This window comes from Prionailurus bengalensis, chromosome X (assembly GCF_016509475.1).
Source record: "Prionailurus bengalensis isolate Pbe53 chromosome X, Fcat_Pben_1.1_paternal_pri, whole genome shotgun sequence".
Lineage (NCBI taxonomy): Eukaryota > Metazoa > Chordata > Mammalia > Carnivora > Felidae > Prionailurus > Prionailurus bengalensis.
The window spans coordinates 26,407,992-26,552,170 of record NC_057361.1 but is presented as its reverse complement, the minus strand read 5'-3'; the positions used below and the strand labels follow the sequence as shown (position 1 = coordinate 26,552,170).

The window sequence follows — 144,179 nt, the reverse complement described above, 5'->3', positions numbered from 1 at the left end:
GACAGAGACCGACCCAGGGCTCAAACCCACAAACCGTGAGATCATGACCTGAGCCGAAGTCGGCCACTCAACCAACTAAGCCATCCAGGCACCTAGAAAAAGAAGACAAGTCTTGGGAATAAAATTAAACAAGTCTAAGACCTGTACATTGAAATCTTAAAAACATGGTTGAACGAAGTCATAAATCTAAGTAAGTGGACAGACATCCCACTGTGTATGGATTCGAAGACTTAATATTGGTAACATGGCAATACTCCTCAAGATGATCTACACATTCCATGCCATACTATCTGAATCACAGCGGATTTCTTTGCAGAAATTGACAACCTGATCCTAAAATCCTTATGGAAATAAATGCAGGTTACCAGAAGCCAACACAATCTTGCAAAGAACAGCAACGTGGGAGGATTAATACTTCCGAATTTTGCAGCTTACCACAGAGCTGTAGTATGGTAACGTCATTAACAGAGACATGTAGATAGATCAGTGGATTAAAATTGAGAGTCAAGAAATAAACTCTCACGTTCACGGTCAAATGATTTTCAACAACAGTACCAAGACAATTCAATGGAGGGTCTTTTCAATAAATGGTGTTAGGAAGAAAATTCAACCCGTTCCTTATGACATACACAAAAACTAACTCAAAATGGATCTTAGACCTAAATGTAAGAAACTCCTCGAACTCTTAAAAGAAAACATAGGAGTAAATCTTCCACCTTTGGATTAGGCCACTGTTTCTTTTTTTTATATATTAAATATAATTTATTGATAAATTGGTTTCCATATAATACCCAGAGTTCATCCCAACAGGTGCCCTCCTCAATGCCCATCAACCACTTTCCCCTCTCTCCCACCCCCCCCCCCCACCAAGCTTCAGTTTGTTCTCAGTATTTAAGAGTCTCTTATGGTTTGCTTCCTTCCCTCTCTAATGTTTTTTTCCCCCTCCCCTCCCCCATGGTCTTCTGTTAAGTTTCTCAGGATCCACATGAATGAAAACATATGGTATCTGTCTGTCTCTGTATGACTTAGTTCACTTAGCATAGTACCCTCCAGTTCCATCCACGTTGCTACAAATGGCCAGATTTCATTCTTTCTCATTGCCAAGTAGTATTCCGTTGTGTATATAAACCACATCTTCTTGATCCATTCGTCAGTTGATGGACATTTAGGCTCTTTCCCTAATTTGGCTGTTGTTGAGAGTGCTGCTATAAACATTGGGGTACAAGTGCCCCTATGCATCAGCACTCCTGCATCCCTTGGGTAACTTCCTAGCAGTGCTATTGCTGGGTCATAGGGTAGATCTATTTTTCATTTTTTTGAGGAACCTCCACACTGTTTTCCAGAACGTAGGCCACTATTTCTAGATACAACACCAAAAGCATTAGCATCAAAAGAAAAATAGATCAATGGGATGCCTCAAAATCATTAACTTCATTTTCTTGATGGTATTGCTTATAACACAAAGGAGACTCTAGACAAAGATGGCAAGGCTCATGAATTTCTCTACTCCCACAGATGCACTGACTATACAGCTAACACAGACCAGTTCCCTCGAAGAGAAATCCACAGAGTAGGTGAGCAATTCCTACACATCACACAACTGAGCAAATGCCCACATGCAAACAGGTAAGAAGGCTGAGACTTGCTGTCACCCTAATTCCTTCCCAGTGCCATGCAACTGGGAGGAAATCCCCAACTTCCAGCTTCTCCCTGAGGAGTGAGGGGTTTGGACTACGCACCTAATGCTTCAACTTTTAAGGATGCTACTTTAAGGATGAGTCCCCAAGTCACCTACCTCTGAATGCAAATGGGGCGTGTAATTACAAGTCCCACAGGACTATCTATTTTTTGAAAAGCTGTTATTTAATAGGCCAGCTAGCAGAAGTGCCCACCTCCCAGGATTTCCCTGCAAGGGGCTTGAAAGCATACTCTCCAAGCTGCTGAGGGTTCAGCTTCTCAACAGTCTGCATCTAGGTGCTAAAAGATATCCTCCCCTGTGGGACACCAATGGGTCTTGGCACACCCTCAGCTACCGGGAGGCATGGAGAACAAAGATTTCAGAGGCAACCAGGAGCTCTGGCCAGGCCGACTGATGAGGTCCGTTTGATGACAACACCAGCCTTGTGAAGACCGGCAGGGGATTCAACAGAAACCGACACAGAGAATCAAGAGCCAAGAAGAAACAGGAATACGTTCCAAAAATCAATCTCCAGAAACCAATCTTTATGAAATGGAAGTGATTTACCTGACCGAGAGTTCAAAGTAACCGTCATGCCCCCTCAAGTCAGGAGAGCTATGAACAAAGTAAGAATTTCAACCCGAGACAAAGAACATAAAGTGGCAAGATACGAAATCAATTGCATTTCGGTACACTAACAATGAGCTTTGCAAAGAGAAATTGAGCAAACAATTCCATTCACAATAGCATCGAAAAAGAGTAAGATACTCTCGAATAAATCTAAGATGGCAAACGATTTGTACACTAAAAGCTGTAGAAGGACTAACCAAAGAAATAGAAGACACAAATGGAAAGAGCCATGCTCATTCATTGGAATAATTAGTATTATTAAGTTTGTCCACACTATCTGAAGTGACCCACAGTTGAGTGCAATCCGTAACAAAATGCCAATGGTGGGGTGCCTAGCTGGCTCAGTCAGTAGAGTGTACGATTCTTGATCTTGGGCTTGTAAGGTCGAGCCTCAGGTGGAGAGATGACTTAGATATACAATCTTTTTAAAAAATTCCAACGGCATTTTTCATAGAAACAGAGAAGAATTCTCAATTTTTTTTCAACGTTTATTTATTTATTTTTGGGACAGAGAGAGACAGAGCATGAACGGGGGAGGGGCAGAGAGAGAGGGAGACACAGAATCGGAAGCAGGCTCCAGGCTCCGAGCCGTCAGCCCAGAGCCCGACGCGGGGCTCGAACTCACGGACCGCGAGATTGTGACCTGGCTGAAGTCGGACGCTTAACCGACTGCGCCACCCAGGCGCCCCAAGAATTCTCAATTTTGTATGCAATCACCAAAGACCCAGAAAAGCCAAAGCAATCTTGAGAAAGAACAGAGAGGCATCACACATATCCTGATTTCAAACTTTATCACAAGGCTAAAGTCATCAAAACAGTGTTGTACTGACGTAAAAACAGACACATACATCCAGTGAAAGGAATATAGAGCCCAGAAACAAAGCCGTGTATATGTGGTCAGTTAATTAACAACAAAGGAGCCAGGAATAAACAATGGGGGAAGGTGGAGTCTCTTTAGTAAACGATGCTGGGAAAACTGGATATCCACATGCAAAAGAATAAAGCTGGACCACTACCCTGTATCACACACAAAAATTAACTCAAAATGGACTAAAGACTTGAAGTAAGGGGCGCCTGAGTGGCTCAGTCGATTGAGCGTCCGACTTCAGCTCAGATCGTGATCTCACGGTTCGTGGGTTCGAGCCCCGCATCGGGCTCTGTGCTGACAGCTCAGAGCCTGGAGCCTGCTTCAGACTCTGTGTGGGTCTCTCTCTCTCTTTCAAACATCAAACATTACAAAAATTCATTAAAGAAAACTTGAAATGAGACCTTTAACCATAAAACTCTGAGAAGAAAACCTCAGCAGTCAACTCTGTGACATAGTTCCTGGAGATAATTTTTTGGATTTGACACTGAAGGCAAAGGTAACAACCACCACAACGAAACCAGTAAGCACTACTATCTAAACCTTAAAATCTTCTGTAGAACCAAGGAAACAATCAACATAAATGAAAATACAACCTAGGGAAGGGGAGAGATGATTTGCGAACTACATACCCAATAAGGGGTTAAGATTCAAAATACACAAGGGGCTCACGTAACTCAATAGCAAAAACCTAATAAAAAATAGGCAAAGGACCTGGACCTTTTCCCAGTGAAGCGACGCAAATGGCCACCAAGTATACGAAAAGGTTGTCAGCATCACTAATCATCCAGAAAATGCAAGTCAAAACCACAGTGACAAGTCCAGAATGCCCCGGAAGCTGTGGTTTTCACAAGCTCCCTGATTGCCCATTAAGGCCTAGGAGGCCTGGACCGAGTCCCATCCCCGATATTGACCTTCTGGGTAACCTTACATCACTGTGGCCCATCTGTGCAGTAAGCCTGCCGAATAAGGATCTTTCCCGTGCCTGTGTTCTAGGCCTCAGGGGAATAAGGGAGCCCAGGGCGGGAGGTCCCCATCCCCAGATGGCTAGGTAAGGGGCCATGAGAAGCCATGATACGCCTCCAGGCCCCACCTCCTCCTCCACAGGTTCAAGGGTAGGAGGCCACTGTAGGGACTGGACAGACCCTCAAGAAAATTGAGTGGAGGGAAGCCGGAAGGCTTTGCAGCCCATGACCTGAGAGGGAGCAACGTGGCCGGCTCACATCTGCCTCTTCCTGCGGCCTCACCCCCACCCGCCTCCACTGCAAACTGCCCTGAACGCTTTCCACGCAGGATACAAAGCTCACAGGACCGGGCCAGAGCAAGATGTTCTGAGGACCGTCCCCTCAGGGTTGCCGAGTTACAGCCCCCAGCTAGCAATACTCAGTGGGGCCTCCGAATGGGGGGAGCGTGGCAAGGGCTACAGGGGGAGAGTCCGCCTGCCCGGTTCCGTTTCTACCAGGCTGCCCCTCAGGGCCCAGGCTGCAAGGAGTCCCCAAAGGACTTTCTCTGGACCAAGCAGAGCTCACAGCTGGGCAGGGGTTATACCCGTCGAAGCTCCTGGATGACAGCTTCAAGAATAAATTTGTTCTTGGGCACCTGGGTGGCTCAGTTGGTTAAGGGACCGCCTCTCGATTTCAGCTCAAGTCACGATCTCATGGGTTCGTGAATTTCAGCCCCACATCAGGCTCCGTGCTGACAACATAGAGCCTGCTGGGCATTCTCCCTCTCCCCCTTTCTCTCCCCGTCTCCACACTAAAAAAATAAAAATAAAAAATAAAAAAAAGAGGGGCACCTGGGTGGCTCAGTCGGTTAAGTGGCTGACTTCAGGTCAGGTCAGGATCTCGCAGTTCACAGCCTGGCCATCGACACGGGTACCTGGCCGGCTCACGTTTGTGAGTGTGAGCCCTGCTTCAGGCTCCCTGCAATCAGTGTGGAGCCTGCTTTGGATTCTCTGCCTCTCTCTCAAAGGTAAACATTAAAAAAAAAAAAAAAAAAGAAAGAAAACTACCAAGGTCATTTAGCTTAGTATACTAGCGGTCAGCTCTTTGGCCTGGTCTCAACAGGGAACATCTGATGCTGGCTTCACACGTTTCTGTAGTTGACGGCTAGGCTGACTTGGGGGGAGGGGGGGGTGGGGGGGCTTATCCCTGGCCTTGGCGGGGGGACCTCGGCTAAAAGAACTTTACTCTATTTTGTCACATCTAGCAAGCTAGTCCTGGCTAGATCGTATGGTGGCGGAAGGGTTCCGAGAGTCAGAAGAAAGCAAAAAAAACCTCTACGACCTCTTCAGTTCTATGCCCAGAATTTTGTCTCTCTCGTCCATTACATGTATCAAAGCTCGTCACTCGCGCCGCCTAGAATCAAGGGGGAAGGAAACAGACTTCATTTCTTGGTGGACACAGTAACCCAGTATGGCAGACATTTTTGCAATGTACCACGTGAGCACAACAGAAAAACAACAACCACCACCACATGTGTGTAAATACGAACTTTACTATGTAACAAAATTATCTGAACTGACCCAGACAAAGCAAGTACTCATTTCGTACGGTTCAAGTATACAAGCCATGGGGTGCCTGGTGGCCTCAGCCACTAAAGCATGCTGTCCTTGATCTCAGGGTCATGAATTTGAGCCCCATCATGGGAGATAGAGATGCCTTAAAAATCTTTGTAAAAAAAAAAATAATAATAAGGTATAGAAGCCCAGAAAAAAAAGTTATGGTTACATTGTGGTACATTACACGGAGGCAAGTAAAGTTTAAATTACAAGAAAAAGTCATAAGCTCCGTTTTGAAAAGGGAAGCCTCCTAGGTAAATGCAGGGACCAATGGGTTTTAGACTCAATACCAGGATCAATAAAACTGTTAGCCTACCATCCAACTCCTGGTTAGTCACAGGATGTGAAAGTGACACGTTCTCCCAGAATACAAACGAGATGGGAGACGAAGAGCCACACTAATACTTGGCCTATCATAAACATAAAATGAGAGTATTAAAAATATGAAACCATTTTTTTTAATTATAAAAATGACGGGGCGCCTGGGTGGCTCAGTCGGTTAAGCAGCCGACTTCGGCTCAGGTCACGATCTCGCGGTCCGTGAGTTCGAGCCCCGCGTCGGGCTCTGTGATGACAGCTCAGAGCCTGGAGCCTGTTTCGGATTCTGTGTCTCCCTCTCTCTGACCCTCCCCCGTTCATGCTCTGTATCTGTCTCAAAAATAAATAAACGTTAAAAAAATTAAAAAAAAAATGACTCATTATTCAAAGGCTTGCTAGGATATTTTCTTCAAAAAAACCGTTCTCTACTCAGTTTTTGTCTAACAACTCTATTCTTTAGAAGGAATATTAACATGTCATTCCTACTTACATCGTGAACATGTTACCTTCCTTTCTCAGTTTTTTTTCCTAGTCTCGAATTCATTAACTTATAATAAATTGCATAATTATTCCAAGATACCATATTGTCATTAAGTCCATTGTTATAAATATCTTAATTTTTTTCATGTTTCTTTTGAGAGAGAGAATGCCGGCAGGGGAGGGGCCGAGAGAGAGAGGGAGACACAGAATCCGAAGGAGGCTCCAGGCTCCGCACTGTCAGTACAGAGCCTGATGCGGGGCTTGAACCCATGAACTGTGAGATCATGACCTGAACCGAAGTTGGTCGCTTAACCAACTGAGCCACCCAGGAGCCCCGATCTTAGTATTTTTATATTCTGATTTCCTGACATTCCCATCTGTGCCATTGATGACCTAGATTATTGGATTTTGATTAATTTGCCTCCAACTCTCAGATTTATCCCTAGCTTTCGAAAATCCTCTCTGGTCCTTTGGATGCAAAAAATCTTCCTCCAAATGTTTGGGCCCAATTGTGTCACTATTATACAAGGGTAGTTTTGATCTCATTATGAAAAGAAAATAAATACAGTGAACACCTAATGAAAAACAGTTATTCTGAATTGGGGCCAACTGAATAAATTTCAATTAGCATATAGTTTCTAAATCATTTATGCGGGAGCCTGGGTGGCTCAGTCAGTTAAGCGTCCGACTTCCGCTCAGGTCATGATATTGTGGTTTGTGGGTTCGAGCCCCACGTCAGACTCAGTGCTGACAGCTCGGAGCCTGGAGCCTGCTTTGGATTCCGTGTCTCCCTCTCTCTCTGCCCCTCCCCTGCCGGCATTCTGTGTCTCTCTCAAAAACAAACATTTAAAAAATAAATGAAAAATAAATTAATCATTTATGATTTCATACTGGATCACGTATCTGGGGGAAAAAAAACAACCACCCAAAACCTCAGCCTTCGCTGAGGCATATCTCGGTTGATTGCACGTCCCTTTTGAGATCATGCACGTAAAATACGTATGGACTATGGGGATCAATGTCTCCCTAAGAGAATGACCACATTGTAAACTGGTCTCAGCACACCAGTTAAGACTGTTAAGTTCAAGCATGCGATCTTTTTGATTAGCGGCCCATGTGACTTTAGTCACACATCTGAAAGGTCCCCTCAAGTTCATCACATGGCTAAAATCTACCTGGCTGCAAAATATTTCTACCAAGCCATAGCTCTCCTCACGACGCCTCTTTCCTTCATGGGGGGAGGGGCATCTTTCCCAGGAGACACCTCTAATTTCTCTTGTACCTGATTGGCCAGGCTGGGGCACATGGTCAATTCTGACTGCAAAGGAGACTGGATTAAGTGAGGATTGGGCCTTTTCAGCCTCTATAGGGACACAGGCAAGGAAGGAGGGGGTTGGGAATGGCAGTCCGTTAGGCGGCCAAAAGTCTGCCACAATCCAACTCCCTGGTTTTACACATGATGAAAACAGGGCTAGAGAAGGGAAGTTGACTTATACCCATTTAGTGTTAGGGCCTGAATCTGGAAACGTTAAGCTCCGACTGTGCACTTTCTTAAAAATATGTTTATTTTTGAGAAAGAGCATGAACAGGGGAAGGGCGGGGGGGGAGGGTAGGGAGAGAGACACGGAATCTGAAGCAAGCTCCAGGCTCTGAGCTGTCAGCAAAGAGGCCATAGCGGGGCTCGAACCCACGGACTGGGAGATCATGACCTGACCTGAAGTCAGATGCTCAGCCAACAGAGCCACCCAGGTGCCCCTCCTACTGTGCAGTTCTAAGCATCCCCCACTAGCCACAGACGAGGCAGCTGACTAGATGCAATTATCCAGCAATGTATAAATTGCCATTAATTAGGCACTTAATATATTGCATGCGCTGAGCAAGGGGCAGGAAACACACACGTAAGAAAGAAGAGGTTACTTCCCTCAAAATCTTAATGATCTCTAATGTTCCAGATTCACAGAGGACAGAATTGTCAAATAATGTTTTAAACAAGAAAATGATTACAGGACCCATTCCGAGCACAAGTTTGCAAAGGACATGTAAATGAGAACATATCACGAGCCGCTTATATAATTATCTCAGGCAGAGGTTAGCCAACAGCAGCCTGTGGACCCAATCCAGCCCCCTGTTTGGATATAAATGAAGTTTTATTGGAACACACCCATACCCGTTTGGTTACATACCTTCTAGGACTACCTTCCCGTGACAGTGACAGAGTTGAATAGTTATAACCTAATTCAATAGATGCGATGCAAACTGCGTAGCCTTCAAAGTCTAACATATTCCCTACTGGACTTTAACAGAACAAGGAGGCCAACCCTTTACTCAAGAGAAATACTATTTACATGAACTATTAACCAACATTTATCTCATCAAGTTCTCCAAAATCCACATCGGTAATGATCTCCCAGCAATCCAAACTGACATGATACATTGGATATAGAATTAAGTTTTACTTTGTTTAAATAGAATGCATGTATGATTGAGCGAGGCAAGTCAGAGGCAGCGAACTCCAATTTGCTTTCTGATCTCCCCCATGACCCTGGGGAGCCCCGTTCGTTCTGGCGGCTGGACAGCCAACCGCGAACGGTGGCCAATGCCTCACAGGCGACAGGTTACCACCTCCTCCCAATTCATCCCTCCATGTTTGTTTTTTCCTGTTTGTTCTTGACAGAGAGACCAAGTGTGAGCAGGGGAGGGGCAGGGAGAGAGGGAGAGAGAGAATTCCAAGCAGGGAGGAGCCCCGGGCAGGGCTTGAGCTTTCGAACCCTGAGGTCATCATGACCTGAGCCGAAATCGAGAGTCGGTCGCTTTAACTGACTAAGCCGCCCGGGTGCTCCAGCCCCTTTGCAGTCAGTTCCTTGAGTCATTAGATATTCCTTTCATCTGTGTGAAAGGTAGCAGGAGCTGATAGGCTGTTATGATATACAATAAAGAAAAGCCACCATTTCATAGGGACCAATATCCAATCCATGTTTGGTCACCGTATCCGTTTTTTTTGTTTGTTTTGTTTTGTTTAAGGAAGATTACTTGCTTCCTCAAGATTACTATACCCAAAGCAGGGCTTGAACTCCCGACCCAGAAATCAAGAGTCGCGTGCTCTCCTGAGTGAGCCAACCAGGCGCCCCAAGTCGCTGTATCAGCTTTTGCTGCTTCACCAAAAACCCCCAAATCTTAATCACTAAAAAAAAAAAAATGGGGGGGGGCGCCTGGGTGGCTCAGTCGGTTGAGCATCCGACTTCGGCTCAGATCATGATCTCGTGGTCTGTGAGTTCGAGCCCCGCATCAGGCTCTGTGCTGATGGCTCAGAGTCTGGAGCCTGCTTCGGATTCTGTGGCTCCCTCTCTCTCTGACCCCCCCTCCCCCGCTCATGCTCTGTCAAAAATAAATAAAACATTTAAAAAAATTAAAAAAAAAAGAGCTTTTATTGCAGCTTACAGTTCTGGGGAGCTGCTGGCTGGGGGTGGGGGGGGGGGGGCGGCTGGCTCAGCGGATCTCTGCCGTCTGCCAGAAGCGCCATTCAACTGAAGTGTCCCGGATGGTCTTATGCACCTGGCTGCTGTCGGGGTAGTTGATCTGCTAGGCCTCACCTGGTATAGCCCACCCCCCCCAGCTCTCCAGGTGGGTTCCTCTTCCAGGTAGGCCAGCCCAGGCTTCTTCACGTGGGAGGCCCGTGGGCCCAAAGCACAGCCGAGGCGGCCAACCCTCAGGGCACCACCGCTTTCCAAGCCCCCCATTGTTTCTTTAGTAATGTCCCACCGGACAGGGCAACTCACGAGACCCAGCGACAAAGGCGAATCAAAGGAGATAATGTGCTTTGGGGCCGATGCCGCAACATTGTAGCCCAGCTACTGACTGCTTATGTGCCAGGGGTCAAGTTATTTCCCCCACTCGACTTCAGTTTCCTGAACCACTAAACACATGGCCTGTTTCTATCGGGGTGGGGGGGCCCTGGCTGGCTCAGTTGGGCGAGCGTGCAACTTGATGTTGGCGTTGTCAGATCGGGCCCCATGTTAGAGATAGACACTGCTGAAAAGAATAGAGGTGAATGTTTACAAAGTAACTATATCAAAGTCTTGTAAATACAAATAGGTCAATTCTTTACCAGGATCTACAGGCTCACTCTCCCTTTAGCTCTACGAGCGCTTAGTACCTTACCTTACACTTACACCCTGTCTTAGGTTACCTTACTACGCAGTCTGCTGGATATAAACAAAGGGTGTCAGTGCATATCTGGTTTTAGAAGCGAAATGATGGCCCTGAGAAATGGACTGGTTTTAATAGGGTTTTTAATCATCGTCTCTTTCCGTGTTAATGTCTTTTTCTTCTGATTTTGGGCTTTATCCTCAGGGGGGAAGAATTTAAGGGCCAAGAGCAAACCAAGTAAAATGAACGGAAATCCCATTCGTGAGAGAACCCGTCAACATCTCAGACTCCTCCTCGACCTTGTTTTCTACGGATGTTTTTCTGGAGGCTTCCATCTTGGTAACAGCTTTTCATTTTCAAACGTCGTCCGACAAGAGCAAATGGATTTAACTATCCCCCAGTTTAAAAACGTATTAAAAGCATTTCTGGGTGGGAACAAAAACAAACTCACTGACATACCATTTAGTTTTTGTTAATAGGGCTCCAGGAATGGAGACAGAGATCACCAGGAGACGGAGAAAAACATACTTGGTTAGCAGCAAACAAGAAGTCACAGCCATAAAACTCGCAGTTACTGGCAAGTTATAAATAAGTATGCCCTATTTTCTTTGTTCAAAAAATTCCTCACATAATCAAAAACACTTCCCTCACTTGACTCATTACAACAGCCGTTAGCCAAGAGCACCTCTCGTGTTCACGGGTGAACACCAGCGCCCCTCTTTGAGACAGAGTTTTCTTTTCTTTTTTTTTTAAACACACTTTCTCTTCTTGAGCCATTTTTCCTTCTTTCGAGTGCACCTTAACTCAGCACTTGGTTCCCCTGATCAATTTCCAATGGGCTTTCTTGTTGAACTTCTACCAACTGTACCGGTCGGTCCTTGGGGTCCTTCACATTTCCAATTGCTACAAATACACGAGGCCACATGAATGCAGTTTAAATAGTCTCAGTCTACCAGATTTCTACTTCATTACAGAGACGTGACACATGATTAAAAAAAAGTATTGCGGAGAGCTGCGTGGCTGGCTCAGTCGGTAGAGCGTATGACTCTTGATCTCGGGGTTCTATGTTCGAGTTCCACGTTGAATGTAGAGATTACTTAAAAATGAGGTCTTTAAGGGGCGCCTGGGTGGCTCAGTCGGTTGGACGTCTGACCTTGGCTCAGGTCATGATCTCGCGGTCCGTGAGTTCGAGCCCCGCGTCGGGCTCTGTGCTGACAGCTCACAGCCTGGAGCCTGCTTCAGATTCTGTGTCTCCCTCTCTCTCTCTGACCTTCCCCCGTTCATGCTCTGTCTCTCTCTCTGTCTCAAAAATGAATAAACGTTAAAAAAAAATTTTTTTTAAATAAGGTCTTTAAAAAGCAAGTATTAGGAGCAAAAAGAACTTTAATCATAAATCCATCAGTGAGGTTACTGCTACTAACCTAAGAAAATGATAGAGGCATTACATGCCTTACCAACTTACTGGAAAAGGGACGATTTAAGGAAGAGAGGGGAACAGGAGGAAGGCCTAGTGAGTGAATTCTAATCTGCCTATCATGAAATTTCAGGTCATGTTTCTATATTATCTATTTATATAAGCATCGTGTTGCAATCAATTCTGAAAGGTAACCCAGCGAGCTAGGGTTCCTCAGTTCCAGTGTCGTCATTAGGATAGAAGAAGCCCAAGGAGTCCAGAGAAACTAAGGTATAGGATCACAAGTCAAGATTGATTTTAGAAGGGATGGAGAAAAAATTGGAACAGGGACACCATGTCGATTATTTGGATGGGGCAAGGTTACACATAAATTTTCACGACGCAAAGACATTGGCTGAATAGTCACCAAATCTTGACTTGACGTTAATCATTTTCCCTCATCAAGGTATCTGTGATTAAGTGAGGAGCATTGCCCGAAGTTTTCGTGCACGATTTTTTTTTTATTTTATAATGTTTATCTTTGAGACACACACACACACACACACACACACACACACACACACACAGCATGAGCAGGGGAGGGGCAGAGAGCAAGAGAGACGCAGAATCCAAAAGCAGGCTCCACGCTGTCAGCACAGAGCCTGACGCAGGGCTCGACCTCACGAACCGTGAGATCGTGCCCTGAGCCAAAGTCGGACGCTTAACTGACTGAGCCACCCAGGTGCCCCTATACACTGTTATTTTTAAAAAACAGTTTCAAGTGAAAGCCCGTATGCTAATCTCTCCTGCCCAGTTTTATTCCCGTCCAAAATATACGTGATTTGGTTCACTCTCTGCACCTTTTTGGTATGCTTTTTTTCTTCTTCCTATTTTTTAGCTCTCTGTTCAAGGGTCATTTTACCAGGAGCGTACTCGGCCACAGGGGAAGGGAGCTCCTGCTCAACTACATTTGCTCAAAAAACACGACCTACAGGATACGGATTTTGGGGTTATGTTGGTATTTGTTGCACGGATCAATTTTTATACATTTTGTGTTTGCAAAGAGTATGTACTTTACCCCTGTTGAGTGGAATATTTCCATTAGGTCCAATGTGATTATGTGGTTCAAATTGTATCCTTAATGATTTTTATCTTCTGGATATATTAAACTACAATAAATTGCTATGTCCCACTAGGCTTGTGGATTTGGCTACTAACCCTTTACCTGCCAATTTTTGCTCTATGTATTTGGATTCTATTAACACATGCATATAAATTCTAGCGAGGACTTCTTGGCATGCTGATACTTACAAAGATCATTTAAAAAAAAATCTTTGAAGGGGTGCCTGGGTGGCTCAGTTGGCTAAGTGTCAGATTCTGGATTTAGGCTCAGGTCACCATCTCCCATCTCGGGAGTTCGAGCCCCTCCCTGCCAACAGTGCGGAACCTGCTTAGGACTGTCTGTCTCTCTCACTCTGCCCCTCCCATGCTTGTGCTATTTCTGTCAAATAAAGAAACTTAAAAAAAACAAAACAACACAACTGTGGAAAGGCTTTTTTTTTTTTTTTTTTTTTTTTTTTTTTTGCATCGTATGCTATTCTGTGCATTTCGATCTCTTGGCTCACAACTAGACCATAGATAATAAATGTTCTCCTGATCAGATCTATCTTACTCGAACAATGATCCTTTGCAGGAGCTGCTCCTCCCTCACCAAATCCAGTCTTTTCTCCATCTGCCCACGATAGGCTCTCCTTCGTGTTGTCCACACTGAGGAGTTTGAGGGATGGGCAACATGGCCCCACCTGGGGTAAAGTTCCTCCTCATACACTGCTGGTTGGTTACGGGAGACGCATTTCGGCTTCACCCTTTCCCCCTCACCCTCAGCCCTCACGGTAAGGTAGTTTGATCTGTCCGTTGTTTTAACTGCGTGTATTCACTGCATTCCTGAAATACTTTAAACGGTGCTCTGGAATATTCCGGCCAACGAGCACGGAGTACCAACCAATAGCTGTCCTCGGGATATTCATTCTTCTAAAACATTACTTGGAAAGAATGCTTTTCTGTTTAACAACAAAAAGTATTCATGCTTATAGGAATTCAGTGATAAAAATCTTTGAAATATTTAATACACCTGGGTGTAGCAGTGCAGGTAATTTGTACTTGAAATAGACCGGACAAAGACTTGAAAAAAAAAATACATTTATCCCAAGAGACCGTTATAAGCTAATTTAAAAAATATTTTTATGAGTTTATAAATGACATCATTACTTTACCACCTACATAATAGCCACAGGGGGGGAAAAAACCAGACTCTGGAAACAGTGATGCCTAGATGATATGAAACAAGTTTCTAAATAAACTGTACTCAATGTATCCAGGAGGCCCAAGTTTAAATTACTTGTAGCATAACATATGCCAACGCTCAGGAAAATGTCCTATGAAGCCAAGCTGCCCATTTTTACAAGGACCCATCTATTGAGTGAATGGATCATCAGTAATTTCAAACTCTACTCCTTAGCCAATACGGGCATTTTTTGACATCAATATGGAAAGCAATCCAATGCTTTGTGTGAAACAGATATTCAGTACGTTAATACATTCCTAGGGTTACACTTTTATTTTTATTTTTAATTTTAATTTTAATTTTTCCGAGAGAGGGGGAGGGGGGAGCATGTGTGCACACACGAGCAGAGAAGGGGGCGAAAGAGAGGGAAAGAAAGAGCATCTTAAGCAGGAACCACGTTCAGTGCAGAGCCTGATGTGGGGCTCGATCCCACGACCCTGGGATCACGACCTGTGCTGAAATCATGAGTCGGATGCGTAACTGACTGAGCCACCCAGGCGGCCCTACAGTTTTTAATAGACAGATTTCTCTTTGGGGCACCTGACTGGCTGAGGCAGTGGACCATGTGACTCTTGATTCCAGGGTTCTAAGTTCAAGGCCCACGTTGGGTATAGAGATTACTGAAGGGGTGCCTGGGTGGCTCAGTTGCGTAAGTGTCCGACTTCAGTTCAGGTCATGATCTCATGGTTCGTGAGTTCGAGCTCCACATCGGGGTCTCAGCCCACTTTGGATCTTCTGTCCCCCTCTCCTTCTGCCCCTCCCCTCTGCGCTCTCTCTCAAAACTAAAGTAACAAACATGACAAGAAAGGCTCTCGCTTTTTAACACACAGTATCCAAATCAAAAGTAATTTACTAAAGGAAATAAAGACAACTCCTTGGTAAATGTGGGGTTAACAGGCATTTTTTGGTTCTTCTCTATGGTGATTGTACATGACCATTTATTTATGAGCTCGGTGTTAATATTCTAATGATTCTTGCTTATCATCACCTTCTCCCTCTCCTTTTTTGGCGGGGAGGGGGCTTCTATTTTCTCTCAAGGCCAGAGAAAAGGGATCAAGAGAAGGAAATTAATTGCCAGACTCGAGGTAGCCTGGAGTACTGCTTCATTCGGTTTGTGCCATTAGAATCCTTTTAAGTTAACTGAAACCACGGAAATCTAGGTCATTTGTTATTTATAATCCACTTAAAGCAATACTTCCATTAAGTTATTCAAATCTTGAATGCATGAAATGAAACTTTTCCTTTTTTTTTTTTGCAACAGCTTTCTGATACAGGCACACTTTTTTTTTTTTTAAAGTAAGCTCTCTGCCCAGCATGGGGCTTGAACTCACAACCCCAAGCTCAAGAGCTGCGTGCTCTGCCAACTGAGCCAGCCAGGCGCCCCAGGCACACCTTGTTTTATTGTGCTTCACTTGATTTCGTTTTGCACCAATTATGTTTTGTCAGAATCCTCCGTCGGTCAACTTTATCAGTGTCATTTTTTTTCCCGACAGCGTTTTCCACTGTGTCTGCTACGTTTTGCTAATTGTAGCCGTCTTTCCAACTTCCGCTATTCCTCTATTTGTTAAGGTAATCCGTGTTGAGTGATTACAACCTGCTGAAAGTTCACATGATGTTCGGCATTTTTTTAGCAATAATTAAGTATACACATGGTTTCTTTTAGACCTAATGCCATTACACACTTAAGAGATGACAATGTAATATAAATTTAACTTGCACACGCTGGGAAACCCGACAAATTCAGCTAGCTTTATTCCAGTATTTGCATAATTGCAGCGGTCTGGAAACAACCAAAGTGTCTGAGGTTTGCCCACGCTTTTTGAACAGGCAGGAACATGTCCCAGAAGTAATCTTCTATAAACCAATGTGAAAAGTAATTTAGCAGTTTTTAGCTGGTTTTCTACTTGCGGGTTTGCTATTCATGGCAACCAGATCAGTAAGAAAGCAAGCTTTGAGGTAAAGGACGTTATTCTTTTGGCTTAAGTCCTCTCTTCCCAACTTGCTCATGCATTTCTAGCGTCGGAGGGTAAGCCAAGTGTCTACAGAGGCTGTGAACCTCCAAGGTATTATTAGCCAGGATTAGCCAAGGTATTATGCTGTGCTGACGACCCCTCAATCTTAGCTGCTCAACACAACTGAAGTTTATTTCTGGCCTCTGCTCCCGGCAAGGACCTCAGGGGCCAAGGCCGAGGGAGACTTCATCAGGAAATTTGCTTCTACAATCACGTCAGCAGGGGGCCAAGAGGGACTCATTTAATGACCAGTGATAGACATGATAACTAAGACCTGGGCCGTTGTGGCAGTCCCCGTTTATACCGGATGGTGATCCCATCTGGGCTACCTTGTAACCCTAAGGCTCAAAGACCTTCCTGTCCTTGGGGTCCGAGGTAGAACCTGAGGTTTATTCAACAAGCACATTTGTTCCCCTTTAGCTACAGCTAGTTTCTGTTGCTTACGACCCAGGGCTCTGGTCCTGAATCCAAGCATCTCCTTACCAAACGCCGTGAGCTGCTGTCGTAGGCAGCTCGGAACAAAATGAATCGTGTACAGATGCAGGTACCTTTTTTTCTCTGAACTATCTTAGTGTATTTTCTTACAGACCAGGCACTTTCCCCCTCAGTTTCAGAGAGCAGAGCTTTCTGAATTAGAAAGGTAGCTGAATGTACTGCGTATTTACTGTTCCGGGCCTTTTGCTAAGAGCCTTACAGTTAGACTATAGCTGGTGAAGTCCAGTGTCCCAGCACACTACGGTGGCATAGGTCATCTTGAATTACGGTCTTCTAAATCTCAACCTAACCTAGATACCTGCGTCTGAAAACTGAAGATGCATCTATTTTTTTTTAAGTTTATTTATTTTGCGACAGAGAGAGAGAATAGGGGAAGGGCAGATAGAGAGGGAAAGAGAGAATCCCAAGCAGGCTCTGCACTGTCAGCACAGAGCCCGACGCAGGGCTCAGCCCCATGAACCGTGAGATCGTGACCTGAGCTGAAATCAAGAGTCGGATGCTCAACCGAGTGAGCCACCCAGGCGCCCTCACCCCCCCCCTTTTTTTTCTTTTCAAAGATTTTATGTTTCAGTAATCTTGACACCCAACGTGAGGCTCAAACTCACAACCCCCCAGGTCAAGAGTCGCATGCTCTACAGAATGAGCAAGCCAGGCGCGCGACAGACGCATTTCTACGTTCGCCCCGGTAAGACTGGTTTTTATTAAGAGATTTCAAAGCATCGTGACTCTGTAACATATTCCTCCCTTCTGTTCCCCTTTTCAAAGAAATCGAGGGGTCTCCAAGAACACAAGCGCCACTGTGAGAGTTGTGGGACCCAGCACCACAGACCAAGGTGCCCCGAAGCCTCCCCGACCGCAACATCCAGCGGAAGGAAGGCACCCTCAGGATTGGCTGGAGAACAAGCAGAGGATGTTCATCCTGAGTCCACCCCTGAGCCCTGGGGGGGTTGCCACACTTGGGGATCTCCCTCCCAGGTCAGAGGATACCCACCACGCCCCGAGGGGCAAACACACACGTTCTCCCGCTCTGCGACTGGTTTTGTGTAGACGGTCCCGCGTGCAGTACGAGTGAGCTCTGGCAGAGAGGGAGTGTGCTCAGAAACCAGGTTCCTGTCAATGTGCAAGGGAGAAACCACAAACTTCAACTACAGTGCCACCTTCTGGGAAACAAGAGAGGTTACCAGTAGCTAGTCCCGTGAGTTCTAAGGAACAAAGACAGAAAACCTTAACGATTCTGCTATAAGGAGCAAGCAGGGGTCTAAAATGACAAGGGACATAGAGAAATTAAGGAAATAGTTCATTGCCACGAGGTCATTCTTCAGTAGCCAAGCTCTAAGGCACGGCATTTTATCACGTAGGTGATCAAGAACACACAACAGCTGTTTTGAAGAAACTCCAGAAAACTCAGAAAGGTAACAAAATCACCACAATACTCAAAATGAAACATCTATCAGGCAGAAATCTTAAGGAGAAACCAGCCCAAAGTTCTAGAGCTGGAAACCTCAATGAATTAAGTGAAAGATACGACGGAAACCATCCGCAATAGAGTACAGCAAATGGAAGACAGCGTAACTGAGAAAATAGGACGTTTCAAGTAATAAAGAGAACAGAGTAAACAATTTTAAAAGGAGAAAAAAGCTTATCTAATCTGTGGGATTCCATCAAAAGAACATGTGAGACTCATCTGAGTTCTAGAAGAGAGAGAGAAGGGGAAAAGAGAGCATCAAGCTTACAGAAATAGTAACTGAGCACGTCCCAAACCTAGGGCATGAACTGGCTTATGAAGGTAATAGACAGTTTATGAAGGTAATAGACAACCCTATTGTCTCAATGCAGAAGACCTCTCCCAATATTGTAATGAAACCGACATCAAAAAGAGACAATCCTCAAAGCATCCAGGGAAAACCAGACTGTCATCCACAGAGCAAGTCCCATTAGGCTATCAGTGGATTTCTCAGCAGAGACCAGAAGAGAGCAGAATGATACTTTTAAAATGTTGCAAGAAAAAAAAAAATTGGCCAGGAACACTCTAACCTGCAAAGTTATTCTTTTTTTTTTTTCAACGTTCACTTATTCTTGACAGAGGGAGAGAGAGACAGAGCATGAGGGGTAGAGGGACAGAGAGAGAGGGAGACACAGAATCGGAAGCAGGCTCCAGGCTCTGAGCTGTCAGCACAGAGCCCGACGTGGGGCTCGAACTCACAGACGGAGAGATCATGACCTGAGCCGAAGTCGGACCCTCAACCCACTCAGCCACCCAGGCGCCCCTGCAAAGTTTTTCTTTAGGTATGAAAGAGAAATCACCAGTTTCCTGGACAAGCAAAAGCTTAAGGAGTTCATTACCCCTAACCTTGCAAGAAATTCTGAACAGAGATCTGCAAGCTGAAATGAAGATACTGATCAGTGACATGAGAACATATCAAAGCATTTAACACACCCGTAAAGACAAATAAATATGCAGTGAGACTTCGAAAACTACGCAACAGGACGGTGTATTAACCACTCAACTGTATTAAAAAGGCCAAAGTATTAACATTTACAGATACTATAATGTGTTAATGAATAAACAATACAGAAGTAAATAATGACCTCAAAAACGTAAGGTGGGAGGGAATACAAGAGTGAAACTTTTGTACATAAAGGGAAGTTGCTGTTAGCTGAAGATGAAGATTTTATTCATGGGTTCCCGAAGCCTCCAGGTAGCTACAAAGCAATGCTTAAGAGCAGATGCATAGATGGGGCGCCTGGGTGGCTCAGTGGGTTAAGCATCCGACTTCAGCTCAGGTTCTGATCTCGCGGTTCGTGAGTTCGAGCCCTGCACCGGGCTCTGTGCTGACAGCTCGGAGCCTGCTTCAGTTTCTGTGTCTCCCTCCCTGTCTGCCTTTCTAAGCTCACTCTAGTACGCTCTCTCTCTCTCAAAAAGAAAGAAAGAAAGAAAGATGCATAGAAGCTCAACAAAGAGCTAACAGACCTTATCACCAAAGGGGGGAAAACATCACTCATTTACAAATGTAGACAGAAATGATAAACACAATAGAAATACACAACAACTGAAGAACACTGAGAGCATTCAAGTTTGTACAACTAATGATTGAATTCTGCAATCAAAAGGCAGAGTGGCTAGATATATGATAAAGAAAACCAAGGTCCAACTATATGCTGCCTACCAGAAACTCACTTCAGCTTTAAGGACATACAGAGGTCCAGAGGAAAGGTAGGGAAAAGGATATTCTATGCAAGTAGAAACTAACACTGTGAGCACAAGTAACTGCTTGTATCCGCCAAAAAGGCTAATGAGAAACAAAGGATCAGTCATCACAAATATATATATATACAATCATAAATATATAGGCATCTAACATCATACCACACAAATATATTAAGCCAATACTATCAGATCTGAAGGGAGAAACAGATAACAATAAATAATAAGGGAGTTCGCTACCCTATTTTCAGCGATGGATAGGTCAAGACAGAAAGAAAGTAAACATTGGACTTGAACGATACATGAGACCAAGTTAACGTGACATTTATTGAACATTACATCCAAGAGCAAAATACATTCTTCTCCAGTACATGCGTAACATTCTCCATGATAAACCATAGGGTGACAAAAACAAAGGTTACAAGTATCAGTAGAGTGAAGTCATACCGGGTGTCTTTTCCATCCACAATGGTAGGAAACTAGAAATCACCAAAGGAAAGCCAGAAAAAAAAAAAAAAAAAAACTACCAGTATGTGCAAATTAACCACACTCTACAACAAACTGTCGGTCAAGTAATACATGTTTATAAAGCATCCAAAAAGAAACCCAAAGATGAACAAAACACACCAACACTTACGGGATGCTGCAAAAAGTTTTCAGAGGGAAGTTTACAGGGATAAATGCATTTATCAAGCAAACAGGAAGATCTCGAACAATCTAACTGTCTACCTCAAAGAGCTAGATGAAGAACGAAGCCCAAAGTTAGGAGGAAGGAAATTACAAAGATCAGAGTGGAAAGAGAAGAGATCAGAAAAATAGAAAAAAAAAATCAACCTGGTTTTTCAAAAGGAAAACTGACCTTTAGCTAGACCAAAAGAAGATTCAGACAAAACCACAATCGATAAAACAGAAATATACAGGATCAACATATTATGAACCATTATCCGCCTAGAAACAGGACAAACTAGAAAAAATGGATGAATTCTTACTAACGTACTACCTATGAAGCCTAAATCAGTAAGAAACCAACTCTAAAGAGACCAGTTGCGAATAAGAAGGTTGAAACAAGAGCCAGAGATCTCCCAGCACAGAAAACCTCAGGCCCAGATGCACCTTCACGGCCAAGTTCTACCCAGCATTTAAAGAACTCCTACGAATTCTCAACCTCTACCAGACAATTCAAGAGGGCAGACTTCCTAACTCACATTACCAGGCCACCATTACTGCGGTACCAAAGCCACGTAAGGACACCACAAATAGAGACCAACATCCTTCATCAACAGAGATGCAAAAATGCTCAAGGTATCAGGAAACAAACAACTTCCGAAGGGTTATATACCATGACCAAGGGGGATTTATCGCTGGGATCCAAGGCTGGTTCTACATACACAAATCGATCAAAGCGGCCCAGCACAATAAAACGAAAGGTAAAAAGCCTTTCGTTTCAGTGGGAACACAACGACTATTTCACAAAATGCTAGGTCTCCTCCTGATAAAAGCCTTCAATGGGTTGGTTACAGAAGGAACACATAAAAGGACATTAAGCACAAAACCCACGGTTCAGATTCTGCGCCAGGGTAAGGAGCTAAAAGCTTTTCCTCCAAGGCCAGGAACAAAACAAGGACACCCACTCTCCCTCATCTTCCTGCGTGTAGCCCTGGAAGTCTTAGCTTGAGGAGCGAGTCCAGAAAATCCAGGAAAAGGGAGGCAGGGGAAGACCATGAGCTCCCGTCCTCCCCCAGCCAAGGTGGGCAACGACCCCGTGTAATTCGACTCACTCTGCCAATGACTTCAAGACCATCGGCTTCTTCCACAACTAAAGACAGAGAAGGTCACAGGGACAAGGGCAGGAGGGGCATAGATGCGGTGGGAAACCACACTCCTGACTCAGCAACCCACAAGAAGGGCAGGGACGTGGTGGTGGGGCATGGATCTCCCAAATGCAGGGGCGCAAGGGGATCAGGCCTGCAAGCCAGGCACCCTTGGCCCCAGGGGACTTGCACCAGGAAGACGTGCCCCTAGAAGGTCTGGCCTTGAACATCAGTACAGCCTGACCCTGGCCGAGCTGGAGAGTTACAGGAAAGTGTCTGCTTACTCTTAAAGGACCAGGACACTTTAGGACCTGGTCCCCGACCCAGCAGAGGAGGAGCAGTTTGAAGAGCACCTGGGTTGTATGAGAGGGACCTTTAGGGACTCATCTTAGGATCTTTGCCGGAGGAACAGGGATCTGCAGGAGCTTTATCTAGGAACGGAAGTGCTGATGGCTGGCTGACATTTTTCATTTGTATTTTTCTTTTTTATTTTTTTTTAAACTTTTTAACGTTTATTCATTTTTGAGACACAGAGAGACAGAACATGAGCAGGGGAGGGGCACAGAGAGAAAGGGAGACACACAGGATCCGAAGCAGGCTCCAGGCAGTGAGCCGTCAGCACAGAGCCCTGGGCAGGGCTCGAACTCACGAACCGCGAGATCAGGACCTGAGCCGAAGTCAGACGCTCGACCGACTGAGCGACCCAGGTGCCCCAGCACGGCATTTTTCTTGCCCTACTTTAGCCTACCAGTTGGCACCTGTCCACCTTGCTCACACTGCTTGCCCAACCCCCGCATGCCCGTGTGGACCCGCCCCACCCAATCCACCCACCCTCCCAAGCAGCTTCCGCCCCACCACACCCAGTCTCTGTCAGGACCAGTGTCTCCCCGCCGTCCCTCCGGTGACTACCTCCCTACCACACCCAGCAGGTGTTGGATCATCAGGTTGTACACCCAAAACTACTAGAATCCTGTATGTTGATTATATTTCACTCAAGAAAAAAAAAAAAAAGTAATTAAGCCGAGGAACTGAATATACTTTTTTTTCCCACTCCAAAGACTTACAGAGGGCCAGAACAGGCACATGAAACAATGCTCAACATTACTTACGGGAAAAACGTAAATCCAAATGACCATGACCTGTCACCGTATGGCAGTCAGAATGGCGACTATCAAAGGCCCACTTGACATCCCCAGCCACAGTGGAAGGCAGTACGGAAGTATACCTTAATTACATGTCAACTATACTTCCATTATAAGAAGAAATAAAAAGCATTCAAATAGCAAAGTGAGATCGTTATTATTTGCAGAGGAAAGACGAGAACACCCTCGAGACCCAAGAGAAGACGTTCGGAACGAATCAAGGATTTCAGAAAAGCTGCCGAAGACACGTATAATATCACATGATCTATATTATTTACATATGGAAGTACAATAGAACATCAGTTATGTTTCTACACGTTAATGATCAAACGTCTGACACGAAAACTAACCCATTTATACTAGCATCGAGAACAGGGCTTTGGGGGGGCGGGGATGCCTGAGTGACTCAGTCAGTTACGCGTCCAACTCTTTGATTTCCGCTCAGGTCATGATCTCACGGTCACGAGATTGAGCCTCCACATCCAGCTCCGTGCTAAGGACGGAGCCAGCTTACGTTTCTTTCCCTCTGCCCCTCCCCAGCTTACACTTGCTAACACTCTGAAGATATAGAAAGCAACAAAGAAAACCGTAAGACTTTGGTGAAAGAAATTAAACGCAAATAGCAAAATACCCCAAGCTCATGGATTTTAAGAATGTGGTCACGAGGTCCATAGACCCTAGACCACCTGTCAATTCAGTGTCATCTCTGTTAAAACTCCAGGGGCATTATTCACAAAAATGGCATAAACCATGTTAACATCTGGAGAGATCCACCAAAGACCCCGAGGAGTCAAAGTAATCATGCAAAAGAACCCACTTGAAGAACCCGTCCTGATTGCTAACTGTATTGCAAAGCTATAGCCATTTCCACAGTATGGGACTGGCAGAAACAGACATATGATCAATGGGAGGGGTTCTGTCTGGGTACTCTTGATCAGCCAACTACTATTTGACAAGGGAACACTCAAAGGGCCAAGTACAGTTTCTTCAACAAATGGTGTTAGGAAAACTAGGTAACTCCGTGTTGAAAATTTAAGTTGTACCCCTCCCTGTATTACACCAGTTATAACTAGGACCAGATACTGTAAAACTAGAAGAAAAACATAAGGAAGAACTCCCTGACAGTGGTTTTGGCATCGATCTTTTTTAGGGTAAGACGACGTAAGCACAAGCATTCCAACTACAAAGTGGTACTTTATCAAGTTGAAAAACTTCAGTACAGGGGCACCTGGCGGGCTCAGTAGGTTGAGTGTCCAACTTCGGCTCAAGTCACAGTCTCACGGTTCATGAGCTCAAGGCCCGCATGGGACTCCGTGCCGATGCTTCAGAGTCTGGAACCTGCTTCGAATTCTGCGTCTCCCTCTGTCTCTGTCTCTCTCTCAAAAATAAATAAGCATTAAAAAAAAAAAACCCACTTCATGACAGCAAAAAAGAAGCCAACAAAAATTAAAAGGCAACCTATACTTAGCATCATAGCCTCTAGGTTCACCCACGTTCCAGCAGATGTCAAAATTTAATTTCTCTATGGGTAAGTAATATTTCATGGTGTATGTGTCTGTCTCTCCCCACATACATTGTATCTTTATCCATTCATCTACTGATGGACACTTGGGTTGCTTCCATACTTTGGCTGTTGTAACTAAGTCAGAGAAAGAATAACATCATGTGATTTCAGTCTTATTTGAATTGAAGAAACAGAGAAAAAAGAGACAAACCCAATAAGAGACTCTTAAATACAGAAAACTGGTGGTTGCCAGAGGGGAGGTGAATGGAGTGATGGGTGAGGTAAATAAAGGAGATTAAGAGTACCTCTCTTGGGGCGCCTGGGTGGCGCAGTCGGTTAAGCGTCCGACTTCAGCCAGGTCACGATCTCACGGTCCTTGAGTTCGAGCCCCGCGTCAGGCTCTGGGCTGATGGCTCGGAGCCTGGAGCCTGTTTCCGATTCTGTGTCTCCCTCTCTCTCTGCCCCTCCCCCGTTCATGCTCTGTCTCTCTCTGTCCCAAAAATAAATAAACGTTGAAAAAAAAAATTAAAAAAAAAAAACAAAAACAAAAAAAACAAAAAAAAAAACAAAAAAAAATGTAATTTCTCTATGGGTAAGTAATATTTCATGGTGCATATGTCTGTCTCTACCCACATACATTGTATCTTTATCCATTCATCTACTGATGGACACTTGGGTTGCTTCCATATTTGGCTGTTGTAACTAAGTCAGAGAAAGAATAACATCATGTGATTTCAGTCTTATTTGAATTGAAGAAACAGAGAAAAAAGAGATAAACCCAATAAGAGACTCTTAAATACAGAAAACTGGTGGTTGCCAGAGGGGAGGTGAATGGAGTGATGGGTGAGGTAAATAAAGGAGATTAAGAGTACCTCTCTTGGGGCGCCTGGGTGGCGCAGTCGGTCAAGCGTCCGACTTCAGCCAGGTCACCATCTCACGGTCCGTGAGTTCGAGCCCCGCGTCATGCTCTGGGCTGATGGCTCAGAGCCTGGAGCCTGTTTCCGATTCTGTGTCTCCCTCTCTCTCTGCCCCTCCCCCGTTCATGCTCTGTCTCTCTCTGTCCCAAAAATAAATAAACATTGAAAAAAAAAATTAAAAAAAAAAAAAAGTACCTCTCTTGATGAGCCCCGAGAAACGTATAGAATTGCTGAATTCTGATATTGTACACCTGAAGCCAATACAACCCTTTAATTTTATTTGATTAACAAAACAAGGCAACCTCTTGAATGGGAGAAAATATTTGCTAACTATTAAATTAGGATTTCATATCTAAAGTATATACTCCTACAACTCACCATAATAATAATAATAATAATAATAATAATAATAATTTTATTTAAAAATGGGTAGAGGACCTAAATAGACATTTTCCAAAGATATACAGACAGCTAACATACATGAGAAGATGCTATCATTCATCATCAAGGAAATGCAAATCAGAACCATAATGAGCTATCACCTCACATCTGATAGAACAGGGATCATCAAGAAGAAATAAATGCTGGCAAACATTTGGGGAGAAGGGAAACCTTCCACCCAGTCCCTAGAAATGTAAATTGGTGTAACCACTGCAGAAAACCATATGGCGTTTCCTCAAAAAACTAAAAATAGAACTACCCTACGACCCAGCAATGGCACTACTAGGCGTTTATCCACGGGATACAGGGGTGCTGTTTCAAAGGGACACATGCACCCCCATGTTTATAGCAGCACTATCCACAAGAGCCAAAGTATGGAAAGCGCCCAAATGTCCATCGATGGATGAATGGATGAAGACGATGTGGTATATATACACAACGGAGTATTACTCAGCAATCAACAAGAATGAAATCTTGCCATTTGTAACCACATGGATGGAAATGGAGGATATTATGCTAAGCGAAATTAAAGACAATTATCATATGATTTCACTCCTATGAGGACTTTAAGAGACAAAACAGATGAACATAAGGGAAGGGAAACAAAAATAATATAAAAACAGGGAGGGGGACAAAGTTTAAGAGACTCCTAAATATGGAGAACAAACAGAGGGCTACGGGAGAGGTTGTGGGAGGGCGGCTGGGCTAAATGGGTAAGGGGCACCTGAAATCACTGTTGCACTATATGCTAACTAATTTGGATGTAAATTAAAAAAAAACGTTAAAAAAAGATGTCATACACACACACAATGCAGTACTACTCAGCCATCCATAAGAAGGAAATCTTGCCATTTGCAAAGACATGGATGGAGCTAGAATGTATTTGCCAAGGGAAATAAGTCAATCAGAAAAAGACAAACACCATAGGATTTCATTCCTATGTGAAATTTAACCAACAAAACTCATGAACATATGGGAAGGCAAAGGAAAAGAAGAGAGAGGGAAAGAAACCACAAGAGGCTCTTAGAGAGCAAAGAGAGTTGATGGACGGGGGGGGGGGGGGGAATGGGCTAGATGGGTAATGGGTACTAAGGAGAGCACTTGTTGTGACGAGCACTGGGTGTTGGATGGAAGTGATGAATCACAGCACTCTACTCCTGAAACCAATATTGCACTGTAAGTTAACTAAAATTTAAATTTAAAAAACCCCAAAATTTAAAAAAAAAGGAAACTCATTGGAGCAGTGCTTGGCTGCCTCGGCCAGTAAGGAATGCAACTCTTGATCTCAGAGTCTTGAGTTCAAAGGTCCATCTTGGGCACAGAGCTTACTAAACAACAGCAACAACAAAAAAGCATTCACAACGGAAATAAATGCACTTTTTCTTTTTTTAAAAAAAATTTTTTTCAACGTTTATTTATTTTGGGGACATAGAGAGACAGAGCATGAACGGGGGAGGGGCAGAGAGAGAGGGAGACACAGAATCGGAAACAGGCTCCAGGCTCTGAGCCATCAGCCCAGAGCCCGACGCGGGGCTCGAACTCCCGGACCGCGAGATCGTGACCTGGCTGAAGTCGGACGCTTAACCAACTGCGCCACCCAGGCGCCCCTTAAAAAAAAAAAAAAAAAAAAAAAAAAAAAAACAGAAAGCAGAGAGAGTAAAAGCTATCCGCAGTCCCATGTTCATTGCACCACTATCCAAAATAACATATGAAAACGCCTTACCTTTCTAGAAAGGGATGAACGGATAATGGTCATGGGACGTATATATACACAGATTACTCAGCCATGACAAATCAAGAAATCCGACCATTTAAGACAACACGGATGGATCTTGAGGACATTATACAGAGGGAAGTCAGGTAAAGACAAAGGATGAAAGAACTCTAAAAGAGCCAAACTTGTAAAATCAGAGTAGAATGGTGTTCACCAGGGGTGGAGGGGGAGAGAAATGGGGGAGATGGGGTTTCAGGGGACAGATGCCACTGATAGACAGGTCAGTCCCGTGCACAGCATAGTGATTATAGCCAGTCGTATCCTATTATAAACCTCTCAACTGCTACGACACTAGCTCTTCCGTGTTCCCATCACAAAAAAGAATTAGGCGATAGGATCACGATGTTATACCTGTTGTTAGTCATAGTGCAACATACACATATATGAAATCAACAAGTTGTGTCCCTTTACGTTCATCAGATCGCGATATACATTCATCAGATTGCGATATATAGATGTATGAAATCAACACGTTGTAGACCTTAAACTGACCTCGTTATAGGTCACTCCTATCTCGGTAAAAATAGATTAAAGAAATTACCGAAGCCCCCGCTCATCAAAACAGTCACTTTTACTCATTAGTGCGCATTACCAATACAAGTTTTCTTTTCACCTTCTGAGGCAGTGCCTGAAAGCATTGTCCTTTTTTTTTTTTTTTTTAAGCCCATGTGGCCCACGTAGTGACTCGTATGTATTAAAGAAGATCCAAAGGAAACAGTCGGATAGGCCCAACAGCTTCTGCAGCTATCATCTATTTGCCTTTGCTGAAAACTCAAACCAGCCTCAGGACCCCAAGGTGGTCAAGGTTGCAAGTGCGTGCTTGAGGATGTGCATGGTGGGGAAAGGGGGCAGAAGGAAGCAAGGAGTGAGAAACTTAGGTTAGGCTCCACACTCAGCATGGAGCCCGAGGAAGTGGGGCTCGATCCCACAACGCTGGGAGCATGACTGGCGCCCAAGTTCGGAGTAGGACTTTTAACCGACTGAGCCACCCAGATGCACCAGGCAGGGACTATTTTTAAAAGCGGATTTGGACTATTTGGGTGAACACTGGAGGGCTTTATATTATTATTGCTTACGGGCTACCTGCACCTTTCAAAGTGATCTTCATGCTAAATGACTATTTTATGTCGTGTTGACATTCAAGCCCTTGGTACTGGTTGTTCCTAAGGCTCACGTTTATCTTGTTCTTCCCTCCACTTCCTTCAGCCTCAAAACACAAAGGAGTCGTCCAATGCATCTTTTTTGGCTGAAGCTACGCAGCAGTGAGTTTTTACTGCTTAACTACGGCACAAGTCAGCAGCTGCAAGCCAGCATTTATTTAGCTCCTGGGACTGTGGGGTAGCTGGATGATTCTGGGCTAGGCTCCCTTTGTTGGTTTCACTTGCTTTCACTCATGCGGTCAGCTGAATGATCTAGAAGAGGATCCCCGCTTAGGTCCGGCAGGTGGATGGCTGTTGGCTGGGGTGCTAGGTTAGTGACCGGGCCACATGGTTCCTGGTGCTCCCCACCCCCGGCCAGCCTGGGCTTCCTCACGTGGCATTGACAGGTGAAGTCCAAGAGAGCGCAAGCCTAAATTGTGCCAACCGGTGGCTGCATCACATTGATCGCGTCCCATTGTCCAAAGCAAGTCATAGGGCCAACCCCGCTCCAAGGGATGGATACATTACACATCGTGAAGGAAGGAAAAGGTGTTGGCCATCTATCATAGCACTTCAGACTGTTTCCAGCATCCTAATCGGGTTCTTATCCATCGCTTGTGATCAACTACCCCCTAAACGCTAATTTTTACCAAGTGTTACTGTGGGATAATGTTTACACTCTTACCTCCTTAACTACCACCTCACTAATCCGGCAAACTTTCCAAGTGCGTTTCAAAGAGAGAAGCCCACAGTGACTTCAAAGCCACCCCCGGCTGGCATTTTATCCGGGCAATCCCATTTCCAAAATCTTTAGTTAAGACATTTAATCATCTTGGCGACCTGGGGATACAAAAACAGTTTGAGGACGATGTCGGTTTAGGCAGTAATACTCCCAAGCGCTTTGCAGCTAGCAGGCAAGGAGGGACAGTTCCATCCATTGCTGTTCGTGGCAAAGATACTAACAGCTCCCTCACCCTGTGGCAAGAGAGAGACGTTTTGATTACTTTGTTACACTTGGTGTGCCTTTCCCCAGAAATGCCTGCGGCCTCCATGTAAAACCCTTCCCAAAGCGGTCCAAGTGGCTCAGCGCGTATTATTTCATCTTCCGGCTCAATAAAACATTCCTATTTCCTCAAGCACTGATGAGGCCATCTGGAGCCCAGAATGACCAGACAAATGGCAACATCGGTTACTACTGCCTCTGCTCAAGGAACATTAACTAAAACGTCCTTTTAAAGTAAAGCATCTGGACCTATTCATCGCTGTTTAACAATGGGAACCGGGCTGCGTCCCCCAGTGCTGCACCGAGACGCCGAGTGCGCGGTGGGAGGAAATTCAACTCGAAAGGTCTACTTCCCTAGGACTTCTCCCTCCCTGGGAGTGCCGTGTGTGGAAAAAAAAAAAAAAAGAAAGAAAAGAAAAGAAAAAGAAATCCCCCATCCCGGATTCCTCATTTGAGAGTTTTTGACATTTAAAAAAACACGCTGAAAAGTTGTTCCTGTATTAGACTATTCCCAAGTATATGTCATTTCATGGACACCCGGCCTTTCGCGGACCCGCTCAAAGACAGAGACACACACACACTCACACCCGATTTCATGGATGAATCTTGAGTTTTCTTCTGAGAAGCCTCCTCATCCAGTGCCTGACCCCTCACAGTTGAGGACTCCTTTGTCAAGGCCACTACTGAAACTTGAAGGCCTGTAAGTAACAGACTCACCTAACAGGATCATGTTTAGAGAACGGTAAGGGCAGCAAGATTGGGCCCATTAGCTTTGACTGTGTACACAACCCCCCAACACAGATTTGAATCAGCCATTGTTTTATACTCATGATTCTGTACACAAGACACGTCACATGGCCATGCACTCAGTGCACATGGGGACCAAAGGTATGGATACGGGAAGGTCTGAGGACACTGGGGACCGTCAGGGGCCATTCCTGCAGCTCCATACCGCAGAAGGTTGCTTTCCTCTGTGAAGGACTTCACACCTTGTGGACCTTCTGTGACCCCTGTGATTTTTTCCTAACACTTGTTTTCCCCCCCTTTTTAAAAACGTTTCATTTTATTTGAGAGAGAGAGAGAGAGAGAGAGAGTGTGTGAGACCGCGAGCAGGGGAGGGGCAGAGGGAGAGAGAGACAGGGGATCCGAAGCAGGCTCTGTGCAGACACCGGAGAGCCCGATGCAGAGCTGAAAGTCACAAACCCTGAGATCATGACCTGAGAAGTCAGATGTGTACCTGACTGAGCCACCCAGACGCCCCCTCCCGCGCCCCCCCCCCCCCGTTTTTTTTTTAAATGCTCCTATACATTTGAGAGAGGACACTTTCGACAAGGTCAATAAGGAGGACGATCAGGGGACAAAACAGTATTTACCTTCGGTTTTGATTTCGACTTGTATTTAAGAAAAGGGGACTTCAATTTATGCTCCTTTTTCTACTGGTCAGAGTTTAGTGTTATACATACCAAGAGAATTCAGAGAGACATTCAGGAATTATCATCACCAGGTATTAGCCCAGAGAACTTCACCACTGTTTACAGATCCACATCCACAGAAATACGCATTTGAATTTGTTGTTTACGAATTAGTTCCCCAGCTACACAAAGGAAACCACGTAATTGATTATTTCAAGGATAGAGGAACCATTCTTGTTCTTTCTGTCCGTATTCGTATTTATCCCTTCCCAATCCTCTAATTAGGTTACTCATTCATTCTAAGAAGAGTGTTCAGCTTATTACGTGCAAAACCCTGCAAGGCATCAAAGATAGCATTTTCCCATTTGCTATCCCCTCCCTACCCAGGCTTACTCACTCAGCAGCCCTTCATCCAAGTACTACTGAGTAGAGGTCATCCGCCAAGTGCAGTGCTAACTCTGCCTATCAAACTCACCCAATCAACAAATACATTCGAAGCGTCTGCTACATGGCAGGGACTGGGCTAAGACATTAAGGCGCCAAGGGGGAGCACAGTTCAGCCTTCCTGACTTTCTGGAGTTTCTAGTGCAGCTGGGAAGAGAGACAGTCACTTTAGACACGGCACAAACCTGAGTCCGCTCAACCACCAACTGAGAGAGGAGGTCAGCCCCATCAAAGAGAAAGAGGATCACCTGCTTTAGGGCACCCGAAGAGCCTTCCCTAAGCAAGCGATGCTCGAGGGGAGGGGAGAGGAGCAGGTTGGGAAAAGTCAGTGGGGGCAAAAAGAGTGGTACACACGCTAAAAAGACAGCATACAACCAAAGGCTCTGTGGAGGGGACGCCAGAGGCGGGATGTGTGTGTGTGTGTGTGTGTGTGGCCCGCTCATGCTGAGAAAGGCTGTAGGTCAAGGAAAAAACATGGCCTTTTATGTTAATGTAAATGAGCGCGACTGAAGGAGTTTAAGGGGGGGGGGCGGAGCATTGTCCCATTTGCTTGAAAATGATTGTTCTGTCACACGGGACAGCAGATCTGAGTGCGGCCAGGGGCAGGGAGAGGAAGAGGAGGAATCCCTGTGTCTGCTCAGGGCGAGCCTGGACGAGGGGGCGGCCTTTGCAAAGCAGAACCAGAACAGGGGATGCATTTCAGATTTCTAGCAAGTAAAAACAAGAGACTTTGGCCATGGATATGGGCAGGCTGAGGGACAGGAAGTCACCGCAGCAGACGCACAGATCCCCAAGTGGTTCCATAATACCTCTAATAAGGATTCTATCTATGACTCTGCACCCAATTCCCGCGTGTGGGTTCGCCCCCCCTCCCTCACGCTACCAAGCGGTTCCGCGATACCGGCTGGGCCTCCTACAGTTCAACTCGGTTCTGACGAGTATCTACCGACAGAGGTCATAACATCTCCCAGGTGAAGGGTCAATCCCACCAGACCGCCACCCCCTACCCGCCTTCAGACGCCAATCACAAATCCAAGTGGTCACCGAGCTTCTCAGCGACCAGCTACGGATGAGAAATTTCTGGAATCCCGTCCTCAGGTTCAATTAATTTGCGAGAGCGGGCCCACAAGACACCCAGAAACAACTTACTCACCGGATCGCTGGTGAATTGCAAGAGGATGTGACTGAGGAACAGCCACATGGAAGAAACGTGCAGGACAAGCCACGTGGGAAAAGGCAGAGAGCGCCTGAGCTCCTGGAGCGCGCCTCTCGCGCTGCACCTCTGGGCCCTCGCCACTTCGGAAGTTCTCGGAACGCCTTCCTTTCGGGTTTTTATGGAGGCTTCGAGATCCAGGTGTGATCGATTCAATCACTAACCATCGATGACTGAGCTCGATCTCCAGTCCCTCTCCCCTCCCCGGAGGTCCGGGGGTGGGCCTGGAGGTTCCCCCCCTGTAAGCGCATGATCGGTTGGTTCCACCGGCAACCCCGTCTTTAAGTGTTCCCCCCCAACATCACCTCATTAACATAATAAAAGACACCTTTCCCAGTCTCCTCGCAGGAAATTCCAAGGCTTTTAGGAGCTGTGAGCCAGGAACCGCATGTATTTGTCTTATTACAAATCCTAATACCGCACTACAGACTTGTTGGCCATGGAAACAAGACACATTTCCTCTTGGATAAGACTCGCACGGGCCATCCATGAGGTTCCTCCCTTGGTGCGTCGGTTAGCTTTTACTGTGTCAGCAACCGCTCCCCTCAAATGTAGTGGCTTGAAACCACCATCACTTCTGCACTGACCCTTCTGGGCTACACCGCAAATAGGCGGTCCGCTACCGCTGGCCTCTGGGCTGTCGCTTGTGAATGCAGCCGGCTGGCAGTTCCCTTAGCTAAGTGCCCTTGGCCGAGGAGACTTACTGACTGTACCACGTGATCTCCTCTGGGGCAGGCGAGCCTGGCTGGCTGACATGCGAATCTCGAGGTTCCGAGCAATAACGAGAGAAGATATCCCGAAGCGCCATCGCTTTGCCCAGCTTTTGCTCACACCCCTTTTACTGTTGTCCCATGGACAAGAGAAGTCACATCGTCAAGCCCAGCGTCACCGTCCAAGAGGATCACCACTCAGGGCCTTGGACAGAGGGAGAGGGAGCTGTGACCGAGTTGGCAACAATTACAGAAACAGCCAACCGCACATGATTTTGAAGGGAATGAGAAATTCGTTCTCTACCCTCCAAGTCTTCCCGCCGGACTGAGAATTAAATGTATGTGACACGCATTACCAGGAGAAAAAACCCAAAGCTTTACTCTGCGCACAGAGGCCCAATGCTGAAATTGAGACCTAAAGAAATGACCAAGGCGGGCAGTGTTTATCCTTTTTTAGAGAAAGACACGATAAATTTGTCAAGGATTGACAGGACAGAGAAAACTTAGCTTTGGGAATTTTCAATTACCAAGGAATTCCAAACAGAATTTGGACTGTGGTAGTAAATTAGTAAAAAGGGATCAGGATTGTATACAATACAATTGTATACAATCCTGTATACAATATCTATTTTTTTTTAAATTTTTAAATGTTTATTTATTTTTGAGAGAGACAGAGAGCGAGAGCAAGTGGGGGAGGAGCCCAGAACGAAGGAGACACAGAATGCTAACCAGCTCCTGCTTCAGGCTCTAAGCTGCCAGCATAGAGCCTGAGGCGGGGCTTGAACTCATGAACTGTGAAATCATGACCTGAACCAAAGTCAGATGCTCCACTGCCTGAGTCACTCAGGCACCGAGAGAGAGAGAGAGAGAGAGAGAGAGAGAGAGAATTTACGCAGGCTCCACACTCAGCACAGAGCCTGGCGTGGAACTCGATCCCACAACCCTGAGGATCATGGTCTCAGACGAAATCGTGCGTCAGGTGCTCAACCCCCTGAGCCACCCGGGGACCCCACCTTAAGTAAATATTTATTTCGGATCATCAATATGCCAAAGTGGCCCACCTTGGGATGATGGCATGCCCTTGGCTCTACAATTTTATTGTTTTAACTCGGAGTGACTTCAGAACTTGTGGGAGGATTTACTATGATCTCAGGGATTTATTGACATTTGTATAGAGTCAATACATTATTATCGAGAGCTCTTCTCCTGGATCACCATGGCTTTGATGCATCGATTCCTTAGCAAGCTCTCCAGCCTCTGCACGATCGCTTCTTGCAGGCATTACGCTTCTAATGTGGACGCTTGGAATGGTTTTTTGGGTCTCCATTATCTTGTATTTGACTGAAGCTGTTTCACGGATCACTATCCATTTGCTTATGTAAGCTTTGCATTTAAAAATGTCCTTTCTTAGGAGCAAAAGGGCCTAGTATTTCCAACTCACTTCCAAACGGTTCAGAAAACTAACATTTTATATCCATACCGTATTTGGAGAGAAACGATAAGGCAAATGAGGCAAATATAAACAATCAATAGGCTTTTCCGAAGGTTTGAAATTCTAGAAAAATCAGGAGTGCTAGAAACAGAAAAATATAATGAAATAAAAATGTCCTTTCTAACAGACACCATGATCACAACAGTCAGCTATTGGTATGTAATAACCGGTGGGTAAGAAATCTGTTCACTAAACTAAGTTATCAAGTGTATCACTCGCTGTGCCCTTTTTATCCCAAGTATATCGAGACATTCTCTCCTTTTCGGGCATTATTATTCACAGAGGAATGATCACCTTCTGTCCTTAACTTTAAATGAAAGTTCTAGACATTTATCAAATATCCAGCACTTTCAAAGGCTGCTCAGGCTATTTTGCCAGTGATCTGAGAAGCAATGGCCATGAAAAGAAGCTCTGAAATCCCCCAGAGAATCAGTGATAAAAAAGTGAATTAACTCCTGGAACCCATAAGTCTTCTTCAGTTGATGGAATAGGAATTTGCTAATTTAGGATCACCTACTTAGGTACAATTATGTATGCTTTATGGATTAATAATAAATATTAATGGCAGAGGTTACTGAAGTAGAAAATAAAGGCTTGCAAGTAAATATACTTGCAAATATTCATCATGGCAACTTTATGGAGTGAAAGCGGGCTGCATTTCCAGGAAGCAAGCCTGTGTCATAGACAGGAATACGGCATCAAAGTGAACCCAGTAGGATTTCAGAGCAGACAGCTGAATCGCACATACCCATCACCTGTCCCGCTACCATTTCTTGGTAACATTTCTCAATATATACATTTGGGGCCCAGAAGTGCATGTGGCAGGACAACAGTTAATCATGATCAGAAGAGTCAACGAGGCTAAAAAGTTCAGCAGAGTGGTGAAGAGGTTTACCTTTAGACTCTGCCACACTTGAGCTTGAATCTTAGTTCTGTTACTTGTTTGCTCTTTGACCTTGAGCAAATCATTCACCTTCTCTGGCTGCCTCTAAGGATTCCAGGTGCTTGTCTCTTCCTACGGAAGATTCCACCATCAGCCTCCCTGAGCACCACCCCGCTACCCGCTCCTCACCTACCCCAGGTCTTGGTAGGGAGAAAAACCTGAGTCTTCCCTCTTGTGGAGACTCGGGGCTCGGCCCCTTTGATTTCCTTTCTTGCCTCCCTGGCCTTAGAAGCATTTATATTTTTTTCCTTCTCTCAAGCACAAAGTCCTCCAATCATTAAAAGGAAAAAAGCATTAGAGGGGTGCCCGGGTGGCTAAGTTGGTTGAGTGTCCGACTCTTGATTTTGGCTCAGGTCATGTTCTCACGGTTCATGAGATCGAGTCCCGTGTCAGGCTCTGCACTGACAGTGCGGAGCCTGCTGGGGATTCTCTCTCTCCCTCTCTCTCTGCCCCTCCCCTGCTTGCACTCTCTCTCTCTCTCTCAAAATAAACTTAAAAAAAAATTTTTTTTAAAGGAAAGAAGCATAGAGCAAGGAGCAAGCACACTCTAATAGCTGAATAAACTATCTCATAGAACGGAACTAGTATTAACTAATTTAAAGGGTATTTATGAGAATTACATGTGACAAAGTACGTGACGCACTTAGCTATATGGGAACAATTCCGTAATAATTATTATGATTATCATTGCTTACCTATCATCATCATCTCACGTGAACATTTTATTAACCAGAGCGTCAATGCTTTATGTGAAACCTCTTAGGCATTCAATATTTTTCAGGCTTTAGTCACCTACGTCCCAAGAGCTTCTGAATTTAATGTAGTCTATTCTTAGGTCCCAAGTGTCTACTTTATATGAGTAGGGTGGTGCTAATTAAGATTTTGCAACAGGGGCCAACAACCCCCCACCCCCATGGCAACAATCCCCACACAGGCAGCATATGTGGTCTCTGTTTCTTTTTTTTTATTTAAAAAAAAATTTTTTTTTCAACATTTATTTATTTTTGGGACAGAGAGAGACAGAGCATGAACGGGGGAGGGGCAGAGAGAGAGGGAGACATAGAATCGGAAGCAGGCTCCAGGCTCTGAGCCGTCAGCCCAGAGCCCGACGCGGGGCTCGAACTCACGGGCCGAGAGATCGTGACCTGAGCTGAAGTCGGATGCTTAACTGACTGAGCCACCCAGGCGCCCCTGTGGTTGTAATTCTTTACTAAACCTTTTAAAAACTCAAAGACTACACAGGTACATACAGTAGAAGTGAAAAGTCCCCTTCCCCACGGTCCCCTAGGAAAGCCCTGTTAAGAGTTTACTGTAGGCCTTTCTTATGAAGTCCAGTGGTATTCTCTGACATCACGTGGCCAAAGCCAGAGAAAATCAGTCTCACAGAGTTTATAATAGGATGCGTGTAATATGCAGGAACTGTGTTCGGACCTGCTCTGAGTTCTGATCATTTCTGTTAACCTTTCTCACTTTACCTCAACCCTTAAGGAAAATGCATAAGCAGAAAAAAGACAACAGACGCTACTCCTAGGAGACAGAATGGCCCATGGGCCTTCCTTCACACCAAACTCCGTGGGAAGCCCAACACTCCAGTGACTGATCACCAGGTACGTGATGAAAAATCATTATCTAAGCCACCGGGAGGCCCATCATTCATAAAGTGGCATTTGAAAATGGCCATTCCCAACCCAGCAGAACAATAGTCTCTCCTGTAGCTAAAGGTTAATTCTTAGAACGCCGCTCCTTTATTCACTGATTCAACACATATATATTCAGCACCTAGCATGGAGGGATTAAAAAATAAATCCAAAAAAAAAAATCCCAGCGTTCGGGAAAAATGCATTCCAGATGAAGGTAAGGGAAATGGGTGATGACGTCATCTACCAAAATACATCACGTGTCGGATGGTGATAAGTGCTATGAAGGAAAAATACCAGGGGAGACAGGAAAGGGTGTGATTTCCCCCTTGTGCTTTGCTTTTCACTGAAGATGTTTTCTTCCGCGGTCCGTTAGATATTTTATATTTTTAGCCTTTTTTATTGTGAGAAATAACGTACATACAGAACAGTACATAAAACATAATACGTAGCTGAACTGATTAAGTATCACCATGAAGTGAATACCCATGTACCGAGCACTCCAGCCACGAGGCGGCATGGCCATCATCGTGGAAGCCACTGACTGCTGCCCACTGAAGTTTTGTGTCCCTCCTAAATTCGTATGTGAGAGCCTAATCCCCAGTGCGATGGTGTTTGCAGGTGGGGCTTTGGGTCATGAGGGTGAAGGCTTGGTGAGTAGGATCAGCGCCCTCATAAAAGAGATCCCTGGGCTTCCTTGCCCCGCTCTGCCTTGTGAGGACACAGAAGTGTCTACGAACCAAGAAGCAGGCCCTCTCCAGAACCTCATTCTACTGGTGGGTGCCTTGATCTCGAACTCTCCGGCCTCCAGAACTGTGAGAAGTGAATGTTTGTTCTTGAAGTCACCAGTCTAGGGTATTTTTGTTACAGTAGCCTGAATCAACTAAGACACCGCCCAACCACAAGCCCCTCCACACACGTCCCAAAGTAACCACTGTTCCGACTTCTATGTTAATCGCTCCCTTGCATTTTTAAGTTTTACCACCTATATACGCTTCTCTAAAAAAAGAGTACAGCCTTTTGGATTTCCTCTTTGACAGTCTCTCATGCAGCAATCGATAACTGATACACCCAGCTCAATCCCAAAAACCATAACTACCGTAACTGAAACGTCCATGTTGTGGACATTAGTGAAACCGTCACTAACTTCATTTTTTTGACATTCATTATTTTGAGAAGATATTCATGTACAGTTCGGTAATAATCGAAGTATATTTCACTTTAGTAATCGAACATTTAATGGCAGAATTGGATTTAAATTTTTTTTCCCTTCGATTTCAGAAAAATCTTTAAGCATACATGGTTAGAATGGCCAAGTTCATTTGGATATTCTAAAGTCAATAGATCACTAAAGCATGGCAGGAAGAGCCAAACCTGCCTTCCTCCAAACCTTTTCCCCGAGTGGACTAAGACGAGCTCCGCCAAAAGCAGTTTTAGAAACAACACTCATTATTCCCTAACCTAGAAACCTGAGGGCAGAGAAAGGAATAGTGTGGCTCTAAGGCCATTCACTTTATTTCAAGTTAACACGCTTCTCACCTGTTTTGGATAAAAACCTTTTCAATGTCTTTCTACGGCACAGCTCCAAAAAGAGCGCTGGGAGCAAGATGGTCTTTCACTAGGTTTTCCTGCTTATATATTTTTAGCGTCTATATACCCACAACTGGATTGTTAATAGTACAACGCAAAGCAAAATACATTACTTCCCTCGGCTAAAAAATCATTTGAAACGCGCAATTGCAAAGTTGTGTAGGATCCTTCCGAGAGTAGTATATTCGAAGAAATTTCTTTCAAAAATATCTTATTTTATATAAAAAGAATTCAATTTAAAATATATACTTTCTTCGGTGCGCCTGGCTAGCTCAGTTGGTGGAACACGTGACTCTTGATCTCAGGGTTGTGAGTTTGAGCCTCACATTGAGCGCAGACAGGACTTAAATAAATAAATAAAATTTAAAACAAAAACAAATACACTTCATTCAAAAGATGCCAAAGAATTAGGATGTTAAAATTGTTGGCTCAATAACTGTTTTGTGATTAAAGGACTTTAATCCTATTTGCAGCTGATTAACATTGATACGAATCTAGAGCGTGATTGGTTTTTCAAAGTAAACCCTTCAGTCTCATGCAACTGTGGAAAGGTTTTTTGTTTTTTGGGGTTTTTTTGCTACAAAATAGATTTTTCACCATTTTCTAAATTAGTCAAGTTTTATCTTAGTTGGGTGCTAAAGTGCTTACGGTGCTTAGAACAAATGATCTAAATGCGGATGGGTTGCAGTGATAAAGAATATTTTCTTAATAACGTTGTAAAGCTTACTATGTTAAAAGCTAACGACATCCACAAGAGTTAAAAAAGATTTGTTTGGCATTGAGGCAATAATCATATCAACATACGGTACAATTAGCAACCTTTGGTCTTGATTTGATCATGTTTGTGGACTGTTATGAGATTGTTTCGTTATAATTTTCTGGAACCAAATAGGTATAAAACAAAACAGAGTAGAAGAAAAATGAAAAGCAGTTGGCTTGGTGTTGGGAAAATGGGGGCACGATGAAAAAAACAGCTTTTAAGATAACGGGTTGCAGGGGCGCCTGGGTGGCGCAGTCGGTTAAGCGTCCGACTTCAGCCAGGTCACGATCTCGCGGTCCAGGAGTTCGAGCCCCACGTCGGGCTCTGGGCTGATGGCTCAGAGCCTGGAGCCTGTTTCCGATTCTGTGTCTCCCTCTCTCTCTGCCCCTCCCCCGTTCATGCTCTGTCTCTCTCTGTCCCAAAAATAAATAAACGTTGAAAAAAAAAATTAAAAAAAAAAAAAGATAACGGGTTGTAAGATCTTTTTGAATAAATTTAGCAAAAGCCTGTAACGTGTAATTACCAGAGATACTCCAGTTTTTAAATAATTGATACATGTTAAACCATAGATTGCGAAGGGAATTATAAATCCAACTTTACGGTGACCTGAAAAGACTAAGGAAAATCAAAGCTGCAGGAAGTATACATGAATTGACCTCGTTTAAGCCTTTGGTTTCTGTGATGCCCACACGAAAGCATCACGGACATCTCCCGTGGTCCCAGTGCTGTCATTTAACTAGGATTCTGAGCCGTCAGTAGTACCCCAGCCAACTTGTGCAGTACACATTACAGCTGATGGGAAAGAGGCCGGAGAAGACAGAAAAGCCTGACTGTGGAGAGCAGCGCCACCTAGGGGTTAAATTTGTTCCTAACAAGAAACAGCCCCAGCTTTCCCATAGATGACCAGGCCACCGGATCCGGTTCCGCATGGCTTTTAGCAACCTGATTAGAGGGTGAGACTACAAGTCATGCACTTGGAAAAGACAGGGAAAGCTTGTATGCTACACGTGGCTTCATAAACAGTGACCGGATGTATGAGACGTTTCGGGAGAGATGTCCATGTTATAATCCTTTCATGTTGGCATTAGGGTGTCTAAAATAGAACTCAGTAAAAAAACCATTATGTTTGACATCCTGTCTTCTGTGATCAGGTGAAAGAAATCTATGTGGACACTTGTAGCTTCACCAGTTCTTCTTCCAGTTGTGGGAAACAAATCTTTCATTTGGCTCAACCAAAGAACCTGCATGTGAAGAGAGGATTTTCTTTCCTTGGTTTTGAAAGGCAACCTTCGGGGCGCCTGGGTGGCGCAGTCGGTTGAGCGTCCGACTTCAGCCGGGTCACGATCTCGCGGTCCGGGAGTTCGAGCCCCGCGTCGGGCTCTGGGCTGATGGCTCGGAGCCTGGAGCCTGTTTCCGATTCTGTGTCTCCCTCGCTCTCTGCCCCTCCCCCGTTCAGGCTCTGTCTCTCTCTGTCCCAAAAATAAATAAACGTTGAAAAAAAAATTAAAAAAAAAATAAGTCTATTCATATGTGTGTGTGTGTGTGTATACACACACACACACACACATATATACAATTAACAGTGCTTGGCATGTCAGCAGAGAGTGGCAGCTATTATCATTCCAAATGTATTTGGATGGGAGAAGGGAAGTAATTTTTAACCCTGTTCTCAGGAATGCAAAGTGGTTTTGATCGAGGCATTTTATGGTTTTCAACTTTTTCTTGAGTTTATTTATTTATTTTGAGAGAGACAGCTTGAGTGGGGGAGGGGCAGAGGGAGAGAGAGAGAGAGAGAATCCCAAGGAGGCTCCGTGCTGTTAGCACAGAGCCCGAAGCCGGGCTTGAACCCACAGACCGTGAGATCGTGACCTGAGCTGAAACCAAGAGTCAGATGCTTAACCCACGGAGCCACCCAGGCGCCCTTAATTCATCTTCTAATTTGAAAGTGAAGATCAATAATTTATGGCAAACACTGAGCTAGAAAAAATCTTAGCCAAAAGGGCTGCTTTATGTAAATTATTTTTATTTTTTTTTCTTTTTTCTAAATGTTTCGTTATTTTTGAGAGAGAGAGAGAGAGTGGGGGGAGGAGCAGAGAGAAAGGGGGACAGAGGGTCTGAAGCGGGCTGCGCGCTGACAGCACAGAGCCCAAGGCCGGGGCTCGAACTCCCAAATCATGAGATCATGACCTGAGCCGAAGTCGAACGCTTCTGCACCCGGATGAGTAATCAACATTTTTAAATTGATGAGCAGTTTACACACAATATTATATTCATTTCAGGAACACAACATAGTAATTTGCCAATTCTACATACTACTTTGTTGCTCACCACGTTTAAGTGTAGCCACCATCTATCACCATACAATGTGATTACAAGATTATTGACTATATTGCCTATGCCGCACTTTTCACTTTTGTGATCTGTTTATATTATAAGCAGAGGTTTGTACCTTCTAATCCCCTTCATCTTCTTCACTGATGCCTCTACTCCGCTGCCTCTGGCAGCCCTCACTATGTCCTCTGTATTTAAGAGTGTGTTTTCTAGTTTGTCCACCTGATTTGATAATTTTGTTGTGAATTCCTTAGGACTGATGATGATGAGGACATAAACTATGGGTTGGGATGTGTGAACAGATTTTGTTGAATGCTAGATTGTCATTTTGCTAAAGTTTGATTTATTTCTGCAAGTTATTAACTTGATATTGAAAAGTAACCCTAATTTGAATATCCAGTATCTTTGCTCCTGAAGTAAACACCTGATTGAAAAAATGGACCTTTCGGGGCGCCTGGGTGGCGCAGTCGGTTGAGCGTCCGACTTCAGCCAGGTCGCGATCTCGCGGTCCGTGGGTTCGAGCCCCGCGTCGGGCTCTGGGCTGATGGCTCAGAGCCTGGAGCCTGTTTCCGATTCTGTGTCTCCCTCTCTCTCTGCCCCTCCCCCGTTCATGCTCTGTCTCTCTCTGTCCCAAAAATAAAAAAAATAAAAAAAATAAAAAGAAAGGCAACCTTCTTCCTGGGACGCCCGTGCAGTTGCCAGGGAGGGCAGTTCAATTAGCCAGCTTGCACTAATGGACACGGAGGGATGGGCTTAGACACATACAATTAGGAGGGCAATACGCCTTAAAATATTTCAAGCACACAGAAGAGTCGAGAGTAAACACGTGTGTCCGAAGTGGCAGAGCTTAAGATTTTGCTATATCAGCTTTAGCTCTCTTAGGTTTTCAAGGAAACACAACATTGCGGGTTCCCCGATTCCACGGTCTCCCTTCCAGAAGTATTTACCATCCCTATGCAAGTTTTAGATTTCTCTGGTTCACCTGTATGTGTCCATACACACGACACCTGTTGTTCCGTGTGTCAACATTTTTACGTAAAGTTTATGAACATTCAAGATCTATGAACACATTCCCTGAAAGTTTGGGAAAAAAAATAAAAATAACCAGAGGCATCATTTCAGGATTGCGGATTATTTTCTACTCTTCTTTCTAATTTATTTTCCAATTTTTCTAAGAGCAGTATTATTTCCAAAAACCTAGTTGATCCAAAAAAAAAAAAAAAAAGCACAGGAATGCTCAGAGTTTTTTGTTTGGTTTTGGTTTTAAGTTGTTTTTTTTTTTTTTTTTTTTTTTTTTTTTTTTTCCTAGAGAGAGAGAGACAAAGAGAGAGAGTGAGCAAGCACAGGGAGAGGACCAGCGGGAGAGAATCCCAAGCAGACTCCACACTCAGCACTGAGCACGACCTGGGGCTCGATCCCACAGCCCTAGGATCTCAGCCTAAGCCGAAGTCAGAGTCACATGCTTGACCAACTGAGCCACCCAGGCATCTGTTTCTTCTCTCTCTCTCTCTCTTTTTTTTTTTTTTAAAGCAAGCAGTAGGCTCAACTTGGAGCTTGAACTTGGGACCCCGGAATCAAGTCACGTGCTCTACTGACTGAATCAGCCGGGTGCCCCAAGGAGTGGTTTTACAAGGAGCTCCCTGGGGGGTGCCTGGCTGGCTTAGTGCAGCACATGACTTTCGATCTCAGGGTCGTAGAGTTTATTTAAAAAAAAAAAAAAAAGAGCTCTCTAGGCAGAGAAACCATTTAGACTGTAACCTGGCAAATATTTACTGTCCTTTGAATTAGATTTATATTTAATTGAATAGGTAGATTACAAACAGACCTACTATTTCTTCCTATAATGTCTCGAGTAAAGAAAAATGTGGTGGTAAAACCATGGGACCCCTGGGAAGGTGAATGGAAGGCCAGATCTTTTGTTTCATCGTAATCTTTCATGTATTAGTAACTAAAGAATTTTCCTTATTTCCAGTATTAGATGCCTGAGAAAGTAAATGAAAGTGGAACGAAAAGGAATTAAATTTATTAACCTCCATTTTTTCAAGGAGCCTTCCTTCCGAGGGCTCCTTTTAGAGATTATAAACTCACGTGCCATCAGGGACTGGTCGTACGCCGATTTAACATAAATGCAAATGAAAAACAATTCTGCTGTTTTAAACAAGCCTGCGGGCTGAATTTGGCCTGTGGGTCACTAACTTATGCCATAAATACACCCCCTTTAAAGTGTAAATTCAGTGATTTTTAGTATATTCACAAAATTGTGCAATCATCACCACGGTCTAATTCCAGAACATTTTCATCACCCCCCCAAAAAAACCCGTTCCCATTAGCAGTTGATTCACATTTTCCCTCCTTCCAGACTCTGGCAACTACTAACCCACTTTCTCTCTACGGAATGGTCTATTCTGGACATTTCATATAAATGGAATCATACAATATGTGGCTTTTTTTAAAGTTTACTTTTTTAACGTTTATTTATTTTTCAGACCGAGAGACACAGAGCATGAAACAGGGGAGGGGCAGAGAGAGAGGGAGACACAGAATCTGAAACAGGCTCCAGGTTCCGAGCTGTCAGCACAGAGCCCGACGCGGGGCTCGAACCCACAGACCGTGAGATCGTGACCTGAGCCAAAGTCGGACGCTTAGCTGACCGAGCCACCCAGGCGCCCCATTTAATGTTTACTTTTGACACAGAGAGCGCACGCAAGCTGGGGAGGGACAGAGAATCTAAAGCAGGCCCTGTGCTGACAGCACTGAGCCCGGACGTGGGGCTCAACATCGCAAACTGCACGATCGTGATCTGAGCCGGTCGGACGCTCAACCAACTGAGCCACCGAGGTGCCCCCACACGTGGCTTTTAAAGTTTCTTTCCCTTTGCATAGTTTTCAAGGTTCTTCCGTGTTACAACATGAATGTATCAGTGCTTTATTCATGTTTATGGCTGACTAATATTCCACTTGCTGGATATACCACCTTTTGTTGAGTGGATATACCACTTTTGAGTGGATATACCACTCATCAACAGATAGACGTTTAAACTAGCTACTTAAGTGTCATACTGAACAAGAAAGGAAAAAGGCCTGAGACTACTTTTTAAAAACGAAGTATTTGGGGGGTGCCTGGCTGGCTCAGTCGGTACAGTGTGAGACTCTTGATGTTGGGGTTGTGAGTTTGAAACCCATGTGGCACGTAGAGGTTCCTTAAACAATTTAGAGAGAGAAAGAATAAAAATATCTTCATGCTGTCGGCTATACCTAACATGGGGCTCGAACTCACAACCCTAAGATCAAGAGTCACGTGGTCCACTGACAGACGCAGCCAGGTGCCCCAAAAGTCACTCAGGTTTCTATTATATGACCTTATGAAAGTCGTTCGGTTGCAAAAAACAATGGATCAAGTAGACTTCGTTATTTAAATATTTTTATATAAAATAAGCTATAAAACTTCAGCTAAAAATAATTTTTGGAACCCTTGCACATGGGTGGTAGCAATGTAAAATGGTGCCTCCGCTAAAAAAAAAAAAAAAAAAAACAGTAGGGAGGGGCGCCCGGGTGGCTCAGTCGGTTGAGCGACTGACTTCGGCTCAGGTCATGATCTCACGGTCCGTGAGTTCAAGCCCCGCGTCGGGACAGAGAAAAATGTGGTACATACATACAATGAAATATTATGTAGCCTCAAAAAAGAAGGAAATCCTACCATCTGCAACATCATTGGACTTGGAAGACACTGTGCGAAGTGAAATAACGCCAGAAACAGAGAGACACAGACTATGTGATCTCACTTACATGTGGAATCTAAAAAGGAAAGAAAAACATCGAACTCGTAGTAACAGAGAAGGAGCTGGTGGTTACCAGGGGATGAGGAAAGGGGGAGCTGCTGTTCAGTAGGTAAGAAGTTACAGTTACACAAGAAGAATAAGCTCGGGGGCGCCTGGGTGGCTCTGTTGGTTAAGCGTCCGATTCTTGGCTTCAGCTCAGGTCACTATCTTGTGGTTCGTGAGTTCAAGCCCCGCATCCGGCTCCACGCTGATAGTGTGGAGCCTGCGTGGGAGTCCCTCTCTCTCCCTCCCCCGCTCGTGCTCTCTCTCAAAATAAATAAATAAATAAATGGCTAAACTTAAAAAAAATTTTTTTTTTTTTGCAGGAAGAGTAAGTTCAAGGGATCTGCTATATGACGTCTATACAGTTAACAACACAGTACCGTGCACTTAATACGTTGTTAAGAGGGTAGATCTCCTGTTAAGCATTCTTACCACACACACACAAAGCAGAGGGAAACAAGGAAACTTCTGGAGGAGGTGGATATGTTTATTCCCACGATTGTGGTGATGGTATCGGGGGTGTTTGCACGCATCCAAACCCGTCCAACTGTATACATTAGAGATGTGCGGTTTTCTGTGTGTCAATTACACCTCTTTAGAGCCGGCAACAAATTTTCTGTACTTCCATTTACTATTGGGTAGACACCGTGAGTTAAATACTACCTACCCCACTGTCAATGCTGCTGGTTTCGGTGCTGTGACACCTCTGGCTTGTCGGTTTGTCACAAGTAGCTATCACTCCTCATTCCCACATGAGAGAAAACACTCAGAAACCCAAGAACCGAGCTTGGGCACCGCAAAAGAGACACTAAGGCTTCTAAGATGTCGTTATAGAAGCACAGGTGTATTACTTGTCCTCCTGATTCACCAGAGAACAGAAGACTGGGGCACTGGCTGTCAGGCTGAGAGAACAATGACATACTGGACGCTAACGGCCAACCCAGGTAGAGAGAAGAGAATGAATGAAGCTGGCAGAAAGGCATGGTGAGCCGCGTGAGACCCTACTGATGACTGCTGACCTCACCGGGTATTTTCTGGATGCTGACGTGGAACAGGGAGGTCTTTTCCCATACGGTGATTAAGGTGCCCTTCATTCCAGAAACTACTTTGTAGGCTCTTGGTTCATTCTTCAGAGTGTGCCTTTTCAAGGGCTAAGAGTGGAGTTGCGGGTTTCCTGAGCCATCTTTCTCGATTTAACTCTGAGCTAAGTTCTAGTCTATAAATGAGAGATGCAAGTAAGAATGAGGGGTCAATTTATTTTAAGTCAATTTATCATTCAATATCAATGTGCACACCTTCAAACATTTATAAATATTGCCATTTCTAGAAAATTAACGTCATCTTAAAATTATTTGAACAGCGATTTAACAATTATGTACAATTAACTCAACCTACTTTTGTAGAAACAGAATTATGTGTAAGAGTGCCCTCACCACCCAGGAATGATTTCACAGTACCTTTCCAGAACACTTTGTCACGAGAGCGGCGGCTGCATTAATGGAATCCAAGTGGACTCCCTAATGTAGCAACGGCGCAATCAGGACCGCAAATGCAAGCGACCATTCATTCCAAACAACACCTGCTATGCTAACATATACATATTTGCCCACTTTCGGCACTGGGTGAGGGAAATAATTGGGAGGCAGCCATTTTCTTACTGGTGGTAAGCAGAAATTACTTTTACGATTTAAAAAATTGACATCAAGAGGCTAGATTATATTGGTTTTTATAGCATGTGACACTACATATTTTAAGAAGTTCTTGGTTTCGTTGGCAGCCGTTTCTAATTGCAAACCTTACTTCAGTTGTGATGGGACAGGAAGTGGAGATATCTCCCCGGGATCTCAAATAGAAATTATGATTGCTTACCAGCAACGAATAACATATTTGGATAGAAAGAGATCCTTGGCTTTATTCCTAAAGTTTTTTTCTACTTACGTGTTTAGCCTTTTTTCATATCCCCTCAAAAGAATCCCAAATATGTCTAAAACTATGTCAAAGGAAAGTAACTTTATATGGACTAGAGCTTTTCTCTTTTTTCCTTTTTAAGGAACATATCCAGCCAAAACAATGAAATAAAAAAGGTAAGGTAGAAGAAATATGGGTGAAGTCATAATAAAGTACATTTTCTTTTATTGACATAGAACATATACTTAAACTTTAAATGCTGGCTCTTTAAGAAAAAGTTTCTCCTGGTAAATATGCGTAACTGTTGCCCAAAAATGTACACAGTGTTTTCCCCAAAATATTTATACATATAGTGGTCCACTTAAGACCAGTCCCATTATACCGTACTGGATACAATGTGCTCTTAATTTATAAATGGGCTACCCTCTGTATATAAAATATAAAGGCATGTATGTTATACATACAAAGTAAGAAATATAAAAAGGAGATGGAAAGAAAAAAAAGTGTTCTTCCCTATAAGATCCAGACAGAAATTCAGTGTAATTAGTGAGATCGTGTAAAATGTACTCTTAATTTATAAATGGGCTACTCTCAGTATATAAAATAGACAGGCATGTATGTTATACATATAAAGTAAGAAATATAAAAAGGAGAGATGAAAAAAGAAAGAAAAAAGGGTCCTTCCCTGTAAGATCCAGACAGCAATTCAGTGAATTAGCAAGACCACGTAAAATGTCTGAAGAGTTTCAGTTTTGGCCAATACCTTTCCGAAAAATATCTAAGCTATGAGAGCACTAAGTTTCCATTTCAAGAATTTAGCAGAGGTTTCCAGTTAAACATTCAGTGAAGATGCTGTGGTCTCCTTAATGTGCAGAAAAGAGGCCTTTGAGGGTCTGTCAAACAGAAACAAACAGAAAGCCACTCATTTGTAGCTGGTTAGTTATCGCCTCTGAATCAAGTGTGTGTAGTGCAGAGAATCAACTCCCAGACCATCAGCGTCTGAATATGTTTGATGAAAGATTCCAATGAAGGGTCTGAATTCTTCCCAGATCTCAGAGGGAATGGGGCAGGACATGATGGCAATCCCCAATCCACCCCAAAGGTGGCTGGTCCAATCTTAACTCTTGAAGTTAAAAAACACACCAAATGTTTCTATAGCATTCTTTCTGCTGCATTTTCTTTATTTCAAGCCACAGGTCTACTTGGAGGGTCATGCAGCAAGTGGCTTATAAATAAAATCAGAGTCTATGAATAGTGTCATCACATTAAGAGACAATTGTTGGATTCTCTCATTAGGCAAAGAGCTCGCATCTTTGGAATCCATGAGTTGGTATTATTTATGGGATACCTAAAACGGGGGACAAAAACCACATATATCAATAACAACATACATGCAGTTCAAGAATTAAGGCAATGAAGACTATTTAATCATTTCTGGAGCTGCCAATTCCACATGATTTCTAACTACTGCTTCAGAGTTAAAAGGTAACAAATATAAACTAGGCCAATTCCAAAATCAGCAAATATTAACACTATTGCTAACTGTTTACCAAGGCAAACAATCCCCAGTGTTCTCAAATCTCAGCATATGTTACCAAGAAAGAACCTAAAGGTGGTAACCTTATCTCTTTGGAAGCCTAGGTATTCCGCAAGTAACGTACCCCCTAACTTAGAGATGGGCTATATGTCTCCATTTTCAGGGAGAGCAGGCATTTTTGTCCTGTCACGGTACCAAGAGGCAAACAGGAGAAACAAACAAACAAACAAAAAATCAGTGAAAACATTCGGTTGCAATGTTTTTCTCCCTTTTCCAAACCATCCAGAAAAACTGAGGATAATGAAACAATAATAGAGCCTTTCCTAAAATAGCACCTCAGTTTCTTTATAAATCTAAATTAGAGTTCCAGGGAATAGGTAGAGTTTTCCACCAAACATTCACAAGAAGCACTAGTACCAGTATGAGGCATTGTTTTTATGAAAGCAAAAGATTTGAACACATTTATCCTGAGTAGGAAAAATATGGAAAAAAGGTAATCTAGTTTTAAGTTCTCATGCAAGTAACCCGTATTTTTATCACTAACAGGTAACCTCATGTTCTGCTGATGTCAGTTAATTTTCATCCCATATTTATATACAGCTCCCTAAACTGAGGATGCCCAGTGGAGTTAAGGCTTGTCAGATTTCTACAATCTGGACATTCCCTCCATATCAGTTAACTTTACATTTTGTACGTGAAACCCAGGCCACCATCTAATTCGGAGAAATCATTCAAGTCTTTCCCTAATTATGAAACTTCAAGAAACATTTCACTTTCTTGGTAACATATGGAAGAAGTCATTGCCATCTAAGCCCTTCCGAAAAGGAGTATTAAATTCAACTTAACACAGGTTATGCAATGTATTTTACAACATGCTGAGCAATTGTACATTTCTAAGAATATTCAGAAGTTAATGTGCAAAAAATAATTCGGCTTTAATTTCAACTCCAATTTCTTTTAGCAATAATTTTTAAAACTGCAGTTCACAAAACACAGTCTTGCAACTAAAATAAAAGTCACTATCAGGTTTCCCCAGTTCTAGAGTTTTCCGGAGACTCTGCTCAGACATACTCTGGATGAAACTCTTCCCAGAACTGAAATATTAAGACTCGCAGAGCAAACTTTTCGAAGCGTGACCAACTTCTGGACGTTTGAAAGCCAATGTCATGCAACGTCAGAAGTATACTTAAACGGTCATCTGTCACTCTGCAAAGTCCTTCCATTTAAGCATAGGGAGAATGAAAAACACTGAACATTTTCTGCTGAGTTATACACAAATACATTAGCGCTAACTCATAAAATTGTCTAATTTAAAGAGTAACTGACCTGAGATGTACCTTGCTCCGATTAACATTACCATGCTACTCACTATAAAAAAGCCCAAGGGTAGACTACAGAAGATACTAGGGTCACCTGTGGTCATCCAAGTAGAAGGGGATTCCAGTCAAGCAAACCAAAAGAGAGACACATAATTACAATATTTGTGTTAAGAATCACATGACAGCAAAACAAAATAAGTTGTAAAAATAGTATATTCGTAAAAGCTAGCAAAGAGTTATTACTTTAAATCAAAAATATGATCAATATCGAAGGCTTATGATAGTTAACAAACAATACAGATAGCATGCCGCAATAGCCAAGAACATAATACATATAGACCCGCATAAGCCTTCTACTGGCAAAGCAAAAGAGAGGTGATGGAGAGAGAGCTTTTTGGGAGGCTGTTGATTTTGGCTTTCTGGACTCTTCCCCCGGAGATACTAAATGCGCAATCCAATTCCCCCAAGGTTCAAATTACAGATCCTTTAGCTATCAGAAAAGAGTCACAGTGCTCTGCTGAAAATGAACTTCGAACCCTACTTTATGCTAAAATATTCGTTTTGTTTTCTTTTTTCTCTTAATTTAATGTATTTTTCATTTAAATCCAAGTTAGGTAACATACGGTGTAGTAATGATTTCAGGAGTAGGACTTAGTGGTTTTGTTTTCTTTTATACATGGAACTCTCTGTGTGTAAGGACATATACCCGACAATATTACTGTAATTATACACTAAATTGTATGAGCCAATCAATCAGTGTATTGATCTAGCTTTTTATAATAAACTCTACACCCAACACGGGGCTCAATCTCTCTGTTTATTCATAGTAAAAACTCTACACCCAACATGGGGCACAAACTCATGATCCCAAGATCAAGAGTCACAAGCTCCACCGGCTGAACCAGCTGGGTGCCCTGTGATTTTACATTTAAAAAAAAAACTGCCGGGGCGCCTGGGGGGCTCAGTCGGTTAAGCGTCCAGCTCTGGGTTTTGGTTCGAGTCATGATCTTACAGTTTCGTGAGTTGGAGCCCCACACCGGGCTGTGTGCTGATGGTGCGGAGCCTGCTTGGGATTCTCTCTCTCCCTCCCACTCTTTTGTTTTTTTTTTTTGATTAAAAAAATTTTTTTTGACGTTTATTTATTTTTGAGAGACGGAGATAGAACACGAGTGGGGAAGGGGCAGAGAGAGAATGAGACACAGAATCTGAAGCAGGCTCCAGGCTCTGAGTTGTCAGCACAGAGCCCGACGCGGGGCTCGAACGCAGGAACCGTGAGATCGTGACCTGAGCCGAAGTCGGACGCTTAACCCGGCTGAGCCACCCAGGCGCCCCTCCCTCCCTCTTTCTGCCCCTCCCCTACTCACGCTGTTTCTGTGTCTCCCAAAATAAATAAATGAATAAAATTAAAAAATTAAAAAATATATATAAAAAATAAATAAATTAAAAAAACTCCCTGGGGATGCCTGGGTGGCTCAGTAGGTTAAGGATCTGACTCTTGATTTTGGATCAGGTCATGGTCTCCTGGTTCATGGGATCCAGCTGTGTCTGGCTTTGCACTGACAGCACACAGACTTCTTGGGATTCTCCCTCCCTCCCTCTGTCTCTGTCTCTGTCTCTGTCTCTCTCTCTCCCTCCCTCTGCCCTTCCCTTACATTCATGCATGCTCTCTCAAATAAAGAAACTTAAAAAAATAATAAAAAAAATTGCCTGAGAATATGGTTGTTTTGATATTTCCTAACCTGAATTCTGTCAAAATCCCTTCCGTTAAAGAATATTCTTTATACACATATGCTTTTCTTGAATTTAAAACTTATGTTTCTGTAATATTTAATGCTCTTTATAAAAGAAGCCTATTCAAAATTAACCTCCAAATGTTAAGGATATACAACCACTGGATTGTCATTTCCTTGCCTTTTTGGGAGAGGATTTTTTCCCCTTGCCTTGTATTTCTCTCTCCTTAGAAGGCAGATTAAAGAGGGATATAAAACCATTTTTCTTCATTTGACCATTGCTTATGTTATTTTCCAGATAAAAAACAAGGTTTCTTTTTGTTTCCACATTTGTGGAGGCCACATTTTAACCTGATGTTAGGAAAGGGAACATATATTCTAGTTCTTTTAGAGCAAGCCATCAGTTATGCTAGGTGGTTTTTCTTGTTTGTTTGTTTGTTGTTTTTTTAGTTACACCAAGTTCTGAGAACTGCTTTCCTGACATGGCTACAGTGAGTTCTAGTTTGCGAAGAAGATCGTGAGCAGGGCCTGCATTCACAAGTCCGTACTAATTTAGGTGGCATGGATTTAATGGAAATATATCCTTTTTGGTGACTGACCGGTATCTCCACACACACGCTGGTTATTTAATAGCTGTGTGCATTTAAACACATTTAAACCAATGTGAACTGTTTCCAAAATGTTGTTTTGGCGTGTCTGGAGTGCAAATGCGGAGTGCAAAGCCAAGCTCATCATTTATGATAAGCTCTCTCCAAAAAGTATCAAATCTCCAATCACTTCTACATTTTAAAGACACACAAATGTCTATTAAAAATTGTTTACGGTATATTCAAATATAGTTAGAAATAAGAAACATGACTTCTTCGAAAGTGGCAAACTGCATCAGAAATTAAGAGAACATACTATTTTTTCCAGAATAACAGCTTATTGATATATGGTTATATGGCTTACACTGCTTAAAGAAATACAATTAGCATGTCATTGGCTGAATATTATTATTCTGATTTAATGTACCGCTTAGAGACTCAACATATTATATACATTAGAGTGATTTTCATAAATCGACTTCACAACATTTACAAACTGGCTTAAACGCACTGCGGTCTAATTGTAACAAAAAAAAACAATGTAAAAAATCTACAACTCTCAAAAAAATCAAATTACTTTTATCATCAATGCTGACAGCAGAACTAAAGAAATCATGTAATTTTCTTTCATCAACTTTTTCTTTCATTTGAAGTTTATTGACAGTAAGGTATGCAAACAAAGTGAAAGGATCAACTGGTCTTGTGGTAATTTTGCAATTAAAATTTTATCTTCAACTGCTACTAAGAAGTGAGTGTGTGTGTGTGTGTGTGTGTGTGCCGCACTGTGGTGCAGGGAGGGACACAGGGATGATTGTGCTATTTAAAAAAAAAATCCAGGGGCACCTGGGTGGCTCAGTCAATTAAGTGTCTGACTTCAGCTCAGGTCATGATCTCGCGGTTTATGGGTGTGAGCCCCGTGTCGAACTCTGTGCTGACAGCTCGGAGCCTGGAGCCTGCTTCGGATTCTGTGTCTTCCTCTCTCTCTGCCCCTCCCCTGCTCACACTCTGTCTCTGTCTCTCTCTCTCTCTCAAAAATAAATAAACATTAAAAAATGAAATAAAATAAAATACGAGTCAGAGAAATCATATGACTCAACTTCTCATTAGCCATTGATTAAGGACAACTAGAAAATAAAAGAAATCAGGGTGCATGTATATCTTGCCCAGCAACTAGCACTGTGCTAGGAAAATACTTATGATTGAGAGGTTTAATTACAAAGGGTCTCAAAATTGCAAAAGCTTTGCCACCACCTTATAAAACGAAGTGTGTCTAAGAACAAAAGACTTAAAGAAAAAGGATATTAAGCTTATTTAGGAGAAAAAAAAAAAGCTTCAGGTAGGAACACCCAGGACTGAAAATACAGATCAGTGGTCTGTGGCAACACATGGTTTCAGGAAGCATTTCCTAAAAGCCAGATACATTGAAAGTGGATCTACGCTCACTTTTTGGGTTAGAAGGCAGGTAATATTTCATTTATAAACTCTTCTCTCTTAAAGTATGTGCTTCAATATATTACTGGACATCATTCTATTCATGATGTTCTAAATCTTGCATTTAGCAAAGAATTAAAATATTATAGCACGTTAAAGATGTGTTCAAGCCTGTTAAATGATCAAGCGCATAGTAACAGCAGCTTAAGTCTGTTTACAACTAAATGGTTTACTTAAGCCCAATACCTGCCTGCTTAAGGGAATGAAAAAAATGGTCCTGTATTTTCTGCCAAAAGCATTTCCCAATCTGTTATGACACTTCTAATTTACAGTTTGGTACATTTCCTCCTCTCTAGCCCAATGTACATTCGCTAAGAACTTGGAATCAGCCTAGGAAATAGTGACATAGATTGAGCAATTAACGTAAGTTTTGGTTGGTTCAGGTCATGAAGACAGCCCCCCAAAAAGATAAAAGAAGACACTAATTAAAAAAAGGAAATAAAAAGAAGAATCTAGTTGATTTTCTTTTTCATTGAGGAGAAAGAAATCATTTTACTTTTAGAAAACTAAGTTATCCACTGAAGTCCCAGGAATAAACTTAATAAGGAAAAAACAGGCAGGACACAATTAAGTATGTATATATCAACCTGATAAGCTACATCTCTAAAGTGTTCTGAAAATGTTAGAAACTGCACAGAAGCCACTGATTTTCTTCATAGCAGCCTTGCAAAGTGTAAACGGTTAGACACTTAAATAAGTTATTTAACGCACTAAGACAAAGCGGCAAGAATAATAAAAACATTTTTACCACTTTCTGAAGACTGAGTTGTGACCCAACCCACTGACTTCATCACAGCTTTCTTCCACGTAGAGTACCGAATTTCACTTTCTAGAAATAGAAGGTGGGAAACACGTAAGTCTGAAAGGAGTTTCCTGAGATATTCTACACACCATACTCACGTTCACTCAGCATTTTGAACAAATTGTGACACGTATTAAAGTAAAGCCCCTCGCATGGGGGGCTTTACCAGAACTCAGACTCAGGAGAGTACGGGTGCTGGCGACCGCCAGGGACTGGGAGAGACACACGCTTGGAAGGTGAAGGGGCAATTCAAATTCAGCATGGTGTGCAGGTGGAGGGAGGCTGGGACACAGGCTACCTGGGAGGACCAGGCCACTCACAAACAAGTAGTGACGAATTAGAAAGGGAAATCCCATTTGACGTCTTTTATCTTTTTTCAGGGGGTACGGTGGGGGGGGGGATGTGGGATACAGGGTATACTGGAATATGTTAAGACTAGAAGGAGAATTACTTTTGGTCTAGCCGAAGGACTGAACAAGTATGGATTTCTCACAAGATTCAAATTACATTCCTGTGAGGCAGGGTTTCTGTAAGAAGGAAATCCACGATAAGAGAACTAAACAAAAATGGCCACCGGTGCGTCCCTGTCAGGCCTCCCAGCCTTTCTGTAGCACCTGAAGCCTGTGACACCTGGGCGACGCTGCTCAAATATCACTTGCTGTAGAAAGCTTTCCAGGGCCCCACTATGCCCCTCCTCTGTCTTCCCACAGCAGTTCACACTTCAGGCTGTCAGCTGACCACAGTCAACTGTCATGGCTTTGTCTGCCTCTCCCAAGATCCAGGAGTCTCCTGAAGGGCGAAGACTTGCTCTTGTTCAGCGCAATTTCTGGCCTGTACTCAGCTCTAAAAAAAAGTTTCCCGGAGAATGAACTGTTTATACGTAGATGCCCATCACGCACGTGTGTGTGCGCGCGCGCACGTGCGTTGTTTGCTGTGGGGAGAGGAGTAGGGCTGGCGAAGGGAAGGACAGCTGACCTAACTGACCCCCTCTGGGCCAAGGCCAAAAAAAATAGCAAAGAAGGCTCTCCTCAGAAAACAAGAGACTCTCTGGTCAAAACTTCCTTGCTAAACAGTGGGATTAGCATCTCGAGGCCTTATACTCACTCTGACGATTGTTTACTCAAAAAATGATTTTGTTCAGAAGTAGAAAAATGTTTTGAACTCCACATTTCACGCAATGGGAAAAGTTAAAAATTACCTACATATAGAACATCAGATTTCGAAACACATTTGTACACGGAGTTATACGGTATACCGTCTGACTATAAAATTACTAGTGTTACAATCCATTTTCTCATCTGTGGAAAGGAATAAAATTCAGCAGCGCTGGCTTAGGCTTCCAGAAAATTAAACACAGGTACATTTGGAAGCTTATTTCCCAGTAGTGTAAAAGCCACTTGGACGCTCTATTACACTAAGTTTTTACAAAAAGTTATAAAACCAAATTCAATAGTGCAGCAGGATTCTCGCGCAGAGAGTCGTGACACCGAGGCTTTTCTTCCCAGGAAGCAACTTGACTCGTGCCGGCACCGCTCAGTTGGGTTCGTACACGAAGAACTGAGCCCCCAACGCCACGTGGCGTAGTTTTTTATATATTCACTTCTTTGTCTCCCATATATGGTAACACACAAACATGCAGTCGGATGAAATGGTTTCGTGTTACAAGGTCGCGAGGGATGTTGTCACGTACGCATATAACCAGGTTGCTTTGAGGCTTTTTTGTTTTCTTTCTTTCCTTAGGGAAGGGGATCCTGCCACAATATATATAAAACCTTACCTTTATACTCACGTTTATTTCAACCTGAGAGATGCACCACTATATTTTAATAAAGCTGTCGGTCAGAGCTTGGTTTGTTATAAGAGTGAGTCAGGTATTTAGGTATTTAAGGCTCACTTATTTACATTGTTGCTACTTTTGTCGGGCTAGGCCTGCTGTGCTTAAGAGTTACCAGAATGGCCCTTAGCCTAGCTAATCATGTCCTAAAACTAGGCCCCTGGCACCAAAAGATGGTCAGTTATCTCCCTTCTTACTTTTAAAAAAGGCTGTTAACAAGTTAGAACTGATAGTTTGGCTGTGTTATCCTTCTGCATGAATATATTGCAAATAGAAGTGAATGGCAAAAGAAGGGATTCTGGGAGGTTTTTTTAATATAAGGAACTTCTGGGGTGCTGGGGTGGCTCAGTCGGTTGAACGTCCGACTCTTGATTTGGGCTCAGGTCATGATCTCGGTTTGTGAGATCGATCCCTGTGACGGGTCCTGCACTGAGCATGGAACCTGCTTGGGATTCTCTCTCCCCCCTTGTGTCCCCCCCCATGTCAAAATAGATAAATCAAGATTTTAAAACCATAAGGAGCCTTTTCTCTCAGCCATACCCAGCGTAACCAATCTAACACAGTGGTATTTGCTATTTTACTTAGTGTCTTAACCCACAACAAACACAAAGGCAAACTCTCTCTCACTAAGGTCCCCTCCACAGGATACCATTACATTTTCATTTTTAAAAACACTTGATTTTTAAGTAATCTCTACACCCAACGTGGGAGCTCGAACTCACGACTGCAAGATCAAGACCCCTAAATCTCCATCTTTTACACATACCCTCAGCATTGATCTGGGGTTCAAACCGCTCCATCGTAACCGCTGACAAATCCTCGGGCTCGAGGCTCCAAACACCAACTCCTTCCGCAGCCCCCGCTGCCATGGCAGCTCCCAGGGCGGTTGTTTCGGGCATCGAGGGCTTCACTGAGGGAAGAGGGCAACAGCAACAGCTTTCATCAGCATCTTCGCAGCTCCCTACGCCTAAAAAACCCGTTCTTGCAAAAGAAATACTACTTTTGGCATGTAAAGGACCCAACGCTTACTGACCTACTGGGATGTACAGAATGTCTGCTTGTAGCTGCATAAGGATTTTGTTGTTGGTCATCCCTCCGTCTACCTGCAGGTGGCTGAGTGGTATTCCACAGTCGCGGTTCATGGCATCCAAAATCTTAAAGAAACCAACGCAAGGAACATAATGAGCATAATTAAACTGCTACTTCGTAGTAACATCTCTGAAAATGGCAGTCTTCTGATCAAGAGCTTCCCAAAGTCTACAGAATAAAATTTAGATTTCCTGTCAGAGAAAGACAGATATCGTATGTTTCCACTCGTATGCGGAACTTGAGAAACAAAACAGAAGACCATGGGGGAAGGGAAGGGGAAAAAAATAGTTTCAGAGACGGAGGGAGACAAACCGTAAGAGACTCTTAAAAACAGAGAACAAACTGAGGGACGATGGAGGGGTGGGGGGGAGGGGGAAATGGGTGATGGGCATTGAGGAGGGTACTTGCTGGCATGAGCACCGGGTGTTGTGTGTAAGCGATGAACCAGGGGAATCTACCCCCAAACCAAGAGCACACGGTATATACGCTGTATGTTAGCCAACTTGACAATAAATCATATATATAAAGAAAATGTAGATTTCTTATTTTGGTCTTCCAAGCCTTCCTTGATCTAGACACACCGATCTTTTCCCTCACTACACCTCTGCCCTCACCCTTAGAGCCAGCCATGCCAAACACCTCAATTTTGCACCCTGGTTTCCTGCCTCGATGCCTATGTTTGACCTATTCATTTCCTTTGCCTAACATGTACCACTCAGCATCCGCCCCCCACCCCCCGCAAGGGTCAAACACCCAGCACCTGGCGGATAATAGGAATTCCAAAGGTTACGGCAGCAGGGCGCCTAGGTGGCTCAGTCGTTCAAGCACTGCATCAGGGTGTCTGCTGTCATTGGAGAGCCTGCTTTGGATGGTCTCTCTCTCCCCCTCTCTGCCCCTCCCCTGCTTACACGCACTCTCTCTCTCTCTCTCAAAAATAATAAACATTTTAAAAAAGGTAATGACAGCTAAGAAAAAGAGGAAAAAATTTGCGAGCAGGGGAGGAGCAGAGAGAGAGAGAGAATCTCAAGCAGACTCTTCAGGGTCAGTGCAGAGACCGACGTGGGGCTCAAACTCACCAAACAGTGAGATCATGACCTGGGCAGAAATCAAGAGTCAGATGCTTAACTGAATGAGCCACCCAGGCACCTCTGATAATTTAATACATTTACGTTATTTAATAAACGTTCAGCATTAATATATATAATTTGTTTAGGAGTGACAAAAGCACATTAAGCACAAGAAAAAAGCCCATATTATTACCTCCCGGGTTTGGAAACAAACAGCTTCTAATGCAGCAAAAGCAATATGGCATTTATTGGTGAACTGAGTGAGTCCACAGATGATCCTAAAAACACACACAAAGAGTTGTAAGATTAAAAAAAAAGACTTGTAAGATTAGAGTGGAGTAAACGAGTCACCAATCTGAAATGTCCTGAGTATGGAAAGGTTGACCTCGGTAGATACAGATGTTCAGGGGGGAAAAAAAGCACATAAAAAAAAAAAACGGACATAAACAAGAAGCGGCTTGGAAAAGTCATATAGTCCGCAATCCTGTATCCACGTAGGAAAAAGTCCAGGATCCAGATGAACAGATGACAATAACATAACACCAAATCAGAATTCATTTGGACGATGTCCCTTGTGCGTAGCTTGCAGATGCCTTGAAGATAAATGATCACAACACTGACATGAACATGGACGTGGCAGGCAGGGCCTTATTGTCAGATGATTTGTAACCTCTCGGAATTTAAAGGTTCTGAAGTTACGCTCTCCAAACAGAAGAGGTTTCCTCGACACTTTAAAATCATTTGAAAATAGATAGGAAACTAGGAACTAAGTCATTAGTGACGTTAGTAAATAAATCAAGACCCACAAAAGCATACCTCGCATGCAGTTCTTACCCTCTGGCACTGGGCTCCCAGTAAGGCGCATACAGCCCTGAAAACGCAGGGACGAAATAGCAGCCGTAAGAAGTACCTACTTCTTTAGCAAGTTTTTCTAACATTAAAAAAAAGGGGGGGGAGAAAAACAAAAATTACTCTCATATATTCTATTATTTTAGTCAATAAACACAGCTGTATAAAAAATTAGGCTACGGCTTTTGATTTCTTATTCACTAGTGCGGCACAATGTTCCTAATTCTGGCACTAAGCGAGGAGGGGCGAGAACCAATTTGCCCGCACCGAGAAGTAAAGGAGCTGGATTGCTTTCGTATCGTAACTCATTTCCACTCTTTTTAAGGTTGTTGACTAGGAGATAAAAAAGCGGCCTCCAGGGCCTCCCCAGTCCACAATGTGTTTCTGATTGTCCCCCCCTTCGGGCTGAAGTAAACAAGTAGATGAAAGAGAGGGTAATGAGATCACATAATTATCCGTAGATGGGAAATTGCCATATGACTACTTAAATGATAGGCACTGGGGTTTTAACGCTCACTCTAATCGCAGAGGTAAAGCTCCTTCTCATCAGATAAATTTAAATGGACCACTTTACCTGAAGATTCTGGCAATCTTTGCTGTTGGATTTTACACTTGGGTAGTTTTTATGCCCTACCTTGCCAGTTTATGAATAACCATCACTATTTATGTCAATTTGTTGTTTTATAAATCTTCACAAAATAGTCTTTTGTGTATAAATCAAACTCATAATAGGAATTCATTTCATTTAATGTCACATATGGCTCAAATCACAAGTATTCACACAAAGCAAAGGTAAAAATTTCCATTATTTAGATCCTAATCCTTTGTTGGAACATACTCACCGATTTCCTCTGAGCTCTTTATAATTCCAAGATTATCCCTTAGCCAGCGAATAACAGCACCAGCTATGGCTACAGAACCCTACGAAAGAAAAGGAATCCGAGAGAGAATTTATATTTTCACTATAAAAAGATTTTATTAAGCATTTCTCTATGTATGACAAGATGGATACAATTTAAAAGTTTCGACGTTGGGGCTTTTACAAATATCATAAACTAGGTCTATTAATGCAAACATGGTTTCATACAGGTCATTACCGACATTTTTCATGAGCTAGGGAAAAGAAGTGAGCCCCCCAGTACACCCTTGGGCCTCTACAATCTGTTGTTCTATGTACCGTTGCTAAACTATGAGGTATATTATCACCCGGAAAACATTCCCGCCTTATCCACTGAGTTATCAGGAGAGGCCACATTAACAGGATTTTTCAAGCCCATTTGCTGTATCTAACAGTATATTAAATCAAGCAACAATAGCAAAGTTAGCCAAGAAACTACAAAGTAATAACTCAACAAAACCACTAAGGGACGGAGCCAGCCGGGGGAGGGAGAGGGGGCTGTGGCAACAAGGAAGAAAACATGTGCTTTGGAGCCGGACGAACAGGCTTTGCGTCCAAGTTCGAGCTCTTAACTGCTGTGCGATCTTAGGCAAATTAGGCTTAGTGAGCCTCCGCTCCGTCACCTGGAAAATCATGGTGACTATACTAACACCTGCTTAAACTACGATGAGGCTCGATAGGAGAACGCAGGGGAAGGTTAGTACCGAATGTAAATATTACCTTCATCATTTGTTTCTGTGTTGAAAAAGTATAATCCAAATTCCACTGATTGATGAATGGACAAATATAGTACATCCATACAATGGAATATTATTTGCTCACACAAGAAGGAATGAGGTTCTACTATAACATTAAGCTTGAAACTATTACGCTAAGTGAAAGGAGACGGTCACAAAAGACCATAAAGTGTATGATTCCATTGATGTGAAATGTCCAGAATAAGCAAATCCACAGAGACGAAGAGTAGATTAGGGGTTGCTGAGGGTTGGGGTGGTGGGGTTATTCTTTGGGGTGATGAAAATGTTTTAATGTTGGATTGTGGCGATGGGTGCGTGACCGAATATACTGAAAACCAACCAACCGTCTACTTTAAAAGGATGAATCGTGTGATAGGCGAATTATATCTCAATAAAGCTCTTGTAAAAAGATCTTGAGGGGCGAAAAAATGACCAGCACAAACCGTTAGGAATTCCAAAAAAAAGTTCTTTGGTTCTGACTTTTCATTTCATACAGACTATTAATGTAAATTTTTTCCACAGAGTTACCCCAAACCCAAGTATCAGGTGATATTAAGTGCAGGAAGCAGAATGTGTTTATCTGTTGCCTACGTCCCTGCCTCCAGTTTAGTTAAGTGAATTACAAATGGTCACCCCCTCTTGCTGTCAATTTCCAGGCTGTAAACAAACGAGATGTAGAGTATGTTGATTCATTCTGTCATTCAGAGCTTCTATGAGAGTAAGTCACTACGTGTTATTGCAAAACTGCAGAACACTGCTACTGTCCTCTTTATACACTGGCTTTTTGGCTATAAAAAATTGCTGAGGAAGAGAGTTGACATTGATGTGCAAATTGAATCAGGTTTTGAAGATGGGGAAAAAATTCAACACATACCAAGGTAGGTGAGGTATGTAAGGCTCTAACCCACCGTCTCCCTCTGGCAAAGTTTTCGATACACTTCCTAACTTTGATATGTTATATATTTAGGTCCTCAGTGGAACCATCAAGGAAAACTAAGTGATTTTTTTTTGCTCAGAGAGACTTCAGAATTTACTCTCGAATTTCCTTCAGGAGCAAAAAAATTCAGAGATAGTAGTTGCTAAAGACGAGTAAATGCGTAAGATTTTCCGGACCAACGAGGTTCGGAAGAAATACAATGTGAGCCACGTATGTAATTTAAGTTTGCAGTTACCATATTGAAAAAGTAAAATGAACAGGTTAAATTAATTCTAATACATTTAAGCGAATATATTAAAAATATTATGACTGCAACGTGGACTCAATGTAAACATTACTGAGGTATTTGATATTTGTTCACGAAGTCTTGCAAATCAGGTATGTATTTTACACTTACACCACATCTCAATGTGGACTAGCCACGTTTCAAGGGCTCAATAGCCACCCGTTCCCAGTGGACCACACTGTTGTACATCTGATTGGAAAAACAGGTGTCCTCCTGATACTCTCAAAAGACACTGGCCGCACATCATATCTGACCAAGAAATGCATACATTTTCAATAGTTTCAGGGAGTAAACGATGAACTTTAAACAACTACTGTGCTTAGAAGTCTAGCGGAGGGGTTTTGGGGCCGTTAGCTAGCGGAGGTTCATACGTTGGGAATCCAAATGCCGATGTACCTCATTTCCATGGAAAAGGCAGGATGTTATAGGCTTGAATATTTTTTGGTTTCTTTTTTTTTTGAGAGGAAGCAATACGGTTTTAGGAAAAGGACTGTCAAGGTTTTAACAAAAAAAACTGGTTGTGGACCAGAGGGCATTTCTTAGATTGAAACCAAAGGAAAAAAAAAATACAAAGTTACTATCAAAGCTCCAGAAGAACATTATTTTAAATCTGGTCATCAGGAACGTACAGGGCTGTTTAGTTGTAAGTGAAAAATAAATGTAATATAAGAAAATAAGAGGTAGGGGCGCCTGGGTGGCGCAGTCGGTTAAGCGTCCGACTTCAGCCAGGTCACGATCTCGCGGTCCGTGAGTTCGAACCCCGCGTCGGGCTCTAGGCTGATGGCTCAGAGCCTGGAGCCTGTTTCCGATTCTGTGTCTCCCTCTCTCTCTGCCCCTCCCCCGTTCATGCTCTGTCTCTCTCTGTCCCAAAAATAAAATAAAACGTTGAAAAAAAAATTTAAAAAAATAAAGAAAATAAGAGGTAGGTTGAATACACTTATCTGAAAGAAGAATATCGTTTTGGTGCCAGGATAGAATACATGGTATTCGCTAGCCTTCTAAAGAATTAATTAAAAATGAGAGAAACCTCCACACTGAGCAAAGATGTAGTCTTTCGCATTCAGAGGCAGGGGATAAAGCGGAAGGTGCCGTAATGCTTTCAAGATGGGCGGGAAGAGGAGCACGGGAACAGAAAGCTAACACGACAGATAGAAGGTGACTGTCTGCTTGCTATCAATTAAGTTACGCTCAGTCATGTCCTAAATATAAAGATTCAGTACTTCAGAGCATCATCCACAGATAGGAATGCACTCTAAGATAAGACCTATGGGAAAGGTGCACGCAAGCCAGTCGTACCCTAAGAAAGACATTAACAGAGATGAGAAGGTAGAAAGAAAAATATATGACATGATGAACAGGACAAGAGGAATAAATCGCTTAAAAACTAGATACATAGCCTGGAAAGTGGAAGCTTAAGAAACAGGCTACGGGAAGAGTGAATTAAGAACAATGATGTAGGGGCGCCTGGGTGGCTCAGTCAGTTGAGCGTCTGACTCCTGATTTTTGGCTCAGGTCATGATCCCAGGGTCATGGGATCAAGACCCGCATCAGGCTCTGTACTGAGGGTGGGGCCTGCTTTAGATTCATTCTCTCTCTCTCTCTCCCTCCCTCCCTTTGCCCCTCTCCCCAGCTCACATGTGCTCTTACTCTCTCTAAAATGAAGAATTAAACTTTTAAAAAAGTAATGAGGCAGATCTAATATAGTGTCATAGCAGACAAATATACTTCTCAAGAGCTCCTCGCCATGCATGCCATAGCCACGAATAGTATCTGTGTAAAGGACACATTTCAGGATGTGAGGCAGTTATGGCTAAAATCAGGGGGTATGAAGAAAAATTACGTGAAATTAAGATTATCCATAAATCGCTTAAAATCATCCGTTAGGCACAGGAAACAAAGCTTTCTGTATGCGACAGTAACACATATCGCTACGTACATAATTTATAATGTACTAATTTGTGTAAGATCACAAATGCAAAATCTAAGTCCACAGCATTTTTAATTGCGTAGAAGAGAGAACGGGAACCTAGAGGTAAAGGGGGGGAACAACATCATTTTTAAAATGTAATCGATACTATTAATACTTCAGTAACAAGTTAGGGAGTTAAGATAAACAGCGTTTACGGTTCAGAAAGTATACTTCCCAAGAAAGTATGTTACTCAGGTCCGGAAACAACGTTTCCAGGCCGTGGCAGGCAGAGACAAACGGGTATGGTTGCAAGCCGCATATTTGTGATTAAATTGTTATACAGCAATAGAGAAGAACACAGGCTTATAACACAAATGATTATCTGGCGTTAAGAAGGCTGAAAGACTCTAAAACAGAAGTCTCCACACTATCATCATAAGTCATACGAAAGAGATGGGACAGGGGACACTTAAAGAAACCAAGGGGGCGTACAGGGAAGCCCTTTTCGAAGCTCATACTTATTTTAAGATTTAATTATTTATTTTGGAGACTCTCCACGTCTAAAGTTCCCATGTTCAGCACGGCGCCCGATATGGGGCTCGATCCCACGACCGTGACGTCATGACCCGAGCCCAAATCGAGAGCCGAACACACAACTGACGAAGCCACCCCGGTGCCCCCGAAGCTCATATTTAAACGGAGAAAAAATGGCCTAAGGTTTGGTATGTCGACAATATTGATTAAGTATCTCCTATGTGGCAGTCCACTCCAAGAGATGGGGAACCAGACAGGCATCGCGGCCCCGGGGAACTGGCATCCCGGTGACAGAGTACAGAACAGGGCGGTCTCAGATCCTAAGCGAGATCAACCTCAGAAATACTAAAGGCCCCCAAAGGGATTTTTTGTGTGTGTGAAATAATACTTGGAAGAAGATAAACGAGGAAAGGGAGAAGCATGGCTTAAGGCAGGTGGGTCCTATGAGCAGGTGGCAGAGAAAGGGCGGAACCACGTAACTGCTCCGGTTTGCTTCAACCTCTCCCGCCACCAAGAAAAATGTTCTAGTGGGGGCGCCTGGCTGGCTCAGTGGGTGCAGCGTGGGACTCTTGACCTCGGGGCTGTAGAGTTTGAGCCCCACATCGGGTGTAGAGATTGCTTGAAAATAAAAAATCTTTAAAGCAAAGGGAAATTTTCTAGTGAAAGAGTGGGACAAATTAAAGCGGTTTAGTAGGAGTTGAAAGTTTTAGAACAACTCAAGGATCACGAGCCCCAATTCCTTTGCACCAATAATGAAAATTGGAGCTTAGAGATGGTAACACGTCGGGCCTGGAAGCATCACATGCCAGGGAGCAGGGAGAAAGAAAAAGAATTCTTTTGGTGATGTCCACATCAGAAATGGTGAGTTTGCACTTTAAAAATCCCCTCTCTCTGTTCTCGACACAGAGGATAACAGGGCAAAATATAAAAAGGGAACACCAAAACAGCATGTGCTGACTCAGATGCAGAGCGGCGGTGGATGTGGACAGAAAGAGAAATGCACCAACCGCACAGGGCTTCAGACCGCAAGGTTCTGCTTAGGTTTTCTGTATGTGTCAGGAGGCAGGAGTGGTGGCCGGGACCCGGCTCCTCCAGAGGAAAAGGGTCCCAAATGTCTTGTGTGACACAAGGAATAGCATCGGCTTCAGTGCCTGACGCCAAGGGCTAGGTGGCGCTCTCCCGCTTGTGTGGGGAGAACTACGGGCCGACAGAGGCTGTGGCTTTAAAACATGACACTAGAAGTAAAAATTTCAAGACACACGAAGAAATCTATTATCAGGAAACCAGTAAACTAAACTTAACAGCTGGAAAAGAATTCACCCCACTCTGGGGCGCCTGGGTGGCTCAGTCGGTTGAGTGTCCGACTTCGGCTCAGGCCATGATCTCACAGCTCGGGAGTTCGAGCCCCGCGTCGGGCTCTGTGCTGACAGCTCGGAGCACGGAGGCTGCTTCGGATTCTGTGTCTCCCTCTCTCTCTGCCCCTAAACCACTCGCATTCTGTCTCTGTCTCTCTCAAAAATAAATAAACATTAAAAAAATTAAAAAAATTCACTCCACTCTGACAAAGACTTTAGAGTAAGTGCTGAAAGTATTCAAAGAGATAAATTAAGGCACGATTTCTATGTTAAAAAACAGCCATTAAATTATGAATCAAAAGAAAAGACAAGCAAAATAAAATCAGGTGGATATGAACAAATAACCAGTTAAAAATCCTGGAGGGGCTTGGGGTGCCTGGGTGGCTCTGTTGTTTAAGCGTCCGACTTCGGCTCAGGCCATGATCTCACGGTTTGTGGGTTCGAGTCCCACGACAGGCTCTGTGCTGACAGCTCAGAGCCTGAAGCTTGCTTTGGATTCTGTGTCTCCATCTCTCTCTCTCTCTCTCTCTCTCTGCCCCTCACCCACTCACGCTCTGTCTCTCTCAAGAATAAACATTAAAAAAAAAAAACACCTGGCAGAGCACCTGGGTGGCTTGGGTGGTTAAGCATCTGGCTCTTGGTTTTGGCTCAGGTTGTGATCTCACAGTTTGTGGGTTCGAGCCCGGAGTAGGGCTCTGTGCTGACAGCTCAGAGGCTGGAGTCTGCTCCGGATTCCATGCCTCCTGCTCTCTCTACCCCTCCCCCAGTCTCTCTCTCTCTCTCTCTCAGTCTCTGTCTCTCTCAAAAATAAGTATTAAAAAAAAAAGAATGTAATAGGTGGGATCAACTCTAGAATAGACGGAAGAGAGGAGGCAGTGTTCCCATACACTGCCCATGACAGTGTAACTTGATGCCTTTGGTGTGAAAACTGGTTTGCGTTTATCTACTCAGAGGGAAGATACTCATAATCTACTGCCTACGAATTCTACTCCTACAGAAATACGTACACAGGAGATGTATACAAAATTGTTCACGGTAGCATTTTTCATCATGGACGAAAACAGAAAACAACTGAAAGGTCGTCGACAGTTGGATAAATACTAAACCGTGGCATTTTCGTTTGGTAACAAGAAGGGGTGCTATCACAGCTCTGTGTAACAATGCGGACGACCCTCACAGATGTGATACTGAGCGCAAGAAGCCACATCAAAGGATACATACTGTATGACTTGATCTCTCTCACTTTCTCTTTTATATTTTTTAATATATAAAGTATTGAAAACACGCAAAACTCAACTTCGGGGTTCAAGGTTGTGCATAGCATGTGTCGGAACTCTAAAGAAAAGTAAGGAAGTGATTGTAATAAAAGGCAGGACACTGGTTTCCCTAGGGGACAGGGAGAGGCTGGGGGTGGGAGGGGCGCACAGGGGTTCCTGGCTGGGGGCGGTGTTCTGTTTCCCGACCTGGGCCTTCTCCTTATAATCATTTGTCAAGCTGTACTTTGGTCTGTTATGCATTCTTCTGTACGTGTTTCATATTTCACAATAAAAACAGTTTTTGTTTTGTTTTAAAGAGAGGGTTTGGAATGTAAGGTAGGTAGTGAGTAGCTCCCTGGAGATGCAGCGCAGAGAAGCCAAGGGATGAAAAATACGTAAAAGAGCGGTTCAGGGACATCAAGGCTGGTTTGAAGGGTTCCAACACCCATACGCTAGCAGTCACAGAAGAGGGCAGTGACAATGGTAGAGTAGCAGTGTTTAAAAGAGACACCTGCTGAAGATTTCTCAGACCTCGAGACAGACTTGTATCCAGTTTATCTAACAGGATGAGTGAAATCAAATCCAAACCCAGGCACATCATAGGAAAACCAGAGAACTTTGATGATGTTACACGTTCAACGGTGTTCAATGATGTTAGAAAGATGGTGGAGAAACAACACCCCAGAGAGAGGGCAAAATAAAGATAAACTTGGGGCGCTTGGGGGGCTCAGTTGGTTAAGTCATCCAACTCTTTTTTTTTTTTTAATTTTTTAACGTTTATTTATTTTCGAGGGAGCGAGAGTGACAGTGGGAATGGGGAAGGGGGAGAGAAAGAGGGAGACGCAGAATCTGAAGCGGGCTCCAGGCTCCGAGCTGTCAGCACAGAGCCCGAGGAGGGGCTCGAACCCATGAAACGCGAGATCATGACCTGAGCAGTGGGACACTTAACTGACTGAGCCACCCAGGCGCCCCAAGCATCCAACTCTTGATTTCACCTCAGGTCCATCTCACAGTCCGAAGATTGAGACCCAGGTCGGGCTCCAGTGCGGAGCATGGAGCCTGTTTCAGATTCTCTCTCTCCGCCCGTCCCCCACTCACACCTTTTCTCTCTCACTCAAAATAGATAAACGTTAAAAAAAAAATACAGACAAACCTAAAAGGACTAGACCTTACTACCTCAGATTCTGAGTAAGAGAACTACAAAAGGATGGCCCTCTGCAAGGAAAAAATGGCGGTAGGGCCACGAAAAGTTTCACCCCAAAGAAATGACAGTGGACACAGAAAATGATAAAATAAGCCAATAAGTATGATATACAATGGACTAGAAAGAAAACAGAACTTATTCCTGCATGTTTAAGAAAAAGGGGAAATGAAACCTTTACTAAGCTCAATGACATGATTGCTGTTGGAGGTGACAGAGGAAAAGCATTCGAGGTCATCATCATGGGTGGGAATTTAAAAATAAATACTAAACAACTATAAACACGGTTAGGAAAATATATAGTTAAGTAACATCTTAAAAATGAAAAGGTGCTGGGACGCCTGGATGGCTCAGTCAGTTGAGTGTCTGACTTCGGCTCAGGTCCAGTTCGAACTTCAGATCCTCTGTCTCTCTCTCTCTCTCTCTCTCTCTCTCTGTCCCTCCCCTGCTCGTGCTCTGCCTCTCTCTAAAAAAATAAACACTAAAAAAATTTTTTTAAAAAGTTTAAAGGTGCCCACAAAAGAAATGAAACCCAAAACAACAAAAGCACAGAGAAATGCATTATGTTCCTTCCAAATCAGCAGAGGGACAGTGGAAGACTAAACGATGTGAGGTACACAGCTATTGCTTCAGTTTTTAAAAAATGCAAAGTGAAATTTTTTTATAGATTTTTTAAAATAATTAAAAAAAATTTTTTTTTCAATGTTTTTTATTTATTTTTGGGACAGAGAGAGACAGAGCATGGACGGGGGAGGGGCAGAGAGAGAGGGAGACACAGAATCAGAAACAGGCTCCAGGCTCTGAGCCATCAGCCCAGAGCCCGACGCGGGGCTCGAACTCCCGGACCGCGAGATCGTGACCTGGCTGAAGTCGGACGCTTAACCGACTGCGCCACCCAGGCGCCCCTAAAATAATTTTTTTTAATGTTTATTTATTTTGAAGGAGAGAGAGACAGAGTCTAGCAGGGGAGGGGCAGAGAGAGAGGGAGACCCAGAATCCGAAGCAGGCTCCAGGCTCCGAGCCGTCAGCCCAGAGCCCGGCGCGAGGCTCCAACTCACGAACCGCGAGATCGTGTCCTGAGCCGAAGTCAGACACTTAACCGACTGAGCCATCCAGGTGCCCCACAAAGTGAAATTTTAATACCTCAGGTCGCCAAGCCTAACAACAATCTGTCAAATTAAAGCAATGATCATCAACTATATACTCTGTAAGCACTTACGAAACATGGAAGTGGTGTGACCCAGTGGAATTAGCAGGAATGTAGCGAGAAAAAGTTTTCCCAAGGTAGCTTTCTCCTTTGCCCTCTCATTTGGTCTGCTTCAATGTTTTTACATGTCTGTTAACTGAAAAGAAAGAAGACACAGAAAACAAAATCCTATCTACTACTGTGAACGTGTGTGTGTGTGTGTGTGTGTGTGTGTGTGTGTAAGTGTACATGTTGTGGCTCAGGCTGCTAGGTTAGGAGATGAAAGGAGTGACCTGAGATGTAGTGAAAAGAACACCGGACTCAGGAGAACTGCGATGGCACAGTGGGTGGCCCAGGGGGTCTAGATTTTGATGTCTAATAACCTGAATTTGCATCCTGGACCTGCTACTTACTAGCTTTCAAAAGTTACTTTGGCCAAGTGACTCCAATTTCACTTCCGACTCTCAAATTCCTTGTGAGGGGGTAGGGAAGCCTGTTGTCATCTGATCTACTACTGGCCGTGTCAGCTTTCAAATTCTCTGAATCTTTTAAAAAATTACACGGATTGAAACAAAATCATAAAGCATGTGCCTGTTAAGTCTCCAGATGAGGCAAAACTGGAAAAATAACAAAGAGTGAAAAGGAACCCACAATGTCACAATAGGCTGAAATCACTATCACGAAATTTAACAGGAAGAAACAAAGACCTGAATTCAGATTAACAAAAGATCTGCAGGGATGCCCGGCTGGCTCAGTCATGAGAGCATGTGACTCTTGATCTTGGGGTCTGAGTTCAAGCCTCATGTTGGGTGTAGAGATGACTTAAGGAAAAAAGCAAGATCTGCCCAAATACGGAATGGAGAGGGAGAGGACTTGGCTTGATAAGGAGTCATTTGAGAAAGCGCCAGATATTCTAACATCTGCTCCCGGAGGCGATGATATGGTGGGGTTATTAGACTAAATGAATGAACTCTCAGGTTAGAGTGGCAAAAGCAGTGTTTATGGTCAGAGAGGAACAAATCACACTAGTGAGTACAGGTCTGACTACATGCGGAATATTCTATTCCATTCTGGAAGATGCCGACAAATTGGAATGCGTCTCATGAAGGGAGTCCAGAACTAGAAAGGATCCAGAAACTGTATGACATCAGGACACTGGAGGAGTTTATCCTAGAGCAAGAAGACCCAGAAAAACCGACAGGTGCCTGTTAGTATTTGAATGCTTTTGACAGCTGATCTACGTCTAAGGAGCCTTTTTGGGTGCCATCTTCAAACAGAAGTCGGAAGGCTATCGATGAGGGAAAGAAGATAAGATTCTTCATATTGGGAGGGAAGTTGAAACCAGGTAAGCCCTATCGCAGCGTCCCTTTCCAGGTCTAAGGCATCTATAATTCTAAACGACTGTCTCCAGTATAAGGGGAAAAGACTCTTTAAGCTGTTCGGCTTACTTAATTGCTATAGGGTGACATTTATCAGATAGTACATATCTGATGTGCCCAGCGCTGTACTAATAAGCACTTTGCACAGCAGGAAACAGAGCAGAACAGGGCTTGTAGGAATTTAACTTCTGAGAAATGATAGGATACCGTTATTATTCCTAAACGTTTCTATTATCCATAGAAAAGGGGTTGGGGGAGAGAGCACAGTGCTTATGCAGGGAGGGGGCAAGACAAAACCCGAAAATTCTTTGTGCTCTAGGCATAGCAACTAATACAATGTTTGAACTCTAAACAGAAGTCTAACGCTTGTGACCAAATTATTATCAGATCCTTTAGGAAAGAAGCCTCAGTAAATCTTCAGATCAATTGTATATCTATACATTACAAGGGAGCCATTTAAAATGAACTGTAGGGGCGCCTGGGTGGCTCAGTCGGTTAAGTGTCCGGATTCGGCTTCAGGTCATGATCTCACAGTTCGTGAGTCCGAGCCCCATGTCGGGTTGACTGCGGTCAGCCTGTCAGCGCAGAGCCCGCTTCAGATCCTCTGTCCCCCTCTCTCTACCTCTCCCTTGCTCACACTCTCCCCTAAATAAATAAATAAATAAATAAATAAATAAAATCTTTAGGAAAAAAAGGAACGTACCCGATTTTATAAAAAGAGTACTGCTTCTTCGACCTCATCTAGAAAAGTTACTAACGTTCCTAATACAAATTCACCACGCCCTACAGGCTTAGGCTGATATATTCCTACTAGAATTGACAAATGTATTCGGAAGAAACGCTTCCACTGAAAACTGGCATCAGTCTCCTCACTTTCTTTCCCACGTCAAAATGTGAGACAAAATTTATTTTTATGGGGAGACACATGGAGGGAATTCATCTGCGTTTGCCCCCGGTGGTGCTCTTTGGAACACCGGGGCGCTGCAGTTACAAAAAACACAGCATTTTCCAGCTGACGGGGAATACTGGCGAGCAAGTCAACACCTGCACTAAACTTCACGGACAGAAAATCTTACACCGTGCCAAGCGGCTGCAAGGTGCCTCAAGTGACCGGCAAAAGATCCAGGAGCCGACGTCCTCCAGATCCCCTGGGAGTGCTGACCCCAGCTCACTGCCAGGTTCCTTCCACTTAACCAAATGCCAAGAAAAAAAAAAATTGAGGTTGTTTGTTTTTTTTTTTTCCAGTCTTATCATCTATGAAAATCTACCAGAAAAGGTGTTAGGAAGCACTGTGACTCTCCCTGGCTGTGACTGTTCGTCATATTATCCACATTGATTGAGAGGTACTTACTTCCAACGCATAATACACCGGCTTGTCTCTGCCGAGCTTGTAAGCCACTGTGGTCAGAAGGCCGTGTTCAGAAAACACACACTGCGGGACACAGAAAAATACTTCAGCCGCCAAGAAATTAACAGGTTGGCAGAAGACTATTTGGAAAAGCTAACAGGAACCAGGTAGAAAACAATTCAATAAATATGTAACAATTAAAAAAATAAATCTAAACAGCTAAAATTACTAGTATTAAGGACAGTACACTTAAAACAGTATAAAAAGCTTATCCCTTGCTCCAGATTAGATTTGCATTAAGAGTCTGACAGGGTCAGGTCCGAGCGTAGCTATCCCACCACAATTAAAGATACACATAGAAAATTCAAAGAACCTAAAATGATTCTTACTAGAGCCACTGAAATTTAGTGATTGTCATCATTTTTATTGAGCTCTAAATTAAACCCCAATGAAGAGTTAATAACCCAGCAATTGCACTACTAGGCATTTATCCAAGGGATACAGGTGTGCTGTTTCGAAGGGGCACACGCACCCCAATGTTTATAGCAGCACTATTGACAATAGCCAAAGTATGGAAAAAGCCCAAACGTCCATCGATGGATGAATGGATAAATGTATATGTGTACACACACACACACACACACACACACACACACTGGAGTATTACTCGGCAATCAAAAGGAATGAAATCTTGTCATTTGCAACTACGTGGATGGAACTGAAGGGTATGATGCTAAGCGAAATCAGTCATTCAGAGAAAGACAGGTATCATATGACTTCACTCATATGAGGAGTTAAGAGACAAAACAGATGAACATAAGGGCAGGGAAGCAAAAATAATATAAAAACAGGGAGGGGGACAAAACAGAAGAGACTCCTCAATATGGAGAACAAAGAGAGGGTTCCTGGAGGGGGTGTGGGGGGGGAATGGGCTAAATGGAGAAGGGGCACGAAGGAATCTACTCCTGAAGTCATTGTTGCACCATATGCTAACTTGGATGTAAATTAAACGATACATAAGTTTTTTTAAAAAGCAAACATTAAAGAAAATCTGCAGAATCCTAAGTAACTTAATAGCAAATTATGCTCAAGCACTCTTGATAGGAAGTTAAAGAAGACTTTCAGCAATCTTTTAATCGGAAAACACCAACCTTACGGCCTGTATTACACAGTAAGAAGCAGCCTGTTCCATACCTGTAGTTAGGAGAAGAACGAACAGCGTGACAATTTTATTAAAAATACATCATGAAAGAATAATACGAATCATTCAAAACGACGTTTAACTCAGCACGATCAAAGTCGTCATCTTCAAGTTTTAGAAAAGTTCCCAAAGTTAAGAAGCATTACATACTCCTTTTGGAATAACGTTTTAAAGATAAGTCTAGAAGAAAATGTACTTAGTGAGATCCTAATGGAAAAATGCAAGCATGGTATTTAGTACTTAGTCATAGCCCAGGACTGTGTTTCTAAAATATCAGCCAATCCCAACAAATTCTATGTCCAGTCACAGTTACATTGCTACTAACCCACATGGAATGAGGCATTTCCCTAAGCGGGCTGCTTAGGTCCATCATTAGCACAGGCGGGAAATGAGACCCAGGGCTATCTTGGGGCATGGAGGGGAGGCTAGGTCCAGAGTGCAGGGAAGTGCAGCTGGACCTCGGTGACAGGAGTGGCATGGAGGCACATATATCCTCTCTGCAGGATAGGGCATGCTAAACAGGTGGCAGAGACGGAGCCAGAATGGAACACCGCTGACGTGAAAAAGTGCATTTATTTTATGGCAGCCTTATTAGCATAAGCCTTGGACTCGGCGACAAGTGTGGCATTGGACGTGAGTGAGTGGTTATGACTTGGGCCAGGGAGAGAAATTATCCAAACTGATACCAGCAGGGGTCACAGGGAAACAGTTGGCTGCGACTATCAACCGTGGCTCTCCACGAACAGGCCTGCCCAAGCTTGGGATTCCCTCCCCACGGGCAGCAGGGCCCTGCTGCTGTGTTCTCTGACATTCCAGCAGGTGGGAGAAGGGGGAGCATGCGGTCCCGGGGCGGCCAGAGGGATCCCAGCGGAAGCTACTACCAGTTAGCACTAAGTCAGCAGACCTTATCGGCTGCGTTTGTCGTGCGGAGAAAATAGAAACCGAGGGCAATTTTTTCCAAAAAACATTTTTCCACGCACCGCTGTCGTGAAGAAGAATGAACCCGAGACCTTCTATCCCTTCTCACTCGAATATATTCTCTGACTGCACGTGAACAGTTTAACACATTCAAGGAGCATGTGATAAGTGAATTATCTACATTTTTCCAAAAGATTTTATTGGAGCACCTGGGGTGGCTCAGGCATTTGAGCATCTGACTCTTGATTTCAGCTCAGGTCAGGATCCCAGGGTTGTGGAATCGAGCCCGGGATTGGGATCCACACTGAATGTGGAGCCTGCTTACGATTCTCTCTCTCTTTCCCTCTGTCCCTCTACCCCACCCGTGCATTCTCTCTTTCTAAAATAAAAAAAAAATTTTTAGGGGCTCCTGGGTGGCTCAGTCAGTTAAGCATCTGACTTTGGCTCAGGTCATGATCTCACGAGCCCCGCGTCGGGCTCCGTGCCGACAGCTCAGAGCCTGGAGCCTGATTTGGATTCTGTGTCTCCCGCTCTCTGCTCCTCCCCCACCCACACTCTGTCTCTCTCTCTAAAATGAATAAACATTAAAACAATTCTTTAAAGTAAAATTTTCAAAAAGATTTTACTGTTAAGTAATCTCTACATTCAACACGGAGCTCGAACTCACAACCCCAAGATCAAGAGTCACGTGTTCTACCAACTGAGGCAGCCAGGCGCCCCAGCGAATATCTACTTTTTTTTTTAATTTTTTTTTAACGTTTTATTTATTTTTGAGACAGGGAGAGACAGAGCATGAACGGGGGCGGGGGGGTCAGAGAGAGGGAGACACAGAATCGGAAACAGGCTCCAGGCTCTGAGCGGTCAGCACAGAGCCCGACGCGGGGCTCGAACTCAGGGACCGAGAGATCATGCCCTGAGCTGAAGTCGGCCGCTTAACCGACTGCGCCACCCGCGAATATCTACATTTTTAAAGACACCAGTCAAATAACCAGGTACAGGCAATAATAAACTTACGAATTAAAACACATAAATCACCACACCCTTTTACTAACACAATGCTGAAAAGGCTATATATTTTAAATGAATCTCCTTTAATAATTACTCTTAAAAATGGAAGTTAATGACCGGTTTCATGCTTTTTAAAGGAGAAATCTGTACCAATTTGGCCCCCATATACGCACTCTGTATACCAAACAGTAGTGTACAAATCCTAAAGTACCAGAATGATGCAAAGGCTCGAGGCATTTAATAAAAGTGAATTCTTCAGTTAGTATGCTTAGTAGATAATTAACGAACCTTATCAGTGTATGGAGAGACTCTTGCTACATAGAGGCCACAGCTTTCAAAGCAGGACACAGGCAATTATTTTTCTCTTAAATGTTATTATTTCTTCTCCCCAGTCATTAAACATATATGGAGCTTTCAGCATTTATATGGTATACCTATCCTTTCTCAAGATTGTGCTGCGTTTGAGCATCCCAGAAAGATGTCTGGCTTTTCTAACCTCTGTGATGGTAAAGGCTGCCTGCCGTCCCTCACAGAGGAGGGCGCCCCCTCAAAGATGGCGCCCAGGAGGAGGGGAGGGGCCCTGGCGGAAGCTGTAAAGGAGGTGAAAGGCCTCCTTTACACTACTTAATGCCTCCAGGGAGAGAGGGCATCTATCTTAGGTTCTCGCCCTGAAGAGCAAAATTTAAAGTTCAAATAATCCCTGTTCATTCAAGAAAAAGTAGAAAATTTGGAAAAGCTGAAAGAAAAATTACTACCACCCATAATCAGTTCCTCCACATCAAAACAGAGATGGGCTTTCCACTGAATTCGGAGATGGCGGTCATTTGCTCCCTGCTGAGGTTTGAAGGGACGGACTCACTTGATCCCACTATCTCCAACCTCTCAGGACTTCATTCTGCCCATCACTTCTCTCTCAGTCATTTTCAAGTCCCAACTGCCCTCTACTCAGACTCCAAAGAAACATTCTCTGGTCTTGCTCGAACTTACAAACACAAACGCCCCGAACTTGCCATGATCTTGTTAAGTAACAAACCGCCTACTTTGCCCACCACTTCTGGATGGTCATTTTTGCAAAGTACATTCAGTCTGGCTGTCTCTGTTTTCCACCTGCCCACGTCTCTTTTGGCCCTGTGCCACCTGGCTTTCGTCCTGAGCGTTCTACTGAAGCTTCATGCCTAGAAGTCACCACTGAGGACCTACCTTCTACGTAGGATGGTTGCTTCTCATCCTCGGCCTCCGTGACCTTTTTGTAGTATTTTGTACTGCTGACCGAGCCTCCCTCTTAAATATCTCTACCCTGGGTTTCCACCTGAATGAGTGAATGGCCCATCCCTGGGTCTGTTACCTGTCCTAAGTATCTCCTGCACCTGTATACTTTTTCTTGGTATATCTATTTCCACTGCTTTAAAAATCACCTCTAAATAAGGGAAGTTTAAAAGCTCTATTTTGATACTGAACTCATTCCATATTCACAGGTGTGTGCAATGCACAGCCTACCAGGACCACAGACAGGTCCCAAACAGAATGCATACTATTCAGACCTGTTTCTTACTTCGGCTCAGCCTACCCACTGGGCCCAGGTGACTAGACTCAATACCTATTTCCTGTCTCTCGTCCTTCTCCAGTGCCCCGGATATCCACCTACAGCCTCCTGCTCCGTCCCCACTCTTTTTCGTCCTTATCTTCGTCATCGGGATGCCTACGTGGCCTCTTTGCGTTTAGTCTCTCCTCGCTTTGGGCAAGGACTTCAGTGCTGTTAACGAATGACTCTAGTCACTCTGAAAACCAGTTCATAAACCTTCAGAGGTGTCCCACTGCCTAATCAGGAAAGAACTCCTCAGTCTGAAATTAAGGGCGTCACGACATGATCCTAGCCTTATTTTCTACCACTGCCCTACCCGAATGTTCACTACATCCTCTAAACACAGTCTTCCATTTCCCTCTTTGCTACTAGTTCAGTGTTCTGTGCACTTGCCGATATAGCTCATTCTTCAAAACATCTCATTATTAACATAATCTTCTGTGATTTTCCTCCCCTTCCTTTGGAACCCAACAACAGGCTTTCAAAGTTTCTTAACGGCGCCGAAGTTCTGATCTGTAACATGATGAACTGTGCACTTCTGTTCTTTCCCCCTCAGGAAGAGAAATACGGGCCCAGAGATCTTACCATTTGCTATTTCCCGTCTCCAACCGGCAGTGGCTGGAGAGGTACTCGCTAAGCCCTCCCGCGCTTAAAGTCATCATTTTAGGACTTGGCTGGTCAAGGCTTACGCGGGAAGGGAGTAGAGAGGAGGAAAAGCAGACGATTTTATCGGGCACCTCCCACGTGCTCTACACTCGGTTAGGGACTTGACAAGTAGAGTCAAGTATTGACCAGCATTAGTGTGCCTGGCAGAGCGGGGAAGGTGGGGGAGAAACAGCCTAGTTGTCTATCATTTCTCTTGGTTCCTGATGCAGCTGCCTGGAACCCCGAATGCAGAGCGTGTTTCCAGACCCATGCTCAGTCAGGCTCTCTTGATCATACCCACAGGACACCATGCCCTGCAAAGATTTCTCATATCTCTTCTCTCTCCTCCAAGAAAAACTCACACAAATAATGTCACACTCTCACATGGGGACGGCTGACCCTGCTAGGCTACAAAATATTTAATTACAAATGTGAGACATTCCGTTATTCACAAAAGAAGAACGTAACCACTGCGGTTAACATTGATGAGAGAATTAGGAAATTCCCTACAAAAGAAGAATTCACTGTAGACAGTCTCCTGCTGGGTCTACGGGAATCTTCTCTGCATGGGGTACAGTAACACAGAGAGGTTAAGAGCCCCGGCTAAGTCGAATCCGATCCACCTGGGGTCAGAGGTGATGTCTTTCACTTAGTAGCTTAACCACTCCTGAGCATCTGTTTTTTCATCTGAAAATGTGAGAAACCTTATCGCTCTGAGATATGGCGCTGGTTACAGACTCCCCACGTATGAGTAGTAAGGAAAAACATGCACCCAATCTCTACTTCCATCATTGCTTCTGCTTCTTGTCGAAGGAGAAACTCGCAAGGAGTGAAGGGGGCGGGGGGAAACACAATGGCAGGAAAACAGCACGGAAGATCCCACAAAAATATAACTTTATAGTTATAGTGAGAAAGTCTAAGATAGGGACGGTAGGTTGAAAAATATAGTCTATTTAATTAAATTTATTTAATTCTTTTAATTAAAAAACATTTAAAGTAATCTCTATACCCAACGTGGGGCTTGAATTCATGACCCCGAGATCAAGAGTCACACGCTCCACCAACGGAGACGGCCAGGTGCCCCGGAGAAATGTAGCTTAAATCATGGCTCTGCCTCCCCTCTGCTCTGCCCTCCTCCACTCCCCACCATGAATACTTTAAACCAAAACTTAGTTTCTGGATGGAATATGTATCGAATTTTATAAATTAAGGTCTTTACAAGCCTTAGCAGTGTGTATACATACAGCATAATGTATTTTATTTGAAGGAGATAAAGAAAACCAAATGGCAAAATCTTAATGGAACTCTTAAGTTATTGATTCTCAGCCTGGATGAACTTCAACAGATTTTCCTCAAAGCACCAAAGGGAGAAACAAACAAACAAAACACCATTGGTTTTTTAATTTATTTCTTAAACTCACGTATTTTTGGCTTGTCCATCCTGGAAGCACATTTGTCCCACCAATGCAGCAGACTGGTCCCCCAAACACTGAAAGTATAAATGACAATAAAGAACACTAAGACAATATTATTAATTTTCCTTTTAGAACAGCCATAGGATTTATTTTTCCTTTTTTTATTTATCAAGGAATTTTTTTTAATTTTTTTTTAACGCTTATTTATTTTTGAGACAGAGAGAGACACAGCATGAACGGGGGAGGGGCAGAGAGAGAGGGAGACACAGAATTTGAAGCAGGCTCCAGGCTCCACGTTGTCAGCACAGAGCCCCACGCGGGGCTCAAACCCACAAACTGCGAGATCATGACGTGAGCCGAAGTCGGACGCTTAACCGACTGAGCCACCCAGGAGCCCCCATTTTCCCATTTCTGAAAGCCCCTATAAGATAGTAGGTATGGGAAGGAAGAGCTAGAATTTAATCAAAAGATTCTCAGTGGCCCATACTGTGCCACATAAGAACAAGAATCAGCCAATTGTGCGGCTTTTATTTGTTTTCCATAGTTTAGGATGGGGGAGGCTGATTCAGATATAGGAAGAAACCCATGACATGGAAGGGGACTAAGGTTGGGGAGGTAGCAGGAAGGTGAAACTTACCCCCGATATTGGCACACCTTCCAAGGCCCCAGCTTTCTAATAAAATTTGGGAAAAAAGGATTATGAATAATCACAAACTATTGTCTCTAACAAAACTGCAACAGGAATGAACACGAATAGCAACATGCCAGAGCATGTGGGCAGACAAGACAAAGCAAGTGATTCAACTACATATGTGGTTCAGAGACAGACACTAGACATTTCTAGAATGACAAGAAGAGACACGGCATTGGAGAATGGACGTCAAACACTGGACTCGGACTCAGGAGACGTGGGGTCTACTCTTGGTTAGTCAGCGTTAAGCCACTGAGCAGGCCGCTGAAACTTCTCTTTGCCTCAATTTCTTGATCTACAAAATGGAATCCAGGTAACAAGAAAGCCTGGGTCTGATAGTTCTTTCTATTATTGCCGTTAATAAGGAAAACGAATGCATCCTTTAAAATGAACATACACATAGCTATCAAACCAGCACGGAACATTCTCATTTTGGAAGGCTGGATTTTACCGACTATCCTTCCTACCCAAACTACTCGAGCTAAGAAACACAAGCGCGTCTGGGTATTGGGTATTATTTGTTTGTAGAGCCAACATCATTCTTCAAGTTTAGCTAAGCAAGAGTTCAATTTAGGTCACGAAGAGCGGTTTTTATTTTGATCAAATATGGCCAGCATTCTAGAACAAAAATGAGATATAAGTGGCTGTGTATGTTACAGAACTTATTTAAAAAAAACAAAAACATATTCAACTAGGAAGAGCGCCAAACGAAAGCTTTGGACTGACTGACCCCTTAGTCTGCCCTTTGGGAGCCAGTCCCCCAGCCTCCGGGAGCGTGAGGTTCCCTATCTGCTCGAATGAGGGTAAGAACGGAAGCCACCTCACAGGGCTACAGTGATAAGGAAACAACAGCGTATATTTTTAGGCCTCACAAAATAGAAAACATCTTCTAGATGGTGGATATTATTTTATTTCTTTCATGCTTTCTGCTTAATTCAAGACCTGCCGTTTTTATGTACTGTATACATTCTTAGAAAATCTGGACCTGGATAATAAGTGAAGGCTAAATTTCGCGAAGAACACACAGTGAATCTGTAGGAAACCTAGAGGCTATATATCTTAATATACTAAGAAACTAAAAGAAGCCATTGCTTATACTATTGGAAGTTATTATCCGACTACCAGCAGGATCTGCTAATGTGCATTCAGGCACATAAAGCGCTCTTTTTTTCTTCTTAGGGAGGGATCTCCGGAGGATTCCTGGGAATGTCCTCTGGTGAAGCATGCAGAAAAAGGGACAGTGCATTTCCAACTAACTAGTCTGAAAGGCTGGTCAAGTTTCCTTTAAGACAGGCATTTAGGACATTTAAAAACTACATCTCATTTCCCTGTTATGCTAAAGTCCAAAGCACATCACAACTGTACTTTGTCACGGGGAACGTCAGAACTTCTCACTCTGGAAAATCACCTTGGTCTTCTGTTTTCAAACACCACTTTCAGTCTTAGGGCAAACTTAAAAACCAACAGATACGAATGACTTTAAAGAAAACCTAAAGCTTGCCTAGGGCTTACAGTAATTTGGAAGGTCACGAGATTCTAGAAGAATCTGTTTAGTAAATGGACTTCTGTTTGTCTAAAACTAAATGGAAATGCACTGTATCTTTTCCAAATGAATGGGTAGCATAATTGGTGGGCAACCTACTCACCAGACTATGAGAGATTTTCTATAGTCAGCAAGGGGGAGAAAGGGGGACAGAAGCATAATATTTTAAATGCAAGAGAAAAAACTAGGCCAGTAAATGCTTTTTCAACCGTTCTCTAAAACTGCTTCTCAAGAATAAGTTCTTTTTTCTGACCCAAGTCAGTGTATAGACAGCTATGAAGTCATCGAAGCACTTTTAGTATAGATGAGCAGTGCTTCCCCTTAAAAAAAATTCACGGTACCTGAGAAAGCTTTATTGTAAGTGAAATAGTTAAGAAGCCTGCTCAAGCTTTAACCAGAGCACTCAGTATTTAACTCAATTTTTATTAACTCTGTAAGGAGAGTTTCTAATATTTGTCATGAAATGTCTAAACAATATATATATTTTTTTTACAATTTATCTTAGACATATTTTTAACTTTTATCGTAAATTCTAGATTTTTGTGTTCAAATACCAGTTCAAATCCTCCTGGAGGTTTGTCATCCCTGATGCGTACTCAGAGATACTCAATGATAATAAGCACGCTTTTTGCTAAAATGACTTTTTCTCTCGGTTTCAGTGAAATCGACAGAAAAATGTGCATTATGGAAACCTGTTTAATTAGCAATCACAAATCGGAAAGAGACTGTTTGCTTTCAGTTTCTTTGCTAAAGTTTTTTTTGGGGCTGACAAAGAATCGAATATAAAAAACATGGTTTGGCTATTCAAAGAAATTCAACAGGAAAAAGAACACTAAAATGTGAAGACACCCTCCCATAAAATAGCTGACACCACAACTACTAAAGTTTTTTCAATTAAAATAATAAACCAGCTCAAACATTCGCAGGCCACCCTCTGTAGTTAGATTATTGCGGTAATACTTTAAAAGCAGAATATTCCAAGAAAAGCCAATTAAAGTTTATAAAATGCAAAATCAACTGGTAAGGAGGATTCTAAAATTTTTAAGTTATTAAACTATACAAACAGCACTAAATTCTCGTCTTACATACTACCAACACTTACAGAAAAGTCACAACTATCAAACTAGGAAAGCTAACACAACTGCCTTTGGAGTTTTGAATAGTAAAGCTTTTTTAAAAATGAAATTTAAAACACTTTTTTTTTTTTTTTACCATTAAGCCATAGATCTCAGAAGAACTCCGAACATTTGGAAGAACTTTCATTGGAATTTCAAAAAATCTGAAAAACAATTAAAAACTGCGTATTTAACACTATTTTAAATAAGTATCTGGACGCATTTATATGTATTTAGAAGCGAAAACGTAAATAACTATTCGAAAATGAATGTATTGGAGTGCAGAGTTAAATAATAAGCCAGCAGACCATGGTTGTGGGTATGGATACTTAACATTCTCATTTGACACAAATCGATAAAAAACAAAAAGCACACAACACACAAAGTACGTTTCTAAATAAACCTAACCTTCCTAATCGAGACACTTAATTTGGCCTGTCTGTTATATACGCAACAATAGTCTCTTGTTTGAATACGCAGGATATACACTGTAGTTAAAATACCAACAATTAAAGTCTGGTGCTCTGCCGACATCGGAGAAGAGTAAGATTTGGGTTATAAATAGGTAACGTATCTGGCAATTGCTTTGTAGGGCAAAACCCAACTCACTCGCAGAGCTCTTTATCCCACTCCAGAGAATGAATGTTGAAAAGCATCGTCCTACTTGCATTGGTTACATCCGTGCAATGGACACCTCCGTTGGCCCCTCCCGTCAAACTCTAGACAGAATAAACAGGACAGGACATGTTAAATTTGCACTAATTTGCAACTTAAATTACATGTCGTCAAGGGCTGTAATCAGGAGCAGAGTGCAGAAAGCAGGAGAATGGAACGTGCCAATTGTTGAATGTTCACGTTTCTGGCAGTGTCTCACAGAAATATAATGCGAGCTACATACGTAACTTTACACTGTCTACTAGCTACATTTAAAAACTAGAGCGAAGTAACGAGCACTGGGTGCTGTACGGTCATCCAATTGTACACGGTGCCAATTGGACAATAAATTATATTTGAAAAAATTTTTAAAAAAGCATAGAGAAGCAAGTGAAATTAATTTTAATGAGAGCATATCTTTTATTGAACCCACTATCTCCAAAATATCCTTTTAATATAAAAAATTCTTTCGGAGACATTTTACCTATTGATTAATAAATTCTTTTATTTTTAAGTAGTCTCTATGCCCAATGTGGGGCTCACACTTGCAAGCCCCAGATCAAGAGTCACACACTCCAGTGACTGAGCCAGCCAGGTGCCCCAACATTTTACCTACTTAAATGCAGTATATATGTTACAGTCACAGCACATGTTGATTCAGACCTGCCACATCTGAAGCTGTCAGTGGCCACACATGGCTAAGTGGCCACCACGTTAGTACAGCTTCTAGTCCATTGGTGGTTACACAGAAAAATCAGTTTTGTTTTCATGTTATCTTTGCAAAATGCAGTCTTCTCAGATTTGGCAAAGTGAACTGTATTGACACGTCTGCCTCTTCAGGATCTTCCAGAACTCTGTGTTGCTCTTTCTTTGTTTTTGTTTTTTGAGAATAACAATTCTCATTGGGCTGCGCCGACCCAAGCATATATCCCAAAAGCAGAGGTTTAAATTCTCTAGTGTTAATATCCTCAGAGCGGAGCTGAAAGGATTGCCGCTTTCTTTCGTGTGCGAGCGGTTAAGAGGGGAGGCGGGAACTGAAGCGGAGAAAAGGCATCTCGGCATCCCGTGAGCAGGTCCCCCTCGACCCACAGCAAGACGCGCTCCCTTGTCTCCTGCAGCTCACAGTTGCCGCAGCCTGCCTCACTCTGGTTCCAGGCAACTGATCGTCAGAACTATGTCAACTGTGACAGGCGTGAAAGCGGTGGGCCATGAGAGCGCCACCCACGGCCGGCCCTGGCCAAGCAGAGAAGGCGCTGCTTCCTGGTACTGGGTCTGGAACATCGGCTCAGTGGGTGCGGTAAATGAGAACAGGGACAATATTCTCGCCACGCTCTCCTGAACGTTGAAAAAGATAACCATACACTTACTGAAGTAATTACAGATGAAAGTGTGGGGGGGGGATTTGCTTTAAAATGATCCGTGGGGAGCTAGAGTGTGTGAGTATAGTTGAAACAAGATTGGCCAGAGTTGACTGCTGTAGCTGGCCCACTGATGTAGAGGTTCATCACGCTATTTCCCTCAACCTTGGGGTATATTTGAAAGCGCCCACGATAAAAAGGACAGAGAACGAAAGAGAGAAAGGGAGAGAGAACAGGTACTTTTAAGATAAATCTGGGAAATGTCTAAAATGTTAGTTTCTACTCATCCGTGTTCGGCTTAGGCCAAAAGATTAGACAGTGAAATTTCCACCATGATGTTTTATATTCTGGCTTAAATAAGAGACAGCTGTGTAATACTGAAAGCAAACGATAAAAGTCACATAGATGTTTATCATGTTAAATAGTTGTTGCATTTAAGAATGACCGGTGGAGGGGCACCTGGGTGGCTCAGCGGGTTGAGTATCTGACTCTCGATACTCTGCTCAGGTCGTGATCTCACGGTTGGGGCATCGAGCCCTGTGTCGGGCTCCGTGCCGAGCATGAGGCCTGCTTGAGATTCTCCCTCTCTCTCCCTCTGTCCCTCCCTCACTCATGTGAGTGCAAACGTGTACACCCTCTCTCTCTCTCTAAAATAAAAAAAAGAAATGACCAGTGGAAAAGAATATATGATAGGCAAGAGAAAAAGACTACCTTAATTACTAATTACTAATTACCGAAATTACTTATTCGTAAGAGAATAGACATGACACATGGTTTTGGCGATCATCCTCCATTTTTACGGAAATAAAGCAAGAAAAACTAAGGAGGAAGTAAGGAAAAATGCCTCTTAAATGGAGGCTGAAATGTTAATTTTGCCAACTAAAATGTTTGAACTCTTAATAGAAAACAGTATAAAAAATTTCTGAAAAGCTTTCTCCATGCATACGTTATATTTAAACATACCCAGATAAGCCACGAATCAATGGTCCCAAAAAGAGCTCTATCCTCTTCAACAGCCTTTTGAACTTTTCTCACATTGTCAAGGAGCCAACGAAGTTTCACGGCACTGAAGTAAGTGCTAAGTGGAAGGCCTGTCTTGGACTAAAAACAGTTATGAAGTTCAGCCAGCAAAGTGAATTCCTAACAGTTTAAAATAAAGCACCAACCCCCCCAAACGCAACAAATCCCAAAACATTCAATGGCGCTACAGCCAAGCCCCCTGGTATTATGGATAAAAATACTTTTCCTATCTTGTGGCACAGGAAGGCGTGTTCACGAACAAAGATCAGTGTGATGTGTTTGCAGTTCAAAGAGCATCCACGTTGCAAGGTAAAGAGAAAATTAAATGACACAGTACCCTGGGATCTAGAGCGTGAACACGTAGATGTTAGCTTTTGTGATGACTAGTACATGCAGAACCTAGTCCAAAACTCTGCTTTTCATTTTGTATTTCCTAAAAGTGATAGTTTAAACTATTAAAAATCAGGGAGTACATCAAATCATAGACTAACGACCACACCAGAGAATTTTGTTTCAAAACGTGGACGACTTAACAGCAATAGACTTATGTGTGTAAAAACTATGTCATAAACAAGTATATATATTTACACACATACATATTCAAATACCATAACATAAAGTAAGTGGAGATTAAAGTCGAGCTCAAGGACATGCCAGAGGAAAGCAACATTGAGTTGTTCTATAGAAGAAAAGAGTTGCCTCAACTCAGCAAGGACATGGAGCAAAGAGACGGTGGACCGACTAAAGGGTAAAGGGTCAGTATTCCTTTAGAATGGATCAGTCCAACTCCTATTTTTGTTAGTATATTAAATGCTAGATTTATTTATAAAGGCTAAATGAAAGTGGTAAAGAAGATACATACATCAAAATAATGCAACTATCTTTCCCCTCCCCCAATCTTTGGTCTCCTCATTGATTACCTAACTACAGAAAATTCAAACCAAGCCATTTAATACTTTAATGCACCCTGTAAGTTAAGACTCTCAACTCATGGTTTTCTAGCTTTCCTAGAAAAAATAAATCAATGCTCAAAAATAATGAAAGGAAATAATTTATGGGATCGTTTCTCTTTGAAGGACCAAGGATCATCCCACAGAGCCAACAGTGAGGTAGTCCGTAATATTTCATTGTTATGACTTGGGTAGAGAGTGTAAAAGCGGCCTACGATGGCACCGAAGAGAAAAACATGCATCCCTTGAAGCAAAGTAACTGGAGGTGGGGATGAGGGTTGGGCAGGGTGACAAAGAGGCACAGAATAGGAAGTGGGTGAGGGTATATTCAGGACTAGCCTGAAGTTATTCGGGCGGGTGAGGGTAGGGAATGGTCTGTTCAATTGCTACAGTTAATGGGATCTGAACGCTAGTTTCACAACCAAGAACCACTGCCGTAAGGGTCCTGCTGACAAATAAATATCAAGGGGATAAACAAACAAACACCCCAGAACTTCCTTTGGATGCTAGGAGAAGTTGGCCTTGACCTTGCTAAGAAAAATACCTTGCCAGTTTCAAAAAAATTCTCTCTCCCTTCATTTATCTGAAGAGAGCTCTACATATGGACTGAAATATAGGCAATTTTTATAAGCTTCCTTCATATGAATAAAGTGGAAGAGGAGTTCGGGAGGAGTTGGAGTGACTTTTACTTTGTCCCTCTGAATCCAGATGCCTAAAAACTCCAAAGCATCCGGAACTTTCTTTGACAGATAGTAGAAACCAAGAAGGACAGATTTTGAAAGCATGGTTGAATTACAGGAAGCATGCCCTGGGAAGCATGGCTTAAGCCACTGGGACACTTTATCATCCCCTTCAGCCTATCGACCTTGGAATATGAATCCTCAAATCCACCACAGGGCAAGAAGACAGAAAGGTAAATATTTGAGTTACCCTCAATTATCTGCGGATAGCCTATAAAATGTATCCAATAATTACTGTGCGATAGGATATAGGGCCCGAATAGTCTTTCAGGTGAAATCTCTAAACCCTTTTTTTAAACAAGCATTACTTATAGTATACTTTTGAAGACATCTCTTACCTTGACAAAGTTATTATTTCCTGGAATTCTTTTACTAAGATTCTCAACGGTAGACTGGGTTCTTAGATCAAGCCACACTATAGACCAAAATATAATAATATATATGAAAAACTTCATTTAAAAAAAATCAGATCTTAATGAAATCACTGTCAAGGATAGGAGATCGATTAGTTTCCATAAGCAATTAAAATGCTAGAGCTTTCAAAAGAAATTAGAAAATTAGAAATGAATGGGCATATTGTTAGAAAAAAGAATAAATTTATGAGGAAGAACTGAAAGGTTTTATGCAAAATTACAGACCAAGTTAGAAAAATACAAACCTTAGGGCCCTTATTTTGTATCCTTTTTATAGGAAAAAAAAACAACCACAATGAAAAAATGTTTTGGATAGGCATTTTCTAAGAATGCAGGAGTACGGAGAAAATCTAAATGCTCGTCAGGCTAGTTGCCAGGGCAGAATTCACAGCTCAGGATCACCGTGCTGTGTACAAAACGGGTATCTTAGAAAACCTGGGAGCGATCTGTGACAGAGCAGGGCACCCGGTACCACTTACTGGAGGAAGAAGTAAGATTCAGTCTCTCACGTATGAATTGCTTATTTACATCAAACTCTTCCATTTCAAAAGCAGGCTACAGGCCAGAATCATTACAAGAACTGTTTAAAGGTCACCATTCTTGGGGCGCCTGGGTGGCGCAGTCGGTTAAGCGTCCGACTTCAGCCAGGTCACGATCTCGCGGTCCGTGAGTTCGAGCCCCGCGTCGGGCTCTGGGCTGACGGCTCAGAGCCTGGAGCCTGTTTCCGATTCTGTGTCTCCCTCTCTCTCTGCCCCTCCCCCGTTCATGCTCTGTCTCTCTCTGTCCCAAAAATAAATAAATGTTGAAAAAAAAATAAAGGTCACCATTCTTGCTCCGTGCTAGACTGTAAAAAAAATCTATTTTAAGAGCGCAACATCATGTATGGTAAGCAACTATCGTCCTCTTTCTGACCGTCTAGGAGAAGACATTTCTGTTCTGCTTCACGACAGAAGGCCTGAGAAAGAGAAGGTATCGGGTAGTGCATAAAGCCACGATGAAGGGGAACCAACAGAACCGCAGAGTTTTGTTTGTCAGATTTAAGTTTTGTACTTAAACTTCTCGCACTTTTAATCTGTTAGTGGTCACGTGGTATTTTTAGGCACCGACTATGCTCAGGTGCCTCCTGAAAAGGCTCAGGCCTGTGGTTTATTTAAAGGGCACACAGGCTTGCCCACCACACACGTGGATGTTGGCCACTCAACGCACAGTCTGGTGCACCCTGAACTAGCCGATCCCTCTGTCTCTGTTTAAAAACCAGCTGTTGTTTTGTTTTTTCATAAAAAATAAAACTAAAAAAATAAAAAAACCCGTTCTTTTCTGTAGTGAATTTTAATCCGTTCTTCCGGATCCCTTAAATGGTCACTTCCCTCGTGGAGGGCCATCTGCGCTTGATTTTGACCGGTGGCTATCTCGGGACAGCAGACTGGTTTCTATGGGTGTGAAAAGCAGCAAGCACAGGCTGGTCACCACCGAGGAAACAGGAGGCAGAGAGGAAGACCGGGGGTTCCGAGGCCTAGAGGGCACGTGTTGCACCTCTGCCCACCACGCATCCCTCTCGCTCCCGAGCGCAGGATCCCAAGCTCTGTGAAGCAACTCGTCCCTCCCTCATCCTGAGCCGAGCGGTCGGCCTGCGATGCGACCCTCCTCCCAGCTCCAGCGTCGCGTCCGCATCCCAGGGACTGGCTCAGCGGAGCGGGTGTGGTCTCATCAGCCCAACGGAGATCCGTGCTCAGTCTGCCGGACTCGCTTCTCCGCAGCTCTCCTCGGCAGTGTGGCCGGGCCTGCGGCCCCCAAGAAGAGAGAGCCGCATCGGCCGCATCTGGAGCCATCCCAAGAAAAGACAGACTCGTGGGGCATCCAGGTCATAATGTCCGAGTCTAGAATCGAACAGCACCTGAACTAAGCGACTCTTGCGCTGCTGGTTCCATGAACAAAAACATTCTTGGTTGTTGTTTTTTTTTTTAAACTTGATTTAGTTCAGGTTGAGCCTTCCGTTACTTGCACTGTGATTGATGTAAGCCATTAGCAGCAGCCGCGTGGACTTGGCGAGAACTGCCGTGCCCGGGGAACCGAGGCAGTCCACTTTTCCGAGGGGCAGTGTTGCAGGGCTCTGACAAAAGCGGACCTTCCTCACAGGCAAGCAACCCCAGAAGGTATTAACAGGAGTAACGGGGAAAAGGAGAGGAATGCAAGAGAGGGGTTTTGAGTCTGTGAATTAACAAACACATCTCGATTTTCAGTGTTTTCAAGCTCCAGTAGGCCGGGGGTTTTCAATCACTTGAGTGTGTTTCAACTACCTACTTTTAAAAAATGAAACAGGGTGGATTAGAATGGAAACTAACAGAGTTCACGGAACTCAGTAAGGTAAGTATTGTGAAACTTCTGTTTTAGTTATGGGAGTTTGATGAGTCACGGTGTAAAATGTATTTCTTATCAAGGGACATGAACAAAGGACATGAAAGTCATTGTTCTAGGCTGTTGTTGAATGACTCAGAGCCTCCTAGATGAGTGCTTTTCTGTGTTTTAATGCAAATAATCATTAGGGAAGTTAAAGATGGACCCCATTCCCAGAAATTCTAGGATAGTAGATCCAGGGAGGGATCCCAGAAATGTGCCTTTTACATAGGTGCCCCCTTCCAACCCCCGCTCCTTTAAGAAACACTGCTAGACTCCACAGCAGTGGTTCTTACCCAGAAAGCACATGAGAACCACCTGGAAAAATCTGAAATTACACATTCCAAGCCCTACCTTGCAGGATTCTGGTTGCAGGTGTATGCAAGGAAGGCCTGACTCTTTGTACTTTTGTTATAAACATCCCAAGTTATTCAGTATTATACTAGAACTTGAGAGCCTCTTGTTTAGGGCCTGGTCTTTAGGATATGGAACTTGTCCCAATTATTTCTTTAAAAACAAAACGACAGAGGGGCGCCTGGGTGGCTCAGTCGGTTAAGCGTCCGACTTCGGCTCAGGTCATGGTTTCGTGGTTTGTGAGTTCGAGCCCCGCATTGGGCTCTGTGCTGACAGCTCAGAGCCTGGATCCTGCTTCAGGTTCTGTGCCTCATTCTCTCTCTGCTCCTCCCCCACTTGTGCTGTCTCTGTCTCTTAAAAAATAAATGTAAAAAAAAAAAAAATTAAAGAAACAAAAACAAAAACACAACGACGGGTAAACTCATGCCCCGGTGTCTTCTCTGAGTCCCAGTGGCTCTGTGACTCTATTGCTCCTTGACAACGACCACTTAAGTAACTGGGGCACTTTACTCCTCACTTGAGACCTTGCGAGTATCCAGAATGGAATGCACAGAATCAAACTCTCACCAAAAAGAGTCAAAACACTGGATGTCAAATCAGGAGACCAAAGTTGTTTGTCTTCTGACTTTGCCACCAATAAGCTACGTGACTCAAGCAAGTCATTTTACCCTTTGTGGCCTTGATTTCCTGAGTATAAAACGAGGCAGTCAGACTAGATGGTCTCTGCAGTCTCTCTGCTGCCATTATTCCATGATCACAGAAGGCTGGCAGGTTCACTTTGTTTTCATAGCCCAAGAGTTTAAGGTAATTAGAATACATGGGATGAATTAGTACAACTGCCAAAGAGAAAAATGTCAGTGGTTGATACACTACCAAACAATTCACAAATGCTGAAAATTAATTGAATTAAGAACAAAAAAAAATTAGAAAACTCATTAAAGAAGCTAAGATGGCAGAATTAGATTGGCAGAATAAGAGACCAAAAGCCAAAGAGAAGGCCCCAAGCTGGAGGACTAAGCCCCTTGTGGAGGAATTTCTGAGATCAAAGATGCCAGATCCATATCCGGCAGCGGTGGTCAATTTCAGTGGTCAATTTCCCCCGTCACGTCTGAGTCGGAAGGCTGGGAAGGGAGCAGGAGCCAGAACAGCAATACCTGAGGAAGCGCCAGCAGCTGGAACTGAAGAGCCAGAGGGGACAACGGCAACCGGATCGGAAGGGCCAGGAGAAACTGGAGCGGCTGGAGCATTAGGAGAAATAATGGCAGTTCATGCTAGAGGTGGCCAGATTCAAGGTCTGTGTTCTCTTGCTGACCGCTTAGGAAACGGTAGGTCACTTGGGCAAGTTCATCAGAACGAACACTTTCTACACATTTGAGCGTAGAAAAGGAAAAGGAAGAGACATGGAGTAGAAGGGAAACAAAGGCAGTCTGGTCAGAGTCTCTGGCTCGGTGGACCCCGTCCGTGTGGACAAAGACCAGGTAAATAGGTGCTTCTTGTTCAGGGTGACTCTTCCCCACCTGGCCACCTATCTGCGTCCTAGTTAGAAAAGTGGCCCAGGCCGGTTACTGACTGTTCGCCCAACCAGTAAATTGAAAGGCTGTGCGATGTAGTGAGTGAGCATCCCTTACAAAGGAAGGCTAAGGAGTGAGCCACAGTCACTGTTGGGGCGATCCACGGGAAGACATGAAAAGGCTGCTTTGGGAAGTCATGGCCCCAAGAAAGCACTTCCCCGGGAGGCTGGCAGGAGGGGAAGCCCACCACCACAAACGGGAGAAGCGTGTCTGGAGGGCACAGGGAATGGCTAAGTTCCAAAGTGATTTGCAAAAAAATAAGAAGGAAAACAGACGCTCGGGAGTCCCAAACACTAGATAGCCTGCTTCTATAAAGTATGACCCTCATTTAGACCAAGGAAATCTGATTCAGATGGTTCAAATCATCAAATAAACAAGTAAAAAAAATCCAGTTTGGATGACGTGATAATCTTTCATTTGTACTAAATAGAGTCGCATCCATTAGCTGTCTGTTAGACTTAGGTCTGAACAACATAGTTTGCACAGTGAAGAGAGATGCGGTTGCCTCACTGCCCACGGACCGGGGTTAGTTAGGCGACGCAGTAACAGTCCAGAGGAAGAGACGACATTTAGAATATTTAGAAAGGTGCATCAGTTTGGGTTTGTCATAATGATAGACGGGAAAAGGACCTAAGAAAAAACTTCAAAATTAACTAGAAACAATCTTAATTATTTTCAGTTGACCAGAAGGCGAGGCACACAACACGTCTCTGAGCGGGTTTGCTACGAGCACACGAGGAGCTGCAGGCGGGCCGAGGAGGGAGATGAAGGCGGGGCTCCGGGTTACGGAGTGCACCCCGAGCAAGGGCTTCTGGCAGTTCCTCAAAGTGTTACGGGGCTGTCTCCCCAACAAGAAATATAATAACAGTAAACCAGATGGAACTGCTATGCGTTACCGCTGGCCAAAAGTTATCAATTAAGCGGGGCAAGAGGTCACTTGCAAAGGAGAAGAGACCGTAATCGAAGACTGTCCTTCCCCTGATCACATTTTCAGAAGTCACTGGGGCCAAAAGAAAAATGCAGAGTTGCGGGGGCGGGGGGGGGGGCGGTGATTTAAAACGTGTATATGCCACAATGTGGGGGGCTGAACCTACTTCGGGTCTTAGGTGTATAAATGCCGGGACGCCAAGGACTGACACAAGCGTGTGTGATCCACGTAGGCTCTGCATGTCCCCTAAGAACACCTGTCATGTAGAAATCAATCATTCCATCTGGCATTCCTGGGTGAAAAAGACTATCAGTCAATTCCGAACAGTGGCCGTGGCTAACACTGAAGACTTCTACTCTGCCAAGGCACTATTGTAAGTACTCTACGTGTATTAGCTCGTTGATCTTTGCCTCGTGCCTAGGAAGTCCACACTGTGAATTTCTCCAGTCTAACTGTCAAGGGAAGACACAGAATGGAGAGAAGTGGAAAAGCCAGGATCAGAACCCAGAGTCTGAATGCAGCATGAAACCCCTATGACACAGGTAAGCCAGGATGAATTTAAAGTCATCAGTGGCATATAAACAGTAAAGATCAGAAACCTCAAAGGTGAAATCAAATTCAGTTTCTTTTTAAACTGGCCTGGAGTTGAAGACTTGAATAATTACAAAAACAGCCGTATATTTTTTTTTACCCCAAATGGAGGAAATGGAAGGCATTCAAAAAACCCTGTAATAAAGGACTGGACATAAGGAGAAATGGAAGTAGATCTTGATAAAGCCGAATATTCTAGATTTGACAAAAGTAAAAAAAAAAAAAACTTCTCCCTTCCAAAGCAAAACAATAAAAATGAAACAAAACGAAAAAAGTATGTTTCCACGTTTTAGATAGTTGGCCATTTATGGTTTTCTTTCATGCTGATACTCTGAAACCGAATCCAGGTCCAGACGAGGTTAAAAAAAAAAAAAAAAAAAAAAGCAAGCTCAAGGTTCCTTCAGATCTCAACAGATAATTACACAAGTTTAATCATTGGCCCAGGGTTAACCAGTACATAAACATTAAAAAAGGCAAAGAGGATGACCAGTGTTTAAAAGTGCAACTCTCTGCAGAAAAGAGTTTATACGTCACAGGGAACTTTTTTTTTTAAAAGATCTCACTTGAAGTAATCTCTATAGCCAAAATGGGCCTCAAGCACCCCTCAAACTCACAACCCCAAGATCCAGAGTCACATGCTCCACCGACTGAGCCAGCCAGGTGCCCCATAGGGAATTTTAATTTTTTTTTTAAATATTTTTTTTAACGTTTATTTATTTTTGAGACAGAGAGAGACAGAGCATGAATGGGGAAGGGTCACAGAGAGAGGGAGACACAGAATCTGAAACAGTCTCCAGGCTCTGAGCTGTCAGCACAGAGCCCGATGCGGGGCTCGAACTCATGGACAGAGAGATCATGACCTGAGTTGAAGTCGGACGCTTAACCGACTGAGCCACCCAGGGGCCCCTTTTTTAATTTTTTTTTTTTTTTGCCCCATAGGGAATTTTAAATGCAACAACTTAGAAAAAGATGTTTGCAATAACATTTAAATAAGGAAAAAATGGATCGGAGACCAATAATGTTTGTCGGTGGTTTTCTCTAACATATAAAGATCTTAAATCACTGACTCTTGCCTCCCTGGATATTCGTCTTTAATATGAATGGTATTTTGATATGAAACCATGAACCACAGAAAGCTACTGGAGCCCGGGTGGTATCGCAGCAGGCAGCGATCGTGAAATGTGCACACGAAGATATGAAACACCCCGGATTCAAGGCTTTCCCCACGTGACACGCACACCGCTTCGGTGCTGTGGGGTTTGGGTGCGTAGTTGTAGTTGTGCTGGGCTTCATCTATGGTGTGTTTGTAACCCCCAACCTTTCTCGTCAGTAATACTCGGGAGACACCAAGGTGTGTGGACCCCTAGTAAAAGCGGGTTTGGGACGGGAAAGGTTTAGAAAAAGGGCGAGGCTTGGGGTGAAGGGAAGTCTTCGGAGAAGAATACCGATGAAGAGGACGCTAACGGGGGGAGAGAAAAGCACCGCCGGGGTCAGGGACACATCAACTGCAACGTTTACCTCGCTCATCACACAATTAACTCATCAACTCTCACACTATTTGCAACTTCTGAAACAGGCCACCTGTGCCTCAATGGACTCATTTAAACTTTCCGTGCTTGTATCTGTTATAAAATATGTCAGTAAACAAAGACACGTTTAAAAAAAGCCTCGCTCAGTGTTAAGTTTCTTCATCGAATGTGCTTCGGGTCCACTGATTGACCCTGAAATCCTCCTACTGGTCGCCGTCCCGGGGGCGACTGAGCTGACTGCGTATCAGGAGACCTCGAACCGTAAAACAGGAGGCCACATAAAAAGCAATGTTTAAAAAAGAGAAGTGTAGACTGCTTCTCCCATTTGCTAGTCTATAACAAATATTGCTCATCAGTTACATAACCGAGTTATGTAAGTAAAGCGAGAGATGAAGAGAAAGACAGGCCTAGAGCGACAGAGTTACAAGAAAGGGACAAAGAGAGGGTGAGAGAGACTAAAACCCACAGACTGTGATATCCACAAAGACGAAGCTCAAGGACAAAGATCTGTGAAAATCTGATTCTGTTTCCACCAATCCCACCTTGTGTTGTTTTCAGAGAAAGCTGCCGAAGGCTTAATACCATGTAAATATTCTCAGCTCAGATGTGCATGGAGACAGGACACCTTGGCGTTTCCCTGGGTGACATAAAACTGGAGGCAGAACCTATATCCTTGTCATGACCGAGTGGCTTCTCTTCCCAGCTCATGACTCCTTCTCTCTCCTCTGTCTCTATTCCCCTTCCTTCTTCTCACTTCCGGGTATCGATCCCTAGGCGCCTGACTCACAAAGGCAAGCATGGTGTCTGCCTCCTGCCTGGCTTGTCACTGTCTGCGTAGGGGTCACCACAGAACCTACACACAGAAAGGCACTTAAACTCTTGTTGAAGGATGTACATTCATTCCTCTAGTGAAGTCATCCATAATAAACTGAGACTAGCACCTTTCTGGTACCAACTTTCAATCTCCATCTAACATCTGGACAATCTCTTTATAAAAGAGCCACAGACCTACTTGCCGAGGGATGAGCTTTGATTCCAAGTCCGGGACTCACGTTGCTCAAAGAAGCGAGCCATTTTTCTCCCAGGCTCGCACCCCTTAAATACTAGTTTTCTTCTGTTCTCTCAGGCTAAAAATCTTGTAGCCCTGTCCCGCACCCCCCACCACCCCGCCTCATCTTTATGCTCTATCTGATTTACAAACCTACAGGTTGTGTCTTTCCTCGAAAAGGTCTCTCGGGTTTGCCTTCTCTCCACTATTCCCATTAACTGATGAGCAGTCTCAACCCCTTTGCTAGATTTTACTGTGGAGAAATGAAATCTTGTCCTTTCTAATATATTTTTTTTAAGTTTATTTATTTCGAGACAGAGACCACACGAGCGGAGGAGGGGCAGAGAGAGAGGGAGAGGGAGAGAGAATCTCAAGCAGGCTCCGCACTGTCAACACAGACCCCGATGGGGGGCTTGAACTCACGAACCGTGAGATCATGACCCGGGCAGAAGTCAAAAAGACACTCAGCTGACTGAGCCATCCAGGTGCCCTGAATCTTGTTCTTTGGAATATACTTACTTACATATTTGGATTTAAATGCTTTCTATTTGTCCTTCCTTCCCATTTCACATTCCTTTTTCTTTCCTTTCTTGCCTTTTTCAAAAAAAATCATTTAATTTTCCCCCTTTATAAGCTGGTTAATTATACATCATTTTACTCTCATTGCTTACCCTAGAGATTATTAAAACATGTATCCTTGACAATACAAGGACCTCAAAACAGTTGAAACTCATCTACCCCCAATTCCTTTCATGTACAACTGTTGCCATGTATTTTAATTCTTAATACATTTTGAACATCATAATGTTATTGTTTTATGCAGTCAAAATTCATTCAGACTGACCTACATATTTACCCTTTCTAGGACTTTGCATTGCCAACTTTCTGCGTGAGAACATTTTCCTTCTGTGTGAAAAACAGCGCTCACTTTTTCTTTCAGTGGGGGTTTGCTTGTAATGATTTCTATCAGTCTTTGCTTGTCTTTGCTGTTATGTTTCACTTTAATTACTTAAGACGATTTTCACTGGGTATAGAATCGTCGGTGGAAGTTCCGGTTTTATTTGAGCACTTTAGAGACTTCATTCTTTTGTATTCTGACTTACTTTGTTTCCATCGAGAAATTAACTGAAAGTCAATGTGACGCTCTCTCTTTGTTAAAGATTCATTTTAAGTAATCTCTATGCCCTATGTGGGGCTCAAACTCACGACCCCAAGATCAAGGGTCGCATGCTCCACTGACCGAGCCAGCCAGGAGCCCCTGCAAGTCAGGGTGGCCCTCTTGAAGGTCAAAGCTTTCGGCTACTTAAAAATTTTTACTTTTTGGGGCGCCTGGGTGGCTCAGTCGGTTGAGCGTCCGACTTCAGCTCGGATCATGATCTCACAGTCTGTGGGTTTGAGCCCCGCGTCGGGCTCTGTGCTGACAGCTCGGAGCCTGGGGCCTGTTTCAGATTCTGTGTCTCCCTCTCTCTCTGACCCTCCCCCGTTCATGCTCTGTCTCTCTGTGTCTCAAAAATAAATAAAACGTAAAAAAATTAAAAAAAATTTTTTTTTTTACTTTTTATCTTCAGGTCTCCGCATATGTTTACATATGGCTTTCTGCGTATTTATCGTGGCTGGGAATCACAGTGCTTCCTGAATCTGAAAAACCTTATCATTTCTTTTTTCTCCTGGGACTCCAGTTACTCCTCACCTTACTCCATCTTTCTCCTGGAGTCTTTTCTATATTTTCCAAACCTTTGTCTCTCTGTGCTTCACTCTCTTCCAGTTCACTAATTCATCTCCAGCTGTGTCTAATCTGATATAAAACTCATCAACTGAGTTTTTAGTACGGTTCTAGAATTTCTATTTTGAAACCTCCACCTCTTTACTAAGGTGATCATTCTTGTCAAGGAATTCCTTGAACATGCTAATCATGATCACTTGAAAGTCTGATAACTCTTGGGCTGCCTGGGTGGCTCAGTTGGTTAAGCGTCTGACTCCGGATTATGGCTCAGGTCATGATCTCAGGGTCGTGGGATCGAGCCCTGCGTAGGGCTCTGCACTGACATTGTGGAGCTTGTTTCGGATTCTCTCCCCCCACCCCTTCTCAAAGTAAATAAACTTGAAAAAAAAATGAAGTTTGAAAATTCTAATATCACGATTTCCTAGGGGTTTATTTCTAAGGTCATTTGTTTCTGTTGGTCTTTAGTCATATCTTGTTCTGTATGCTTGATTCTTTTTATAGAAAACTAGAAATCATACATGAAAGCCTCTAGAGAGAATTTTTCCCCAGAAAGGGTTCATTTTTGTTTCTGAAAGGAAGTTAGGCTAGAAGCATTAGCAATGTTTGATCACCAGAACACCCAGTGCTTTAAATGACTTCAATCCAGGCTGTAGTTCCTGTGAGGGTTCGTGTATTTCCAGTTTTCCTCACTTCCAGGGTCGGCCCTTTGCACTTGCAATCACAAGTCGAGGATCTGACCAACATTCATCTCCAGCCCTGGCAGCCTGACTACCTTTGACCTCCCTATGTCCATCGACCTGTGAAAATGCTGCTCAACTTCAGCTACTTCTTTTAGAAGCTACAGGTATCTCTACAGAATAAGCAACACCAAACGCCAGGCTTAACTCTCTGGGCTTTCCTTCTCTCCTGTAACGTGGCCCCACAATTCCTCACTGCCTTGATAGGCTTCCAGTCCCTCAGACAGAGTTTTGCTTTGTTTTGTACAACTTCTTGAGCTGTGCTCAGTAGACATGTGAAACAACCCATTGCACCATATGGGAAGCTAAACTCTCCTTTATTATTCATTTTGTCATCCCAGGTCACGCAGTGAATGGCTTTCAGAGCCCTCTGTATCCTCACCAAGCCCTCTTTATCCAAACGAGAACACAGGCTTTGGGGTTGGAGGGGTTTATAAACGTCCAAACTGTGGCTTTACCTCTACTTTTAGCTAGGTAGCGTTGGACAAAATATCGAGCTTTTCCAGAATTCACTTGTAAAATAAGGCAAGTAAAACCTGCTTCGGGGTCACTGAGATTAAATAATACAGGTAAATAGTTCAGCACAATCCCTAGTACATAGTAAGGTTAGCACTTACTGAGTGAGCATTATCATCACTATTAGTTTTATTAATAATAACTCATAAATTGGGGCGCCTGGGTGGCTCAGTCGGTCAAGCGTCCGACTTCAGCTCAGGTCACGATCTTGCGGTCCGCGAGTTCGAGCCCCACGTCGGGCTCTGGGCTGATGGCTCAGAGCCTGGAGCCTGCTTCCGATTCTGTGTCTCCCTCTCTCTCTGCCCCTCCCCCGTTCATGCTGTGTCTCTCTCTATCTCAAAAATAAATAAACGTTAAAAAAAATAAAAAAAAACTCATAAATAAATCCTCCTATCCTCGAAACTCATCAGTGTCTTTACTCTTGGTGAAATACGTGTACACATTTTCACATTCAGAGCTCGTTCACACTAGCCTTCAATGTCCCCTTTTCCTAAAGTAATCCGGTACCTTCTTCAAGACCTAAAATGGAGTTCAACCTCTTCAAAAGGTATGCCCTGAATTCAACATCCATACTAACGTATACTTGCTCTAGTTCCCATTCAATTTGGCAGCATAGTTCATCAACTATTCCCTAATTCTGTGTTAGCGTCTTCCTAAAACCAGATTACAAAGTGCTTACAAAACCGGCCAGTAATTCCTATCCTCTATAACACATCCGGGATAGCACCAAACCAGGAGGTTCTCAAACATGTGCATGCTTCAGGGATTGACAAAAGTTCTTCATATCTCATAGGTGCCGTATAAATTAATATTGAAAAGCCCAAAGAATGGGGCACAGAAGGACACAGGTAGAAGAAAAGAAAATGAGTAGATCAGCACATCAGAAAAAGAAACTACTTCCGGTAAAATATTTACTTAAGTCTTTAACTATAACTTCAAGTAACCTAGTTGCATTATTTTAAAATGACAACTCAAAGTCCAAAGTTGCATTTTTATGATTCAAAGTTTAGAGTTTAATGGGAACTTTCTGGTTCCTTTTAGATGGTCCCTCCACTTCCCTAGGGGAAAAATAAAATAAAACCCTAACTAGTTCAAGAAGTTGGCTAACAGTGATGCAGGAAAGAATACTCCCTAGGCATCAGTCACGAACACCGTAATATCCTGCTTTACTGATACTCAAAATTACTTGCTCAGGAGAATGAGAACAGAATAAAGATTTAAAACATGCACTTTTGTGAAAAAGGACCTGTGGTTGCAATTCGTTGACATTTTTTGAAGTCTTTAGTTTTTTATCACAAGTACACACGACATCCTACATGCTTCCTGATAACACGATAACATGAAATACCTTAACGTTTTATAAAGATTATTTGCAAAGGATTCATGCCACTCTTACAAGGCACGTTTTTAGTATATTTTCTGCTTGAATATCACTTTCTTCCAATCAATACTAAAGGAACTATACCACTAAAGTAACTCTAAAGGAAAAAAAGCTCACTCTACCGATCATCCCATCTCTGACAATTTCTGCCTCCAACGCCACCCCACAAACGTGGTATTTTATGGACAAAAACTTGTGTTTCGCTATTTGTAAATACAACGATGCCTTTTAGTGACCATATTTACAACAAAATTTTACTTTCGGCAAGTGACAGTGTCATTTGACTAAGACGGGATACCTAACGTTGGTGTATTTGAGATGTTGAGGGTTTGAACCCCTGCTGAACGAGCCAAATGCGTAGCAGGAGGAGCTCACGTTTTGAGATTTTATTGTCCTGACCTCAGATGAGTCCATTAAAATTACAAACGGGAAGAACGAGATGACTGCGAACACGTATAATGTATAATTTGGAGTTTTGAAGGGGAGGAGGTGAGATTTCTTTTAGGTGTCAGAAACAGCAGGGACTATGAAACAGTTCTGGCTACACTGAACCACTTGTATAATACAAATAATCGGGAAAAGGGGAAAGCAAGGTAAACAGATCATTCAAGATGCGAATAAATATCTGTAAATAAATAACAACTAATCTCTTAGAGGACTCTTCTGCCCATCCCATCAGAGTAGAAGAAACATGACTGCATGCTCTTTTAGCCAGACAGTTCAGTGTGACAATGTTTGCCAGTGGAGAAAGGCGTTGCATATGACATCAATGAACAGCAGCTTACCCACAGCGTTGTAGAGAGGCTCTCCAGTTAGCTTGTCCCAGACTACAGTGGTTTCCCTCTGGTTACTGACACCAATAGCTTTAAAGAGAAAGTTACACAGAAGGGAGTAGACAATTAAACAAGTAAAAAACTACTTCAGGAGAACAGTTCTTTAAAAAAAAAAAGGGTTTTTTTTTTTTTTACATGCGTAACTAAACTTAACAGTTTGAAAAAACATTTGGCACTTTTGTAGTGGTGTTGAATGCACTTTGAGCGGCTCCAGGAAAAGTGAACAGCCAAGGTCAACAAGTGCTTCTTTTTATTTCCACAGACTGCTTCCCACTTCACTACCGGCACATGACAACATGGACCCAGACTCAGATCAATATCCAAATGAAAGGCTCCCAGGTAACCTTATAAAAAGGGAATACAATAATTCGAAATTTATAATAGCCAATTCATTATTCTATGGCGACCCGCAATCACCTCACTCATTTGTTTACTAACTGCCATGAGCCATTTCTCTGTGTGTGTGCACGTGCGCATGCCTGTGTTTTGAGAAAATAGCTACAGATAAAATTCTTCATGCCAGGCAACCTCATATTGTGGTTCTTGACAAATTGTTTCGGTCCTGTATTTTAATAATGTAAGACATGCAAATTTAAATTGGGCATAAATACAATACGTGATAGTATTTACATTATACTGACCTCTACGGAACTCAAATGCTAACGTTACAGTTATTATAAGTAAAATACTAATGCATACCATTTTATTCAATTCAGCTTATTCAGCCAAATCAGAGGTTCTCAGACTTGGCTGCACATTAGCATCAACTGGAGAGCTTTTGAAAAAATATCAATGTCCACTTCATGGTCCAAACATTCCAATTTCACAGACTGGGATAGGAGCTGAATGTTAGTGTTTTTCCTTAAACTCTCCCCCGCCAAGCGATTTCTACGATGCAGCCTAGGATGAACGCACTGACCTAAAGGATCGAGTTCTTCCGGAATGTACGGTGAGGACCGACTTTAAAGGCTATATAATCAACAACACATCTTTTGCTTAAATCTTCCAGAGAACCACTTGTCACGTGACCATTCAGCTAGCACTTCCATTGACAAAATCCTCTCTACCTCTCTCAAAACAGATCAATCTCTATTCACAACTTCGGTGTTTTAAAAACAAAAAAAATCCTTTTCCTTGTAGCTTTAAGTACTCCCTTTGCCCAGCACGGGGCTTGAACTCACAACCCCCAAAATCAAGAGTCAGCTGCTCTGCAGACTGAGCCATCCAGGCACCTTTCCACATGGCACGATTTAAAGTGCCTTCACCAACTCTCCAAGCAACACGCAACTTTCTGTTCAAGCTGCACGCCCAGAATAAAACGCTACAGGAATGCTCTGACCGGCACAGAGCGGAGGGGGCCCAACAGTTCCTTTGTTCTAAGTAATCTTTTTTTTTAAGCTCAAAACAACAGTTTATTTTTAAAACAATACACTAAAATCTAAATTTAAAAAATCAATTACTTAGATTTTACTGTAAGGAGATTTTATGTGTAATAGAGAGCAATGAAAACTGGCCTATGGAAAATGAATATGTATATTTTTCACTGAGGTGTAACTGACAATATTATACTAGTTTCAGGTATATCGCCTAATGATTGGATACATGTATAGGCTACAAAGTGATCACCATAGTAAATCTAGTATCATCCTGGCACCATACAAAGTTACATAATATGCAACGCAACATTGTTGACCGTAGTCACCAGGCTGGACATTATAGCCCTATGCCTTATCTATTTTATGACTGGAGTTTGTACCTCAACTCCAGTTTTGTCACCCCTCCAACCAGGAACCACCAGTCTATTCTCTGCATTTACGAGTTTTGTTTCATTTGTGTTGCTTTTTGAATTCCACATACAAATAAAATCATACAGCGTCTGTCTTCCTCTGTCTGACTTTGGCATACCCTCAAGGTCCATCCACGTTGTCACAAGTGGCAAGGTTTCCTTTTTTGTCGCTGAATAACATCCCATTGTCTGTATATACACTTTTTCCATTCATCCGTCAACAAACACTTGGGTTGTTTCCATGTCTTGGCTATTGTGAAGAACTGCTATGTACATAGGGGTGCATGTATCTTTTTGAATTTGTGTTTTCACTTTCTTTGGATAAAGACCAGAGCGGACTTGCTAGGTCATATGTTAGTTCTATTTTTGGATTTTTGAGCCACCTCTCTACGGTTTTCCACAGTGGTCCCACCCAGTTACATTCCCACCAACAGTGCACAAGGGGTCCCTTTCCTCTACATCCTCACCAACAGCTGTTTTGAAGTAGCCATTCGGACAGGTGTGATGTGATATGTCATTGTGGTTTTGATTGGCATTTCCCTGATGATGAATGATGTTGAGCATCTTTTCATGTGCCTGTTGGCCATCTGGAGGTCTTCTTTGGAAAACAACATTCAGGCCCTCTGTTCATTTTTTTTTTTACTTAGACTGTTTGCTATTGAATTGTAGGAGTTCTTTGTAATTTTGGACATTAACTCCATATCAGCTACATGATTTGCAAATACATTTTCCCATTTAATAGGTTGCCTATTTTGTTGATGGTTTCCTTTGCCAGGCAGAAGCTTTTTAGTTTGATGCAGTCCCGCTTGTTTATTTTTACTTTTATTACTACTGATTCAAATTCCTTACTAATGGTCGGTCTATTCAGATTTTCTATTTCTTGATGATTCTGTCTAGACTGTTTCCAGGAATGTATCAATTTTTTCTACGGTTGTCCAATTTGTTGAGCTATCATTGTTAGTGGCACTCTTAGGATCCTTTGTATTTCTTTGCTATCTGTTTTAACGTCCACTTTCGTTTATTTATTTGAGCCCTTTCTTTTTTCCTTGGAGAGCCTACTAAATGTTTATCGCAATAATCTTTATCCAATGCAAATTTACTTACTAAAACACCCTTTCTAAGGGTACAAAGATGACTAACAGTCTACTTCTAAGAAACTTGGAGGCATAGGGTAAAAGGAAGAGATTTGCTTTTTGTTTTTTTTGTTTTGTTTTGTTTTGTTTTTAATAGAAGACACTAGTGTTTGCAGGAATCAAGATGGAAGGCAAAGGACAATGTGGCAGACAGGGGTGCTGGGAAACAATGACACGTGGTCCTGATTCTTTTTTTCTTTAACTTTTTTTAACGTCTATTTATTTTTGAGAGAGAGAGAGAGAGAGAGGGAGAGAGAGAGAGAGAAAGAGAAACAGACCATGCACAGGGGAGGAGCAGTGAGAGAGGGAGACACAGAATCGGAAGCAGGCTCCAGGCTCTGAGCCATCAGCCCAGAGCCTGACGCGGGGCTCGAACTCACGAACTGTGAGATCATGACCTGAGCCCAAGTGGGCCGCTTAACCGACTGAGCCACCCAGGCGCCGCAACATGGTCCTGATTCTTACAGTGACAGGAGGCGAGGAGATTAATGCACTGGTGGAGGGAGGAGCCTCAAGTAAGACAGAAGGGTATCGCTTTCCTTGTGATGGAGGGAAATGGATGAGAGTTCTAGATTTTAAGTACGGAAACAGGAAATGAGGAATTAAGGCCCCAGAGCCTCAACTTTCCCTGTGAGGTAGCACACAAGGTTATCTGCTCCAGGGGAGCCGAGCACAAGTAGAAGCAGGAGCTTTGGGTACCGTTTAATACAGCTCAGGCTCTGAAGCTAGACCGCTGGGGTTCAAATTCGAATTCCTGTTTTCCTAGCAACATGACCCTCGACCTCAGTCTCACTTTTATCTTCTGTAAAATAGAAACAATCATAGTTTCGCCCCCCTTTCAGGGTTACAATGAGGAATCCCAGAGTTAGTGCACATTGTAACGGTGCCTGGCACACGGGAACCACTCGATACCTGTTACTTACTGCTTCCACTCATTGTGATCAATATCCCTGAGGAGAGAGTCGTGGAAAAATTGCAGAGCGGGACGGAGCTAATTAGGACACATAAAGGAAGTGCCCAGCAGCACTGTGGATACGGCAGAGGCCAGAGAACTCAGCGGGACCTCAGCAATGGATTGCTCAAGCGGAATACTGTCAACACGATACTTTGAGCGGCAACTTTCCAATGTGGGATCACGATGAATTCATGGTTGAGGAAAATCCCCTTCTCTCCCCCCACTACATTAATTTTCCGTCAACAGACTGGCTGCTCGTTGAGCTGCAGTCTCTGAGACACTGTCCTATGCCCTTGAGGCTATCTCTCTTTATTGGCTCATTCTAACTTGTGCTCAGGATGAAATCTAGAGCTATCTCTCTCTGATTCATGGGTCACAGGTTCCTCCCTCACCACTCCTTCTTTCCCTTCTATCTTACTTTGATTCCTTTGTGCCAAGTAAAATTGCTTTTCTTGCAGACAACCCAAGTCTGGTGAAATAGGTTCTCAGGATTCTCTTGCAGCCATAAAAACATCTCCATTACGGCCCCAGGGCACATAGGTCTTGGGCAGCACCTCTGAACTTTCTCAGCGTTCCAGCTTCTTGTCCTGTTTACCCTAAATTCCTGGGTTTTTTCTTTTTAAGTTTTTTTTTTTTAATGTAATCTCTACCCCCAATGCCAGGTTTAAACTGATGACCCTGAGATCAAGAGTCACATGATCCGGGGCACATGGGTGGCTAAGTCAGTTAAGTGTCCGACTTCGGCTCAGGTCATCGTCTCACGGTTCCTGAGTTCGAGCCCCACATGGGGCTCTCGGCTGTCGGCAAGGAGCCTGCTCCAGATCCTCTGTCCCCACCCTTCTCTGCTCCTCGTTCTCTCTCTGTCTCAAAAATAATAAACATTTTTTAAAAGAGTCATATGATCTATTGACTGAGCCAGCCAGGTGCCCCTGTGTTGTTTTTAAAGCAAACTTTTCTGACTGCTAATCCCAGCACCTGTGCCTCTCTTAATCTTAATTCCCTCTTCCTCAGAATAACACATTCAGGTTCTGTAATTGTCCACCCTGGTTTATCACCCATTTAGGAGCAGATGAAAGTCACAGGCATGAAGCATATGTAATTTCCTGGCCCCTCAGTCATTTAGTTACAGATATTAGCAGCAGCAGCAGCATACATGCAGCCCAATGTAGTACATTGTATCTAGCAGGTTCCTGCTTCACCTGTATGTTCCTTCTCAGGAGGGATTTTTCTCAACAGTGAGTATTGCTAGTAAAATGAACGAGTTAACTGCTAACTTCAAAATCTCTGGTTCAATTTTGCTTAACACTGCCTGTGGAAAGTTATAATCGCTGTTAGGAAAATATACTTAGAAAAAGCCTTTGGAAATACTACCGGATGTTGTAATTGTTGTTGGTGGAATTATGGATGGCATGCATCCTTATTTAAAAATAAAGTCAGGGGTGCATGACTGGCTCGGTCGGTAGAGTCTGCGACTCTTAGTCTTGGGGTCGTGAGTTCAAGCCCCACTGGCCTAGAGCCCGGTTATAAAAATTAATAAAAATAACATCATAATTTATAATTGGAACATGTTCAGGAAAAAAAAAAAAAAACCAAACCCTGACACTATACGTAGCGAAAAATAAGAGTCCCGGAGGAAGGCTACTAAATTTGCCAGGTGGGAGGAGGGACAAAGCTTCAAAGAAAAACAGTCTCAGGAAGATGTGTGCTTCAGGGATGTCGCAATGGGAAATGAGAGGCAGCCGCGGCTGGGTATCTATTTGGGACAACGAGGTGCCTTGCTGAGCCCCCCGAGAGACCCCTGAGAGTAGGAGTCTGACGGAAGACAGAAATGTGTGTGGATATGTTTGGCAGGGTGAGGCAGTGGGTATGGGGGAGGGGTCCCCTTCCCTAACAGTGTGGCAATTACTTTTGATACAAGAGAATTTAAATGCTGAAAATTTTATGCTCTCAGATTTTTTTTTAAAAGAATGGGGCGCCTGGGTGGCACAGTCGGTTAAGCGTCCGACTTCAGCCAGGTCACGATCTCGCGGTCTGTGAGTTCGAGCCCCGCGTCGGGCTCTGGGCTGATGGCTCAGAGCCTGGAGCCTGTTTCCGATTCTGTGTCTCCCTCTCTCTCTGCCCCTCGCCCGTTCATGCTCTGTCTCTCTCTGTCCCAAAACTAAATAAACGTTGAAAAAAAAAATTAAAAAAAAAAAAGATTAAGTAATCTCTATACTCAGTAGGAGGCTCAAACTCATGATCCTAGCCAGGCAGCCCTATGCTCTCGGCTTTGAAAGTGGCGTATGTCATACTTTGCTTCTATCACACGAGGATGAGCGTAACCAGTACTTTGAGTTTTTATGCTTTGTCGCTCCTTCAGTCCAGTAACAGGCAAACAGAGCTAAGACTCCCTAAGAAGGAACGAAGCAGCCTATGTACCTGCGTTGGGCCACGCGTGCTGTCCAGCTACAGAGTGAAGGTTCATCTTGGAGACATTACTCATACGGACCTGAAATCAATGAACTTTCTGGCAGATGACAGATAACACCGATCAAACTGGAGTTTGCAAAAGAAATACAACCAGCCTTAACGACTACCGGGTGAAGACCACAAATAAATCGCCCTGCAGCTGCAAAAACTGATTTATTGGCCACACCGGAACCAAACAGTGAAGCGGTGTGTGAGGTTCTCAGCGTGGCTCACGAAAAAGAGCACTGGCCCAGAAGACAGGGGAGCTGTGCTTTATTTTAATGTGATCTGCTGCTATGTAGCTACGGGATTTCCAGTAAGTCCTTTCCCCTCACTTGTAGCTAGCTTTACGTGACGGAAAATCCTTTGGAGCACGAGCGTTCTGAGATCTAGAGTTCTACATAGTTCAACAAACTACCTGGGGAAAAAACATTAGCACAAGTGGCCTGGTATGGAGGGGGTTGTGGAACATCATCTACCTAGCTCACCCGCCGGTGTTTGTTGAGAAGGAAGTGCTGGGTCACTTTGGCTCAGGTATGGGTTTGCCAGTGGTGAGCCACGGAGGAGTGTAGAACAGAGAGCCGCATTAGGGCCAGGGGGAGACAAGACACTTCGACTGGAGTTGTGTGTCACTTTCACAGATATCACAAAAGCCAGAGGGGAAGGAACGCTCTCCCGAGTCTCACGGTCCAGAAGGCCAACACACTGCAGCCTACCTGACCGATAAGGGAGATAGAATGAGGTCAACACCAAGGCTGACCACCCTGGAATCCACATCCTGAACATGGCTTTATAAGCCACCTAGATCTTTCGCATCTTCGGTAATGGATATCTTAGTAATGGGTGCACTGCCGAATGCCTCTTACACGTGTAGGTTGTTCACACTGCAAAAGCTGCGAGGACAGTTCAAGGAGGCTGTCACTTTGATACACAACTCATCTAAAACCTGGTGAATGCAGCTCTAAAAGAAGTTTGAGGGGCGCCCGGGTGGCTCAGTCGGTTAAGCATCCGACTTGGGCTCAGGTCATGATCTCACGGTTCATGGGTTCGAGCCCTGCATTTGGGCTCTGCACTGACAGCGATACTGTCTCCCTCTCTGCTCGTGCTGTCACTCATTCTCTCTCTCGAAAATAAAAATAACCATTAAAAAAGAAAAAAAGAAGTCTGAGGCACGTCCACAGAGACGCAGGGACGAAATGAGGGTACGATACTCCAGTAAGGTGTGATGGCATTGACACCTGTTTCCCTCACTTGGCTGTTAGCCGCACGACCCTATTTGTACTCCACTGTTGCCCTGGCATTCCTCGCACGTGAGTCTGCTGATCGAATGGTTTTGATTATGTTTAGTCTCTTGTCCCCCCCCCTTTTTTTTTTAAAGATACAGAACACAGATGCATGAGTAGGTGAGGGGCAGAGGGACAGAGAGAGAATCTGAAGCAGGCTCTATACCCAGCGCAGAGCCTGACTAGGGGCTCGATCTCATGACCAACCGTGAGATCATGACCTGAGCAGAAATCAAGAGTCAGACGTTCAACCGACTGAGCCACGCAGGCACCCCTAGGTTTAGTCTTGTTAGGGTAAGTTTTATGGATACACATGGAGGAAAGGTTGGGAAAAAAATGCAACTTTCTCCCCAGTATCTCCACCTAAACCAATAAGTAAATCGATTGATTGGGTGTTGGTAAATCTCAGAGTCGACAGGATGTGAATCAAGAAACCACCGCTACCAATTGATGGTCACCCTTATCTAGAGTCAAATTACCTAAAACAGAAAAACATGGCCCTTGAATGATGAACCTGAAATTTTTAAACTATAAAGAGACGACCATCGCCGCGTGATGTTTCCACCCTTCAGGCTAGCATTATCAATCATTGATAAGCGGGTGATTGTTTTCTCCTGGAATGAATGACACAAACACCAACGGAGATAGATGGTCTATGAACACTGCCTGGAATTAATAGAGATCTGTAAAAATCTACCTCTGTCACTGATTTCAGGGAGATTCTGGAAGTGAAATGTTTTGATTTCCAATACTGCTCCCCCAAGCTGCAGCTGGTGGCCCTAGCCACTTCCCTGATTTCGGCTCCTACTGAAACCCCTTATCCACCCCCGCCCTCATCCTTCTTTTCCTCCCCTTTAGACATGCTGGTGTTTTCGTGATCCAGGAATATGCCAAACTTATTCCCACCCCAGGACCTTTGCACACGCGGTTTCCTTTTCCTGAAACTCTCTTCTCCCAGATATTTGCATGATTGCCCCCTTTTGGCTTTTGAGACCTCAGCCAAACTGTCACCTCCTCAGAGAGCCCTTCTCTAGCCATCCAACCTAAGGTAAGCTTGTCTAGGCACGCCCCACCATACCACGCAGTTTTAGTTTCTGCATCCGACTGATCAGTATCTGACATCAGCTTGTATCGGTGTGTTCTTACTGTTGGTCTCACACCCGCCGAAATAAAAGCTTCCTGCGAACGGGGACCTAATCTTCCCATTTACGGTCCCATCCTCAGTTCTCACAGAAATACTTGCTACGGCACAGGCACTCGATCATGCACTGAATGAATGAATGAACTTGATGGAGATAATCATGCACGGAGAAAAATAGTCTATTAAAAATACCTTTTATGTTGGAAATGTCAATATTGAGCTGTCCAAGCTTCTCACATGTTTTCTCTATACACTCATAGACAGACTGCAGAATTTCCTTTGGGTCTTGTTCCACCCATCTTTGAACAAAAGAATGTATTTGGTTAGTCCACAACAAAGCAACACGAGTATAATTTATTTGTCTAGAAATGTGCACTTATGAGGGTGTGGCTGGTGCATGAATCAAAAAAAAAATTAGATGAGCAAAGCAAAGCACGGCCAATATTCTAAAGCAATGATTTCAACAAAAGCCTAGTTCCCTTACATTTTTATTATTCTTCGTATAGTAATTAACCATTTGGAAGAAGGCAAGTAATCACAGTCCACAAATGGCACATATTCTACCTGCGTTTACATATTTTTTTCAAATCCAGTAAGAAATTAGTTTCCCAATTTGTTATATCCTGTGGCTTTGATGAGTTTTGACAAACTCTCTGCATGTTTCACTCGTCACTAGCTATTTCTAAGTAGACTGAGAAATACACACACACACACACACATATATATATATATGTATATATGTATGTATTACTCTTGCGATGGATGGATGGATGGATTTATCTACTTATTTATTTGTCTATGTACTTATTTATTTACGAAGCAAAAGGAATTCTGAAAAGCCAAATAAGTAAACTAATGTCTTTTGCCATTTTTCTCCCAAAATACCTTGTTAAAATTTAGGGGAAAAAATTTCAATTTCTTCCAGTAATTATTTCATGTAGGCAAGTGACTGATTCCAGTTTTCAGACCCAATCCCTGTGCCATTATGGTAAAGTATGAGGACCTCAGAAAGATGAAAGGGACATAATAAATGACAAGGGAGAGAAATGTGGAAAACACAAATGGCAGTTGAGGAAAACCACGAGTAGAAAGGGCCCAAGCTTACAAAATCCTAGCCCACAATCTGGAAGCCTTCTTTGCCTTCCGGCAGCCTGCCTGGCTTTCCTGAGCTTTGAGTTCTGTTTCTAAATTTTTTCTAAAACCTAAGTTCCTTCCACATATTTCTAACTTCTGTCCCTCCATGACCCGGGCGCTCTCTCTCCAAATTGCACTGGGAGTAGGCCTGCGGACAGTCATTCTAATGCTGGTCCTATATCAATATCTTTTATTGGTAAAGAAATTCTCTAAAATGGAGGAGAACATCTTTTCATGGAAAGAAAACACTAACATTTCGTAAGACATCAGTTGTTGTCTTTCTTAAATTGAAAGTAAACTTTAAAGTAAAATAAACAGATCAAAAGCGCACAATTTGTTGAGTTTTAACAAATATATGTACCCATCTAACCGACACCCCAGTCAAGATATAAAATATTTCTATCACTCCTGAGACGTCTCTCGTGCCTGTTTCAAGTCAATCACAAACTCCACAGGCAACCAGTTTTTGATTTCTATCATCTTAGATTACTTTAGCCTCTGCTTAAATTTCAGACACAGCCCTGTACGTGTGCTCCTTGGTGTCCAGCTTCTTGCGCTTTCCATGAGATTAGTAAGACTCAACCATGTTGTTGCATGCATCAGTTCACTTTTTCAAAATTGCTGAATGGTATTTCACTGTTACTCATTCTACTGATGACAGACATTTGGGTTGTTTCCAGTTTAGGCTATTATGAATAAAGCTGCTATAAACACTCACGTATGTCTTTCTATGGCCATATGCTTTCAATTCTCTTGGACAGATTCCTAAGAGTGCAATGCTACAGATACAGGGCTGACTTTGTAAGAAACTGCCATGCAGTTTTTCCCACTGGTTGTATCGTAAACATCATTAAATTTCCAATAATATACTTAACATTCTATTTAATCACCACTACCACATATGCAAGTTCTTCCCAAGAAGGATGACTCTCATGACAAGATATGTGAATGCTTTTTTAAGCAACAGGTATCTTTACTTAAGGAAAAAGCCCTTCCACTCAAATCAGCCAAGCAGTGGTTTGGCAGCGATGGAGACACAGAACTAAAGGACTTCAAGGTCAATGTGGACTTTCTGATATTTAATACTCCTTTGCCTCACTACCTGATTATCCCTTCCTTTTCCGTCACGGGATTCCTAAGCCATCAATCTCCCACACGTTTTTGCCGAGCCACCAAGGTATTGTCTCCTTCCTTGACTGAAATCTATCCCTCCAGTCTTCTCAGGAGGGACTTGGTCAAGTTAACTTTCCAAAGCCACAGGGCAGGGAAGGTGAGATAGACTAATAAACAGGAGGTATCTTTACATATTAAATCGGGAAACATACCCTTCTCTTGGAAACTCTTGTTTTATTTCCACTTGATGATGACTAAGTAGTTCAGCTGTTTTTGAATTGAAGACCTGAAAAACATATCGCAAGGTTAGGGTGAAAAGGCAGGTAGAGAGCAAAGATGTTTCAAGCTATTCAGCCGCCAAAGTGCCTAGTCGCTGACAGGAAAAGTCTAATCGCGTGAAATGCCGCAGAAGATGTGCTACCTTCTCTTCAGATAGAATCAAGATAAAGAGAAATCTAGTGAAGGTGAAGCTAAAGAGGCAACTCCTTCGTCTTTAAAAAATTTCACACAGCAACCAGTTAATAGTATGGATCTCAAAAGAGAATGGGATGGGAATGCAAGCTGGTGCAACCACTCTGGAAAACAGTATGGAGGTTCCTCAAAAAACTAAAAATAGAACTACCCTACGACCCAGCAATTGCACTACTAGGTATTTATCCAAGGGATACAGGTGTGCTGCTTCAAAGGGACACATGCACCCCCGTGTTTATAGCAGCACTATCAACAGTAGCCAAAGTATGGAAAGAGCCCAAACGTCCATCGATGGATGAATGGATAAAGAAGATGCGGTACATATATGTATATGTGGGGAGATGGGCTAAATGGGTAAGGGGCACGAAGGAATCTACTCCTGAAATCATTGTTGCACTGTATGCTAACTTGGATATAAATTTTAAAAAATAAACAATAAAATTAAAAGAAAGAGAGAGAATGGGAAAACCAAAAAGAAAAGAGAGCTGGCAAAATGCTGATGGTGATGGTACAAGCTTCTGTTCTGCTTCCATCTTGGATGTGGAGACACAAAGAGTCATAGAGAGCCAGGCAGGGAAGGGCACTGCGTCAGTTCCTTTGAAGGGAGGTGCCCCCCATGAATCTAGCTCTTATAAAGGTAAACAGAGCTGTGTATCGATCAACAGGGGAGAAGTGCATCCCCACACCCATCCGGCTGAGTGCTCTCTGTGACATACCTGCCGTGAACTGGTGACCCTTGGTGCAAACCGTGAAGACCAACGGACCAAAGCTACCAAAGGAGTGCCATACGATCCTCCACAATTTTAATACTACTAAAACAATACTTAAAAAAAAACCTGGTAATCCTTTCTCCTCTATATTTTCACCTGCGTGCACCTCCACTTGAGTACCAAAGTACTTAGTCTTTCAGAGTAAGGATTCCTATTTTAATTAAACTCAACTTCCGGGATCACTGTAATTACAGCAGTAGAGTTACATCCAATTAGGTAAGCGTTTCCATGCCTGGGTTTCCTGTGGGAGAAAATTACCTGCTCACTGCAGTCTAAGAAAGGGAAAGGAAGAGAAAACACACGAAGAGTCGCTGCTGCCCTCTCTCCCGAGCACACTACCTCCCCTTTTGGGAGGAAATGATAAATATAATGAAAGCAAAAAGCTATATATTCTCAAGTCCTGTGAAGAGATAAAATATCTTTTTAGTCAAAGGTTAACTCGGCGCGTCATAAATAAAAGGCACGTCACAGAATCCTAAAGGATACCCCCTCTGATTTACAACTTAGCCTTAGGGTATACTTTGAGGATGTTCCATCCATTTGTCGGGTGTTATTTGTTGGAATATCTCTAGGGCCTAGAATAGGTTCCAACACCTACTAGTTTTAACTAGGCTGACTTCGGGGCCCCCACACTAATAACGGACTTGTAGACCTTTGGAAAAGGCACAGAAAAGGGGAGAATGTTGGTAAATTCCATCTGACTTACTAGACCGTGATGCTGGTGATCACACAGCATCTGGACCTAACAGGATGGAGCCCGGCCTTCCCTACGTCTTCCGAGCCCTGAACCTGTGCAGAATATGGAGACCACCTTTAGATGTTTGCGATCTGACCCTGGGCAACACTTCCACATCTGTGGGACACTTTCTAGGTTTAGTATTTGTAGAATCATCAACTTTCTGAGGGTTGTACTGTCCAACCGAAATACGATACAAACCACTTGTGGAAATTTAAATCAAAAAAAATTTTTTTTTAATGTTTATTTATTTTTGAGGGAGAGAGAATGTCAGAGCATGAGCAGGGGAGGGTCAGAGAGAGAGAGGGAGACCTGGAATCCGAAGCAGGCTCCAGGCACTGAACTGTCAGCATGGAGCCCGACACGGGGCTCGAACCCACGGGCTGTGAGATCATGACCTGAGCCGAAGTCGGACGCTTAACCGACTGAGCCACCCAGGCGCCCCATGAAATTTAATTTCTTTGAAAAAAAAAAACAGTAAAAAGAGGCAAGTGAGATTAGTTTGAATAACATTGTATTTAAGCCACTGTGTCTAAAAAATTAGCATTCTGACATGTGATCAATACAGAAACTATTAAGGAGATCTGTTATTTTTAGAAGTCTCTGAAATCTGGTATATATCTTATGCTTATGGTCCATCTCAATTTGGACTGAAAGTGACCACACTGAAAGTGGTCAATTGCCACGTGTTGCTAGTGGCTACTGGACAGGGGAGTGAAGTTCTGGACTACTGTTTTTCTCATACATCTAGGTTCATGTGAAGAGTTTTTAAAAAATTTTTTCAACGTTTATTCATTTTTGAGAGAGAGAGAGAGAGAGAGAGAGACAGAGAAAGAGACAGAGCATGAGCGAGGGAGGGGCAGAGAGGGGGGAGACACAGAATCTGAAGATGGCTCCAGGCTCTGAGCTGTCAGCACAGAGCCCGATGCGGGGCTCGAACTCACGGACCGTGAGATCATGACCTGAGCTGAAATCTGACACTTAACCGACTGAGCCACCCAGGTGCCCCCCAGTTTTAATTAAGACTGTCCGTTTGTCTGCAGATGGACAAATGTACAAAGAAGGCTAATGATGTTTCCACAATACTTTCTGCCCGGAGGGTTACTAACACTATAAGAGAACACAAGGCCCAGTAGCCAGAATGCTCGTCTGATCTTTTCCAGTAGATTTCAAAAGCCATGGTCAACTGAAGATGGCAGTGGCTATATAGTTTGTTTTACAAAAGGTCAAGCATGGTCATTTGTTTAAAACTCATTAGATGGCAAAGAAGAAAGACCCCAGAATTACAGATGCTCCTCACCTCTTTTTCTCCCCTTTCAAATTTGAAATTCACCAAATTTAAAAGTCAGTTAAAACTTCAGATGCACAGGGGTGCCTGGGTGGCTCAGTCAGTTAAGCGTCTTCAGCTCAAGTCATGATCTCACGGTTCATAGGTTCGAGCCCCACGTTGGGCTCTTCGCTGACAGCTCGGAGCCTGCTTGGGATTCTCTGTCTCCTCCTCCTTCTCTCTCTCTCTCTCTCTCTCTCTCTGCCCTTCCCCTGCTCGTGTCCTCTCTCTCTCAAAAATAAACATTAAAAAAAACCCTCCAGGTGCACAACAGCACAGAATCGAAGGCTCTCCTTAAGAAAATTAATTAAAAGTAGTATTTGAAGGCACAAAGAGTCCCTGGTTCCTGGAAGAGATCCTCGAGATCCCATGGGCTAGCCTTTCCAGAATGTCCTCCTTGCATCTCCGGGGCCCTTGAGAAGCTGGCAAGGAGGCAGCTTCAGGCAGCTGGGAAGGGGCTCCAGCTGAGCCCCTGGGCCACGCTGACCTTAGATTTCACATTTTATCGCCTCCAGCTTCCAGATTTGGACCTATCCGGAAAAGAGCTTACCAATGGAGCTCCAAGGCAAAAAACGCAGGACAACACAACACAAACTGAAATATATAATATAATACTCTAGTATTCACAAAGGGAGCTCCAAGAAGTTGGATAATACTGACAAACAGGGCTAAACTCTAGGTTTTCTAAATGCTGATTCAGTGCTTTTCAATACAAAATCATGCTAATACCACTTAGGATTTTTTTTTCATCCTTCATTAAGTGGCAGGAAATACAAAGTTTTAGGACATAAAAGGAGAAAGGCCATCAAACTCAGACTAGTGGGGGTCTGAGAGGGGCTATCAGAAGAGGGAACTTCTCGACCGGGACTTCAGGTTGCTTAGAAGGGAGTGTGTGAGCGGCGGGGAGCGGAGGGGAGGCCAGGCTGAAGGAGAGCAGCCGCCAGGTGTCTGTGGGGACCCGGGGAATTCCAAGGGGATCCAGTGGTCTCCAGGGGAGACAACTGAGGGCTCCAGTCAGAGAGCCACCAGCAGGGGGGACTGAAAGAAATGAAGGGCGCTGCTGACAGAGAGCTAATTAGGATACAAGCAATTAGATGCGACAAGGGCTTGGATGGAGAGGAGTAAAGAAAAAGGAGGAATGCTCACAGATGACAGGTGACAGGCCAGCCAAGACAGGGTTTACCAGACAAAGGATAGGGTGGGAAGCAGTGGTGGCACAGAAGGGGGTTAAGGAGATGGCAGAGTTCATCTTCAATCATGTGTTGTTGGGGTGTTACCGGGGCACATGCGTAAAGATGCCCAGCGGGCCGTTGCTTATATTTGAGGTCGGAAACTTAAAGAAAGAGATCTGTTCAGGTTAGAAACTTGGAACTAATACAGAAGTTCTGGGGACCTACTGCACAGCAGTGATTCTAGCCAACAATACTGTACTATAAACAGCCAAGAGGCTAGATCTTAATTGTTCCCACCACAAAAAAGAAATGACAATTATGTGACGTAAACGAGGTGTTAATGCTACCAGGGGTAATCGTATTATAATACATAAATGTATCAAGCAACACCCTGTACATCTTAAACTTACACTCTGTTACATGTCAGTTATACTCTAATGAAAAAGAAAAAAAGAGGGGCGCCTGGGGGGCTCAGTCAGTTGACCGTCCAACTTCAGCTCAGGTCATGATCTCACCGTTCGTGGGCTCGAGCCCCACGTCGGGCTCCGTGCTGACAGCTCGGAGCCTGGAGCCTGCTTCGGATTCTGTGTCTGTCCCTCCCCTGCTTGTGTCTCTCTGTCTAAAAAATAAATAAGTAAACTTAAAAAAAAAAAAAAACTCTTAAAAAAAAAAAAAGAGGAAGAGATCTGTTCTCAGAATCCTGTGTTGGCCAGAAAGGCAGATGAGGAGGTCACACTTCGTGTATCATGGAGTCAAACAGCACAGGCCTGGGGAGCACAGAGCTGGGGGTGGGGGTCAAGCTCCAGTCCTGCCCAAGTCAGCTGCGGGACTTGAACTTTTCTGAACCTCAACTTTTCCATCTGTAAAAGGATTAAATAAAAGAATTTATAGGAAGTATTTCACACAGGGCAGGCGCACCGTAGGCGTCCCAGACATGTGACCACTGCTGTCCCTGCCATGACTGCTATTTTTATTACCGTTACTACCACCGGCAGCCACCGGCACAACTGGCCAGTGATAGTTAGGATTCAGAGCTCCCAGCGCTATATTCATCTCTAAGCCCAAATCATGCATGTGTTCCAGATTCTGTTTTGCGGGGAGGCCAGTTACAAACTGAAAAAGGGAGGGAACGTACGAGATGAGTGGGGTGCCCGGGGGGGGGGGGGGGGGGGGGGGGGGCTCCGTGGGTTGAGCGTCCGACTCTTGATTTCAGCTCAGGTCATGATCCCAGGGTTGTGGGATCGAGCCCCGCAGTGGGGCTCTGTGCTGACTGTGGAGCCTGCTTAAGATTCTTTCTCTCTTTCCTTCTGCCCCTCTTCCCTGCTGGCTTTCTCTCTCTCTCTCTCAAAAAAATAAATAAATAAATAAAAAAGACAGGGGTGCCTGGGTGGCTCAGTCGGTTAAGCGTCCAATTTCAGCTCGGGTCGCGACCTCACGAAGCCTAATTCATAACTCAATTCCCGCTCTGGAGGAGAGGGACAGTTTAAAAACTGAAGAAACATGGGAAATGACTTTGTTTTTTTAATATGTAAGGCCTTTCTAAAACCGTGCCTGCCTTCCCTGTCTTAGAAGAAGGAGAACGGGAGACGGACCACACGCCGTCGTCACGAAGAAACTGTCCCTTAGCGTCCTAAGCGGAATTCACTTACCTCTGTTCACTCACCCTGTAATTCGGCCAGCCCACGAGAAACATGCGCATTCACTTCCCTCCCACGTGACTTCCTCCCCCCCCCCCCCCCCCCCCCCCCCCCCGCTAGCCTGCGCTTCTACTCAGCTTGAATCAAACAGTTTTCAGGAATGAGAACTCCCTCTCTAGAACTCTGTGATGCTATATAGGTTTGAGTGACCTAAAACAAAAGCTCCGGCTACAAATATATGGCGAACCTGACCACAACAGGCACAGGGGCATGTTCCAACAAGCCAGAGAAGGAAAACATGGCAAAGGGCATTATATTTTCCTTAAAAAATGAGGCCGCATGAAATGGCACATGCGTGTATCTGATACGGCGCTAGGTGCCCCCCGAGGACTTTTTCCAAGACTCCGCGAATTAACCTCCCTAGTCTTCCGATCGCAAAGTTCTAGTCAACGCCTCTGAAGGGCTCGGGTGCGCAGTCATGCAGTGAGCGCCTAACACATGCCAGACGCTGTGTTGGGCTTGGGGGGAGGGAGAGCTCTTCACACATGATGTTTGTGAGAGACAAGACAGGGCGGCAGCTCCGTGAGGGGACCGTCTTCTTGCCATCTGTGCAAGGTGACGGGCGAGAAAATGAGCCAACTTGGTGGAAAAGAAGAAAGCACAAAAATAACACAACCGTAGTTATCACAATGGTGGCCTCATTCCGCCTAAGAGCCGCATCAGTTTTACTGCGTTTACGGTGCATTAGTCCCTGGCCCCTGATGGGCGCTTAATAAATAGGCGTCGAATAAATACATGAAGGGAAGAAAGCGGAAATCCGTCCCTAAGCCTTATGAGATCTCTAAGGATGAGGCCGCTGGGGCCAAGGCAGTGCTTCCTACCAAAACAAGCACCAAACTACAATTCTAGTCATTCTTTGGAGATGCTGGCTGTTGGAACACGGCGGTTGCGAAACCGTCATCCACCGTGACTACACCTGGGTCCAGCCCAGGACCCGCTGGATCTGAGTCACAGGGCGATCAAAACCAGGACTTATTCAAAGGCAACGTTTTCTGTTTGTTTTTTTTCCATATTGCGAAACCAGTGTGTGCATATGTTTTCCTTGGTGAAGATTCATCTGTGATTATAATCAGAACTGACACCTGAGAAGTGGGTAAGCGGCCTTTCCCCAGCCTCTCCTCTTCCCTTCGCAGGGCTTCAGGCAGCCGGGGAGCCTAGGGCACGATTTAGGGCAGGCTTCTGGGCGCACGCGACAGACCCGGCCTTGAATCCTAGTTCCACCAGTTACTGTGACCTTGGGCACGGTCCTCAGCACGACCTGTGGAAAGGAGCTTACCAATGCCACCTACATTGAGGTTGCTGTGTGGGTTAAATGAGATAAAGCTGGAAAAATCCTCCCCTGCAGCATCGGACACATTTCAAGTCGTAACACGTTCCAAGCCTTTGCTTTTCGTAACTTTCAACTTAATGGGGAAAAACAAAGTCACCAAATAAAGAGGGAAGTTGACTGTTTAAGCTGAAACTTTGGTCTTATAAAGAAATGGCCCCTCCTTAAAACCTGTTACACTGATTCTCTTTCCAAGAAGTTCCTATTCTGTAATCTGAGTAATCATGTGCCAACCCCAGTTCACTTTCCTATCAGACAAGTATGAACGTTTCCCTTTAATACAAAGCATATGCCTAGGGTCCCAGGGTGAACTCTTTGGCAACTAGACGAAGAAATGAACATGTTCTCAAACTGTCTACTAAAATATAAGAAACTGGGGCGCCTGGGTGGCTCAGTCGGTTAAGCGTCTGACTTCGGCTCAGGTCATGATCTCAGGGTCCATGAGTTCGAGCCCCGCATCGGGCTCTGTGCTGACAGCTCAGAGCCTGGAGCCTGTTTCCGATTCTGTGTCTCCCTCTCTCTCTGCCCCTCCCCTGTTCATGCTCTGTCTCCCTCTGTCTCAAAAATAAATAAACGTTAAAATAAATAAATAAAATAAAATAAAATAAAATATAAGAAATTAAGTAATGAAACACACCCAAGTCAGGAAGTTTTAAGATATTTTTGGGACAAGGCAAAAGAGCTAACCATAATCAAAATTCAGTTGACCTACTAAAGGGAAATAAAAATCTATGGAATCAATATGTATAAAGTGCTCCCTGTAGACAAAACACATGTTCAAAAAACAAACAAACACATGTTCATTTGTTGCATGGACCAAGATTTTTTTTAAGTTTATTTTTATTTATTTTGAGAGAGAAAGAGAGAGAAAGAGAGAGAGACAAAGAGCAAGCAGGGGAGGGGCAGAGAGAGAGGGAGACAGAATCCCAAGCAGACTCCATGCTGATCTCACCGTGAGACCTGAGCCAAAGTCAAGAGTTGGACGCTTAACCGACTGAGCCACCTAGGTATCCCCGGACCAAGATGTTTTAAGGAACACAGAGACCAACAGGACCTAAAAGGAGGTCCCGGCTCTGAAGTACAGCAGGTATACAATTATAATACAAATCAGGTGATCAGAGCTATTAATAGATGTATAAGAAAAGCACTATAGGAAGAGGTAGAAATTCTAAGGGTTTGAGGAAGACCTGCTAAGAGATGGCATCTGAGGCACTATTTGGAGGCAGAGTTGAATTTCAAGAAGCAGATCTAGGGACGGGGGAGGAGACAATTCCCTCAGAGGAAAGAACATGCATCTGGAAATGTTGTGTCCATTAGGGGAGAAAGTTAACAATGGTTAGTACAGAAAAAGGAAGAAGAAAGCTTGGAGAGGTTATTGGTCTCGTGAAAGTTGAATGAGATATGCAAATCTAATGAACACTGATCAGGAAATTGCTCAAATACCTTTAACTTGATAAGGTTCCTTATGACAGCTCTTATTGTATTCTTCCCTGAGAAGGTAAGCAATTATTTGTGAGTCATAATTACAACGTGGAACAAAATGACTAGAACCCTTGGGAATTGCCTTGTGATCGAAGCACTTATTCAGCAAATCTATTATCTGCATTTTGCAGGGAGTGGTTTAGCAACCTCTTTCCTTGTATCTGAAGGAGAAGTTGACTGTTAAACCATTCCTAAGTTTTGTTCGACCTCACGCACGATCTGGAAGTCTTTTGTCGACCCGCGAAGCATCTTTCATAGTTGTTTCTCAAGAAGCGGCAAACTTGGCCGATCAACTTTCACACATCACTCTATGAGCAGGATGGGAATCTTCTGAATTTGCACCTCAGCTTACTCAATGAGACCATACTACACCAGAGCTCAGAAAACACAACCCAGGGTCAGCAGGCTTGTGACGCTCATGTCACACGCTGAATGATTCATGTCACGCACACAAATGATTGCGATAACATGAAGTCGATTAATTCTTCCCCCACCAATGCAGAAAGATGCCCCTTGGGCAACAGACTCCGAGGGACCAGGAACAGCCCGCAGTAGGTAAAGAAGCCTGCCGGGCTACAGGGACGGCAACGGTGAAGAGACAAAAGAAAGAGAAGCACAGTGAGGCCGGTTCCTAAAAGGGAAGGCATACCGAACTGAATAATGTAAGGACATGAGTAATAACAGTGAAATGAAACATCAAATACTTTACCCATGTCCACAGCGGGGAGAAGCTGTATCAACTTGAGAACAGCCGCCCCGTTCAGTGTGGCCCCCACAAATGCTTAAAGAAGTAGTTGGCCAACGTTAAAGAATAGCGAGATTTCACTGCAAACTCAAGACGATCAGCATTTCTTAAAGAATTTGAAGATCTGGCAACACTGGGCTTGTGGTGCCGCTTGGCTCTAGGCTGTCCCCTTGGCCTGAGTCGGCTCTCCACCTTCTACCTGGCTGGCTCCTGCAGGCACTTGTGTGGGCAATTCTTGAACAGGATTTCCAAAATCAACCCACAGTTAGTCAGGACACAGGTCTTCAATGGCCTTTCTTAATTTGGGAAGATGGCAATGATGATTGTGTGTTTTATAGATTAATCAAATCCAGTTAGGCAGACTATCTTACTTATGATTCAGGATTCCTTTACAAACATTTATATGAGAATAGGACAAAGTGAAACCTGCCCGGGGTGATCTAAAGATAAGCAATGTAAGAGACGGTGGTTTGAGCTTGGCAGCTCAAACCTGGCTAAGTCATGAAATAGGATTCAAACTACAAGTGGACAGAAAGCTTTTCAGTTCAGACAAGAGGGACAAGTATCAAAATGCAGGCACCCATGCAGGTTTTAGTCAAGTGGCCAGTTAAGCAGAACTTGGAAGACATGTACTTACTGTATAGACAAAGAATACATGTAGTATACGCCCACATACATATACATACAGAATAATGCACGAAAAAATGATTTGAAGTCAGTGAAGAGCTAAGTAATCATTCAGTATTTACATCAACCTGCTAAGTGAGCCAAATGTCCACCGAAAGCATAAGTTCTTGACCAACAAGCGTTTATTTAAATTACTTTTAAATCATCTTACCAAACTCGGTGCTAGATCACTTTAAGAGCAAGTTTCTTAATTGCACACGACATTAATAAGCAGAGTCCCTTAAATAGCACTCCGTTGTGATAAAACTGCTCTCAGACACGGTAAATAAAAAGAGGAACAGCATTTTCCTGTCACTTTAAGTTGTGAAGCACGGAGAAAACAATCATCTGTTTGTGACGGGCAAAGCATCCGAACTGAAATTTGCGAGTCTTCGGAATCGAATAAAGATGCCGGTAAAAACACAGTAGCGTGACTTTTTCCTAACGTGTTCAGCACCGCCCCCCACCCCACCATGCCGGCCTTCCACCTTCTGCAATTTGTGTGGGAGAGGATGACAGCGCATCATCACGCTAATACTATATTCGTTCTACGGCTCCAAAGGACGCCGTGTTAGGCTACCAAAGCCGTGACACAGCTTTTGCCCCATCCAAGGACGTCCTGCGCCCCGCAGGCCAAATGCTCCTGGGGAAGACCGCAGTAGCGGTCAATGTGGCCACCTGTCCCTGGCTACAGGCGGGCCGCTCTTACGGATGCTCGGCGAGTCCCAGCTCCCTTTGGGGGTGGAGTCCCCCTATGAGTAGGTGATTCGGCTCCACCACCGAGGCCGGGGCTGCTCAACTCGGCCACGGGGGTCGCGAGAGGCCGAGGTCCCCCGGGCCCACGGAGGGCAGCTCCAGCGTGGCGGGTCCCGCTCCGGGGGCCTTGGCCTCCACCCCCTGCCTAGCGACTGGGGCCCGGGGTCGGGGGAGGCGCGGGATGGGGACGCGACAGCCAGCCCCGAGGTCCACGGGCGCCCGCCCCGGCTCAGCGCCTCCTCAAATGTCACCCTGGGCTCACCAAAAAGCGCGTGGAGCTGGTGCCCTGGTCCACTGCCCCCACCAATGGCCCCAAAACTGCTTTCTTCGCGGCTGCCATGAAACCAGCTTCGGGTCAGCGGGCTATCGCGGCCCGTTTCCCGGGAGACGGCGGCGGGCGGGGGAGGGGCAGGTCGTGAGCCGGGCAGGCGAGGCGGCGTGCAACAGCAGAACGCTGGGATCGCGCTCCAGGCAGCCCCTTTACCCGCGCGGAACCTTCTCACCCCGCCCCTTCGGCCCAGGCCCCGCCTCCAACCGCGTTCCCCATGACTCCGGGGGCGTGGCGGGGAGGGGGCGCGGCCCGCCGGGCCAGCCAATTAGCGAACGTGGAAAGAGGCGGAACGTTCCGACAGTCAGAGGGCGGTGAGACGTCAGGGAGGCGGCGCCTGGGCGCGGCGGAGGCGGTGGCCCGCGCCGCGGGTCACGTAGGCTCCTGCGGCCCGGCGGCCGAGCCAGCCTGCCGCAGGGCCCGGGGCGGAGGCCGGTGCTGCCCTTTGGCGGGGAGCGCCACCGGCCCGTGGAAAGGGCACAACCCCCACGCCGCGCTCAGGGGCTCCCTCCCGCGAAACGTCCCAGAGGACAGGACTGCTTGTTCCCCTGGTGGGCTGTGCAGAGCGCGGCGTGAGTCGCTGTTCAGGCCGACCCGGCCGGGCCTTCCCGCGCTTCCCACGCCCCGCCCACCTCCCCTCTCCTTGCCCTGGATAAGAATTCCCTGCAGGGAACCGGCCCCACGTAGTGTGGCCCCCGGGAGCATGGCTGATCCCTCATCTTCGTCCGCTTTTCGGGGACAAGGAACGCGGAAGTTCTTTCGGTTTAGCATGTAAGGCAAGAGCGCAGAATCAACCTCGGGTCCCTCAATTGACAATCTGGCATCCGGCAACTCCCTGTCCCGAACCGCCCTTGCTCCTCGCTTGACCTCACTCTGGTGTCCCCTCCCTCTCACGCCATTTCCTCTCCCTCCATTAACTGCTCTACATTGCAAAGGGAGAGCAAAGGGGCTCTTTGATTTGACCTTGAATTTACCTTGCCAGGATCCTTTTGAGTCCCGCGCGTTTCTGGAGCTTTTCAAACTTTGAATGAAGACCCACCGTGAGAAATAGTTTACGACTCCAGGTGTGTGCGTGCGCATGTGCATAAATTTATTTTCTATGTAATACATATAGATACACATAAATATATTTTCTGTATATTTACATCATTGAAAAATGTTTCCGAAACAATTTATCCTTCCGTGCTACGCATTCTGTATTGCTTTATTCTATTGCTGATCATTTTAGCAATTGAGTAAAGGAGGCAAAACTGAAAGAACAAAGGCCTTTTTTTGGGGGGGGGGGGTCTCAGAATTGCAGTTTCGGTGCAGGTTCTGGAGGACTCAGAAAAGGGTCTTGTTCATGTGGGGAAAGCAAGGGGTTTTTACGGGAAAGAAGGGGTGATTACATGACTTAAGTAAAAGAAAAAAAAACCTACTTCGGTGCTGACTGGTGGAGCCACTTCTCATTACTATCTTATTGATTATTTTATTGTTGCTGTCAAATAAAACTGTCCCTGGTATGTATGAATTCACTTTGCTGTCCTCCTGTGATCTGTCAGTTGCTCTCTTTAAACTTTACGATCAACTGCTTGTAAAACAGTTGCTGCTTCTGGCCTACTTCAAGAGTTCATTGGGAAGAAAAATGCAGCTGCAAAATGGAGAACCGTATGGCCAGAAATTTTACACAATTCCACAGTTCCCTTTTGATCCAAGATTTTTTTTTTTTTTTTTTTTTTAGGAAAAATGTCACAGATCAATACTATTCCCTGGTAGCCAGTTTAAATGTTCTGTTCTGGGCCTTAAGTAAGAGGCCCGGTCCAAATCTCATGAACCGGGGCGCCTGGGTGGCGCAGTCGGTTAAGCGTCCGACTTCAGCCAGGTCACGATCTCACGGTCCGTGAGTTCGAGCCCCGCGTCAGGCTCTGGGCTGATGGCTCGGAGCCTGGAGCCTGTTTCCGATTCTGTGTCTCCCTCTCTCTCTGCCCCTCCCCCGTTCATGCTCTGTCTCTCTCTGTCCCAAAAATAAATAAAAACGTGCAAATCTCATGAACCGGCCCTACTCTTGAAACTGTCAGTTCAGGGGCGCCTGGGTGGCTCAGTGGGTTAAGCGTCCACTCTCAATCTCGGCTCAGGTCATGATATCACGGTTTGTGAGTCTGAGCCCCACCTATGGCTCAGCGTTAACAGTGAGGAGCCTTCTTGGGATTCTCTCCCTCTCTCCCTCTGTCTCTGTCCCTCCCCCACTCATGCTCCCTCTCAATCAATAAATAAATAAATAACTATTAAGAAAAGAAAATAAGTCACTTCAGTTAAACACTTGTGTCTCGTTTCAGGAAGTGGGCTTCGAGGGGGTTCCCCAAATTAGGCCCATATTGTGCAAGCAGTCAGGTAATTAATAAGAGGCATCTCTACGGAAACAAAAGAAAAACAAAGGTTAATGGTTGGAGCGTATTATAAACCCAGTGTCTGCGTCCTGAGTGTGGCCAGTGAGAAGATTTCTAGATGTCAGGCTCAAAACATCCTCAGAGGGAGTGAAAGCAGGCAGTGGCGATCTGACAGATTTTCCTGGTTTGCAGTCTGAGTACCTCTGGTGATCTTCCTGAGAGGCCCATATAAAGCAACAGGCACGAAGACCGTCTGAACATGGGCTGCCGTGGCAGTTCCTCTGAAGCTTATCTCAAGTTGTCTAGCCTCAGTTTGCACAGCTTCGGGAAAAATGGCAGTTTTAGTTCTCAGCCATTCCAAGTCAAAAGAATGAAAGAACATTGGAAACCTTGGTTTGGAGAGTCACAGCCAGATATTTGAGGAAACCAGAATGCAGGATACAGCCCAGTTTTGTAGGGAAACAACAAACTGTCAGACAATCAGAACTAGAATCTAACATCCACACATGTGTGTTATGGGAATACAATTTTTTTTTCTCTCTTTTAAAAAGAAAACCACAGGCCCCCAATGGTGTTGCTTAGGCCGAGTTCCCAAACTGGGGCTTACTACCTAATTTAATTGCAGTTTCAACCTCTCCCAGAAATGTAATCTTAACTGGTCAGTCAGGAATTTTCCAGATCAGCCCACTGAGTCTGTCCTATGGGGCCTCTCTATCCCCCAAAGGAAGATGAATAATCTACATGATATAAGACCCCTCTTCTTCTCCCCCACTAAGGGAAAGTGACCTTTGGGGAACAATCCTTTTCATTTACTAATAACTTCCTGGCCCCACCCTCCTTCCTATAAACACTTTCCATTTTGTACAGTTTCTCAAAGTTTCCCTCTGCTTGCTAGATGGGATACTGCCTGACTCAGGAAGCATTTAATAAAGTCCATTAAACCTTCAGATTATTTCAGTTGGATTTTATTTTTTAACACTCTCTAAAATCACCCTCATTTCCACCAAAGATAGCCAAAGGAATACTAATTTGTAAACTAAGTCCAATTTCAACACGTTGGCCTGATTATTTTCAAAAGTGTAGCAAGAATAGTGATTGATTATATAAGTTCATTTATTTTATTTTTAAAAAATTTTTTTTAACGTTTATTTATTTTTGAGACAGAGAGAGACACAGCATGAACGGGGGAGGGATAGAGAGAGAGAGGGAGACACACAGTCGGAAGCAGGCTCCAGGCTCTGAGCCATCAGCCCAGAGCCCGACGCGGGGCTCGAACTCGCGGACCACGAGATCGTGACCTGAGCCGAAGCCGGACGCTTAACCGACTGAGCCACCCAGGGGCCCCTATATAGGTTCATTTAAATCTGCTTTGCTGGAACTTTTCGTAAGACATTTTAGATTGAACTTTCTTTCTTTTTTTTTTTTTTTTCTCAACGTTTATTTATTTTTGGGACAGAGAGAGACAGAGCATGAACGGGGGAGGGGCAGAGAGAGAGGGAGACACAGAATCGGAAACAGGCTCCAGGCTCTGAGCCATCAGCCCAGAGCCTGACGCGGGGCTCGAACTCCCGGACCGCGAGATCGTGACCTGGCTGAAGTCGGACACTTAACCGACTGCGCCACCCAGGCGCCCCTAGATTGAACTTTCAACAGCCTCTCCAAGCTAAGGAACCAAGCCAAATACTTACCATCAGACTTCTGTGTAATTAATCGCTAAGGATTTGGGTGAATTCCTCCCTTTTTGAAGTCCCCCCAAATAGCCTGAGGTTCCTGTGCCTGCCAGGAAGCGACCTTCCATCCTTATCTGGTAAGGCTGCTGGGAACCCTGTAAGCAAAGTGTCAGGATGATTTTTCCAAGGGGCTTCATTGGCTCCATAAAGTCAGCCTTACATCCTTCAGGCTGTCTGGTCATATCTGAGTCTATGCATGTCTCTGAAATACGACATTCCAGTCAAAGCGTTGGTAATATAACCAGTGTGTCCAATGCTGTCCTGTTACAAGGAGAACGGATTCTTATTGAATTTATACAAATAGCTGTAATTGCCATGAAAACAGGAATACTCACTGAGAGTTTCTAAATTCTGGAAGGATCAGGTAGGGAGAAAAAGATAAATGTTTCAGATCTGTTTACAAAGGAATAGTTTACCAAATTTCTGTAAGTCATAGATAGCCTAAGACAGAACATTTCTTTAAATCTGGAAGAGAAAACATTCTTCTCAGTTTATTCAGGCCCGTGTTATTAATTCTTGTTTTTTTTTTTTTTGAATCCAGATTTCCCAATAGCTGCAGAAATTCTTATCCAGTTCAGTTTTGTGATCTTAAGGTTATCAGAAACCTGTATTTGTCAAAAGTCCTTTCCATGAATCTCCTTGAAGCTGAAACACATGTGCAAGACCATCAAGAATAAAACAATAACTGTAAATGACAAGGAGACTCAAAATGGCCACAGTTAAAGATCTGTTGGGAGCTCATTATGATACAATTGAAAAGGAAGTTTGGTTATTTCTGTGACACACAACACGTTAATAATTAGAATTACAAGCAATAACACTGTACCAGGACATATTAAAACTTGAGGAATTTCATATTCTTTCTAGAACAGTTACATGAATAGCAATTCACCCATACAATGTAACGTAAGATGGTTTATCCTCACTTACCTGACAATGCTTTGGTAATTTGACAATTCCTTTGGTAATATAATATACCAGATAAATAAGCCTAATTAGTCAAAGAGACTTCATTTAGAATTTGAGTTTGGGGAAGTTTGTGAAAAATATCAGAAGGTTTTAAATTTAAAGCACATGACTAAAGAGGATCCCAGATCATTATAAAATTTAATACTTACCTGTCATCCCAGGCGACGATAAGATCCTAAAGGCAAATATAGAGGATTACAAAGTCGTTAGTGAAAGTTAGCTCTTTTAATACTGGGAACGTTCAGTGTCCTTAAGTAATTAAAGACCTGATAAAAACAAAACAGAAACTTTGATTTTCTTACCTGGATTACATTAAAGACAAAGAAAAACCTTTGTTTATAATTTTATATTAAGAGTAGACCAATAATTTAAGAAAACTTGGGTGTTTTAACAGTGAGACAAAACCAGTTCTTTTTTTTTTTTTCAACGTTTTTATTTATTTTTGGGACAGAGAGAGACAGAGCATGAACGGGGGAGGGGCAGAGAGAGAGGGAGACACAGAATCAGAAACAGGCTCCAGGCCCTGAGCCATCAGCCCAGAGCCTGACGCGGGGCTCGAACTCCCGGACCGCGAGATCGTGACCTGGCTGAAGTTGGACGCTTAACCGACTGCGCCACCCAGGCGCCCCGAGACAAAACCAGTTCTAATCTTGTACCTCTGACATTAAAACTCACCCATTCCAATCATAGTTCTGACCCTGCATAGACTTTTTTTCAAAGATTCCTTTTTTCACAAACTTTCTATGACGTTCATTCCTACATTCAGATTTTGCCTGATTTCCCTCTTTAAATAACCGGCCTTGCCTTAGGTCAAAAGTTCTTCCTTTTCCCTCAAAAAAACCACATCTCCATTTCTAATATCCTTTCCTACTAAAACACATGACATCCTATTTTACTGGCATGTGGAGATGTTTTCTTATTATTTCTAGTAGCTTAAATTATATTTAGCAAAATTCTTAACTTTTAGAGACCTTTTTTTTTTTTTAAGTAATCTCTACACCCGACATGGGGCTCAAACTCACGACCCTGAGATCACGAGTCATATACTCCACCAAATGATCCAGCCAGGCGCCCAGTTTACCTATTTCTAATGAAAACTAAGAAGTAAGCAGTTGTGAACTGTTATACTAGCATTCTTTTTTTTTTTTTTTTTTAGATTTTATTTTTAAGCAATCTCTAACCCCAACATGGGGCTCAGATGCACAACCCCAAGATCCAGAGTTGCAACTCCACTGACTGAGCCAGCCAGGCGCCCCTATATCAGCATTCTTTAGACTCGCAACTTTATGAACACATTTCATAATTTTTAGAAACAAATGCCTTCTTATAGTAAACTTCTCAGCATGGTACAAAACATATTTAGCAATTGACCCAAATATCTTTAGTTTCTCTGTAATAGGAAGTCAAAAGTAAATAAGCTTATGTTTAGTAGTTAATGTTTCAGGATTTCATCTTATGTGGAAATGATCTGGATATTTCAAGACTACCCATTATGTAACTTAATTTGACAAATCCAAAAAGGATTTGGGGAAACTATTTAAGTAGACATAAATATTGCTGAAAAGTTCATTTACAAACTTGTATTTTACTTACATCAATTTAATTCACTTGTTCTTAATAAATACGTTTAGATGAGTCAGGAAAATTTCACAACACACTAAACAGCTAACCATCACGTTTAAGTTACGTTTCTTGCTGACCAAGTCTGTAACAGAGATAACATGAACTAATTTGACTTTTAGCAAACCTAGGGAGAATAATAGTTTTTTTTTTTGTTTTTTTTTTAAATTTTTTTTTCAACGTTTATTTATTTTTGGGACAGAGAGAGACAGAGCATGAACGGGGGAGGGGCAGAGAGAGAGGGAGACACAGAATCGGAAACAGGCTCCAGGCTCTGAGCCATCAGCCCAGAGCCCGACGCGGGGCTCGAACTCACAGACCGCAAGATCGTGACCTGGCTGAAGTCGGACGCTTAACCGACTGCGCCACCCAGGCGCCCCGAGAATAATAGTTTTATATTTACTGCTGACAGCTCTAAAAACATGCCTGTTTTAATTAAACCAACCAACTTCAATTAGCTTTTATATATTAAAGATTAATCTTAGCTCACATGAACTTGAAATATATTTGGGTTCATTTCTATTGTCTGAGAATTTAATTTATACGAGCACTCATTTTCTTTAAGCCAATTAAACAGAGCTCTTTTATAAATTAATTTCGGCAGTACCATTCAGAGGTAGAAAATACTACACATCTATAACACATTTGAACATAAAGACGGACACAAACGGAAACCTTATAGTTATTGTTGTAAAGTTTTTAGCCATGAGGGGCACCTGGCTGGCCCAGTAGGAAGACCGTACGACTCTTATCTTGGGGTCAAGAGTTTGAGCCCACACTGAGCGGAGAGATTGCTTGAAAATATAATCTTTAAAAAAAAAAAAGTAATAATTTTTTTAGCCGTGAAGCTGAAAGGATAATTCAGAATTGACTAGTTTAGAAAAGAGCATTTGGATGCAAACTGTTTTTCTGGGAGATGGAATTAGTTAAGGTTATGTGCTCAGATAGCTAAAACTTTTGCCACTGATATTTGTGGGGAAGACAATTACCATTTTGGTATTTATCCTTGCCCAGTAACCTTATGGAAGCTGTGGGCTAGATTTGGGGCAAGGGTGCTTCTATAGCCATTTGTAACTTTAAAAAACTTCTCCCCAACCCCAAGTTTTAGGAATAGAGGATGATCTACACATGAGTTCCCAGAGCCGGTTATGAGACTTTTGAGATAAATAGTGGATGTTTGGGATTGGTGAAAAGGGGAGGGTGAAGGATTTTCAGTGGTTTCTGGGCCTTTATTTCTGGTTTCGCAAAGATTTCTAAGATAAGGGCAGTTGCTTTTAATCCTTCAAGGAACTGGGTTGCAATTTAAATGACATTCTAGGTTGATCCACCCATCTGACTACATTATCCTCAGTTTGCTTCTTTCCCTCTGGGTACATAGTTCTAATTTTAACTTAGGGGAGAGGCCTTAAAACAAATTCTTATCAGGTGCTGAATATCAGCTTCCAATCTGGCCAACTTTGGCCTACAGAGCCACTGTAAAATAAATTCTTGCCAGTTTTGAGCTGGGACAAAGAGCAAGTATTTGTGACAGTACTGAATAACTATGCTTTGGATGTAAGACAGTCCCCAAAGAAGGTGCAAAGATACTACCTTCCCAAGATCTAGAGTCACTCCCAAAGGTAGCCGAAAGAAAGAAATGACAACCTGCATGCCACAGCAAGGCAGACAAAACGAGTCAGGCGGGAAGATAATGGCCATTTCTCCTGAGCGACAGGGTCTCAATGGCCTTCAGCTCCAAATGCCAAAGTGGCACACTCCGGGGAGACTTGCTCTGAACCCTTTCAGGCTCCTTCAGTCTTAAAGAAGTTTGACTACCCAGAAGCTAAGTTACATTTTCTATGTGCTGTTCCACTATTTCCAAAAATATTTCCCTCTTTTGAGGGAAAGAGATGTGTGCCGATACCTCCCCCCAAAATTGAGGTCTAACAGGTGAATGGGGTCTGCAGGGACCAGAAGGAATTGATGAGTGCTGTAAGGGCCCCAGCTGAAAAGAAACGGGTAAAAAATTTTAAAACTGTCATGGGATATTAGACACTCCCACAGCTTGTAGTGTTCGGTACTCTGGGGAAGGCGGGGAGGCAGGTGGGTGGGGTTTAAAACTGACAGTGTTCCCACGTCTAGAGGGGGCAAGGGAGTGGGAGATACAGGCTTCCAGTTACGGAATGAATAAGCCATGGGAATAAAAGGCACAGCACAGGGAATACAGTCCGCGGTGTTGTAAGAGTGTTGTCTTGTGACACAGGGTAGCTTCCCTTGTGATGAGCACAGCATAACGTATAAACCTGTTGAATCACTGGTTTACTCATGTAAACTCACGTAACATTGTGTGTCAGCTGTACTAAAAAAAAAAAAAAAAACAGAGAGAGAGAGCGTTCATCACACCTCATTCCCAGTAACATCTACTTCCCCTGAAGTGTTGGGTAGAATTAACGGGAAGATCCCCTTTTGTCCTGGTCATATGAGCATTAGTTCCCCTGCTGTTTGTGCCCTTCTGCTCGTAGGCTGGTGGAGCCAATGCTGTCTCACAGGTAACAAAGTTGGAGTTAAATTAAAAAAAAAAGAAGTTAAAAAAATGGGTTTTCACGATTAATTTTGTCAATACCAAAGTATTGTTTACAAGTTGTTCTCTAATCTATCATAATAATCAAAAACCAGATTCGATTGGCCACTGATTACATCGTTGCTTTGTTTCTCCAATCTATAGTCTTTTGGAAACCCTGAGGGACAGTTTTATGTAAGCCTTCAGCTAGCTTAAAAGTTTCTGTTTTACCTACAGCTTTTCACTTAGAAAAATCAACAGGCTCTGTCCGGCCTACTTTTCCCATTCATTCCCTTACGTGACCTTCATTTACAAGCATGCGTAGAAGTTGATAAAGGTCAGAATTATCAGGTTTATGGGTCTGAATCACTAAAGCGAATCCCCTAGCAAATCCTAGAGGGTCTTCAAGGGCATGGGGAAAGTCCCTGGCAGGAAGTAGTTCATGGTCGTGCCTTGGTCCACGGAGTATAAATGACTGATAAAGTCTTAGAGCGTCCTTCATTGGGTTTAAGTTTAGAAGGAGCTCGGGTCGCTGGAGGGTCTAGAGGAACCTCCGGGTTGATATTAGAGAATGGAAGTTCTGTGCAACTAAGATCGCCAGGGGGAGAGCAGGAGGGAGAAGGTGGAAGACAAGCAATGGGTGTAGCGTTTCTCAGAAGCTCCTTGAGCTTAGATCCTCGCTGAGAGAGGTCAGAGTCAGCTTTAGAAAGTTTAGGTAATTTCGTTCCTGAGGAAGCAGGTTTAGAATCATTTGATTGGTCAGAGGCCTCCAAATACGAAGGGAACTATGCTTCTACTCAAGCTGCTTGGTTTTTTTCTTTTTCCAGTTGTGCCCGCAAATAAACTAATTTTGGAATCTCCAAAGATCCCCGAGTGGCCACTGTAATGACAAGTCACAGTGATCCCACAAGACAGAAACTTACAAAAAATGGACCTGTAACAGACAACCCAGCTGGGGTTCCAGTCAGGGGCTGCTCTCCAGCAACAATTTTCCAAACCAAAGGCCCCGCTGAGTATGCACCGGACAGACGAGAGTAACTCTGTAGTTCAGACAGACAGACAGACAAAAGCCCATATAGGAAAGACAGACACCCAAAACCTGGGCCTAAGCGTCAACTGAAAAGAGGGAGGTTGGGGCATTCGTGGCTCGCTCAGTCAAGTTAGAGCCCCATGTTGGGTGGAGAGATTACTTAAAAAAAAAATCATGATAATCGTGAGGTTCAGAACTGAGAGGACTCACCGGCAGAACCCCGAACCGCCTGCTTAGGCAGGTACCATGTTCAAATCCAACGGCAGTCCCAGAATCAGAATGGTACATCGCTTCAGATCCCCTGCTGTTCCGATACCATTTATGTTGACTGAGAAAAGGAGGCAAAACTGAAAAAGAAGAAAGGCCTTCGTTTGTGATCTCAGAATTGCAATTCGGGCACACAGATTCCAGAGGCCTGAGAAGAGGGTCTTGCTCGTGTGGGGAAAGCAAGAGGCTCTTATAGGAAAGAAGCAAGCGGTCATTACATGATTTAGATAAAGAAGACAAAAAAAAAAAACAAAACCCTGCCATTCGAGTGCTGACCCGTGGAGTCGCTTCTGATTACTATTGTTTTGATTATTAGTGCGATGAAACAAAACTACAAAAAAGTAGTTAACTTTACTGCCCTCATATAATCCGAATGCCACTTACTCTGTTGAAATTTTATGAGCAATTGCTTGTAAAAGAATTGTCACCTCTTGTCCCGTTGGACGGTTCCTTAGCTGGAAAGCAAAATGGAGCTTCAAAACTGAGTCCCTTCCGTCCAGAAACTTTATACAATTCTACACTTTTTATTTATTTATTTATTTAAAAAAAAAATTTTTTTTTTAACGTTTTATTTATTTTTGGGACAGAGAGAGACAGAGCATGAACGGGGGAGGGGCAGAGAGAGAGGGAGACACAGAATCGGAAGCAGGCTCCAGGCTCCGAGCCATCGGCCCAGAGCCTGACGCGGGGCTCGAACTCACGGACCGCGAGATCGTGACCTGGCTGAAGTCGGACGCTCAACCGACTGCGCCACCCAGGCGCCCCCAATTCTACACTTTTTAAAAGATGCTGATTGAAAATCACCAGAGTAATTATGCAAACCACTAGGCTATCAATTTCAAAGGCACTCTATTGTCACCCTCTCATTTCTTTCCACCCTTTTCCCTAATCTCTCCGTGTTCCGGAACATCATTTCTATTTTTTTCCCCCCTCTGGCCCTTACTCTACAACACACTCTCTTATCCATCTCTGTGTGTATAGTTTAACCATGTTTGCTCTGGAAGGAAATTGTCCTGTACTCTGTGTAGACATCACTCTGGTGTTCTATGTGATGCCTGCGTATAGAAATGCTGGACTTAATAACTACTGGTAAACTGGCCTGCTTAGGAGAGGAGGGCAGATGAATCAGTATTTCTGAATTTCCTGGAAGAAGACACAGAGAGGCATTCAGGCAGATGTAAAGGAAGTAGGCTAACTGGCCTCTGAATACCATGAAAGGCATTAATTAAATGATATAGATAAGGATTTCCTTGATTCTGGAAGGCAGTAAAAAGGAAGCCACCAAACCTACCATATCAGTCCATTAAAAAAAAAAAAAACAAAAGTGACCGGGGCACCTGGGTGGCTCAGTTGGTTAAGTGGCCAACTCTGGCTCAGGTTGGTGGCCCATGGTTGGTGAGTTCCGAGCCGCACATTGGGCTCTCTGCTGTCAGTACGAAACCCATTTCGGGTCATCTGCCCCCTTTTCTCTCTGCCCCTCTCCCGCTCACACGTTCTTTTTCTCCCTCTCAAAAAGAAATAAACATTAAAAAAAAAAGTGACTGACATCGTTCTAACTTTCACAGTTTTGACCCTCAGATTCTCACAGGACAGGGTCACACACTTCTAAGCTCCCTCTTGGAGTTCAGGGAAGGTCAAAGGGAAGAGTCTTAAACAGAAGACTCTAGCTCAGTGTATCTAATCTCCACACCCTAAATATTTACTCTGAGCCTCCGAGTCCTGTTTCGTCGTATCCAACTGGAATGACCCCCATTTCTCTGCTCTTTCTCATCCCTTCAAGCCCTGGCTGCAGTCTGAAAACTCAAATTTATTCAAAGGTACAAACTAACCAAGAGATATTCTGCTTTCATTTTCCATACTATCCCTGAGGCAGAGTTGGAAATGACAACGGGGCACGTGTGGTCCGGAGAGCGTGAAGTGACGCGTCTGAGACTCGCCCGCCTTCTGTGGCAGAACCGGAAATAGAATTTCCGTCTCCTGACATCAAGCCCACTGCCCTTTTGTAGCCGTCTGAGGGAAGGGCAGCCAGGAAAATAAATAAAAATGAAGAAGGTAGGATGCTGGTCCACCTCGAGCTCCCCGCGACCCATTCCAGACCTGAAGGTAAAGCAGTGGGAGAAACACCGGATTGGACAGCTAAGGAGCTCTTGGCCTTGATCTTGGCCTCGCCATTCAACACTGGATCTTCCTGACCTGGAATAACTAATTTTCTCCCCTGGCTTCCTCTTGCTCATCGGTCAAACAGGGACAATGTCATTGACCTGGATGGCATGATGTGTGAAACCACTCTACAAGCGAATGATTTAAGTAGCCTGAGTTATCTCAAGTTCATCGTGATGATTTCGGGCTGGTAGGGCAAGAAATCAACGTCAACTCCCATTTGGAGAGAGTCTTGGGGTTTCAATTATTCCCCCTCTGGTGTTTCCTGTTAATTTACACAGAATTTATGTAAGTAGAAAGACTACATTGCCGTAGAGATTCTTTTGTGGGGGGGGGGGAGGATCCTGTCATGTTTCTTGGCCTTCTCATAATTGCCTTATTTTTTCTAGTGTACTTGGAAAGCTAGCTCCTTAATCTCTTCTTGCTATTCGAACGATGACTGGGGTAGGGACCGACATGGACATGGAAAGGATAACATGGAAATTTACCGAAGGAAAGGATTACGGCAAATAGGTCACGCATTCCTTTATTTTATGGGACTGGGATGATTTAGGCAGATATAAGAAGTGATTTGCCCAAGATAGCAGAGGGAGTTAAAGACAGATTAAGAACTTCAATACAGTTGATTTAAAAAAGCCCAATTAGGACGCTTCCTCACCCCCCCCCCATGCAAACTGGAGAATCCACTCACGTGCATGTGAATAATCCAGGTGTAGCGACCTCAAAATTATGCATCACTCTCTGCAGTGTTGCAAGTGTAATAGAATTAGGATATGGCGACGATTCTCAAACTCTACCTATATCAGAACCACCTACAGGACTTGTTAAAACCCAGGATGCTGGGCCCCAATCCCAGAGTTTCTGGTTTAGTAGGTGAGGTCTGATAATTTGCATTTCTAACACCCTCCCAGGTGATGCTGGCCAATGGACCATGAATATGCTGGAATGCCTATTTTTCTAGAACTTGGCGAAACTGTGGTAAGAGAATCTTTTGACTTGTGTTAGTGACTTTTTCTCCCAAATGTTAGTTCTTTGTTAACGAATAATCCGCTTAGCATACCGGTAGGGGCGCCTGGGTGGCTCAGTCGGTTGAGCATCCGGCTCTTGATTTTGGCTCCGGTCATGATTTCAAACCCCATATCAGGCTCTCGCTGGCAACGTGGAACCTGCTTGGGATTCTCTCTCTTCCTCTCTCTGTGACCCTCCTCCGCTCTCTCTCTCTCTCTCTTAAAATAAATAAATAAATAAACATTAAAAAAGAATACTGGTGGAGAAAGGCTTTAGGCAGACATTCTCAGTTATCAGTCTGTCGCCTAGGGCACTTGTTCGAGATGCAGGTTCCTGCTACTTTCTCCCTCCCCACCCCCTCGGAATGCAACAAGCGAGGCTCCTTGATGCCTCGGTTTCGTCCTGATCATTATTTTAGCACTAGGGGCTGGGTGTTCTATAAGCAACTGCTGAGCAAGTGAAGGAATGAATTAATCAATCAACGGAATCCTACCTTCTGGTAATAATGTCAACCGGGCATTTCTTTTATTGTTTTAAAGTTTTACTGCAGGCCTTGCCGCCAGATACAAAAAGGCATACAGCCGTCACAAGGAGGGCACTGCACACAAAGTCTCAGCTGTAAACACCACTTCAAAATATAAACTCGCGGGGCGCCTGGGTGGCGCAGTCGGTTAAGCGTCCGACTTCAGCCAGGTCACGATCTCGCGGTCCGGGAGTTCGAGCCCCGCGTCAGGCTCTGGGCTGATGGCTCAGAGCCTGGAGCCTGTTTCCGATTCTGTGTCTTCCTCTCTCTCTGCCCCTCCCCCGTTCATGCTCTGTCTCTCTCTGTCCCAAAAATAAATAAAAACGTTGAAAAAAAAAAAAAACAACACAAAATATAAACTCGCTCTTTGGAATACATTGTGTCAAAGGCTTCCCATATGAATGCCGTTGTTATAAAACAGCGACATTTCCTTCACAAGCAGACAAAACGCACCCGTATCCTACACACATTTCCATCTCCTTGTAGCAATTCCCGTCTCTACCTGCGCTACTCTCATCCACCCATACAGGCACAGGCCACTTCTATTCCTTCACAAGGGCGGAGGAGACTGGGCTTGGGCCATGTGACTTGCATGGCCATCAGCAAACGTGGTGCAGAGACTTGATAGGTGATGTACAAAAGTGAGCCCTTCCTCCTTGGAACCCAGCTGCCATGCTTTAAGAAAGCCAGTCTAACCAGCTAGCAGATGAGAAACTACGCAGTCTCGCTGACCAACGCCAACTTCCGGAAGTGTGAATGAAACCGTCTTGGATGTTTCTATTTCGGCCCCAGTAGAGCTCCCATCTGTTTGCAGCCGCTGATTGAGCGACCCAGGTGAATGAATGACCTTGGTCAATATCGCCCGGAGGAGGGAAACCACCCAGCCGAGCGCAGATAGTACACAGAATCGTGGCACATAATAAATGGTTATTGTTTGGAGACGCTTGGTTTTGGAGTCATTTGTCGTGCAGGAACAGGGGGACGACACAACAAGTACGTGTTGGTGTGATCTCCATTCCTCACAGAATTTAGTGTTTGGTCATATTTGGTTACAGCCCAGACACTGGGTCTTTTGGAAAGATCACCACATGACTATCCAAAAATGTTCTCATTTGCCAAACGTGTTTGGAAAACCTGCCACGGATGCAAGTCGACAGGTGTTTCAGTTTGTCCCGCTGTTCCTGAGAACGTTCTGAGGCAGGGATTATACCCACAATGCCCTGAGGACCCACAAAAATGAAGGCAAAGTACCCCCGATTATGTTCACAATTATGTTTAATTATGTTCATGATTATAAATTATGTGTCACACTCATCATCACGGGGCACTGCCTTCTCAAGGGCTGCATTTACAGTCGTATCATTAAAGGAAAAGAAAATTTATTTAGTGCCTTCCCTGAGAAGCCACACAGAAGGCACAAGGCATGTTGAATGAAGGGAATTCACTGATCTCCATGGATTATAATCGTACATTTGCTGATTCCTTTTTAGAAAGCACACTTTTGAAAAGAAAACGTAACTTTACAGTTTGCCTGCTTAGGCTTCATATTGAAACTTGATTAGGGAAAATTTGGGAAGACATTATATCATGTATCATTCAGTAAATGGCATGTGAGTAAAAGGGAACAATGATCTGAATTCACGTACATTCATTGTGTTTTTTAAACTTTACTTTGAGAGAGACAGAGAGAGAGAGAGTGAGCAGGGGAGGCCCAGAGAGAGAGGGAGAGAGAGAGAATCCCAAGCAGGCTCTGCGCTGCCAGCACAGAGCCCTACACGGGGCTCAAACTCATGAACCATGAGATCGTGACCTGAGCTGAAATCAAGACTTGGACGTTTAACGGACTGAGCCACCCAGGTGCCGCCATTCATTGCCTTTTTAAAGGGGAAACTCTCCTTCCTTTGCAAACATTTCATTAATACCACACATCTTTGGGAGCACTTCTTATTTGGGAAGGAACATAGGAATGTAATTTCTTAAAGGACTCAGAAGAACTTTTCAGATCACCTAGCTCATCTCCATTTATTAGAGCTGAAGAAAATAAAGGCAAGAATCTGGGTTACTTGTCCAACGTCACTTACATGTATGAAATGTATGAAATGTATGAAATTGGTCAGCAAGTGGTGAGGTGCACATGTGCGTCTTATGAATGTATTGCTATTGATGAAGAAAAGAACTCAGAGTATAAGCCAACCGACAATGAATAAACGGTGCTCTTTTCCCAAAGATTCTGTAAATATATACACATTACATATATAAATAATTAAGCAAGCCATCACTGGGGAAAAAAAAGCTGTGGTCTTCTTAATTTTATTTTTTAAAGTAAGCTCTACACCCAACACAGGTGCCCATGTGGTCTTTTTCCAGAGTTTTCTACGGTACTTTTTGTAGTCTATCCTCCTAAGGCCCCATTTCTCACCACTGTACATAAAATCTAGATCTTGGGGCGCCTGGGTGGCGCAGTCGGTTAAGCGTCCGACTTCAGCCAGGTCACAATCTTGCGCTCCGTGAGTTCGAGCCCCGTGTCAGGCTCTGGGCTGATGGCTCAGAGCCTGGAGCCTGTTCCGATTCTGTGTCTCCCTCTCTCTCTGCCCCTCCCCTGTTCATGCTCTGTCTCTCTCTGTCCCAAAAATAAATAAACGTTGAAAAAAAAATTAAAAAAAAATCTAGATCTTGTTTTAATTTCAATTCCCCCTCCCCCAATTTTTAAATTGTAGTTAGTTAACATATAGTGTAATATTGGTTTCAGGAGTAGAATTTAGTGATTCATCACTTACATATAACACCCAGGGCTCATCATAACAAGTGCCCTCCTTAGTACCCATCACCCATTTAGCCCGTTCCCTCCCCACCTACCTCCCTCCATCAACCCTCAGTTTGTTCTCTATCGTTAAGAGAGGGTTTGCTTCCCTCTTTCTTTTTTCCCCCCTTCCCATATGTTCATCTGTTTTGTTTCTTAAATTCCACATCTGAGCGAAATCATACGGTAGTTGTCTTTCTCTCACTGACTTATTTCGCTTAGCATAATACACTTTGGCTTCATTGACCGTCATTGCAAATGACAAGATTTCATTTTTCTTGATGGCTGAGTAATATTCCATTGTGTATACACGACATCTTCTTTTTTTAAATTTTTTTTTTCAACGTTTATTTATTTTTGGGACAGAGAGAGACAGAGCATGAACGGGGGAGGGGCAGAGAGAGAGGGAGACACAGAATCGGAAACAGGCTCCAGGCTCTGAGCCATCAGCCCAGAGCCCGACGCGGGGCTCGAACTCACAGACCGCGAGATCGTGACCTGGCTGAAGTCGGACGCTTAACCGACTGCGCCACCCAGGCGCCCCATACACGACATCTTCTTTATCCATTCATCAGTTGACAGACATTTGGGCTCTATCCATAGTTTACCTATTGTTGATAATGCGGCTATAAACAGTGGGGGACATCTATCCCTTCGAATCTGTATTTTTATATGGTTTGGGTAAATACCTAGTAGTGCAACTGCTGGATCATTCTATTTCTTAAACAAAATTTTTAGTGTTGACTTATTTTTGAGAGAGAGACAGAGAGACAGGGTGCGAGTGGGGGGAGGGGCAGAGAGAGCGGGAGACACCGAATCCGAAGCAGGCTGTCAGCACAGAGCCTGACGCGGAGCTCGAACTCACAAGCTGTGAGATCATGACCCAAGCCGAAGTCGGATGCTCAACCGACTGAGCCACCCAGGTGCCCCTGGATCATTCTATTTGTAACTCTTCGAGGAACCTCCATACTGTTTTCCAGAGTGGCTGCACCAGTTGGCATTCGCACCAACAAGGCAAGAGGGTTCCCCTTTCGCTGCACCCTTGCCAACGTGTGTTGTTCCCCACTGTGACAGATGTGAGGTGGTAAGTCAATCGTGGAGACCTAGGTCTCTATCTCTATCATCCATGTGTGTTAGAGAATGAGGAATTAAAAACTAGAGAGAAACGCCAAATGCTGGCAAGGATGCGGAGCCATGGGAGCTCTCATCCACTGCTGCTGGGCACGCAGAATGCAACAGGCACTTCGTGCAACAGTTTGGAAGTTTCCTACAAAACTAAACACACTCTTACCCTATGATCCAGCGGTCGTGCTCCTTGGTATTTATCCGAAGGAGCTGAGAACTTGTGTCCACATAAAACCTGCAGCAGATGCTTATAGCAGCTCTATTCATAATTGCCAAACTTGGAAGCAAACAAGAGGTCTTTCAGTAGGTGAATGGGTAAATAAACTGTAGTACATCCAGACAATGGACTATTATTCGGTGCTAAAAGGAAATGAGCTATCAAACCACGGAAAGACCTGGAGGAAACTTAAGGGCATAGTACTGAGTGAAAGAAGCTAATTTGAAAAGGCTACATGTAGCATGATTCCAACTAAAAGACATTTTGGCAAAGGCAAAACTTTGGAGACAGCAAGAAGATCAGCCCTTGCCAGGGGTTGCTGGGGGTGTGTGCAGGGGGCGGGGGGAGTGTTAGGGATGAACAGGTGAATAGAGGACTTTTCGTGCAATGAAACTACTCTGTATGATACTGTAATGGTGGATACATGTCATTATGCATTCGCCTCAACCCATATAAGGTAAACACTAAGAGTGAACCCTAATGTGAACTATGGCCTCGGGGTGATGATGTGTCAACGTAGGTTCATCTGTTGTAACAAATGTACTACTCCGGTGGGGATGTTAATAATGGGGGAGGCTGGGGATATGGGGGCCGACGGGGGGGGGGCGGGGATACAGGAAATCTCTGTTCTTTCTGCTCAGCTTTCCTGTGAACCTAAAACTGCTCTAAAGAATTAAGTCTATTTTTAAAACCTGGGGAGATAGTTTCAGCGTGTTTGAATGGTTCTGTCCTCTATTCCTCTCCCTTGGCTGACTCCACATTACTGGGCATTCTTTACCTTGGTTGAGAAATCACCTGTTTCCCTCCCATTGCCATTTCGATCTTGCCCTTCTTTACTTTTGACCACATTGCTTGTGTTAGCCTATTTCCTTGCTTCTGATAACATATACCTCATTACAGTTCTTTGTATTTGTATTGAAATAAGCTTACAGATTTTTAAAAGGTTATTTTAAAATTGTGTGAAATATCGGCACACATGAAATGACTAACTTATGGAGACCAGAAGGTTTTTTCCTTCTTCAAAAGGGGCTGCCTGGCTGGCTCAGTGA

The 144,179-nt window shown here is 43.8% G+C and overlaps 1 protein-coding gene and 1 long non-coding RNA gene across 12 annotated transcripts; one reads left to right on the top strand and one right to left on the bottom strand.

The window, feature by feature from the left end:
• Positions 1–47,445: 47,445 nt before the first annotated feature.
• On the bottom strand, positions 47,446–124,949 carry GK (glycerol kinase). Of its 10 annotated transcripts, none has more exons than XM_043570981.1 (22): positions 124,711–124,930; positions 113,512–113,585; positions 111,245–111,351; positions 102,259–102,336; positions 92,604–92,687; positions 88,627–88,703; positions 86,542–86,679; positions 84,176–84,285; positions 83,664–83,730; positions 82,555–82,572; positions 80,855–80,890; positions 80,224–80,291; positions 74,600–74,642; positions 73,452–73,532; positions 61,265–61,343; positions 60,408–60,504; positions 59,767–59,851; positions 58,451–58,571; positions 58,184–58,327; positions 55,533–55,610; positions 50,981–51,067; positions 47,446–49,465 (listed from the first exon to the last, which is right to left on the bottom strand). In XM_043570981.1, exons 1-22 carry the CDS (start codon positions 124,786–124,788, stop codon positions 49,455–49,457), a joined length of 1,761 nt encoding a protein of 586 aa, XP_043426916.1. In that variant the 5' UTR covers positions 124,789–124,930; the 3' UTR covers positions 47,446–49,454. The 10 variants fall into 10 exon arrangements, with proteins under 10 accessions (XP_043426916.1, XP_043426915.1, XP_043426918.1 ...); XM_043570980.1 differs by having other exon boundaries at positions 55,530–55,610; positions 124,711–124,929; XM_043570983.1 differs by lacking the exon at positions 92,604–92,687 and having other exon boundaries at positions 55,530–55,610; positions 124,711–124,949.
• Positions 124,950–125,232: 283 nt separating this feature from the next.
• LOC122477685 lies at positions 125,233–138,440 on the top strand. Of its 2 annotated transcripts, none has more exons than XR_006295754.1 (3): positions 125,233–125,840; positions 137,847–137,970; positions 138,369–138,440. It is a non-coding gene; the product is annotated as an uncharacterized LOC122477685 (long non-coding RNA). The 2 variants fall into 2 exon arrangements; XR_006295755.1 differs by lacking the exon at positions 125,233–125,840 and adding an exon at positions 136,758–137,745.
• Positions 138,441–144,179: the final 5,739 nt, after the last annotated feature.

Excerpts from the sequence above, each read along its gene's own strand:
- GK (XM_043570980.1), bottom strand. The coding sequence starts at position 124,788 with ATGGCAGCCGCGAAGAAAGCAGTTTTGGGGCCATTGGTGGGGGCAGTG. Across the intron at positions 88,704-92,603 it reads AGCTGCTGGCGCTTCCTCAG|TGTGGCTTGATCTAAGAACC; the intron begins GTATTGCTGTTC and ends TTTGGTCTATAG. Across the intron at positions 83,731-84,175 it reads TGGGATAAAGAGCTCTGCGA|ATTTTTTGAAATTCCAATGA; the intron begins GTGAGTTGGGTT and ends ATTGTTTTTCAG.